We start from the raw sequence: 144,179 nt of genomic DNA on the forward strand, positions 1-144,179 counted from the left end.
TTGGTTAGTCTCTAAGGTGCCACAAGTACTCCTTTAGTTTGAAGACTTTTCCTGAAATTCATAAAATGCATCATTTGGCAGATTTTCTGGACATCCTGCAAAATTTTACATAAAGTCTTATTATTAATGATTTATGAACAGGGAAAACAGAATGGATGTTCTTTTTTTCATAGTAAATATGGGATATGTGCAACTGTTGTGACTAATAACTTTTAATGGTCCTGTATACAGTGGCGAAACAAACTAATAGTTAGATCATCCAGGAACCATACATTACTATGTGACTAGGATGACCAGTCACACACATCAAATATGAAATTCCAAGTATCAGAGAGGCAAGTGGAATGACTGAGGTAATTTAACAGTAGGTTGGTTAGCCTGATATCTTTTTTGAGATGCGTTGACCACATCTGCATGCAGTATTCAAAATGTGGGTGTACTACGGACTTATATAGAGGCAATATGATATTTTCTGTCCCTTCCTTAATGATTCCCAATATTCTGTTCGCTTTTTTGACTGCCACTTGAAGGGTTAATGTCTAGCTATTCCACCTGGAAGCAGGCGGGGCACACCCTGACTGCTTCCTAGAAGCAATGCATACATTGCTCTATCCAAGGACAAGGGCTAGATATGAACCCTGAGAACTTGATTGCTTGGACAGCAACTGTGGGAGGTTTCTTTAGCCTGGGCTCAAGGCCTGAGAACCAGGATTGTAGTAGATAGAGGATGGTAACTAAGCATATGAATCAACGTCATACATTCCTTTGTGTAGCAGTGTGTAATGCTTAGGGGGAGAAATATAATAAAAGGAGAAGGTGGAAGGCAGGGGGGGCAGAACAGCCCATCTCCGCTGACCAGCCTGTTTGCTTGCATAAAGCTGTGTTCTGTCTCATCACTGAACCGCAACAACTGGCGCCCAAACGTGGGGCCCTCAGCACTCACCTCGCCCGGCAAGGGTTTCAGACGCGTCACTCATCCACTTCGTGGATCCCGGTGAGTATTTTTCATTGTGGTAAGTATGGGAAGCTCCCTCTCTGCTTTGCAAGTGCAACACCGCAATGAGCTGCAGTATTTGCTGCGTAAGGCTCAGCATGACTGCCCGGCTCGAGAACTCACTCTCCTGCTACAGGAGGTGCGTGCCAAGTGCCCGTGGTATCCTGAAGCTGGAAGCCTTAAGCTAGCGGACTGGGAGCGATTGGGCCAGACATTGCACAAAGAGCCTCGGGCACCCGTGCAGGCTTTACATGCCTGGCACCTCTGCCGCGACGTGGTACAGCGTGTCGCCTCGGACAGACCCTCCCTCGCGAGGCTGGTGCTCTCGCCGCCCCCGTCCGCCCCTGCAGCCATCCCCCCTCCTGGCGATGCGACACAGCGTGTTGCCTCGGAAAGGCCCTCTTCAGCACCAACAGAGGAGCTGCCGATCCTACCACCCCCGTCCGCTCCTGCAGCCATCCCTCCCCCTGCTTCGCCCCCAGTGCCTCTATTACCACCGCCTCCCTGGCCTTCCCCACCGGAGCCGGTGTGTGATCACCCTCCCCCCATGGGGCCCCCCGGAGAGTCATCTGCATCTACTCAGAAGCTTTCGCTGGTGCAACAAATGGTTCACGCAGCGAAAGCTCGATCAGATCTTACAGCAGAGGAGCTGGCTGATCTGGTCTCCGTTTGCCCAGTGACCTGGCAGAATGATGACCAGGGCAACCCCGTGGGCACCTGGACCACTCTGCCATACTCGGTGGTTAGAGAGGTAAAGAAAGCAATTCGTGAATTTGGCCTGACTAGCACCTTTGTTCGTGGTCTCATTGAAGGGATGGGTGCTGGGTACTCCCTAATCCCTGAGGATTGGAAAACGCTGCTGCGCATGATGTTGTCACCCAGTCAGTATGTTATTTGGCTTAGTGAGTATCGGCAGATGGCAGAACGCCAAGCCCAGGTATATAGAGAGCAAGGTATCATTTATGAGCATTTGGCAGGGGAGGGCCAGTTTGCTACTATTGAGATGCAGTCTCAACTCCCTCAGGCCGTCTTCCCCATTATTTCCACCTGTGCCCAGCATGCTTTCAAGAAGGTCCCGGATTCAGGCAAGCCTACCAAAAGCTTTGTCAGTATCCGTCAGGGTGCCTTAGAGTCCTTTTTGGATTTTACCAACAGATTGCAGGAGGCTATCCTCCGACAGGTGGATAACACTGAGGCAGCTCACGAGCTCCTGTTAAAATTGGCAGTTGAAAATGCAAATGAGGATTGCCGCCGTGCTCTCCAGGCAGCACAAGTCTCTGGTATTTTAGAGCTCTCAGACATGCTGCGGGCGTGCCAGAACATTGGCACACAAGCCCACAAGGCTGGAGTTCTGGCTGCCGCCCTCAGAAAAACTGGGAAGGAGGGGAAGCGCTGTTACCGCTGTGGAAAGGAGGGTCATTTTCAGTGGGAGTGCCGCTCATCTAAGGCACCAGCCCGACCCTCAAAGAAGTGCCCCAAGTGTGGGAAAGGTTATCACTGGGCTAATCAGTGTCGTGGTGGGTCGGGAAACCGCGCGACGGGTCCCCCCCGAACCCAGGGCCAAACGGGGGTGTTTCCTACTCAGGCATTCGCTCCTCTGCCTTGGAATCCGTAGACTCTATGAGGGCAGCGACTGCTGGAAGTGCAGGGCTTGATTTGATCATGCAGGAGGACACTGACTTTCGGCTGCCAGGGGAGGTCTGTGCCATACCTACACAGGTGACGGGACCTCTCCCTGCCGGCTTTGTAGGTCTTGTTCTCCCTCGCTCACATGCTGGGAAACAGGGCTTTTTTGTCATTCCAGGGGTCATTGATGCTGATTACACTGGCATTATTAAGGTTCAGGTGTGGACTCATCTTCCACAATTGCTCCCGCGTGGACGGTCAATTGCACAATTGATTTTAGTCCCCTATCAGGTGCCAGCTGCCGAGGATCGAACTCGGGGTGGAGGAGGCTTTGGATCGACGTTGTCTCACTCGCCGTCTCACAGCGCGTCTTCTCCACTTGTTGCTCTGACAATGTCAGTCCGCCCCTCGAAACCTCAGTTAACACTTCTTTTAAATGATGTTCCTTTTACAGGGCTGGTGGACACTGGAGCTGACGTTACAGTGATTCGTGATCTGGAGTGGCCGGTTAGTTGGCCAGCGGTTCCTTCTAAAGAGTTGTGGGGGATTGGGGGTAGCAAACCCGGGCGCCAAAGTTTGTCTTGGGTCATGGTCTCTAAACCAGGAGGCCGTGCCCTTGCTACAATCCGCCCTTTTGTGCTCCCTGTCCACCTCAATATTTGGGGCCGTGATTTACTTACAAAGTTAGATACCACCCTCGATATTAACATCTGATGGCTCTCCCCACCGAGGTGTAGTCACTTATCAGTTGGGTGACCCCCCTCGTTGGCATTCTCGTTTTACACTGCCTCAGAGTTCGGCACAGCGTTCAGAATTAGCTGCTGTTATTTTGGCCTTTCAACTTTTTGCTGATTGTCCCTTTAATTTAATTGTGGATACCCATTATGTTTATCAGGTAATTGATCATTTACCCCTTGCCCTCATTACCCCTCAGGTTGATGCAGACCTCCTTCACCTGTTTTTGTCTTTACAGCATTTTCTTGCCACTCGTCATTTCCCTTACTTTGTTGCTCATATTCGCAGTTATACCCCTCTGCCTGGGCCACTCACTGAGGGCAGTGCATGCGCCGATCGCGCGTTGCGTGGTCAGGTAAATTCCCTTTTTTCTGACCCCATTGAAAGCCATGCCTTTTTTCATCAGTCTGCCTCTGTTTTGGCCCGGCAGTTTCACATTCCTGCTGATCATGCACGTTCCATTGTTCGTTCCTGCCCCCACTGTGCTGCTGCTGCTCCTACTTTTTCTTATGCCGTTAACCCCCGAGGTACCGCAGCAAATCAGCTGTGGCAAATGGATGTTACTCATGTGCCACAATTCCGCCCCTATTCATTTTTACATGTTTCCGTTGATACTTATTCAGGCTTCCTTTGGGCAACCCCACAACGTGGGGAAGCCACTAACAAAGTTATTCACCATTTGCTGGCCTGCTTTTCTGTTATGGGTCGCCCTTGCCAAATTAAAACAGATAATGCCCCAGCCTACTGCTCTGCAGCCCTCTCCACCTTTTGTGCCCGCTGGGACGTCCGTCTTAAACACGGAATCCCTTATAATTCCACGGGCCAAGCCATTGTTGAACGTGCCAATCGCACACTCAAAACCTTGCTAGATAAACAATTAAAACAAGGGGAGCTGCATCTCCGAACCTTAGGAGACATTCAACAACAAATGTATATCCTCTTGTTTACTTTAAATAATTTAACACTGAATGCAGATCAGCAGACCCCTGCGGATCGGCATTTTCACAAATCTGAGGTACTGGAAAGACCGCGTGTCTTTTACCGTCAGCTGCCCGATCCACAGTGGCTGGGCCCAGCACCTCTAATCACTTGGGGTTGGGGATATGCTGCTGTGTCTCTCCCTGCAGGACCGTTGTGGGTTCCAGCCCGGTGCGTGCGACCAGCACTTAAACAACATGGCATGGCACCAGGGGCTGTCGAATCCCATACCAGAGTTTCAGCTGACCTTGGAGGAGACCGCGTTGCCCCCCGAGTCGACAACGGCGGGACGGAAACGGAGGAGGCGTAGCGTCCCAAGCCAGCCCGTGACATGGGGAGCAGTAAAAGCGTTGGTCGCCACGGCTCAACGAAAACTGGCAGCAGATCAGCAGCCAGAAACTCCTAAGACTTTGTGGCGATTCTCGCCCAAATCACTGCTAATTCTGTGATGATTGTGTGCCTTTTGTGCCTGCTATTTCCTGTAGGGGTTGGCTCGGAAGTGCCTCCCCCGTTACAAGTCCGAAGGAGAATAAGATACTGCTCTTTGCTTATGCTAATCTTTTCTCCCAGTACTCTAGCATGGCTAATTGGGGCCCGGCCAACTATATTCTGCCTCGCACGGCTATATCCCTTCACACACCGTACCCGGCCGGGGCTCACAATGTCACCTGTGTGCGTGTAGTTAACTGCACTAGTACAAAGGTGCCATTGGGCTGTCAAAAAATTTCTCAATCCCTTTTAAATTGTTCCCATGCTGTTAATGTTTCATATAATTATGGCCATATCATCCTACCATCAGGATGGGTTTTTACTTGTGGTTCATGCACCTTTAATTATATTCCTGCAAATTTAAGCGATGGCACCCTTTGCTGTCTTAGTAGAATGATACTTATATTGCCTTTTGCTGGTTACAATTGTAGTAAAAGAAGTGTACCCCTTTTAGATGATTATATTGCAGATGTTAAGCTTTTGGTTATTTTGTGTTTGTAATCATTGGGCTTATTTTTTGTTGTTGCTGTGTACAATGTATTCCTTCCTTGTTAAGACTTTGTGAAATTTTGCCCTGGAAAGCTCCCCAGGTTATGTCCTTGTCTGTCTGGGAGTTAAATAGCATGACAAAACAAATTGGCGGCTACCATGAGATGGCCAACTTCAATAAACAAAAAAGGGGAGATGAAGGGTTAATGTCTAGCTATTCCACCTGGAAGCAGGCGGGGCACACCCTGACTGTTTCCTAGGAGCAATGCACACATTGCTCTATCCAAGGACAAGGGCTAGATATGAACCCTGAGAACTTGATTGTTTGGACAGCAACTGTGGGAGGTTTCTTTAGCCTGGGCTCAAGGCCTGAGAACCAGGATTGTAGTAGATAGAGGATGGTAACTAAGCATATGAATCAACGTCATACATTCCTTTGTGTAGCAGTGTGTAATGCTTAGGGGGAGAAATATAATAAAAGGAGAAGGTGGAAGGCAGGGGGGGCAGAACAGCCCATCTCCGCTGACCAGCCTGTTTGCTTGCATAAAGCTGTGTTCTGTCTCATCACTGAACCGCAACAGCCACTGCACATTGAGTGGATGTTTTCAGAGAACTATCTAAGATCTCTTTCTTGAGTGGTAACAGCTAATTTAGACCCCACCATTTTATATGTATAGTTGGGATTATGTTTTCCAATGTGCATTACTTTGCATTTATCAACATTTCATCTGCCATTTTGTTGCCCAGTCACCCAGTTTTGTGAGAACCTTTTGTAGCTCTTCGCAGTCTGCTTGGGACTTAACTATCTTGAGTAGTTTTGTATCATCTGCAAATTTTGCCACCTCACTGTTTACCCCTTTTTCCAGATCATTTATGAATATGTTGAATAGGACTGGTCCCAGTATAGACCCCTGGGGGACACACTATTTACCTCTCTCCATTCTGAAAACTGACCATTTATTCTTACCCTTTGTTTCCTATCTTTTAACCAGTCACCAGTCCATGAGAGGACCTTCTCTCTTATCCCTGGACTGCTTATTTTGCTTAAGAGCCTTTGATGAGGGACCTTGTCAAAGGCTTTCTGAAAATCGATCCCCTTGTCCACATGCTTTTTCACACCACCAAAGAATTTTAGTAGATTAGTGAGGCGTGATTTCCCTTTACAAAAATCATGTTGACTTTTCCCCAACAAATTATGGTCATCTATGTGGCTGACAATTTTATTCTTTACTATAGTTTCAACCAGTTTGCCCGATACTGATGTCAGTCTTATTGGCCTGTAATTGCTGTGATCACCTCTGGAGCCTTTTTTTAAAAATTGGCTTCACATTGACTATTCTCCAGTCATTTGGTACAGAAGCTGATTTAACTGATAGATTACAAACTACAGTTAGTAGTTCTGCAATTTCACATTTGAGTTCCTTCAGAACTCTTGGGTGAATACCATCTGGTCCTGGTGACTTATTACTGTTTACAGAGTAGCAGCCGTGTTAGTCTGTATCCGCAAAAAGAAAAGGAGTACTTGTGGCACCTTAGAGACTAACACATTTATTTGAGCATAAGCTTTCGTGAGATACAGCATAAAGCTTATGCTCAAATAAATTTGTTAGTCTCTAAGGTGCCACAAGTACTCCTTTTCTTATTACAGTTTAGTTTATCAATTTATTCCAAAACCTCCTCTAATGACACCTTAATCTGGGACAGTTCCTCAGATTTTTCACCTAAAAAGAATGGCTCAGGTTTGGGAATCTCCCTCACATCTTCAGCCATGAAGACGATGCAAAGAATTCATTTAGTTTCTCTGCAATGGCCTTATCATCCTTGAGTGCTCCTTTAGTGGTCCCACTGGTTGTTTAGCAGGTTTCCTGCTTCTGATATACTGAAAAATGTTTTTGCTATTACTTTTTGAGTCTTTGGCTAGCTGTTCTTCACATTCTTTTTTGGCCTTCTGAAAAGGCAACAGAAAAGGGCAACAAAAATGATTAGGGGTAGTTGATGTACCATTCTAGGGGTAGAATGGCTGCCATATGAGGAGAGATTAATAGGACTGAGACTTTACAGCTTGGAAAAGAGACAACTAAAGGGGGATATGATAGAGCATGACTTGTGTGGAGAAAGTAAATAAGGAAGTGTTATTTACTCCTTCTCATAACACAAGAACTAGGGGTTACCAAATGAAATTAGTAGGCAGCAGATTTAAAACAAACAAAAGGAAGTATTTTTTCACAAAACACACAGTCAAGCTGTGGAACTCTTTGCCAGAGGATGTTGTGAAGGCCAAGACTATAACAGGGTTCAAAAAAGAACTAGATAAGTTCATGAAGGATAGGTCCATCAATGGCTATTAGCCAGTATGGGCAGGGATGGTGTCCCTGGCCTCAGTTTGCCATACGCTGGGAATGGGGGACAGGGGATGGACCACTTGATGATTACTTGTTCTGTTCATTCCCTCTGGGGCACCTGGCATTGGCCACTGTCATAAGACAGGATACTGAGCTAGATGGACCTTTGGTCTGACTCAGTATAGCTGTTCTTATGTTCTTATGATATCAATCCCAGGCAAAATAATGTAAAAGCTGATACAGGGTTTAATTAATAAAAAAGTATAGAATTATAATGAATGCCAATTGCCATAATTTTATGGAAAATGGTCAAATAAATCTTTGATGAGATAACAGTTTTGGTTGATAAGGTAACTGCACAGATGTAATACATGCAGACTTGTGTAAGGTGTTTGACTTCGTACTGCATGATCTTGCTGTGAATAATAAAACCTTAAGCCCATATTTTTTCAAGCACTATTAATCAAATAATTAGGAATAAACAAAGGCCTATCAATCGTGATTGGTGTGAGGATAACACTCGAGAAAGAAGTTGTTTGCAATGAAGAATTCAACCAAGTCTAGTGATACAGTTTTCTTGGACAGTATAGACAGGATCTTCAGTATGGAACTTCTAAAATGATATCATGATAGATCTGCCTGGCCACTCTGCAATGTCCTTCCACCAATTCCTACCTCTTCCATTTCTCCTAGTCTGTTTCACCTTCCTTCATTACTTTGTTCCTTCACTCTCCCTTTTTATGATAATGAATATGAAGGAAATAGAATTTATAGTACAAGGGAATCCTTGCTGAAACATGTCACATAAAACATATAAGATATCCCTTACCCTAATGTGCCATGCAAAATACCTTTATTCTATCTTGATGTGATCATTCTTCCAAAATAGCTATCATGATGTTAGCTTAGAAACGGGAAAAGTTTTTTCCATGTGGATTTTCCAAATTGTGCACATCTATACAAATGTGAAGGAAAGGAGGAGGGTGAGAATTGTATCTCATTCAATTCAACCTAGGTGGCAAGAGATCTGTTATGTATTTCATGCTCAATAATAAAAAAAAGGAAACCTCACAAAATTTCTATGTATTGCAAGAGGACTGCCATCTGTGCTCTATTTAATTAGGGCAGCCCTAGTTATACAGTGCAGTATTAAACATGATCTGGCTCAAGTTAAGAAAATTCTCCTTATTTACATAGAGTGCAACAATGTTAACCAGTGAAATGTTAACAACGTAGAGAATCTGGGAGGGTCTGAAACAAAGACAACATAAATAATTGAAACCACATAGGCACTTGCTTCTAGGGATGGGAGAAATGGTTTGGGTAAAATAAGAACTCCTTCCCAACCTAAGGCTTTGCCCAACATTTGAAATAAATCGTCTTGTGTTTTTTGTTTTGTTTTTTGTTTTTTTGGTGGTTCAGCTAGGGTAATTTAACTTCTTCTCCACATGCTTCTGCACTTCTGCATTCTAGCCCAGGCTTGAGACAGGAATACTGTTATACTTCAAGAAAGGCTATTTTTGTGATGTAAGTTATGTAATTGTTATGCAAAGTTTCATGCAGAGACCACAGTGCATCAATGCTCCTCAGTAGCTTCTGGGTGAAGTTTAGGTTCTGATTTAGATCTATTAAGCTAATTTAGGTCCTGGTTATGTTAGAAACTCCCTCTTTCTCCCAGTGATACTGTAGCAATCATAGTCTCTGATCTCCATATATTCTTAAAATGTGTTGGGGACAACTTCTTATTTTAGAAAGTGGAGAAAGGTAACTGGGTAGTGCGAGGAGATGCTATTTTAGACTTGATTCTAATTGGTGGTGAATCTGAAGATGGAAGGTAACATGGGTGAAAGTGATCATGAAATGATATATTTCATTAGTCTAAGGAACAGGAGTGAGAACAGCAGAATAAGGAATAATAGACTTCACCAAAGCAGACTTTAACAAATTCAGAGAACTAGTAGGTAAGGTAAAGTCCTGTGAAAAAGAAAGGTAAGAGAAAAAGGAGCTTAGGAATGCTGGCAGTTTCTCAAAAGCCCAACTGCAAACTATCTTAATGTGAAGGAAAGATAGGAAGAATGGTAAGAGACCAATATGGCTGCATCAGGAGCTCTTTAATGACCTGAAAATCAAAAAGGAATCCTATAATAAAAAGTGGGAACATGGACAACTAACTAAAGATGAGAACAAAGGAGTAGTGCAAGCATAGAAGGAAAAATTCAGAAAGGCTAAGGGACAAAATGAGTTACACCTAGCAAAGGACATAAAAGGTAATAATAAGACGTTCTACAAATACACGAGGAGCAAAAGAAAGACAAAAGAAAGTGTAGGTCCAGTACTTAGCTGGGCAGGAGAGCTAAGGAGGATACCAAGAAGGTTGAGTGTTTAATGTCTATTTTGTGTCAGTCATCACTAAAAAGGTTAATAGTGACAAGATGTTCAACACAATTAATATAAACAACAAGGGTGAAGGAACACAAGCAAAAATAGGGAAACAACTGGCTAAAGAATATTTAGATAAGTTAGATGTGTTAAAGTCAATAGTGCCTGATGGAAATCATCCTAGGGTACTTGAGGAACCATTTGAAGCAATCTTGCAACTGTTAGTGATTAACTTCAAGAATCCATGGAGATGGGTGAGGTCCCAGAGGACAGGAGAAGGGCAACATTGTCCTTATCATTAAAAAGGGAAACAAAGAGGACCTGGGGAATTATAGAACATTAAGTCTAACTTTGATACCTGGATAGATACTGGAACAAATCATTAAACTATCAATTTGTAAGCACCTAAAGGATAATAGGATAATAAGGAATAGTCAACATGGATTTGTCAAGAACAATTCATGTCAAACTAACCTTATTTCTTTCTCTGGCAGAGTTACTGTCCTACTGGATAGGGGGAAGCATAGACAGGATATATCTTCACTTTAGTTAGGCTTTTGGCATAGTCTGACACCACATTCTCATAAGTAAACTAGGGAAATATGGTCTAGATCTTTGGTTTTCAACCTGTGGTCCATGGACCCATGGGTGTCTGCAGACTATGTCTAAAATTTCCAAAGGGGTCTAAACCTCCCTTTGAAATTTTTAGGGGTCCACAAATGAAAAAAGGTTGAAAACCACTGGTCAGGATTAAATTACTATAAGGTAGGTGTGCAACTAGTTGAAAAAACTGTACTCAAAGAGCAGCAATCAGTGGTTTGCTGTCAAATTTGGAGCCTGTATCTAGTGGGGTTTTACTGAGGTCTGTCCTGGATCTGATACTATTCAGTATTTTCCTTAATGACTTGGATAATGGAGTGGAGAGTATGCTTATAGAAGTTGCAGATGACACCAAAGTAGGAGGGGTTGCAAGCACTTTGGAAGATAGGATTATAATGTAAAATGACCTTGATAAATTGGAGAATTTGTCTGAAATCAACAAGATGAAATTCAATAAAGTGCAAAGAATTACACATAGGGAGGAAAAATCAAATGCACATGTACAAAATTGGGAATAATTGGCTAGGCAATAGTACTCCTGAAAACTATCTGGGGGTTATAGTGGATCAATAGTATGATGCAGCTGCAAAAAAGACAAATATCATTTTGTGTTTTATTAATAGGTTGTCCTGTGTAAGACACAAAAGCGTTAAATAGAAGACATTGTCTCGCTCTGGTAAGTCCATGATGGGAGTACTGTATCCCATTCTGGGCACCACACATTAGGAAAAATGTGGAGAAATGGGAAAGAATCCAGAGGAGAGCAACAGAAATGATAAAAAGTTTAGAAAACCCAGTCTGTGAGGAAAGATTTAAAAAACTGGGTATGTTTAGTCCTGAGGAAAAAACCCAAGGGTGGACCTGATAACAGGCTTCAAATATGTTAACGGCTGTTATAAACAGGATCGAGATCAATTGTTCTTCATGTACACTGAAGTAATGGGCTTAATCTGCAGCAAGGAATATTTAGGTTAAATATTAGGGACAACTTTTTATCTGTAAGGTTAGTTAAGTACTGGAATTGGTTACCAAGAGAGGTTGTGGAATCCCTGTCAAAAGAGGTTTTTAAGAACAGGTTAAACAAATACTTGTCAGGCATGGTCTAAGTATACTTGGTTCTGCCTCAGTGTGAGGGCCTGGACTAGATGACCACTTAAAGTCCATTCTAGCCCTACCTTTCTATGAGTCCATGGTCAACAGCATCTTCTTGTTTAAAAGGGAGAGAACTGGTGGTAGTGCATTTTCCAGGAAAGGTCCTTGACTCTGGAACTCACTTTCTCCCCCTCTATTTTGGTCTGAGAGAGCATAGATTTATTGTTCATTGGCATATTGCAAGGTTCATCTTATGCTTTTCTGGGAGGAAGGGGTAGCTTGAGGATTTGGTCTGACCAATTACTGGGTACTGTGATGAGTTTGTTCTTTATTGTTAAGTGGCATATTCATTATATTGATTATTTATGTTATGCTTTGTTATATTTTTAAACATTTGTACAGACACCTAGGATTTGCATAATAATGTTTTAATAAATCAGAATAAATGCATAAATCTTTTGACTATTCAAAAATCAGCTGAGTTCACTTTGGAAGAAAATATTAAAATCATGGTAAACATATTTCAGAAACACTACAACAGTTTTCAGAGTAGCAGCCATGTTAGTCTGTATTTGCAAAAAGAAAAGAAGTACTTGTGGCACCTCAGAGACTAACAGATTTATTTGAGCATAAGCTTTCGTGAGCTACAGCTCACTTCATCAGATGCAATTGTGAAGTATTGCTGAAATCCCTTAGGCTTCTAGAGGTAGTCTTTAGGGAGTCTGGACTGAATAATATTTCAGCAGTATTACCAATGCTATGTTATCTGTGGTGATACATAAGTTTGGTGTTATTTCCTAACAAGCTATGGAATGGTCATTTTTGGATTGAACTAAATGATGTTTCTTGGAGAATGATAGGTTCCAAGTGATTAAGGAGTCATCAGAAATTAAAAGATTTCAGTTCTTCCTCTCGATGATAAAGGGTCTCGGTTAATATATATTCGCTGCTTTAAGAATACTTGCCTGTGTCATGTCTGGACATGACTATCTTCTATGATTTAAATCCTCCCATAAAACTTTCCTCTGCTATGATGCCACAGATCACCAGTGTCTGATACTGATTGGGCAAGCAGAGACATTTACTTTTATGCTAAACTCTGTTCATTTCATTTATAACCTTATCCCTCAGTCCTCATTCTGTTGTCTGTCTTGTCCACCTGTTGCATCCTGTTTGACATATATATTGTAATCTCACTGAGGCAAGGACTTGTCTTACTTGTTACTGGTCTGTATGGTGCCTAGCACAATGGAGCCCTTATCCTTGGTAGTACCATTATCTGAGACTAAGCACTATTTTCTGCTACTACAACTACTAACTAATAGAAGATCAGGGTAAAAGGAAATGTAATGTGTCTTAAGTACTTTAAGGCACAAGTAGTTGTAATATAGATTTATAAGAACTGTTAACCTTAGAGTTGGCAATATCTTTCATGCAAGATAATGCTAGCTTTTCCTATCTAAGTCATATAAAAAGAAACAGCAGGATGTGACAGTTATGCTTCCATGCTGTGATAAAACCCTGGACATAACGTAACAAGTTGGATAGGAAACTTCAAGTAGGAGTTGTGTGTGTGAATTTATATATATATATATATATATGTAAAATGTTAAAGCTGACTTCATTTAAGAAAGTGGATTGTTAAAATATACAAAGTTACATGTGTAGCCAATGTACCAATGCATTGTATGGATAGACAATAATTAATCAGCAGAATAAAATGTGGTATCCATGGGGTCCTGCTATTGTGTCTCCATTTAAACTCTCCCGAACCCTTGGCTTGTTGAGAATCTCCGCAGTCATTGAATGGGCATAAAAATAAACTGCCCTTTCTCCTCTGTTAGTGGGTCTTTCAGGTCAGGGTCGATACATGTTGGCAGTGTGGCATAGGGGAAACTTGTGTTGTCTCTGTTTTATGGATCAATAGAAGACTTTACTATCCAAGGTCACTTTATCACCCGTATCAAGCATTACACTCGCTTTTAAAATGAACAAAACAAAATAAGACATGAGCAGAAGAGCTTATTAAGCTGCCATCAGATCAAAGACTAGCTTTAATTGGAGTAAACTGATTTACTGGATAATACATAATGTTGTTAGTAATAGTAGTTGAAATGAATAAAGATTCTTGGACCGTATCCATTAGTCATCAGACACTAGGGGATAACACATTTTTGAGGGGGAGTAGGTTACTTGTGAAGTTTATTTGTTGTGACATTATCTATTTGAGGTCTCCTGAAGAAGATAACAACTATCCATGGAAATTATCTGTTGTTTTTCGTGCAAGCTACTAAATGTCAGAAGGAGGTGGATATTGACCTTTCCATGTCATAACTGACTGGGTCATTCTTGTTTCCTGCAATCAGTGTGCAACAGCAGCTTGAATCAGACACAGATTTCATCTCTCTTATGTAGTTCAGTGAAGTTTCCCAGAAGGAAATGCATTGTGCTGAAAAATCTGCACTTAGGCAGTGTCTTCTGTTTTAAGCTGCTTCAACTTCTTTTGGGTACTGAATTTTTAACCACTTACGTTTCATTTCTGTCCTGCACGAATTTGTATACCTAATTCTTGGGGACTGGAGGGCTTAGGGGATTTGTAATAGGATATGCTGTGCTGCCTATATAGGTTCCTGGTTTGAATTTGACCCCAGTTGGTACTGATTAAAACTTATTACTACAACTGACTGTCTAGTATTCTATATAGAATAAGTTGGTGGTCTCAATCTAGTTCCCAGTGGACAGGTATCCAAATCACCACCATCAGCCTTGGCTGGTGGTCTCAACAGATGCCCAAGACTAAATGGGACTGGAAACTGAACTAGCCTCTCATGCCTAATGTTTGTACCTCTAGGTCAGCTGAGGTACATGAGCAAGGAAGAGTAGAAAAAAGCTGCTACCTGCAATTTACATGGTTCTGTGGCTAATGAGTAGATTTCAGTTTCCAGGATTGTCATTCCATGTTCATGTTTCAAGAATTAATTTAATGATTTACAAAAATGGACCTGATTCTTTGAAGTTCAACTTGGTGAATTAATATACACATTTTCTTTCAAAAAGAATGTTATTGTTTGCAAAAAGATGTATAACATGTTGGATTAGTGTGTCATATCCCACTGTAGAGTCTGGTGCAAAGAAGAAAAAGAGGATATTAGTCTGAGCTAATACATTTACTCCTTTAGCTCAAATGAGAGGTCTACGCTTTTGATACTGATGGACCAAATAGATGGACCCAGGTTCTATTTCCCGGAGTTGGACAGCTCATAGAGAACAAATATCACTTTTATTGAACTTTGCTTGACATTTTGTTTTTGTTTATTAAAGGGGCATACATGTTGTATAATATGTTTTTGTAGCCATGTTGGTCTCGGGCTAAAGGAGGACAAGGTGGGTGTGGTAATAACAATCTTGAAAGCTTTTCTCTTTCACCTACAGAATATAGTCCAATAAAATTGTTGTGTATGGCATATAGGGCCAGTAGATATGCCCTGTGGTTGTCAGTCCATGGGTAATATTGCTTTTCCTTTCTTAAGGGAAACATATATATTGTCCCTTCAGTTCTCTAGAAGACTGCTCTTTAAAAAAGTGAGATGCTATGCCAGAAACAAATGTTTTTATATTTGTGGCAACTAGTGAGAGCCAAAGCTGGAATTTTCATGAAAGCCTATGAGAGTTAGGGGCTCAGCTACCAAAGAAACTCCCCAAGTCTCTTTGAAAATTCCAGCCTGAGATAGGAAAGAAGAGCAGGCTGCCCAATACTGAACTGATTGTGGGAGCTAATGAGGAAGTATTTAAAAGCAGGAAGACAGAATGTAATGAAAGAAACAGACAAAGTGGTTAACAAGGCAATGATCATGGAAGTACTTGAAGAATTCCATGCAGACTGTGCAATTGTTATGGCTATAAGAGGGTGCTAAGTTGTCAAACAAAGTGAACTCAAGATGGAGGAAGATGAATGGGCCTCAAGAGCACGAAAAATGTCAGGACAGCAGGGAAAGCAGGAGAGATTTATCTTAGATAGCAGAAATGCTGAGAACTGGAATGGTTCAGAATCAATGGATGACTCTGAGCAGCAGATGTCTGCGAGTCAGGTTTTGAAGAAAACTGGCAAATATGAGTCACACTGCATAGCCATGGAAAAAATTTGTTTCAGTGGCAACAAAAAAGAGCACAAATCCTTTCATGGCCCACCTTCCATAGCATGAGATTTTTCAGAGACATATGGTATCAGGCTTTGTAGCATCCAATCTCATTGCATGCTATTTTTACATGTGAAATTTAGTCCCCATTACTAAAAGTGGGACCTGGAGTTAGTAATCTAAACGTATATTCCATTTCAAATGTAATAATAAAGGACTGTGCTAGATAATGCTGTTTGAGCTTCCACACAAGAAATTCAGGGAAAAATATAGCAAGAGTGATAGAAAGAAACACACAGACAAGTGTCAATAATTACTTTCAAAGGCCAATTGCTGTTTGTTTCCAACTGTGAATAAAGAGTTTACTTCATTCCCCTTCACACTCTGAACCCTATCTCTCATGCAATAAATCATAAATAGTAATAATTATACGTTGTACTTTACACTTCACCTTTCATCTGAGAATGTCAAAGCATTTCATGAACAATTAGTTAACTCGATGAATTCATTAAGTTTCACACATTCTTGCCAGATGGAGGATATTGTACCCAGGGTAAAAGGAGGCGTCTCTCTATCTCTTCGCATCTACACCTGGATTCTTTTATGAAGGCTCAGTCCATACTTACTGAACACACTATTCAGTACATTTTAATAAGCTACATCAACTGATCCTGAGGGAAGGCTGCCACCTCTGTGGCTGTGATGGCGGGTTTCTCTAATGTCACTAAAACATTCGCTAGCAAAAGAAAATTTCCTTAGAACAGCATAATGCCAGTACTGGCTACCAGTTGAGAAAAGCAGTCAGGATCTTGCACAACAGTAATAACCTCATGTCCTTCCGTCCATCTGCCTTACATGAACCACTAAAAGGAGAAGCTGAGGTGTAACATGGGTGTCTGATACTAAATAACCCCTAGCAAATCTTGTGGTTGTAACAACAGCATAATTGTCATTACACGCCAAATTTAGGCTTTGATCCTGCAAACACTTCTGCACATATTTAACTTTAAGCATGTGAGTAGTCCCATTGAAACCCATGGGTTCTAAAGACATTGGTTCATATAAACCATGTTTTGCTTGTCAGTAACATCCGATATGGAACTATAATGCTGATATTTGTATGCTGATGGCACCACGCTGACACTTGATGCAGCCATCAGCCGAACAAAAAGCACAAGCTAGGAGAGGCATGTCGTAAATAAATTCAGAGTTGTCATTAATCTCAGTACACCCTTTTATTTCCTCATTCTGGTCTAAATTGTTCCATCATGAAAATTAACACGTGATTCCCTCAAATATTAGCAAACCTCTTGACTACAGCAAGACTACAGAGTTGATTCCAAATCCTCTTCTGCCTGGCAGGTAGGAGAGACCATTATGCATCTAACTGTGGGTGGGCTTTGTTCAGGTCTGCATTGTCTCAGTACAAGTTAAGGTAGCAGTATTCAACCAGTAACTAGTGTCATACAATAATAGTAATACATAGTACTTTTCAAGTATAGAAATCACAGTACTACTAAAGTTAGGTAAGCATAGACTCATAGGACTGGAAGGTATCTCAAGAGGACTTCTAGTTCAGTCCCCTGCACTCAGGCAGGACTAAATATTGTCTACACCATCGCTGACAGGTGTTTGTCTAACCTGCTATTAAAAATCTCCAATGATGTAGATTCCACACCTCCCTAGGCAATTTATTCCAGTGCTTAACCACCCTGACAGTTAGGAAGTTTTTCCTAAGGACCAGCCTAAACCACCCTTGCTGCAATTTAAGCCCATTGCTTCTTGGCCTATCCTCAAAGGTTAAAGAGAACAATTTTTCTCCCTCGTCCTTGTAACAACCTTTTAAATACTTGAAAACTGTTATCATGTCCTCTCTCACTATTCTCTTCTCCAGACTAAACAAACCCAGTTTTTTCAATTTTCCCTCATAGGTCATGTTTTCTAGACCTTTGCTCACTGTTGTTGCTCTTCTCTGGACTTTCTCAAATTTGCCCACATCTTTCCTGAAATGTGTCACCCAGAACTAGAAACAATATTGCAGTGAAGGCCTAACTGGAAGAATTACTTCTTGTGTCTTGCTTACAAAACTCCTGCTAATTCATTCCAGAATGATGTTTGCTTTTTTTGCAACAGTGTTACATTATTGACTCATATTTAGTTTGTGATCCACTATGACCCCCCAGATACCTTTCCACAATGGAGTACTTTGTATTTGTCCGTATTGAATTTCATCCTATTTACTTCAGACAATTTCTCCAGTTTGTCCAAATCATTTTGAGTTTTAATCCTATCCTCCAAAGCACTTGTAACCCCTTCTAACTTGGTATCATCCACAAACTTCATAAGTGTACTCCCTATGACATTATCTAAATCATTGATCAAGATATTGAACAGAACTGGACCCAAAACTGATCCCTGCAAGACCCCTCTTAATATGACTGTGAACCACTGATTACCAACCAGTTATGCACCCACCTTATAATAGCTCTGTCTCGGTTGGATTTCGCTAGTTTGTTTATGAGAAGGTCATGTGAGACAATATTAAAAGCCTTACTAAAGTCAAGGTATACCACATCTACCACTTCCCCCCATCCACAAGGCTTGATACCCTGTCAAAGAAAGCTATCAGGTTGGTTTGACATGATTTGTTTTTGACTAATCCATGCTACCTATTACTTATCACTTTATTATCTTCTAGGAGTCTGCAAATTGATTGTTATCTTTCTGGGTACTGAAGTTAAGCTGACTGGTCTGTAATTCCCCAGGTTGTCCTTATTTCCCTTTTTATAGATGGGCACTATATTTCCACTTTTCCAGACCTCTGGAATCTCATCTGTCTGCCATGACTTTTCAAAGATAATTGCTAGTGGCTCAGATATCTCCTCAGTTAGCTCCTTGAGAATTCTAAGATATATTTCATCTGGCCCTTGTGACTTAGGAACACTATCCCCGATAATGTCACGGCTAACCTGGTGGCTGAACTTTGTGACTTTGTCCTTACCCATAACTATTTCACATTTGAGGACAATGTATACCTTCAGATCAGCGGCACTGCTATGGGTACCCGCATGGCCCCACAGTATGCCAACATTTTTATGGCTGATTTAGAGCAACACTTCCTCAGCTCTCGTCCCCTAAAGCCCCTACTCTACTTGCGCTATATTGATGACATCTTCATCATCTGGACCCATGGAAAAGAAGCCCTTGAGGAATTCCACCATGATTTCAACAATTTCCATCCCACCACCAACCTCAGCCTGGTCCAGTCCACACAAGAGATCCACTTCCTGGACACTACAGTGCTAATAAACAATGGTCACATAAACACCACCCTATACCGGAAACCTACTGACCGCTATTCCTACCTGCATGCCTCCAGCTTTCACCCTGACCACACCACACGATCCATCGTCTACAGCCAAGCTCTGCGATACAACCGCATTTGCTCCAACCCCTCAGACAGAGACAAACACCTACAAGATCTCTGTCAAGCTTTCTTACAACTACAATACCCACCTGCAGAAGTAAAGAAACAGATTGATAGAGCCAGAAGAGTTCCCAGAAGTTACCTACTACAGGACAGGCCTAACAAAGAAAATAACAGAACGCCACTAGCCGTCACCTTCAGCCCCCAACTAAAACCCCTCCAACGCATTATTAAGGATCTACAACCTATCCTAAAGGATGACCCAACACTCTCACAAATCTTGGGAGACAGGCCAGTCCTTGCCTACAGACAGCCCCGCAATCTGAAGCAAATACTCACCAACAACCACATACCACACAACAGAACCACTAACCCAGGAACTTATCCTTGCAACAAAGCCCGTTGCCAATTGTGCCCACATATCTATTCAGGGGACACCATCACAGGGCCTAATAACATCAGCCACACTATCAGAGGCTCGTTCACCTGCACATCCACCAATGGGATGTATGCCATCATGTGCCAGCAATGCCCCTCTGCCATGTACATTGGTCAAACTGGACAGTCTCTACGTAAAAGAATAAATGGACACAAATCAGATGTCAAGAATTATAACATTCATAAACCAGTCGGAGAACACTTCAATCTCTCTGGTCACGCAATCACAGACATGAAGGTCGCTATCTTAAAACAAAAAAACTTCAAATCCAGACTCCATCGAGAAACTGCTGAATTGGAATTCATTTGCAAATTGGATACTATTAATTTAGGCTTAAATAGAGACTGGGAGTGGCTAAGTCATTATGCAAGGTAGCCTATTTCCTCTTGTTTTTTCCTACCCCCCCCCAGATGTTCTGGTTTAACTTGGATTTAAACTTGGAGAGTGGTCAGTTTGGATGAGCTATTACCAGCAGGAGAGTGAGTTTGTGTGTGTATGGGGGTGGGGGGGGATGTGAGAAATCCTGGATTTGTGCCGGAAATGGCCCAACTTGATTATCATGCACATTGTGTAAAGAGTTGTCACTTTGGATGGGCTATCACCAGCAGGAGAGTGAATTTGTGTGGGGGGGTGGAGGGTGAGAAAACCTGGATTTGTGCTGGAAATGGCCCACCTGATGATCACTTTAGATAAGCTATTACCAGCAGGACAGTGGGGTGGGAGGAGGTATTTTTTCATATTCTCTGTGTATATATAAAGTCTGCTGCAGTTTCCACGGTATGCATCCGATGAAGTGAGCTGTAGCTCACGAAAGCTCATGCTCAAATAAATTGGTTAGTCTCTAAGGTGCCACAAGTACTCCTTTTCTTTTTGCGAATACAGACTAACACGGCTGTTACTCTGAAACCTAACTTGTCTAGATAATTTTTAACTTATTCTTTCCCTATTTTTGCCTCTGATCCTACCTTATTTTCACTGACATTCAGTATGTTAGATGTCCAAGTGCTACTAAACTTTTTATGACAACTGAAACAAAAAAGTCATTTAGCAATTCTGCCATTTCCACATTTTCTGTTATTGTTTTTCCCCCTCATTGATAAACGGGCCTACCCTGTCCTTGGTCTTCCTTTTGCTTGTAATGTACTGGTACAATGTTTTCTTGTTACCCTTTATGTCTCTAGCTAGTTTAATCTGGTTTTGTGCCTTGACCTTTCAAATTTTGTCCCTACATATTTGTGTTATTTGTTTATATTCATCCTTTGTAATTTGACCTAGTTTGTAGGACTCTTTTTTGAATTTCATATAATTGAAGATCTCCTGGTTAAACCAGGTTGGGCAACACTACCTCTGTTTTACAAATAGGAGAAACTGAAGCTCCAGGATGTTAAGATCCAAATTTTCAAAACTGGCCACTAATTTTGGTTACCTCTGTCTCTCATATATCTTGACTTTAGTAAGGCTTATTGAAGTCAATAAGAGGGTTTCCATTGACTTCAGTGAGCATTGCAGGAGGCCTATGGATGATTGATGTTCAGACATGCTGGAATCGATGGAGCTGTGGGTGATCAGTAACTTTAAAAATCAGGCCACAGTTGTCTATATTTGAACACCAAAAATACAGGGGCTAAATTTTCAAAAGTAGCCTAAGTGATGCCCAAGGTCACATGACCTGTGCCATTGGCAGAGCTGAGAAAAGTATACAGGACTCTCAACTCTCATTCTGGTGCCTTGTCCACTGGATCAATCTGCCTTTTCGGGCTGCGGTTATTACATGTTGTGTATATACATGTACAAAAGAAAAAAAAATAAAAATACCAGGCAACCAACACAAAATAAATATATGAATATAAAGATTAGTGTAAAGGTCAATTGAAAACTACATTTTCAAAGTAATGCTGAAAAATAATGCAGTTGGTAGAATGGTCAAAAAATTAGAAAATTTTTTCACATTTTTTCCCTCACAATGTTCATGAACAGTGCTACTGAAATTTCCACACTGGCTGCTCTAAAAACCACACAGAAAAACTTGTCAATTTTCCCAGGGTTTTTAAATCAAAATTTGAAATTTTGACAACTTTTTATAGCAACGTTGAATTTCCAAACACTTTCAACAAGGCATAATGGCTAGATTTATGTGTGTGCTCTTGTTTCAAGATTCCACTGGTCTTACTCCATCCTTTCCTCTAACTGAGCATATGCAGACTAGTATTCTCAAGAGGCTAATAATATTTATACCAAATTTATGTGTGTGCTGGCAGACCAAGGTCACGGCATTTAATTTGATTATCTGGAATGTATTATTCCAGTTGCAATTTGAAAAAAAAAGTCAAATTTTATGCAAAGGTCAACAATTATGTAACTTCTTTCGGAGCTCTGTCAAAGCTTATTTAAGAAATAAGGTTTTAAAAAAAGCTGCAAGATTGCAGCAGTTTGTAGCATACATGTCAGCAAAGTGGAAAGAATATGACACACCAAATATATGTTTGTAATAGATCAGTGTGCAAATTAGCTGGATACTGTTAAGGTAGTGGCTAGATGGATCGAAGAGAACATGTTTTGGGATTTGTCATATTTCTTTCCACTCACTGACATACATGCCACAATACTGTAGAATTCAGATCCAAATCTGGATCTGAATTTTGCTTTTGCTCCAAATTTGGGGATGTTCAGTGCTGGGGTTTTGATTTGTCCTATTATAAAGAAAAGTGTCAGCTGTAAAATTCATATCAAGTTCTAATTCCCCCCTTCCTCCCACTCCCTAAAAGTTCAAAGAGTTTTGGGTCTGGGATTTTGTTCAGGCCCATATCTAGTCACAGAGTTAGTCACATCAGCAGTAAGTGGGTGCAGGTCTAGTCCATAATTTAGGGTTGATGCTTTTTAATGTGGTCTAGTAGTTCACAGAGCAGGTGTGAATATTTCAGTGATTTTTTATAGGTCTTTTCATCTTTGTTTTTAAGTGCCTTCATGCTGAGAGGTGAGTTGTAGAACACATCTTAGGTCTCATGTGAGCAACTCGTATTACTTTTCCTTCTCGTTTAGTATGTGATGTAAAGGTGCAGGAATGCTCCTTCTGCAAACTATTATATACTCTCACATTTTGTTACGTGTTTCTTAAGTATATTGAGCTTAGCTTGCGTACTTTGTTTTATTTGCTCAGTAATCTGCTTTGTTCTGTCTGTTATCTCTTATATTCACTTAAAATTCACCTTTTGTAGTTAATAAACTTATTTCTTGTTTATAATATAACCCAGTTTATGCAATTCCTAATGGGGTGGGGTGGGCAAGAAGAGTGCACATCTCTCTTAACATTGAGGAAGAGGGTGGATTTTTATGAGCTTGTGCTGTGCAGATTTTTCTATACAGTACAAGACAGTATTATTTTGGGTTTATCTCCCCAAAAGCGGTGTGCACGTGAGGGCTGGGAGAGGCCTTTCACAGAGAGCTGACTTCAGTCTGTGGTTGCAGTGGGGTGTGGCCCTACCTATGTGTGTGTGTGCTGCAAGAGGCCGGAGAGCCTAATTCAGGAAAGCAGGAAGAGGAAACCCAGGCTGATTGAGCAGGGGAGGCTCAGTGAAATCCCAAGACATCAGGTGGCATTCCAGAAGTGGGTTCAACCCATCACAGCATGATCATTTAACTGCACAATATCTCAACATCGCTGGAAGCTGTTGAAGTCCAGTTAATCCACCTGAAGGTCTTCTCACATTGCTTTTCACCATTATGAGACAGTAGAATCTGTGTTAGTAGTGTGGTGAGATAAAAATATATCTTTTTGGCCAAACCATACCCCCATTTGAAGATAGGTCAAAGCTAGTGTAGGCACGTTGTGCAGGCTGGGGAAATCCCTATTTGTGGTATGGAAATATCTTGAAAATCTGCATTTCTGCAGTTGAGATAAATTGTCTTATCAGCAGTTTATCTTACGTCCACCTCATGGATCTCATTGATGAATATATAGTCCGTTCAGAGTTTATTTCTCTTCCTCCTTTCATGTAATACTAGTTATGGTGAATGCTGATAACACAGTTGTTCATTTGGCCTTACTTCAGACCATCTTTGGGAGGGGCGAAAAATGAATCTAAGGACTAAACATTCAACCCCCATGTTTGAGGATCATGGTTAGTAACCTGGTAATCCTTGAGCACTTTTGTGATACTTGTCAATACTCTCCAGCCACTAGCTGTGTGTTTAGCTTTGGCTTCTCCTAAACTTAAAAGTTTAAAATATTTGATGAAGAATATCTATACTGGCAATAAATTGAGTCTGGGTGGAAATTGACAGACTGATTGCTCAACTTGCACTGGAAATGTTCCTCTTCCCTGAAAAATTCATTTTGTATAAAAGTTTAATAGTTTTTAAAAGGTTTCTCTTCCATACAAATGAATAGCATGTTGGATCTACTTCATGTAATGTGTAATGCTGGCATTAATTTTGTCTTCAGAGAAAGACCCTCTGTCAGATTGCCAACAGGCAAAAGGACTACTGAAGTGATGGCTAAATGATTTAGAAATTAGTAAAATGGTGAATTAGCCATTTAAAATTTATCTAAGATAATGAAAACCAAGTAGAATGATTCAGACCATAAAATAGTATGTCTGCAGCTGAGGTCACGGGCGATGCTGTGCAAATTCCTATGTTCAGTTCACAACGGTAATGAAGAACATAGAATGTTTTGATTCTTCATGTACTAGCTTATCCCAAGAGAATACTAGATTCTAAGATCTAATATGAACATAAGCTCTTCTGTTTCCTTGCAACATGTTGTCTATGGTAATACATGCCATGTACCCTATACATTTAGGTACTTGATGTATTCGCCTTCAGGTAATGGGATATTGATATCCTAGTAGTTTCCACACTGAACCAAATGGCCAAACCTGTGCATTTTTATTCTACTAGCGTATCAGTTTATTCATCACATGCAATATATTTATGTGAAAGCAATGTACAATTTCCATAAAAATACCGATAAGGAACTTCTGCAGTCCATTTCCTTTTTATTAATTATAGTAGCCTGTAGAAGCCCCAAACAGGATCCGGGCACCAATATACTCAGTGCTGTACTAACAAGTAGCAAATCACAGTCCGTGAGCCCCAAAAGACAGTTCCAAAGAGCTTCCATAAAATTAAATACTAGGATCAAACATCTCTTGAGTGGATATATGCAAATATAAAACCATAATTTCCTGGAGTAAAAAAACAATGCATTTTTCATGTTGAACCTTTTGGCCATAACGTGATATGAAACAGGTAGTTTCTTGTATATATTTAATGTTGTCATTGTCAATTGCTTTGAAACTGTTTCCATGAAGCAGTCTCCTTGACCACATTACAGAGTGTTCATACTCAACATAATTCCAGCAGAAAAATGTTTGGGCGTATGTGTGTGTGTGCTCTGTGTTGCTCTTTTCCTTCTAAAATTTAATAAGAAATTAGCAGTGGGGGAATAATCCCAGACAGTTAATTTAAGAAAGCTAAATAATGACACCTGGTACTTTAAGATATGGGGTACCCTCACCTCTGATTGACTTCAGAAACAGGCCCTAAATTTGCTGAGATTCATGTAATATAAACCTTTGCCGACATAACTGACATGAAGTTGCAGTCTACTTCCATGTACAAATGTTTTTGCACTACTGCATCTTACTAACCTTACTTGAGCTTTAAAAGCTTCAGAGTCTTGGACAAACACTTTAAATGTTAGAGAAAAATACTCTACATTTTGCTTATAAATGTGAGTTCATGCTCTTCCTCCTAAAGCCCTTCATTCTTTCATCAAATAGGCTTCTTTTAAATTCATTGCTTTTTTCCACTGTATAAACTAGATGGACCTAGATACTTACAGGAAGAATCTAAAGTGTTCAGTTGTTATTAGAGTGACGATAGCTGACTCACACATGCAAAACATTAAAGAAACCTTACAAATGTTCAAGTGATTTTTGTTTTGTTTTAGGGCTATGGAGCACCAAACCACATCCTGTAATATACATGAATCTCCCCCCTGCCCCCGCTTTTTTTTTTATTATGCAGTATCATTTAAGGCTAATAAAACAATCAAGGACAACATTTTTATTCTCTATTCCCAGCATTTTATTATTTTTATTTAAATATAACATACTGTACATTGTTGATCAGCCTTTAAAAAAACAAAAACAAAAACCCCCACCCTCTTTAACTTGATCAGGAGTCCCCTCTTATGGTAAAAGGAACTATAATACTCTGGGAAGACTGTCTGCAGCACAATTCTACCACAGTAAATACCAGAGCATGCCTATAGTGCAGGCCATCATTTTCCTTCAAGAATTTTTTATTTTTGTTAACCATCAGGAACCAACCATTCGTTCCACAGAATAGCTCCTGTCCCCATCTCTATTCACTTTAGAAAAGTGATATTTTCTATTCTTGGCCTCTGTGAGCAGCGATATGTTTTGCTAGAAGCTGTTTTAGTGTTTTGAAATCCTGTAATTATGAATGTTTACATATAAACTCCCCTAAGTCATCTAAATGGTTCTGTGAAATGAGAACCTAGTTTGTACCATAGATGTTGTTAAAGTGGTTATCCAATACTATATTTGCTCAACCAAACATTTAATTTTTGTTGTGGGTGGTCCATTATACATTGTCATATGCAATTATTACTTTAAAAATTTAAACAAGAAAGCCTCCCTCTCCATATGATAAGTTTTGCTATTCAGTCTCAATTACAAATTTAATTTTAACCTCTGAAATTCTACTGTCGGTCGATTTTTTAAAAAAATCTCATTCATCAACAAATAGGTTGGAAACCAAATACCATGAAATGCACTGGTAGCTGCAAGCCAAAATGCTGTGCCTCAAATACACTTTTTTGTTATAAAACAGACAACTTTGTTTTGAGGAACAGGAAATACAATCTGACCGTTCTTTATGTTTTACATGTTATGGGAAAGCTGCTGCTGCTGTTTTTTTTTTTAATACACAACTAATACTTAAATAACAATTAACATTGGAAGTGCTGGCTAAGGATTGACTCAAATAAGTTATAGAAGATCACAATAACACCAGCCTTTCTTCAGGTAAAACTTTAGTTAAAAAAAAATACACAATTTAGCAAAACTCTCCTTTTGTATCAAAATACAGGTTCCAAACAATAAAAATAAAACCAACTTTCCCCCAACAATACTGAAGATAGAACTGCACGTCAATATAATCTCATAGTTATCACTTAAAAGTATTTAGAAAAATTATTATACTACTTTTTTTTTCTCACTACGGACACCGCAGAGAAGTTTATGCATTTATTTAGTGGAATACAATGTGAAGACAGTGGTACATGTTGGCTGATGTACTGTTTTCTATTAAAAAGAAAAGGAGGACTTGTGGCACCTTAGAGATGAACCAATTTATCTGAGCTCACGAAAGCTTATGCTCAGATAAATTGGTTCGTCTCTAAGGTGCTACTAGTCCTCCTTTTCTTTTTGCAGATACAGACTAACACGGCTGCTACTCTGAAACCTGTTTTCTATTAATCTGCTCTAACAAAATGAATCTCAAGACGGCTATATTGATGAGTTTTCCAGAGCTCTCTAAATTTACAGAAATAAGTGAAGCAAAAAACAAACCTTATATTCCGTTAGGTTGACCAGACTTCATAATAGGCTTTAACTCATTTGCTTAAATTAAGCTGTGGGAATAGTAACATTTCATAAAAAGTGCCTGATATTGTGTTTTTTGAGCATTCATTTATTGTGATGGATATGAAAGACATTCTAACTTGGGACACGGTTGCTGTTTTTTTAGCTGGCTCTCATAATGTTATATGCATATGAAAGTAGTCTCTGTTAATTGCATGATCATGAATATTCTATGGTCTTTTTTCAGGAAATGGTCCCAATATATGTCTGTGGCTCTTCAAGCTGTTAATGAGGACAATTTAGTTGAACATGAAGGTTACTGAATAAGGACTGCAGGAGTGTGCTCTTTTTGGACTCACTTTTCGGGAGCCAAATTCTGCTCTCAGGTGCTTCCAACTGCACAGGATAATTCTGCTTGCATTTAAATGCATGCAATATTGCAATCTCATTAAAATCAATGGGCATGAGCCACATTTAGAGATTGTTCCAAAGGCCACTACAGGCAGTGAAAAGATTCCCATTAACTGCAATGAATTTTGGATCAGACCCCGAAGAAAGACTATACATTAGTCTCAAATACAAATCAATGGTATCTGAATTACATACACATCCCAAACACGAACGCACCTGAGTACAGATTTGGCCTCTCCATCCACTTCATACAAGCAACAAGACCCTCCTGACAATGTATTTCTTGAAGTTTGTTCTTGAGTGATGGCAGGTAGGATTCACAAACATAAACACATCCAATGTGTGTGATAAATCTGAGCACTGCTTCAGGTTCTTTTGATTAAGTGCAAAACAGTTTAGAAGAAAACAGATTGGACATATTCACTGCAATGCTGACTTTACCTTAAAGACTTGTCAGTTTCCTATTCTCAGGCAGTCAGTGAGGTTTTGAAAGTTTACTCTATCAACCCCCGTGAGAAAAGCTGAAAAAAGGGGAAGAAATAAGGAAGCAACTGAGGAAATCATTTAAAACAAAAAAAAAAAAGATATTTAACATCCTATTAAATAAATAACTTAGAGAGAAATAAAAAGGAATGAAGTTAGAATACACAGGCATACCATATTATTCATTTTGTTAGAACAGTTTAATTCTAATATGCTTATATTTCCTAATCCTATCCATTCTTCCATGAGGCTACTCCAGAAACTTCTTTATTTGTGCATATGACCCAAGTGCTTCCAGTAAATGCTTGCATGTTTAACTGTTCATTGGATCATTAGGTTTGAATGAGCAATGAAGGTCTTTGATACGAGTTAGTATTCCATAAATAACTTTCCCCGAAGATCATTCAACAGATTGTCTCACGTCCTGCAAGTTCTATCGCAGAGATAAAAAAACATTATTCACACTGGGAATAGTTCCCATCCCATTTGATCCAGCTTGTATCTTGATTATAAGATATGACACAGAACTAATTAAAAGTCCTTCATGTGCCAGCAATGAGCACAAAACCTTCAAAGGCTTCCCCCCTTTTTCAAACAAGCAGACGTCTGCATTATTTCTTTGCTTTTACTCTTCAAGAGGATTACCAAGTATACTTGACAAAAGAGCCTTTGGTTCAACTGCATCAATAAAACAGTTCCTTCATCTATGACATTACTACCATTGGAAGAAAGTGAGCTGAGGTGTTTTTCCTCCTTGTTTTCTGTCCTCTCTTTGTAGCTCCTCTTCCATTCAAGGCCACAAACATTTGTCTTCCATTGTGCTTCCAATTTAAGGATGCGTATGTGTTGTATCCATTTTCTTCTATTCTTTCCTTCAATTTACAATCGCTGTTAAACTCTTTCTGTAAGAAGAGAAAAATGAACAGGCCAGTTCAGAATGTAAAGACTTTTTAACCATATTGAGGATAAAATAATATCTTATACAATAATAACCTGAAGGATTCCAAAGTGCTTTACAACTTTTCCACATAATCTAGATGATTATTATAAAATTATACGGTTTGCTTATTGAAATATTTAATTGCATGCACATTATAACACATCGGTTATGCTACAAAATAAAAATGTAACCGATTGGGCACTAAATAATTACATATAGTAATAAAATTATATAATTCACCCACTAGTGTAATGAAGCCACCTCTGGGATGGAACATGGCAGCAATGAAACATCAGTTTCTTAGTTATAAGGTTTCTCTACATCACAGTCATGGACTCATTCACTATGTTGCACTTCTAAACAAATGCAATCTTTGACGTGTCTTGATCCAGGTTATTGGTAGCACATGTTAAATGAATCTATAAACTATAAATTTTAAACTGTAAAGACTCATTTAAACTAAAGTCCATTCATACCACTGTGGCATTGCAAAGGAGACTTTAAGCGGGTGCAAATCACTCTGACAGTGTAAATGGACCTTAAAGTGGGTGTGATGCCCCTTTAACATGCCAAAATGGTATAAAGGGCCTTACCAGAAATAAGGATCAGGACCTGAAAGATTTCAGTGCCTGGCCCAATATCCATATTGTAAGAATGTTCACAGTGAACCTAACAAAATTCTGCATGCACACTTCCAAGGATGAATGGTTTCCATTTTTCAAGAAAATTGGTATCAGTTTGCTAGGAGAGGATGTAAAACATAAAAGGCAAGTATGTTGTCATGAGAGGCTAATTGTTTCTGTAATATTTACCATACACAGATCTGCTTTTCAGGAGTGATGACAAGAATGTCTTTAATAAACAAATAGCTTCCATATTGAAAAAAGGAAGCCATTTCAATAAAGCCACTTAAATACAAATTGGAACTCTTTTGCAAATAGGTCATTTGAAACCCTGCACATTGAAATGTGCAGTAAGACACAAAGCAGTATATATTTCTGTAATTCCTACATTTCAGAAAGCAAGTTCTTATTTACAGGGAAGCCCAAAAGAACCCTACAATGGAACATGTAAACACTGACCTGACCTGCCTACCTACCTACATATGGTAATTCTAAGGCATCTATTCAAATGCCAAGACAAAAATTAACAAGAAAGAATATGCTGAAGTAATAAATTGTTATTTATGGTACAAATAAGATTATTTTGAGGTGCTTTAAACATTTTATTTTTGATGAATGTTGTTAGATACTTTGAGCATTTAAAATATAAAAACCATCCACAGATATATAGTAGGAACATTTATATAGCAGATAGTTTAAGTGAGTCTTTAAAATAATTACGTGGTTTCACAGACATTTGAAGATACATAGAGGCAATATACGACAACTACTTTACATACAATTCATATAAATCTTCACTACTTATTCCTGTAGATTTCCATTTTAAAAAGTGATCAAGAGTTCATTATACTTAGATACAACTAAGAACTTTCAAACCCTTGCTTAATCTTTCACCTATCCTCAGGGCTTTTCTACCCTTGAAGGGCTACAGCTGCATTGCTGCAGTACTTTAATGTACACACTACCTACATCAACAGGAAGGGTTCTTCCATCAATGTAGGTCATCCATCTTTCTGAGAGGTGGTACCTAGGTTGATGGAAGAATTCTTCTGTAGACCTAGCATTGTCTACACCAGGGGTTAGGTAGGCTTTACTATACTGCTCAAGGATATAGATTCTTCACAGCCATGAGTGATGTAGCTGGGTCAACCTAACTTTTTAGTGCAGACCAGGCCTCAGTTATAAACTACAGAAAGCATACTTTTGTTTTCTTCACACAGTTGACTGACTCAGTCACACTCAATTTGACTTTCAGAATGCTCTGAGTCACAGTATTAGTCCATTAGCAGAGTTATGTAAGCTTGGAAAAACATCTCCAGGGGATATGCTCTCCCTTTCCCAAACAGCTCTTTATATTCATCACTTTAGAAACCTAAAGACTGCTTGGACTTGCTTTAATATTCCATCATTTGCTTTAATGGAGAAAAAAAGGCAAGTGGCCATTAAATTAAGCAACAACTCTAAGCCACATTAATTCTCCTTCTGTCTGGTCAGTCCTGAATCTGATAAATAAATCAAATTAATGAGCTCCTGCCCCTTTACCTGCTCATACTAGCTGTAAAATACCAGTCAAAAAGGCTGGCAAATATTTTTGCTAAAAATAAAAATAACTCATTTGACTCCTTTTTCCTAGATGCAGAATTCTGATCCAAACTTTCAGCCTAGTTCATAGATGACATAAAGAGATTAGATGATGGAATCAGGTGGTAAAAAAGTTTTACTGACATAAATTTGGGCATCAAACCCATTAGTGAATTATGCAGGATATTCTAAACAAATGCCAGTGTCATGCTCTACCTGCAAGTTTATATATGGTCACCAGCCAATCAGGGTCAAGATCATGTGGCCACTCAGGGAGCTGGCTGAGGAATCCTAGAAGCTAGAATCATAGAATCATAGAATATCAGGGTTGGAAGGGACCCCAGAAGGTCATCTAGTCCAACCCCCTGCTCGAAGCAGGACCAATTCCCAGTTAAATCATCCCAGCCAGGGCTTTGTCAAGCCTGACCTTAAAAACCTCTAAGGAAGGAGATTCTACCACCTCCCTAGGTAACGCATTCCAGTGTTTCACCACCCTCTTAGTGAAAAAGTTTTTCCTAATATCCAATCTAAACCTCCCCCACTGCAACTTGAGACCATTACTCCTCGTTCTGTCATCTGCTACCATTGAGAACAGTCTAGAGCCATCCTCTTTGGAACCCCCTTTCAGGTAGTTGAAAGCAGCTATCAAATCCCCCCTCATTCTTCTCTTCTGCAGGCTAAACAATCCCAGCTCCCTCAGCCTCTCCTCATAAGTCATGTGTTCTAGACCCCTAATCATTTTTGTTGCCCTTCGCTGGACTCTCTCCAATTTATCCACATCCTTCTTGAAGTGTGGGGCCCAAAACTGGACACAGTACTCCAGATGAGGCCTCACCAATGTCGAATAGAGGGGAATGATCACGTCCCTCGATCTGCTCGCTATGCCCCTACTTATACATCCCAAAATGCCATTGGCCTTCTTGGCAACAAGGGCACACTGCTGACTCATATCCAGCTTCTCGTCCACTGTCACCCCTAGGTCCTTTTCCGCAGAACTGCTGCCTAGCTATTCGGTCCCTAGTCTGTAGCGGTGCATTGGTAGCTAGCCTACCCACGTCTGAATTCTAAAGTAAGTCAAAGAGTTGGTGCAGTGGGATGGCCAGTGCTGCTTCCTGAGGACCCACTGGGCCTGGGTTCAAGACTGGAATTTGAGACCAGGGTCCTGACATATACACTATAGATATATGTAGTATGTGTGTAAACCAGAGTTTAGTTCACCCATTCATGGGGTTATATTATGTGCATCTGTGAAAATGATTGGTGATAATTCATATCTTACACAAACACATATTCTATCTTTTATAGGTAAGTACAGGTTTACCAAACTCTGATTAACCAAAGTTTGATTATGTTCCTGAGGATGTGATTATCCCCCTCTCTACAGTATTCTCATGCAATAATCAGCTTTGCCCCTTTAAAGCTGGTGAATCTGTAAAGCTGACCAGTATGCTGTCCAGTGCACTCTAGGGTTGGGAACCTGGTGTACAGCCTTTAAATGTCTTCCAAGCTGTTGCTCCATTATCTGAAACCCCTGTTTATGAGGTTTCAGATGCCCCCCCACCAAATTATTGACAAACAGGATTGTACTGTAGACATGAAAGAATAAAATACTTTTAACATTTTAATTTCTTTTTAGATTCTTCCCAAATTGTCTACAGTTTTCATGCTGTGTTGGCTGCTACTTAGTGGGAGACCTGACCGGACCAGACACCAGAACAGGCCATTTCCATGACGAATACCAGCAGCCACTGCCAAACTTTAGCCTAATGAACTAACCACGATGAGCTGGTTTATGAGAGCCTGAAATTTTGATGAACAACTCCTTGCAGCTCTAATTACTAGAAAATTACAGATAACTGAGCAAGTCTATGGTTATGACTCCTGCAGGGGGGGAAACTATGGTTATGACTCCTGCAGTCCATTTTGAAAACAAAAGCAACATACTTACAGAGCCATAGACTTTTCCTTTCTTGTTCATGGCTAAGTAATAGTTGCTGTTAATCGATTTAACAGCCACAACTCCAATTTCCACTGATGTTATCTCCAATATGCCTAAAATACAAAAATGAAATAAAATAAATCAATAAATGAGAGGCTCAGCTCAAAGACTTTTAATCATTTCATTGAAGAAAGAGATCTGCCCGTTATAGAAAAAAAGAGATCAAATTTAAAATGAATCCCTTCAAATCATGCTAAAATCCAGTTAATATTCAGAACCAACCAACAAGCTTTAGTAACATTCCTCTTCAAATCACTACAAGAGAATACACAAACATTGTTTCAATTATCATGTTTCCTTTGCTAACCCTGCATTTAAAACCCCCATAAAATACGTAAACAGCTCCACCCTTAGCATAGATTTCACTAAAAGTTACCAAAAGAGACATCTGAACTACAGCATTAAATTAAATCTACAGCATATGTCAATAGAATGTCAGATTTGCCCCAATCTTCAAAAACAGTGGTAAACTATTTATTCCTCGTAGGACATTTAGATAAACTAAATCTCTCGGCTGCATTGAGCTGATAAATTCATTTTTGGCAAGTGTGTTGACATTCTGGGATATAGTAAGACTAACCTTGATGTTCACATTATCTTGGGATGGCAGAGAAACACTCTGCTCTGTTTGTAATAAATGTGATTAGCATTTTTTTGTTAAAGAAGAAAGCTTTCTGGGATACTGAACGGCTCAAAGGACCAGTAATGGGATACAGAGTCTTTTATCTTTAAGTTATTTTAATCCATATTGGATTGTGAGTGTGACAAGTCACTGCCCCATGTGTGATGTTAGTGGTTCCTGTTAATATTAGACAAGTCTTAATATCAACAAAACCACCACAAAAATGTCATCCCACAGTGTCAGTAGCAGGCCAGTGGGTATGAAGATGGAGCTCAAACTGAACATGTCCACACTGGGATTCATATCTTGTTTAGGAGCCATATTTAAATTCAGGTTAAATATAGCTCATGTTAAACTGGTTTCTAACATGGCTTATGCAGCCAGTGTAGGTGAGTACAAACCTTTCTCCCTGATATATAAACAGATCTATACGACATGCTAAAATAGTGGCCTGCCTATACTAGTGCTCATCAAGTTGATACAACCAGAAAAACTGCGTGAGTGATCGCAATGGTGGGAAATTTTAGGAATAACAAATCCTAGGCCTTCCATACTGGCCAAGCAACCTTAGGAACAAATTTACTTGGAACCAGGTTTCAGCAAGTTTTCTACAGTGATGAGCTGCCAACACTTGAAGCAATGGCAACCCACAACAATTTCCCTCCAAGCTTGTGATAAACCTTGTGTCCAAGGGGTGCAAGTGCTCTCAGAATTAAGGGGTGGGGTGCTGGGGAATCCATTTGTTTTCCCAGTCACCTAAAAATTCCCTATTATAATCACAACTAGGGAAGAAAACAACATAACTAGGCATTCAGTGCATTAGCTGGCAATGTTTATTTTTTGTCCTTAAAAACCATATTGAGTACATTCAAACTACAGAACCTAATTTACTCAGTTTGAAGTGGGGCTTGGGGTGAAGACCTTATGTGAGGTCTTCCTTTCCTGGGCCTTTCTTTCATAATTGTGCTACATACAGGGAAAAGCCCATTGTGAGTGGGGAACATTGGTGGGGTGATGCTAAGAAGCTTGCAATAATGCTGTCTGGTCTGTAGTAAAGGAATTCTGCCTCTAGCATGGAGGGCTTGTAAGAGGAAATCTGTTGTTTGGGCCATGCACATTAAAAGCATTGTGAATCTATGTATGAGAGAACTAGCAGGTAATTTTTAATGGTGAACAAGCTGGTGTGGTAGTTAACATTTACCAAAAATAAAGAAAAACATCAAATGGACCCAGTCAATATTATGGATTGTTTTTTCTCACTGAAGGATATGTGGCTTCACTGGTGCATCCCGCAGCCACAGAAGTGAGAGAAGGCTTTCCACTGACCTGTTACGAGTTGGGTTTTGTACTAACAGCCTGCCACAACTAGCCGGATCTAAGCTATTATCAAGCCAGGCTAATGAGAGGTGTTAACCCAAGGTCTGTTCTATACTTAAAACTTAGATTGACATGGCTGTAGCACTCACGGGTGTGAAAAATCCACACCCCTAAGTGCTGTAGCTATGCAAACCTTACCTCACATATATATGCAGCTAAATCAATGGAAGAATGCTTCCATCAACCTAGCTACTATCGCTTGGGGAGGTGGAGTTCCTACAGTAATGGAAGAAACCCCTTCCATTGCTCTATTCTGTGTCTTAACTACAGGACTGCCCTATGCCACTCTAGTGCCCATAGTGTAAACATGGCTTAACTCTTTAGTGAAGATGTACCCTTTGGCAGCATAGCCAAAGGGAAATAAGGCCGGGACAGGAGTGAGGAGCTCCCAAGTTCTAATTCTGCTTCTATTACAGTGGAGGCTACATTGCGTCATTTCACCCTTCCATACCCTGGATTCCCCTGTAAAATGGGGCAATAATACTTCTTTACTAACAACAGAGGAGAGTTTGAGAATTAATTAATTAGGGCCAGATCTCAGATGACCTAAACCAGTGTAGCTCCATTGACTTAAGTGGAGTTAAGGCAATTTACACCAGCTGAGGATATGGTCTTTAATGTTTACACAGCTCTTTTGAAATTTATTGCCACGTTCACCTGTCACACCCATATAGCTTCAGCCCATATTGGCTTTCCTACAAGAGCATTCTATGATGAACAGCAGCTCTCTAGTTTCACCCAGCTGTTGGCCATCCATCTCCCTCAAAGTACTCCAGCTCAGAAACAAGCATCGCTAAATGGAGTGTATAGGACAAGCCTTTGGTGGGGTGAATATGTGGTGCAAGCACTCCCTCCTCTGCCAGCTGCTCCCTTTTCCTGTGTGATTGATATATTTTTGCTCTTTCCATGCCAGACAGTGATGGGGAGAACACAGACCATTATTTATAAGGAAATTTTAAATGGCTGTAATTCCTAGTGTGGTTCAAATAAAACCAGGTTGGATCCATTTCTAACAATAAAAAATCTACATTAGCATTTCAAGGGACTTTATTAATAAAGATATGTCAATTTTGATTAAACTGAATTATATTTTGTCATATTATACTTGTAAGAATTGCAACATGTTAAAATAGAATGTCATTCTATTGACCAATATAGTATCACTTTTCAATAGAATATATTTGTGAAATTTTCAAGTGCAGTTTGAAACTGGATAGTATATTACTCAAGTACAAAATTGGAATTGAATTAGCCAGTCCTGTTTTGTACTTGAATGATGCACAAATATGTTGTACGTTGATACAGTACTTTAATGCCTACAGTGCAATGAACCTTACTCAGTAGAAGATCAAATACAATAGATTTTTCTGGTAAATTGTGGTCAATCTCACACTCCATGTTATCCTCACTGATAGAGTGGAAACTAACTCACCAGGATGAATGTTATTGCACTGGAATTAGTTTGACTGCACCGAGTAATGCTCGCCTAAAATGTGGCTAGGTTCTTCTGAACTATTATCAGTTTACCATCACCATTGGTACAGGATTTATTCTCACTGAGTAAGTATGTTTTAAAAACTTGGAAGCGTGGATAAAAACCATGATTTATGTCCCAAATTATAACTTCATAAATTCTCACCTCCAGAGTCTTTCTGGAGATTTCAGTGGAGGTTCAAGTTTGAAATTAATCCTATGTTCTTAATTTACTCTCAGGTGGGTAACATCAACCAAATTCTGTGCTTACTTCCGCCCCCCTTCCCCATTGCCAATGCAACCCTGGAAACTTCAATAGAGCTGCACACTAGGTCTGTACAGAATTTGGCTCTACTAGATCACAGTGCTTCTCTCCCTATGCAATTTGGCCTAACGTATAGTCTCTTCTTTAGAGAAGTTATGTTTCAGGGCCCCAATTGAAAGTCCATTTAAGGCAATGGAATCTTCCTGTTTATTCTGTGATACAGCCATATGCATAATAAAATTTAGATGAGACCACCAGTTAATTTGACATAGGTCACAAAAGAGCCACATATTGACTTTCAGAGCTGGAATGGATTCAAACCAATGGCCTCTGATAAAAAAGATGAAAATACCTGCATACAAGTACTAGTCACTTAAGTCATTGTGTTATAAGCTGGCCCGGGTAAGAAAGAAACAGATTCTTACAGTAGAACATCCCCAAATTGTAATTAAAGTTCTTTTCACCATCTAATGATTAAGGGAAATATTTGTGGCAAAATACATTATAGGTCAACTTCAGTCAACCATTATTCCATGCATTTATACAACGTCCAGCACAATAAATTCCTGGTTTATGACTGGGGCTTGTAGGCACTGCTGCGATACAAATATTAAATAATGATACTACATCCAGGGCTTGCAGGATTAGGCCCTATATGGTGCAGAAGTTTCATATTCCACAAATACAATAAGCTTCAGCATGACAAATAAACAGAGTCTGGCATTTTCATGACTTAGTCTTTTAATTTCTATAAAATATGTAAAGTGGAAATTATTTTGTGTATAATTTGCCTTCACAATAACCACTATGAAAAACTAATGAAGCAATTTTGGGGAATCTCAGTAGTAGTTGCTCAATTCAGTTTCATGTCTTGTAGGAATTTGGAAAGAAAAAGAAAAATCTTTGTGGCCTCCATTATGGTTTTAAAACAGATATCACACTATTATTTTACAGTCGTAACTCTATAAACTGCAACAATTACAGCTAATCCCATTTTACCACATCCGCTGTAACAGCATGGTTTTCAATACCCAAATCATTTCCAACTCATTGTAATTAGAAACATTCCCAATATCAACTTGAGATGTGCCCTGTAGCCATGCATGTGTTCCCAAAGGCTAGAAACATATTCACCATAGGAACCAAATATTATATATTTACCTTATTTTACCTTAAATAAACTGTATTTTTATAGTTTATATAAGTGGTCATTATACAAATGACAAGGCTAGAGAAGAATGGCTGGCCATCTCACACTACACAGAGGAATTGTAAAAAAATAGCACTTATAGTTTTGTATTGCTATTTGCAAACTTCTTGTGTTCTTATAAAAGTGCTGGGCATCTGAACTGAAAATATTTACTGTGGAATTTAATCACATGGTTCCTTAGGAAATAGTTCAGTATTTTTTGTGATTAATAAAGTATCTGATACTTTATCAAGACACTACTGCACTAATAATTGAATGCAGCTATGAGAGTTCTGTATGTATCAGTCAAAAAGGATTATAAGGCTCCAGGACCTCTTTCTTTGTGGTGTAGGATGGCCAATCATTCCTCTGTTACCTTGTCATTTGTATAATAAGCACCTATAAAATCTCTAAAACTGCAGTTTGTGGGTCTGTAAACCTAGACTGGCAGAATAATTCCACCTTCCATTGCCTGCCCCCCAATTCTGAGCCCTCCGCCTACCCTTTTGATGGTGATCTCTTATGCTTTCTACCTGTTCTCTCCCCACAGGTATTGCCTCCCTGTTCCTGTAATGATCTTGGGGTTCATTACACAACAGACCAGTGAATGAGAAAGGAATAAACCTTTTATTCCCCCACTTCCAGGATACGTCTCAAAATTCCTGTATTTATAATACTTACCGTTATGAGGGAGCCTCTATAAATTACAGTCTTGCACAAACATATATTTACATTTTCCATCCTAAAAAGCCAACTAACTCACTATAAACAACTATCTAATAACACATACATTCAATTCTCAACCTGACTAGTACATTTCCGTAAACTACAATTCATATACCTAATGTATCAACTGTCTAGAGAGGAGAGGTTTACCAGCACATCTCTATACCCCATTTTCCAGGCAGGTTAGAAAGTCTCTCAGTTTTTCAGGACACTTGATCTCCCCCTCTGATCTTCTCAGTATCAGCCTTTCATTAAAGTCTGAGTTGTTGTCTTATTCCTTGACAGTTTCTCCTTTGTCCATTGATAAACGATCAGTTGGTTGGTAAATGACAGAGTCCACTGTCTACTGTCAATGTATTAGAACTTTCTGGGATTACGCTTGGATTCCTTCAATTAAAGCAAAATGTATCCCCTTGGTCCACCTGAACTCCGTAAGACCTTGGATTCAGCTGTTCTTTAATGGTACCCCTTTGGCCCAAAGTTTTAGAGGCATGATTCCTCAGGGACACTATCACCTGGGTTAAGAGATGGGAGATCACAGGTCCTTTTGTCAAAATAATATTTCTGCGTCCATTTCTGATTTTCTTTCATCTTCCATATGGTTTTGTTGTCATTAGATTTCAGTAAATTATAGGGATTGATAAATTAGATCTGATCCTTCTTTCCATGTACAGCTGACCTGGAGAAGAACCAATGTAGCTTTATAGAAATCACCTTCGCTGTCGAATGTCTTTTTCATAAGGTCCTTCTCCACCAGTAAACTCCTTTCCATAAATCCATTTGATTGGGGGTAATTTGGATTTGATGTTTTGTGATGAAAATAACCAACCAATGGCAAAGTGCCTACAACCTGTGCTGGAAAATTGTGGCCCATTATTGTTAAAGTTTGCATCTGGAATTCCATGTCTGAAAAATATTCCCTTCATGCCAGCTATTGGTTAGTCTCTAAGGTGCCACAAGTACTCCTTGACTTAGTACTAGTACTGTGCAGTGAACAAATTGCTGGATACAGAGACTAATCATCTGGGACTATTAAATAATCCTTTGATTTCCAGATAAATAAATCGGTGCCTACCTTCTCATAGGCTTTTGTGGAACTGGGTGAGGTCTCAGAGGCTCTGCCTGTTTACATGGCTTGTATTTCAAGCATGAAAAGCAGTTTCCTATCACATTAGCAATGTCATGATTGATCCGCAGTCAATATATCACTTCTCATGCCCATTGTTTGCATTTCTCAATTCCTAAATGACACTTGTGGATCTTCCATAGCATTTCTTTCCAGAGGCTTATTTGTACTACAACCTTGCTGAACCTGAAAATCATCCCATCTATCATAGTAAGTTCATGTCTGCAGTTTCAATAGTCTCTTATTCTTGGAAAACAATTGTTAATTTCTTCAGGTCACCCTTGAATTATCTCTTCTTTAAGGATCCCCAGTGATTCATGTTTCTCTGGTTCCCCTCTTATTTGTTGCAGTTTTTCATTAGCTACAGGACTTAACTTACAATCAGATCTATGTAGACTTGCATCTCTATCTCTACAGTCTTCTCTAGTTTTGTAGTGGAGTCATTGCTCTGGAAAGTGCATCTGCAGGAAACATGAATTTACCAGGTGTGTAGGTTATAACCAAATCATACTTTTGCAGTTTTATCATCATTCTTTGAATCCTTAAGTTACAATCATTCAGCAGTTTGCCAAATAATTCTAACAGGGGCTTGTGGTCCTTTTCAACATCTACAGCCCAGCCATAAATACATTGATTGAATCTCTCACAGGCAAACAATATTCCTAAAAGCTCCTTCTCAATGTGTATATCAGGTTTCCTCATCAGTCAGTGATTTTGATGCATACTCCACTGGTTGCCAACAATCATTGTGTTTCTGTAAAATCACTGCACCTAACCCAGATTGTGAAGCATCTGCTAAAATTCCAATAGGCCTGCTTGGTGTGTAGAAGTTCAATATGGGCTCTTGTATCAGTTGTTGTCTCAAAACTTCCCATGATTCCTCCTGTTCTGAATCCTAGTACTATTCATTTTTACTTTCTAGGAGTTTCCTCAAAGCTGCTGCTTTTGTAGATAGATTAGGTATGAATTTTCCAAGTAATTAACCATTCTCAGGAACTGCTGGATATCTTTGACTGTGGACATGGCTGAAACTGCTTATCAGGTTTTACACCTTCGCTGGAAATAGTATCTCCAATAAAAGTCAGTTCTGTAATCCCTAAAACAAAATGTCTCCCTATTTAGTTTCAAGTTTGCAGCTCTATTGGAAGCCAACGCTTTCCAAAGGCTACAGTCATGTTCCTCTGTAGTTGAGCCCCAGATGATGCTGTCATCCTTGAGGTGTCGACACCATTAATATATATGTAGTTCTTATGTATGGTTTTGTGGTACACTTCTGTTGCTGATGTTATCCCAAAGGGTAGGCATAAGAATCTGTATCTTCCAATGGGGGTATTAAAGGTGCATTGTTTTGAGCTTTCTTCAGTTAATTTTAGCTGCAAAACCCCCGAGGAGGCATCCAATTTACTGAAAGATTATGCATTCACAAAATGAGCCATAATCTCTTCTCTGTTGGCAGTTGGAAGTGTTCTCTTTTTATAGCCTTGTCGCAGTCTCTAGGATGTAAGCATATGTGTAGCCAGCTTTTATTTTCCTACACAAGGACTAGGGAGCTCACCCCTTCCATTGACTCTTCAATATTTTTGTGTTACTTGCATTGTTTCCATCCTTGAGAGCTTAGCCTTGAATTTATCATGGAGTACAAATGGCATCTTTCTCCATGGATGGCTAAGTGAAGGGACCCTGCAAGCAACCCAGCCCTTAAAACAGATCATGATGTTCTTGAATAGGTGCCTCATAGCCAGGTTTGGTATGATCTTGTAGTGAGAGCACCCATTTTACCAGATTTCAGAGTAACAGCCATGTTAGTCTGTATTCGCAAAAAGAAAAGGAGTACTTGTGGCACCTTAGAGACTAACCAATTTATTTGAGCATGAGCTTTCGTGAGCTACAGCTCACTTCATCGGATGCATACTGTGGAAACTGGAGAAGACATTATATATACACAGAGACCATGAAACAATACCTCCTCCCACCCCACTCTCCTGCTGGTAATAGCTTATCTAAAGTGATCATCAAGTTGGGCCATTTCCAGTACAAATCCAGGTTTTCTCACCCTCCGCCCCCCCCCCCCCCCCAAACTCACTCTCCTGCTGGTAATAGCCCATCCAAAGTGACCACTCTCTTTAAAATGTGTATGATGATCAAGTTGGGCCATTTCCAGCACAAATCCAGGTTTTCTCACTCCCCCCCCCCCCAAACTCACTCTCCTGCTGGCAATAGCTCATCCAAACTGACCACTCTCCTTACAATGTGCATGATAATCAAGGTGGGCCATTTCCGCATAAATGAGCCATTACCAGCAGGAGAGTGAGTTTGTGTGTGTGGTTTTTGGAGGGGGGTGGGGGGGTGAGAAAACCTGAATTTGTGCTGGAAATGGCCCACCTTGATTATCATACACATTTTAAAGAGAGTGGTTACTTTGGATGGGCTATTACCAGCAGGAGAGTGAGTTTGGGGGGGGGGGGGCGGAGGGTGAGAAAACCTGGATTTGTGCTGGAAATGGCCCAACTTGATGATCACTTTAGATAAGCTATTACCAGCAGGAGAGTGGGGTGGGAGGAAGTATTGTTTCACGGTCTCTGTGTATATATAATGTCTTCTGCAGTTTCCACAGTATGCATCCGATGAAGTGAGCTGTAGCTCACGAAAGCTCATGCTCAAATAAATTGGTTAGTCTCCAAGGTGCCACAAGTACTCCTTTTCATTTTACCAGACTGAGCTTTTCACAGAGTGAGACTGACACCAGGCCTAAAATTGGTGTCACCTCTTTTGGTACTACAATAAATGAAAGCCCATATGTGATGGTTTTATATTTGATGCTAGCACTGTACCTCCCCTTCACTGGTATATTTTTTCCAGAATAACTAGTTACTTTTGTTGGTCACTGTTTTGGTCTTATTTTCAGTCTCTCATAATCTTGTTTAGACAGAATATTAACTTGAGCTCCATGTCCAGTTTAAGTGGAATAATTGTTTCATTCACTTTCATTGGCCGTATCTAGTCCATCATGAGTTGTACTTCATCCCAGGGCTGGTCTTCACTACAGAGCTAAATCAGCACTGCTGCAATTGATGCAGCGGCATCAATTTAGCGGTCTAGTGAAGTCACACTCAATCGATGGGAGAACGCTCTCCCATTGATTTCTGTACTCCATCTCAATGAGAGGCAGAAACAATGTCGGTGAGAGAGCATCTCCTGTCGACACACCATAGTGTCGACCCTGTGGTAAGTAGATCTAAGCTATATCGATTTGAGTTACCCTATTAATGTAACTCAAATTGCGTAACTTAAATCGACCAGCCACTGCAGTGTTGACAAGCCCCCAGCATGTCTATGTAAAACTCCTCAACCAGGTAGTCTTCAACTGCATCCATTTGACTTTTCTGCATTTGGGATCTGCATCATTTTGCAAAATGATTTCCCCCCCACACACACTTGTGACAGAGTTTTCAAAGGCAAAACACTATTTTGGGCTGTGCTGTGATCCACACCTTCCACATGACTGTCTGTACCCCGTCTCTTCATTAACAGTAGTTTTCACAGAGGGTGGTTCCACTTTTTGAGTTGACCTCTAGTGGTTATATGCTTTTGTACTTGTATGAGGATAACCCCTTCTGGTGAATTCAGCTCTTTGGCTTGTGCTTACACAGTTTCTGCTGCTCTGCACATCTGGAATGCCTTTCCTAAAGTTAAATCTCCTTCACAGAGCAGTCTCTCTCTCTCTTAACTGTTGTCTTTACTGCCACAACTGATTCTATCTCTGACCAGAGGCTCTGTCAGCTCAAAAGTCATGGGTTTTACTGAGTCTCCTTAATTCTGGGGCATATTGCACTAACACAGTGTTTCTCAACCTTTTTGATACCAGGGAGCAGCTTGCCGCCTTCCTAAACTGTGTCAGGGAAATCTCAGGAACCAGTGTCAGCCCACAGACTGGTCACTGAGAATTTTTTTGCAAATATGTAAAAAATTGTCTCTTTCAAAGGCTTCATTCCTTTTTGGCATGCAACATTGCTCAAATTTAATTAGTATTTTACTTAACATCATGCTTTCATCTTCTTCAACTTAAAGTTGTTAAAACATCCAATGCTTCCTCCCCAACAACGTGAAAAAAAAAAGACTAATGATTTTACTTCATAATTTTTATCCTCTGCCAACATTGCTGCTAAATACAATTCAAATCTCTGTCAGAATTTTTTCCCAGTTCTCTGCAACATTGCCTGGCAGTTGCAGACTGGATGGAGGTTTCAGCACATCCATTTTTGGCTTTCTTCCCTTCTGAAGGTAGCCAAGCTACAATTGTGCTCATAAAATACATACATAAGCCTTTGTACTTCTCTGCTACTCCACATGCTCCCCTTTCCTCTGCTTTCAGTTTCAAACACAGGAGTTTACCTCAGAATGAATGAAGTCTCTTTTTCATTCAGCATTTCTGACACCATCTAAATATCTTGGGGTTCGCTAAACAGTAAACCAGTGAATGAGAAAGGAATAAAACTTTTATTCCAAAAAGCCATAGAGTGCATGTGTGGTAAACTTCTGTACACAGCTACACTGAATTCTCAACACCCACTGCTTCCACAGCACATCTCAAAATTCCTGTATTCATAATACTGCCCTTTAGGAGGGAGTCTCTCTAAACTATAATCTTGCACAAACATATCTCTACAGTTCTCTCTTCTCTCCTGCAGAAGAATGAGCCCAACTGGAGGGAATGTGATGATGTCAGATGGATGTTGAAACAGGCAGTTTTCCAGGTGGTCAGCTGCCTGATGACAACAGCTTTGATGGTGGCGGCAGCTGCTGCTGCTGTTGGCTGGATGATGGGGGCCTTTCAGGAGGATTCTACCAGACTACGTTGTTGGAACTTTTGCTCCATGTTTATTATTGGCTGCTGGTGTCTGTTGCCCTGAAGGGTTCCCCCTGTAGGCCCAGGTTGCCTGGGTCTGGACCTATAGGGGTGGTGTTGGGGAGCAGATTAAGCAATGACATGAGGCATTTGTCAGTTCAAGAGCGGGACCAATTCATGTTTGAGGGATGGAGGTGTTGTTATTGATGGTCCCTCAGGGATGGTTTCAAGAGAGGTGGGGCAATTGGTTATAAGTGTTTTGTTGGTGGATAGTTAATTATCCACGTGCCCTGTTTGGTAGAGGAAGCCTGGATTGATGGAAAGAAAAGGGGGAGGGAGAGAGGAAGATGAGGACACTGAGCCTGCTTCTCTACTTCCTTACAACTTGTTGCAATTGTTCACACCTGTGCAAAGTGAGTATAAAATGACACCATATCAAAATGTGTGTAATTTACACTCACTTTTGCATAAGTACAGATGAATGCACAAGGTGTACAGTGATGGAGAAGCAGGTGCAATAAGTGTAGGAAACAGAGTGAGTTGAGGAAGACATGCCTTTCAGAAGTGTTTTCATTAAAACTAACCTGTTTCACTGACTGCAAACATAATGATTTCAATGTAGTTGTCAGATGGCAAATTATGATACAAGGATCATAGCAAAATTATTTCCCTACAAATCCAGCAGAGAGCACCATTTATAATTAGGGGTAAAAATCTCATCCTGAACCATATCCCAAATCTTGACCCAAGAGCGAACCTTTGAGGTTGGAAAAAATTCAGAAGCTTTTAAAATTATTTTTAATATTCTCATAGAACTTCCCCACTTCCTGCTTTAAATCACGATGGAAATACTGAAATACCACAAAGAAAGCTATTGATGTGTCATGCCTAGCCCAACTCAAGCCAGAAATTGCTGGAAATCTTGTCAGAATCCTGATCATGTGAGATTTCCAATCCAATTCCCAGTTGAATGCATTTGGATAACTTTAGACTAGCATCCAAACTTTTGGAAGGTTATGGGAACGGAACCTCTGAACCTTTTACGTTAGTACAATGTCAACATAAAGTTCAACAGAGTAAGAGCATAGAAAACTCATGAAGGGCTAGATTATCACAGCCCTTACTTGGACATGCAGAGGGATAAGGAGAAGAAAGTCCCTTCTCCCTCCTTTAATTCTCAAGAAGTGGTTTGGAAAGTGGGAGTGAGAGGAGCTTTGGCTCTGCCCCCCTATTTACCAACTAGAGTAGTTGGCCAGAGTCCAGACACAGGGGAAAGTAAGCTCACCCACAAAAGGATAGTGGTAATGGAGGAACCAGGGGAGGAATGGTGACTGTCAGTCACAATTTATCCTCAGTCCTGCTCCTGGGATGGCGAAGCTACACACCACCCCTTACTCAGGGCAGTTTGTAGCTAGCCCAAACATAACAGCAATGCAAGTGAGCATGCTACTGAAAGAAACAATGGTACTGAAACACAAAAACAGTAGTTAAAATTAGTCACAGACAAGCAAATTTCAATTTATCTAGATGCTACAGCCCACATAGCCCTCTGCCTGAAAGCCCTACTGCAATGATTTGGGTTAGAATTCAGGTACATTCAATTCAGATACATTAGTTAGAAAATATTCAGTATTTAAACATTTAGCCAAAATAGGACACACATGAGAGTGGATGAACACCACACGCAACAATACTTACAAGGATTTTTTAAAAGTTGCTGTATCCAATTTAGGGCCAGATTCTATCCCCCCCCCCAACTCATGTTGAGTACTAGTAGTTTTCTCCATGAGTGGCCCCATTTTCTTATATAAATCATTGAAGACAATGGGACAACTCGCAGAGTATTGAGTAATGGTGATAGAATCTGACTCAGAGAACAAGGTGCTGGTTCTACACGGTCCCTAAAAAGATGATGTAATATGCTGTGTGCTTGTTTCTGCACATTTTTAAATGTTACTACATGTTTTCTTAGGCCCAGATGTGCGTTACTTTAAACTGCAGCATTACAATCTAGCTGTAGCCTGTAGGGCACATTCATATTTCAATTTAAAATGTTTTCAAGGTTAAAAAAAACAAACTTTTAAACCTTTTCAATGAAAATTCACATAGGGGCTGATCCAAAGTCCAAATGACTTCAAAGGGATTTGGTTAAGGCCGATAGATTTCACTGATCTGGTGATAATTTTATAAGTTTCCCATCACTTTGCAGTTTTTTGATTTGTGAACCAAATCCTGATTTTGAATGTACGTGCACAAATCCCATTCCAGGCAATAGGAGTCAGAAATATGCACCAAAGGGAATAACACAACTATTTGCAAACTAGCTAAGAGAAAGAAACGTTGTCAGTCTTCTGGCGTTACACAAGTCATAATCATAAGGATTCTTATTCTTGGACTTTCGGTAGTGAACTAAAGTATATATGGGCAAATGGCAGTGGAAAAAAATCACCAGGAACATCAACCACAGGCAAAGACTAACTAGGGATTTTGTGCACTTGCATCCCAAAGGATCATGATAGAGACACCTTCTTAGGATACCACCTCAACAAAATTACATAGGAACTAAAAAGGAGGGACTTTTCTACTGTATATGACCATATGTAATATCTCCAAATCCACAGAGCTGCTAGTTTAGATTCAACTGACTGTTTTGGAAACTCTTTACAAATTAACATTAAAAATGTTTGCACCAATATGTGCTAGCAAATCAAAATTCTAAAAGAATGGTCTAAAATTAAGTCAAATAAAACATCAGAAGACAATTTGGTCACAAAGTAAAAATCTCGCTGGTGAACCACACTTCATCAGCTTGTGACTGAGTGCTGAGAGCCAGTAGCTGACCCAGCACTCTGATCACTGAAGCATTAATTCACGATCCTCCCCACTCTCCAAAAAGGCCTGATGGAGGAGTGGAGTACCCAATTACTTAATCAGACTGGGTGGGGGAGTGATATGCTAAGAGCTAATTAGCTTTGAGAGGCAGTAAGAGCTCAGGGTGGTGAGATCTCTTTCTCTTCCTGGAAGAAGGGCTGAGGACTAGAGAAAACTGCAGCAACAGTTGCTGCATGGAAATGTGATGGTGGTTTGGTGGCGGGAATACAACTAAAACTCATAAAGATGCTAGCAAACAGAAAGTGTCAAGGCTGTTTGGGTGGGATCTCAAGACAGGAGGGGAGCCTGTCCTCTTATACACTCCAAATTGAAGTGAACCCCCAAAATCCATTCAGCATGAATTTCACCTTTCTGCTGATGTGCAAGGTAAGTATCTAAAAAAATCTTCCTTCACTTTATAATTTATACAGCCCCCTTGATGTATCTGTGCTATATTGGGAACTCGAACAAGCTGAAGTTTGGAGGTTAAAGGAGGTTATTATTACGTGCATACATTTCTCGACTAAAGACATAATAGTGGAAGAAGAAAAGATTATTTAGTTTGAGACAAGACTGCTTCTACTGGATACAAAACAGGGCCCAATCCAACTCCCACGGAAATTGGTGAGAGTCATTTAATTGACTTCAGTGGGAGTTGGATCAGGCCCCAGATTAATAACTTTTTCTAGAGTTGTGATGAAGACCTTCTGAAGTTATTGGGAATCTCATAACATTTGGCTTAGAGTCTCTGTTTTTCAAAGATTTCAAGGCCAGAAGGGAACTTTGAGAGTATCTAGGCTTACTTTCTGAATACTACAGCCCATTGAATTTCACCTAGTAATACCTAATTGAACAGTAGATTATACTCAAAAATATGTTGCTTGAGTTTTGTAGGACTAATAAAACTTGGCATGCACTGCAAATGGTTTCCTTTGTGTGGCTCTTTACATCAGCTTTAAACATCCTTTACCGAGTTGGGCCTGCAATCTTCTCCTGGCTTCTATGACAGCACCTGATGCTGATACTTGCCTGGGCCTGCTCTGCCCCACATTAAAATGAGAGAACATTTTTGTTTCGTTTTGGGCCAAGACTTTCAAAAATATGCACCTAAGGATGTAGAAATTAATTTGAAGCAATTTTTTTTTAAATTGGAAAATAGGGTCACTTACATTTGCAGCTCTCAAATACATACAAAGACTCAGATAAATACAAATGTTATGTACTGAAATTAAACAAAGAAAAAACAATTAAAATTAGATGTGAAAAGTAGAGAGTTCTGAAATGATGGCTGATTAATTTTTTATGTTGTCTCTCTACTGGGCAGTATGGGGAGCAGAGCTTCATTGCAAAAATTTCAAAGATAACTTGATTCTCCTGCATTTCAAAATTGACCAATTTTTCATATTTTGAAGCTTTCAGCATCATATTTTATCTTTTTATCCATTTGTCAAACTGGAACTTCTGAAAATGTTCATAAAATTTCATATTAGAAAAACTAATGACAATTGGCATAAGAAAACCTTCTGAAAACTCAAAACCAGAAACTGAAAAGGCAACTGAAAGCCAAGAAATAAAAACTGAAAATGAGAAACAAAAAGCAGAAAAGTTTTCATAGAAAAACTGTTTGCAAATTTTTCCAAGTTTGAAAAATTGCCAGATTTCAGAGAGAAAAACAATTAAAATGTAGACCGGCTCTAATAGTTGTCTCCCTCAGGATCACAACTTATCAATTTACTGAAGTCAAATGGTGTCCAAGAAAAAGGCAGCATGTGTTCTCTCTGAAAATAAGGCAGTCACTGGCAGGCTTTCACCAATGAGCACATTAAGAAGTTGATATTATTATTAGCCAGAGAGTTCCTTCATGTTACCTCCCTCTTCTAGCTGCGTGTCTGGTGCTACTAGTCAGCTACTCTTATGTGGGTGCCTATTCACGTTAATGAGGGCCAATCTCTCCATATTATCTGCAGACAGGCACGTGGGTTATTTAGTGAATAGAGCACCTGTCATACTAAACAGCCACTCAGTAAAGACTAGAGGGGGTACAGCTTACATATTGTGCAGCTACATGAAACAGGCCCAGCTACCGATACCTCTTGAGCTACAAATAAAGTCTGTACTGGTAGTCACAACAGTGCTATCTCACCAGACAGCCATCAGTCATATAGGTGGCCTTAGCTTCCACTTAGTGGTTCAGCAGCTCAGGGCAGCACAGACAATTCCAATGCACTACAGGCTATCCCCAAAGGATCGTGGCCACTGAACTCCCACTGTTGCCTTGCTACTGCTGTGCTTCTCTCCAAGAGGTGTGACACTGCTTAGCATGTGGATCTGGGCCCAGCCAAATGCACTAACCCACTACATTAATTAGTTGTTGCTTCCACTAGTCTGTCTATCACCGCCTCACAATGGAAGAAGGAACCCATTGGATTTTAAAATCTGGGGGGCCACATGTTCACAACACTTTCTACCACTGCACAACCACAATAATTATTCTTGTTCATGTAATTATCTCAGGTGGCAGTTCCCAACAGCACACTCAGAATTTTTTTCTGATAATGCTACACCTTCTTCAGCATTTTCCTGGTACTGCCTGATCACTTAAGGGCTATATGTTCCAGTAATGGAAACTTCATAATGGATACAAGGGGCAGAATTAATTTTGCAACCCAGAGCCAGATGTAGTGTAGCGCTGCAGTAAGACAATCAATGGAATGTTCTGTTTGGTCAAGAGGTACTACAAGGAAAATGACAAAAATGGCTGTTTAAATATACCCTAAAATTCCCTCTTCCTGCTTATCTCCTGGCTGCTCCCTTTCCTTAAAATGCTCCCTTTCTCAACCCATCCAGTCTCTGACAGATTCAAAGCCACATGTTTTTATTGAGACACTCCTGTTTATGAAGGCTGGGTTATCCAACAAGGGAACAACAACAAAAAACAACATGGGGACTAAGACTCAGTAGACTAATCATGCAGTGAGAACAGCTAATACTCATAGTGAGCACTTCTCAAACAATCTATGGGATAAATCTGTTCACGCAAGTTGTCCAGCAATAATGCATAGCAAATGAATATTGTGACTTGTTATTAGATAAACTGAAAGCAGAGAATGAGGAAAAATTAGCTAAATACACTGTTTAATTGCAAATTGTTCAACCAGCTCTTTATGTTGTCTGGCTGGGATATCTCCAGTTATCAATTCAAATCTGCCTCTCTCCATTCCTACCTCTCTCTCATACAAATTATTATTGTGATGGGTTGGACCCCTTGGGAAGCTACGTGATGTGCTGAGATACCACTGAGTCTACCTGTTCTGCCAGCATGGGCCTCCTTTAACCTGTCTTGCTGAGCCAGGCTCTTAAAACCTCCTCTAACACATGCACAGGCAGGGCCACACCCAGCTGCCGATCAGCTCTGGGAAGACTCAGCTTAAAGGACTTGCTCCAGCACTCAGATGTCCACGTTCCTTGAAGCGAAGACCCAAAGATATATTATGAAATTTGCCACCTCCCTCAATGTGGAGAGAGGTGTGCACACTCCTTGCCCTCCCCGCTCCCACAGTTAGAAATTACAGAAAATGGGTTTAATAATTAAAAAAAAATTTATTAACTATAAAAGGCAGATTTTAAGTGGTAAAAGGGGTAACAAACAGAACAAAGCAGATTACTAAGCAAACACGCAAACTAAGCTAGTTTCACTAAAGAAATTGGTTACAAATGGTATTTCTCACCCTAGATATTGTTGCAGGCAGTTTGCAAAGTTTCTGTGGTTCAGAGTTCCAATTATATGCCTTTTCAGACTGGACCCCATCGCAGTCTGGACTCCATCTTCTTGGGCAGACAGGCCATGGAAAGGAGGAGTCCTTTTTGCCTTCCTCCCCACCCTTAAATAGGACTTACATAAGGCAGGAATCCTTTGTTTCCCAAACTTGACCTCCCTTCCCTTACAGTGGAAAGTTACAAGAGATCCCAGGTAATGTTTTAGTATCAGGTGACAAGACCACCTGACTCTGTAATATCACAGCATCCATGTTAGTTGCATCCGCAGGAATGCCAAATTAGGAGCATCCGCAGGAATGCCAAGTCTTTTCACAGTCCATTGTCCTTGCTGATGGGCCATGAGCCCTGTCTGGCTTTTCCATTGTTTTATCTGAAGTGTTAGCAGTGGGCGTCACCCAAAGTAGAATAGTTGAAATACAGATACATAGTTAATATTGCTAACTTCAGATACAGAAATGATACAGGCATACAAATTGGATAATCACATTCAGTAAACCATAACCTTTCCAATGATATCTCACATGAGCCATCTTGCATAAAGTATATCTCAGTTATGTCATTCATATCATAAGCATATTTTCATAAAGAATATGGAATGACACATCACACTTAATTCAGCCTAAACTACAACTAATAAAAACATGGCATTCTAGAATTGTATGGAATGCTTTAATTATATAGCTATTTATTAGAAAATCAAAAAAATGACAGAGATTTGTATCTTACTTCACATGTTCAATATGCTCTCTTCATCATCAAAGGTATGCAGCAATGTTAAAGCAAATAACAAGGTCTGCACACTTGCACACAGATGTAAACAATTGCCTGGTATAATACAAGCACCTGACATACGTCTTTCACAGCGTTTTCATCTTTAATACTTGACTGCCTCCTAACCTGGCTGAATCTGGTATCTTCAGTCCCCTAGTACAAACACATTTTTTTAAACTCTGATGAACAGTGATAAATGCTGTCTTCTTAAACATTCATTCAACACCTCATCAAAAAATGGGATGACAAAATCGTCAATCTTGCACTGAAACTTAAAAGGCTGATCTGAAGAGCACGATCACTTCACACCCTTCTGTTCTCATTATCTTCTAGTCTACTTTTTTATTGTTTCCCCATCTTGCCTGCTGACATCCTCAGCAGCCTGGTATTCTGTTCTGTGCACTGGACTGCATGATCTAATTGCACAAGCTTGTGCCTCCTGTCTTCTCCGTTTGAACAAATTCTGTTTCCATAGCTAAGCTGCTGAAGACACTTTTCTTGGCTTCGAATATCTGCCCTCCTACACACACATTCACAGACCTGTGCCTGCAACCCAGTTAAATGACAGCACTTGAACTGTCGTTTTATAAATTCTTTCCATCTCTTTCATTTAACCTACCAAAAATGTTGGCAGCCATATTCAGTGTGAGGCCTCTGCTCATTGAAATCTGATAGCAAAAAAGGCAACAAAGTAACAGTTACAGTGGGCTAAATTCATGCAGTGATGTTGGGGCTGAGGAGGACCCTCCAGCACAGAATCACTGCATGGGAATGGGCAGATGTACAGTGGCCATAAAGACGGACCCAACACCTCTCTCTGTACATTAAAGCCAGGCTCAGTGATTTCTACATGCTGGCAACCATGGTGGAGACTAGCTGAGGTTAAGGCAGAGGCATGCCCACTGGGTCTGCAGTCATGTGACTTCAGAGGCCACAAACCCTGCATGGTGTGCCCAGAGATGGTATATAGGGTAGCTCCACAGGCTACTTTTAGCCTCTAGGTTGTGAATTTAATTCTATTGTCCCCACAACCACTGTGAAGTTCCCGCCCAAGAACTCTTTTACTTGGGCTAGGAGTCTATGCTCATAAATTGCACCTTATGTGATTAATCACATTAGGGCTCAGGCTGGTTTTATATATTTGAAATGGCTGATGTTTAACTCCTCCCCCCCCAACTAAGCAATACTCTACAGGGCCTGCTTTTCAGCTGGACAGAGACCTTGTAATTCCTACTGGAGTTATGGGGTATCCAGTTCCTCTGAAAATCATGCTCTTGGGTGTCACAAGATGAACTTCAATAAAGGAAGGCATCCAAAATCAGTCGCCATTTTTGAAAATATGAGCCACAATGCCCACATTTCCCCACAATCCCCATTTTTGTGATTCGTTATGTTCTTGCCACCTAGTCATCTAAATGGCTGACAAGTCACTCCCTCTTTCCCTCAAACCAACAATGCAGTCTCCTTTCTTCTTGTAGTAACCACTAACAAAATAGCTGGGACAGAAAAAGAGTAAGTTAAAACATGTGACTAAAATTACAGTGGTTGCCTGTAAGCAGTAAAAGACTACTTATTTATTTTGAGGTTTTAAGACATACATGTGCCTGTACTGGGAGTTCCTTCCAATGTTTAAAACAACACAATAATGAACAATTACAACGCATTGTGAAAATCCACTGACATGCATATGTACAATTGCACTTCACTTTTACTCCATTATACTGCAATTAACAAACTCCTTCACCACTCTGCCCCACACTCAGCTGGTTTCCTTGTCAAGTGACCATGAAAGAATGAGAGCATTACATTGTGTGCAAACAGGTAACAAGGACTAGACCAGGAAGGAGGGAAGACAAGGGACGCTTGTGAAGAGTACACTACTGGCAGCTCTCTCTGTATAATACAGGCCATAGAACTTCTCCTCAATAACCATTAGCAAATTCCTTTGTGTAGCCCTCTTCAAGGCCTCTTACATACACTGAACAAGACACCTTGCAAAATCCATCCTAAGATTGCCGTAGAGGTAGACAAACATTCATCCCAAATCACCCTCTGGGTTCCTCAGTATAAAAAGGAGAGAAGACACTTCCAAGTAGTTCCATCCACTCCTTCCAGGGACCTCAGACATATCGACAACGCCTTTGAGGGAACTGTACAAAAGTCAGCTGACAGATCCAACAAACTCAGCATGGCCATGTTGACCTCAACAAGAGTTAGAAGAGCACTAATTAATATCCTTAGTGCAATTTCAGTCCCAAACCTAGATTTAAAATTAAACTGATCAGAATCAAGAAAATCTGAAGACTTTAGATATTGATATCACTGTTTGGCTACTGCCCTATTCATGTATTCCACAAAATGGGAGATGTGATACTTGTCTCTAATTGACAAGATCATCATCATCTTTGGTGGAGGCCCTCACCAATACCTCCTTGAAAACACCTGCCATACTTACCTCTGAAAGAGAAGAGGTTACTACTTCCATCAGCTATAGATTCTAACTCATTAAAACTCAATTCTCCTCACCAGTTACTGAGTGGTAATTTGCAAAGCTGGTAGTCCTGTAGGTTCCAAAGTCTATTACAGTTATAAGCTGTTTTACGTGATTATTGCTATGCTATAGCACCTAACCTTATTAACTGAATGGCAAAGGTCACTACTGCACATGGTTCACAGCATCTGAAACAGAGAGTAAAATCTCTATCCACAAAGCATCTCCACAGGGATATGATGGTTAGGGTAAGTCATAGCATCAGCTTGTAATGTCATTCTAAATCACTCAAACCTGGTCAATTAACACCTCAAAAGGTTGTTCTAAGACTATTAAAAGAAAAAAATAACTGAGTATAGTGCATATAACAACACTCCTGCTCATTTCATTCTGGGAAGTGTTGTTCTCAGAGCCTTTGTGACCAAAATTGCCTACCTGTAAATCACAATGCTTTAGGAACTGAAAATTCTACAGTGGCTTACTACTGCTATCTAGCTCGTACATAGTGCTTTTTGTCAGTAGATCTCAAAATACTTTACAAATGAAGTCAGTATTATTTTCCCCATTTTACAGGTGGGGGAAATGGAGGCACAGAGCGGTGAAGAGACATTCCTAAGGTCACCCAGTAGGATAGTGGCAAAGCTGGAAAGACAAGCCAAAAGTCTAACCACTAGATTACACTGCTCTCTACTAATGGTCTTTACTCATTTATACTTTAAACCAGCTAAGATTAATCTTTGATTTCCTGCTTAACAATTCCAGTGTTGCTGGGGTTTTATTAAAACTCATACTTCCAGATCTTGATTCTTTCCAGTATTCATTTGTCTTTCATTAAGCTGCTCCTGCAAGGTGCCAAGTGACTTCTGTGAGTGTTGAGGGTAATGAAAGTTAAGGATGCTCAATACCTTCCAAATATTGGGTCAATCATGTTCTAAATTAAGCTCAGGGGAATTTTGCAATTGACATCAGTGGAAGTAGGAACAGGCCCTGAATCTGTAAATGCATTAGAAGCATTTAACTCTTATAAGATCACTGACTTTTGACAAGAAGGTAGTTAACAGGGCACCATAAACTATGTGTAAGAGACAGTGGCAGCTGATTCTGATTTCTCCTCCAGCATATGGAATATGTTACATCTACACAAGCTCTAAGCTTTCATCTCGGGCAGCTGTGAAGGTGAAGGCTTGTGGAGGTCTGACTGGTTAATTAAGTCTGACTTAAAATTCACCTAAGTTAGACTAACATGGATAGGAAGTCAGGTTCTGTTAGCTGTTCCACCTTTCACCTTGCCACACATCTGGGAAATATTCAGTTCAAGATCATAACCTTGCATTTTGGCATTAACTACCTAAAAGAAAAGAAAATTAAGATATCACCAACAATTTGCCTTTGACTGGGAAAATTAGAAGCATATTTGAGATGTAAAAACTGGTGTGCTACTAATAATGCTGGTAATGATTAAAGGCTGCTACTTTTATTATAATGGAATAAAGCAAAGTTGACAGTCTTAGTCCATGCACATTTTTAGCAAAAACAAGAAAAGAAAATTCCAGTATATCAAATTCTAAAGGGAGAGAGAGAGAGAAAGGTGGGAGTACTTAGAGAAGAGTATTTTCAATGAGATCTATAAATTGAAAGCAGTATGTGTAAAGCACTGTAACAAATTTGTGGTTACTCTGCAAAAATGGGGATAGATCCTAGATCCTCCTGTTCCACCAGCATAGCCCCCTATTATTCAAACTCAAGGAGAATCTTCTTCAGGTGTAAACAGGTTCGAGACTATATGTACACTGGAGTCAGCCCAATAGAGGGTAGTAGTACACGTACATATTAGCCAATTCATGAGATCATCAGCACCATCATTATTGTTTCACTTCACGGAAAATACTGTAGGTCGGTTAGTGATGTGCGTCCCATTTATAATCATATTTCTAGACAAAGGTACAGATGAGTGTCCTACCACCATGAATAGGAGACCCCAAATCTCCCTCATCCCTCCTCTGGCATTTAGAAGACACATCTTAGGACACTAGAAAGAATTTGCTGTTATAGCTATCCTAGCAAAACCTCCTCATGTAGATGCAGCTTATATCAGCAAAAGCACTTTTTTGCCAGTATAACTGTATCTCCAATAGAGCTTTTGCCAGTATAAAAATGTTGAAAAAATAATAATGCTCCTAACCAACATTACTATCCTGACAAAAGTTTCTAATGTAGACTGGGCCTTAGAAACCTCCTAGTGTTTTCTCTGACCCACCAATGATAGAGAGCTATCCGGGCCTGGTTTGTAGAAAAATTTCAAAATGAAGTTTTTACTGTTTGAACTGTCTGTCTGAAAAAGTCTGGCAATAATTGTGTACAATGAGAAAACTGGATTTTTTTTAGACTCATGTAATTCCAGAGCAGGTAAGCTGTCTTCCCTCTCTCTCACACACATACACCACTTCAGCCGACATCAAGCACAGAACATTTCTGCAGAAAAGGAACATTTCTGGTAAAGCTGTGAGTGAATGAGTTCAAGGGTTATGACTGAAATTGTCTTATAACCATAGCTATAGTGTATTGAATTTATTGAATGCTATAATTCAACTAAGACATAGCTGCAAGTTAAACTATATAAAGCTGCTAAGTGAGGTTTTGTGGCTGAATCCCTTTACATATTCAGAAAGGATGCATGGCCTTTCTGATGTAGGATTCATTCCCTCCTTTGCGGAGTAACCTGTGTGGTCAGGAAAGGTTTCTCTGCCGTGAAAGAGATCAGGTGTTTCACCCTCCTCACCCCTGTGGCTTCTGGACACAGCACCTTCTGCATGAACTATATTGCCAGGGGCTTCCTCAATGGCTGATTGCTATCAAAAACACTTGGGAAGGTTTTCCACACCATAAAAGGGAAAGTAGTAACATGCAAGACTTTGCCCTGTGAGAGTGTGGTGGAATCTAAAGGAAACCTACTGACCCACCCCTTGCCAACCTTCAAAATCTAAGCCACTTGTTAGGTCAAGAGGAAAAGAGGTGCATGGCAGAGAGGTACCACTCTCCCTTTCTGCAGCCCCTGTAGAAGGATCTACAAACACAGGCTACCTTCTGCTAAAGTTGCTAGCTTTACCTATTACATTACCTAGTCACATTTAATGTCACTACACCTGGAAAGTCATTAACTTTAACCTTAGCAACTGTACTCTGGACTGAACAATGGGTTGCCTGAGTGGGGAAGCCAGTTTGACCAAGGTTCTCTATGGAGGGCTGATGAAGTGGAGAGGGAAATTTCTTGAACAGGACACAGGAACAGAGGTGACAATGCAGGGGTTTAAAAAGGACTCCCAGGAGGAACAAGAGAGAAGGCTTTTGGAGAAACAGCAAACTAAGGGCATGTGGGATTCCGCTTTTGGATCACCTCAGAGCAGTCTGGTGACTGTTGACTCAATGTGTGACAGTGTCATACATCCATATGCATGGCTTTATGTGTGTTGCTACCAAGTCACAGGTAGTATATCATTGGCTGTCAATGTCAGCTTCTTGGGAAGATCATTTATTGGAAAATGTTCATGTATCCCAGTTAGGAAACTTTGCATTGTACAACCAATTGATGACAATCGAACAGGTTCAATAAAAGGGAGAAAGATTAGTTCTGCACACATGGCAAGCTCTGCACATTTCTTCATCTTCTTCAGCAGTGACTTACTGTGTGATGACAAGAAAATTGGAAATAAGAATATTAGGGGAAGCACCATATTCTGCAGATGCAGCCACAGCTCTCTAGAAATAGTTTTCATCAGAGGATCTCAAACCATTATACAAAAGAGGGTAAGAGCTTGGAAAAGAGGCAACTAAGGGGGATGTGATTGAGGTCTATAAAATCATGACTGGTGTGGAGAAAGTAAATAAGGAAGTGCTATTTACTCCTCATAACACAAGAACTAGGGGTCACCACATGAAATTAATGGGCAGAAGGTTTAAAACAAACAAAAGGAAGTATTTCTTCACACAAAGCACAGTCAACCTGTGGAACTCTTTGCCAGAGGATGTTGTGAAGGTCAAGACTATAACAGGGTTCAAAAAAGAACTAGATAAATTCATGGAGGATAGGTCCAGCAATGGCTATTAGCCAGGATGAGCAGGGTTGGTGTCCCTAGACTCTGTCTGCCAGATGTTGGGAGTGGGCAGCAGTGGATGGATCACTTGGTGATTGCCTGTTCTCTTCAGTCCCTCTGGGGCACCTGGCATTGGCCACTGTCGGAAGACAGGATACTGGGCTATCTGGACCTTTGGTCTGATCCAGTATGGCTGTTCTTATGCAAGTATCCTCATCACCATATGACAGATAGGAAAACAGAAACGGCAAGTGACTCACTCAAGGTCACACAGTGAGTTTGTGACAGAGTCATGGAGCCCTGCTGACTGTCTACTCAGTTCTGTGCCTTTACTGCAAGATTATTCTCCCTCTCTAATTAACCCACATTCTTTCAGGTACCAGGTCGGACATATTAGTCAATTGGGATTTCTGACTACATGATGGGAGAGGAGTTCCACAAGAAAACCTAATAGAAACAGGCAGGATATATGATATTGCTAGTCTGCTTCAAATAGGAATTGTACTTTGGAAAGAAAAGATGAGACATCCTTTTAGCTGTGAAAACGATGAAAGAGACACCTAAAAGTGAGGGAGCAAGACGGGAATTTACTGCCAGAAATGGTAAGAATCAATCACTATCTAGTTGGGATATGTATCTGCGTGAATTTTTCTTTCAGACAAGATGACTATAGAGATTCTGTGAAATTTATTTATCTTTTAAAATCTTTTATTGATCAAAGGTGGAAGCACTTGGAAACAAAAGAATTTCATAAGAATCTAGGGAAACTTGATAGAGTTCCCCACAATACATAAACTTTTAGAAAGGACAGTGCAAGAAGTATTGTTAAAGATTGGGAAACCAGATACAGTTCAGGTTGACGAAAGCATCCATCCTGCATGTTTAGTTTCTTAAGCCTTTCATGTGTTCAAAATATCACCAGGGTCCTTTCCTCATTTTCCCCCACCACGGTGTGAGTTCAAAGAAGCATATATTATGAAAAGGCTAAATTGTAATAAAAGCTTCCCAGCAGCTTTGAACTGCAACATATAGCTTCACTACAACTTTATTTATCAAAAATGCCCAAACATCTGAGTCAAAGTAAAGTACCCTATTAATTTGTTAGTGGTTAGTGATTAGTGTATTCTATTTCATCTATCAGAGACAAAAGAAATGAGGATTTATTTATTTATTTATTTTAAAGAGGGTGGAAACTATAACCTGGAAGTTTGATGTGCACAAGGGAGGTATCTATACTGGGACTACCTACTCAGCTGCTTAAAAATAAATAAATAAAGTACTGTGGAAAATTCTTTGTAAATGAAGTGAAACTAGCCAATTTAGCTGTGGGGGGGAAGAGAAAAATCATCAAAATCCCCCCTTTTGTTGATGCAGTTTCAAGAATTTTTGTCATAAGAGAAAAACGATTCTGCCTACTTAGGTCAAGATTCTGATAGTCATTCTAGAGTAGTCACATTGACTCCAACTCAAGAATGAAGGTACTACTCAATGTGAATAAGGTCATCAGATCAATCTCTTGGAGAGGAGAAAGACTAAAATAGAGAGACACTTGCAAAATATCTGAGAAATATAACCAAAGAGATGGTCATATATGCAACATGACTTGCAAAATTCAAGAAACTAGGACATTTTCACAGAGTCCCTCAACAACTTTTTTTGACTACTTTATGGAAGGCTTGTATGGCTAATTTGCCGAATTTAACATCATCTGTGCTCAGTCAAAACACCGCACTGAATTCAACTGGGAAGTATGGCCTGAGACTATAGAGTGAAATGGCACTATACATTCAACTGGCAAAATAATTGGACTACAATTAGTGCTGGGTGAATAATGCCAAAAAGCAATCATGAATATTCACCTCAGATAATTCACTTTTGCATGTCATGCCACTTTAGTGTTGATTTTCTACAAACATACAAGAGATCATGTTTTACTGGCACAAATAAGGAAGTGTTTTTCAAAACTGCACATGTTTGTGATGTTTGGAAACACAATCAAAATTTGCACATGCATGTCTTAGTGCTAGAAGTGCTTACAAACTCGTCCAACAAAAGGAGCAAAAACACCAACTTGTAAATTAAGAACAACCCCATTGAAGCCAGTGACATTCATCAGTGTACATTTGAAGAGAAACTTTTCTTACATGACTTATCTGACCAATTGCAACTAAAGCAACACAGCTCAGATTTTGAACATTCATGATCAATGCACATGGAGTGAAAAACCTGAAAAGCTACCTCTTAACTATATTAGAATAGCAAATACCTTTGAGGAAATCACAATCTGTTTGTGGACAACTTATAAGCAGAAAAGGAGGCTCAATTCACTGAGTAAATCATCAGCTGTGAATTTATTCACTCAGTTTTAGCTGCTACTATGAAAATCAGATCAAAATACCTTCAGAAACTCATCCCTCACAGTCTCTTCCTCTCACCCTCAGCCACCCTCAGTTCATGCCTTTCCCCTCCCTTCCTTTCTTCCCTCCCTCCTGCCCTGCCCCACCCTCCTCTCTTCAATGTCTCCTCTTCCTTTCTTGGAGCAGGTCTACACTAGAAAATTAGGTCAACCCATCTTCATCACTCAAGGGTGTGAAAAATCCACACCTCCAAGCAACATAGTTAAGTCGACCTAAGTCCCTGTGTAGACAGTGGTAGGCTGTCTTCTGACCTAGCTACCACCTCTCGGGGAGGTGGATTATCTATGCTGACAGAAAAACCCCTCCTGGCATGCTACCGCGGCTCAGCTGCAGCACCGTGAGTGTAGTAAGTGTAGACAGTGGTCTTTTCATTTACCCAATCCCCTCTTAATTAAAACCCCGTTCCAAAAAAGGAAAAATTGAGGAACTAACGTGACATTTGCTGCCCATTCTGCTTGTATGTTCCATCCCACTACTCTTAGGCTGTCTTGCCTATTTAGATTGTAAATAGAATGTAAATTTAAATTGTAAATACAATCATGCTACATAGGCAGAATAAGGGCAGGCTCTTTCAAATACTTCACGTGCTTCAGGGAGGTAGGGTGAATATGCTTTGCCTAAAATTGCATGTAATTCAGCACAGACACAGAGCACTACTCATCTTCCCCTCTCCTATTTCTGCCCAGAAGACAGCTGTCAGTGTTGTCTAATAGACAGATCTGGCCTAAGCTTTTTTCAAACTAGAGGCAGGAGCAGGCCAGGAGAAGCAAATAAACGCTGTCAGTAGAGGTAAGTGACTAGTGAGAAAAAGTATGCATATGTTTTCACTAATCATGAATGCCTTTTCTATTCAGCCATGTTCACACCCCTTTTTCTCCACTTTTAAGCAAACATCCATGCAGGCAGGTTTTGTTTGCAAGAATGTTGGCTAATGGCTGCTTTATGTGCATACACATACTCACCTGTTGATAAGTGTATCCACATATTAATACAGGTGTTCAGTCCACTACTGATGCCAGAAGACTTTGCAACAACACCCCCGTTTATAAATTTTCAATCATCCATTCAGTGAGCAGAAACACTACCATGTGATTTAGATAGTCAATGAATAATAACAACAACAAAAAAAGACTAGTTGACTATAGTTGAAGCAAGCAAATTGCAAATAACCTTTGGGCTGAAATATGTTCATAGAGTGACTGCAGATACATCATAGATACATTATCAAAAAGCAGTCTGCTCATGGATACTTCACAAACAGGAAAGAGGGCTAAATTTGTCAGATAATTTGTTCACTATATATAGTTTGGCCAACTCTACTCGAATGTAGTTCTGAAATTAAGTGCCTGAAAAGTGACTCTGTGAAGATGAAATAAAGGGCTTTCATAGCTATATTCTCTCAGAGCCAAATTCAGTGCTGGCCAAAGTAGGGATGACTTAATTGACTTCCATGGAAATGTGCCAGCTGGTGCTCAGCCTCAGTTTGGCCCCCTACTAGACCTCCACATCATATGGATTCAGTTTACAAGTTGATTTTTTTTTCTTAATTGATGGCACTGCAAACAACTTATGATCTGAAAGACAAGCTCAGTTCTCTTTAACCATCCTCAGTACTAAAGATCAGAGCTCAGCGGATGTTGATGGTATACAATTCCAGCACACTCTTCCATAATAGTATTGGTTTTGTAGTATGAACTGTAGTAATATCTTTCTTGTCAGCAAAGCATGCAAAAACCACATACATTTTCAAAAGCAATCAGTAATGGCCTAACTCTGAACAGCTTTACCATTCACTTCACTGGAGAAAAGTTAAAGCAACGCTGAGTTCTTTTAAAAATCCCACTCATGGATTACACCAATTTACACACAGGGTTTACATCAGTGATGCCAGTTTACACCCACTGAGGATTTGGCCCTGGCAGAGTGGTTGGATACATGAAGAAATCTCCCACTGACTTCAGTGGAGAGTGTATACAAATACCAAAGGCCATATTGGCTTTTGAACCATGTAAGCTGTGTAAATGAAAGTAAAATAATTCTGTGGCTACCATAGATAAATAAAAATAAGATAAATCAGCAGATGATGCTATGGCTCACTTTATTCTAGGCAGGGCTGGTAGCACTGTATATTAGGTTGCCCAACACAGCCCATTACCATGACCCTATTTTCAGTTGCTTATAACTTTGCCAATTTGGGCTGAAATTTTCCATGCAAAGTGTCTGCCTCAGGTTGGATTTCTGGGGAATTCTCAGCCAACATGGTTTAACCATTTCTGAGAACAAAGCTAATGAAAAATATATTGTTTTGCCCGTGTTAAAAAATTCCTGTGACCTTTTATTTGAGAAGCTCGAGCACCCCTATACTTTGAAGCAAGGCTTTTACCTTTGGCCAAGGGTGGTGGTGGTGGCAGCCTTTGTGGCAGAAAGTGCCTTTTGCCATCCCCATGAAAATCCACGCAAATTTGGCCAAGTTATAAGCCTTTAAAAAAAATCACAGTTCAAAGGTAGGCGGTAGAGATTTGCTCGAGCTTTGGCGCTAATTTCCCAAAGAGTCTGTCCATACTGAGCATGCTTCTGCCTGGGGTTGAGCAAGACTTTCCTTGCCATTGCAGCTCTGGGCTGGCATGGGTGATGCCGGGACTGGGCATCAGGACTGATGTCAGGGAAGCTCTCTTTCCTGTACTGTCAGTGGCCTCATTGCTGGTCCATTCAAATGCAGAGGGGACAAATGTCAGACCAGGCAGAGTAGACTGGGACAAGAAGCCTGAAGGGGGAACACAAGACTGCTACTGGAGGCTGCCAGGTGGTAGGGAGAAGAAAATTGGGACTGGGAGGTGGGTGGGGGGGATACTGGGACTGGGGGAATACTGGGATTGGGAGCAGAGGGGGGCAAAGGATTAATAAATGTATAGATTTGTAAGGCCAGACAGGACCATTAGAACATCTAGTCTGACCTCAGAGGAGATTGGGACTTGGAGCTTGTAAGGGAAATAGGAGGGAAAGTGGTGGTGGGGGGGAGGAAGAAATGGGAGGGGGAACAGAAACTGGCTGGACAAAGAGACTGGGACAAAACCAGGGAGACAGGAGACTGGAGGAGGATCTCGGGGAGGGAGACTGCCACTAGAAGTCAGTGGTAATGGTGAAGGTAGGTGGGAAGAGGGGGAAGAGAGACAGATCGGAAGAGGAGCTGGGATGGAGGAAAATTGACTGACTAGGCAAGGAGACTGGGGCTGGGAACGGAGAGTTGGGAGAGAGAGCGAGTGGCAGGGACAGGTAGGAACGGACAGGGCAGAAGGGATCAAGCTTGAGGGGAATGGGCAGAAGAGTCTGTGCCTTGTACAGCACATTCCTGTCCAGAGCCAGGAATGGAACACACTATTCCTGAGTCTCACCATTCCTGCGCTGTCAGCAAATAATGTGAAACACATTGGCAAAGTGTTCCATCCCAATCTAATGCTGATCCTTTCTGAGGATGACAACCCATTTCTGCTATCAGTTACTCTGTTAGTTCAAGTTTCAGAGTAACAGCCGTGTTAGTCTGTATTCGCAAAAAGAAAAGGAGTACTTGTGGCACCTTAGAGACTAACCAATTTATTTGAGCATGAGTTTTCGTGAGCTACAGCTCAGTTCAAGTGGCAGAGTTCTGTGCTGTGGATCCAAAGGTGCTAACTCTGATGATGACCTACTGTGGCTATCACTAATGAAGCCAAATGATGGCATTTCTATTTTTCCAGTTTGATTTTTAAAAACACCACTGCCCCTCTACATTTTATAGATGAGAGAAATGGGCCGCAAAGGATTTAGCCAATGCCACATCATGAATCAGTGGCACAGAGAGATGTTCCTGTCTCACCAATCCTTTGGGATCCATTGAGACATACACACACGAGCTGGGGGAATATACAAGGATCATGGGCACAAGAGCTAAGTAAAATCACAGTCCTTATTTTCTTCAAGAATTACTAGACATCCCAAAGTGCTGCAGGAATGGATAAATAGGACACTAATGCATCTATGGAAAAACACTACAAAATACTTTATTCTAAGCTGGGAAGTAGGCTTAAAATATAGCTTAATTTTGCTTTAGCTGATGCATAGGTCTAATGAGGAGTGAATTTCACATGGTGGAAGTAGGGTGACCAGACAGCAAATGCGAAAAATCGGAACAGGGGGTGGGGAGGTAATAGGAGCCCATATACGAAAAAGACCTAAAAATCGGGACTGTCCCTATAAAATTGGGACATCTGGTCACCCTAGGTGGAAGGAGCAATCTGAAGTACTGTTGAAAGGTACTGATAGGGGATAGTGGAGAGCAAATTAGACATTAGTTTGGAAATAATTTTTACGTAACTGCAAAATGGGCTGCATACTCTTGTATGCTTGCCAACAAGCTCTATAAATGTGCACACGTTTTCATATATTTGCATAAATTGTGGCATGTTCTTTTCTGTTTTACAGTTATGGTCTACTACACCCCAGTGCGGAGAGCTAATTGCGTGCATGTTAGGGAGCTGAAAGCACCACGAAGTTTTTAAAAATAAAAAATATAAATTAAAACCAAAGCCATTGAAAACATTTCTTTTAAAAATAGATTTATTATGATTATTAATAATATTTTTGTATTGTGGTAGCCTCTAATCTCACTCAGAGAGTATGGTCCCATTACGTTAGGTTCTTTACACACACCTTCCTTCCAAGGGTTTACAATCAAAGTGTATGATGAGATGCAGCAGGTGGAAACAAGAAATAGACAGGGTGAGCAAGCACAAGGTAAACAGTGTGGCTATTACAATTAGCGTGATTAGTGGCGATCACAGACAGCAGTGTTTTGTAGGCACCATGACAGGTGAGTTTTAAGTAGTGATTTGAAAGAGGACAACATGGTGGCTTTGCAGATTTTTGACACAGAACTCCTTCCATGTATAAGAGGCAGAATAAGAGAAGATGCAAGGGCATTTGCAAGAAAATTGGACTCATGGGCAATAAAGATTGATGTTGCTGGCAGAGCACAGGCAGGACGCTATGGACCTAGAGCTTGCAGAATTCAGGTTTTTGGACTTGTGTTATATAAGCAATAGCATTGTGCTAAGAAGCACTGTGTTCAGGCACCACCTAGTGTTTCTCTGAGTAGACAACAAATGTTACCTATGGATGAATTCTGGCCATAATTTATTAGTGTCTGTGTGCGAGATGAGTAGGAAGTTGTTTGGTGAGTGGGGATTGTTGTGAGATGAAGGGAAAAGAGGCATCATGATGAAATCATCTCCAAATGTCAGTGAGATCTGAATCTTAAATGCCATCCATGTTGCCAATAGGGGCTTTTGGGATAGAATTGTGTTCAGCGCAGTGTTGTCAAGGACAAGTTCAAAGTCATGGTGAAATCACATGCAGGATTATTTTTCAGGAGGGTAATTGCAAAGTTAAGATGGGAATCCCCTAGTATGCTTTGGGAAACAGAAATGTAACCTTTTATTATCCAGCCTGCTTTATCTAAGCTAAAACAAATTTTTTTTAAACAATAGTTCACACTTTTAACAAACAGTCCTAAACGGTCTGAACTACTATGTTAGAAACTGATTTAGCTGGTAATGTGTTTAAATATCGCTCACAAACACCACTGAAAGGCAAGCGAGATAGAAGTTCTGGCTACGAGATGCTTTCTTTAAATACCTATTTCAACTGTGTCTTTGAAGGCCTTTCTTGTACTACAGTCTATAGCCAGGCCCAGAGAAGGCCCAGTCCTCCCCATGTTCAGTTCAAGAGGAGTTGGCCATTGACTTGAATAGGAGCAGTGTCAGATGCCCTGTCTCAGCACGCTAACACACTGACTAATGCACTCCACTGTTATTTACCTTTCCCGGATCCAATTAATGTAGCAGGGCTTTGTACTGTGGAAAAAGGAGAAATGGCCCCAGGACTGAAACCATCAAGGTTTACTTCAAACCATACTTTATCACAAGTCTTTGGGGGGGGGGGGTGCCAGTGAATTAACCCATTGTGCCATTTAGTTCTCAGGTGATTTTTAAAAAAAATATAAATGTGTAAATTTCCTTGGCAGGAGCTCTACCACTTCACAGTCACCGAGGTGGTAGAGATGGTCATTAGTATCTGTAAAACATTTAGCAGTAGAGTTATGTTTCACTATAACAATCTTTTGGATTAACAATATACTAATAATGAAAATCATATCACTGTTTTAAATGCTACATTATTATAATTTAGGGCCCAATTTATCCCCTATAAAGGAATAACCTGTATATGGAAATTGAAACTCTTGAGCTGAAATTCATTGGAGTTACCCTACAGCCATAATTCAAAGGTGCAGGTTACTCTCCATCGGTAAATTCAAGAGAGTAGGGGGCCTTATTCACCATTCCTTTGGAGCCTGATTCAAAGCTCAGTGAAGTCAATGCAAACACTAATATTAAATTATATGAACTTTCGACTAGCCCTTTAATTGTATTTATTCCAGTAAACTCAATTTCATCATTGCAAAACCCCAACTCTGGCCCAGAATAAATAATAATGTTTCATCATACTCTCAAATTATACGCACAAAACCTTCTGGGAAGTAAAACACACCAAAATTATACATTAGTGACTCTTACTGATCAGCAACCTATATGTTTTACCATGAATTGACAATTTTATACACTTTTCCTATTAATATACAATAGAGAACATTATTCTCTAAAAGTAATTAAAAGTACTTTACCAAAAGAATCTCAATTGATAAATATATTTAGATGATATTTCTCAATGGGCAGTTACCCTTAAAAGGAAATATTTAGACACCACAACTGAGCCAAGAAAAACACATAAAACAAAAAACAGACAAGCAAAAGCCAGGTGTCAGAGTTAAGTGTGTTTTGATGAATTATGCATTTCTTTGCACTTGATAAGAATACTGGTCCAGATCCTCAGCTGCATACATCAGAGTAGCTCTTCTGCAATCAATAGGACCCAGCCCAACATATTTATGTTTATTATTTGGACAGGGTACAATTTTTTCATTCCTTTCCTTGTTATTAACTGTGTGGGTTTTGTAACTGATATGATAGGTAAGTTCACTGTTGTCATTTGGCAACCCTACCTGGTGTTTGAAATGAAGTTTGTTTGTTTCAGAAATTCTATTAGTTCTGTGGTTATCAAACTGGGATCCACAGATCATTGGTGGCTGGTAGTCTGCAGAGAACTGGCCAGTCATATGCTGCTGGCTTCTTCTCCTTATTTCCAGCTGTGAAACTGCATTAAAAGGCTATTAAAATACATAAAGGCTAGATCCACTGGAGCTATTCAAATTTATACCAGCTGAGGTCTGGCCTCAATACTTTCTACTGGTATGTCTACACTTGGAGCTGTGGGTGTGATTTCCAGCTTGAGGAGACATACTCGCATTAACTCTCATCTGCTAAAAATAGAATGTAAAGCAGTGGGATGGGCCAGCCGCCCAAGTACATGCAGAGACTTGGGGCAACTAGCCAATCCCCTTGCTTACGCTGCTGCAGCTACAGTCTATTTTTGGTGCTCTAGATGGATGAAAGCTAGCACAAGAATGTCTCCTTGAGTTGGGAACCATACCCACCGTTCCAAATGTAGACATACCCTTAGTAATACTTTCCCATGCAGCTACTGTGGTTGCCGCAGCCTCCGTAAGAGTTGAAGGTTTGCATGGTTGTGAATGTGAGGCGAGATGGTCCATGGGGCACTCGTTCTATTAACATGTGGTCCACACTATGAAGATCTTTGAGAATCCCAGTATAAATGAACTCTAGTAAAGCGCTTTTTTTTTAAAGAGAAACAATTTGAATGAAATCTGTGTGTTATTTATATCTCTTAAGGATTGTGAAAACACTTCAGTGGCTTCTTTAGAAATGCCCTTTATTTTAGGAAGCAGAGGGTTATATTCCAGTGAAATACAACCCATATTCCTGGCCCTACTCCCAGTGAAGTCAATGGCAAAACTACCACTGACTTCAAGGACAACATCAGGTCTTATAATTCCAGCTCCTATTTTCTTACTATGGTGTAACACGCTAAACAGATGCACAAAATCCCTTGAGGACATGATGCTGATTTTATCTCAGGAAGATTAGCTTTAGCTGCTACCCAGTTGCTGGAAAGAAAATGAAAAGTAACATTTTGTTAGCATACACCTGTCACTGATAAGTGATTGTGACAAGATGCCATGTGCTTGATGAAGGTCAGGCAGTTACTGTTGACTTACTGCATTAAGAGCCCATTTACCTTGGTTTTAGGCAAGGGTAGTTTACTGCTTTCCAATGAAAAAGGAAACATTAGAAGAATGTAGGCTGCCTAAAGTAAAGTCAAGGAAGCCTTTTCTTCTTTAAGGTTAACTTTTCTAACGTCTCTCTAATTACTAAAGTACAGATCTCATAATTTTCCTCTTAAAGGGTTAGGTAAATAGATGTACAGATTTTACCTTTTAAAATAGGGAGAAGCACTTGTTTTATCGCCTAAATGACCTTATTTTTAGCAGACACTATCATTAAGCTATACTTGTAACTGGAAGGGCAGATGAATAGTTCTTTCTAGAGCCAACATAAATGCAGCTCGGTGTGGTCTAATTCCGTGAGTTTAGACTAAGGTGATCTGCATCCTCCTACTCAGCAAATACACTCAGGATGAAATTCACTTCACAGTGCGTATATACTACTTCATCCCCATTCAAACTAAGGGCATATGTGGTGCACAGAACTTTTTGTAGGCCCTTTGTCGCAGAGTGATTTTCACCCTTTGTGATTTTAGGGTGTGTGTACTATTCACATTGAGTTCTGCAAATCCAAATCTTATTGTTAGTTGCCTCCACCCTTCTCTTTCCTCCCATTGCTTGTTACAGTCTTTCTTGTTTTGTCTCTAAATTAGAACATGAACTCTTTGGAGCTGGGACAGTGCCTTCCAATGTGTTTGCACAGCACCTAGCATAATGGCCTTTTGGGCATTACCGTAATGCAAATCATCAGTACAGAGAAAATGTAAATAAACAGTAAATATTAACCCCATCAGCTGTTTTTATGAGGGTGACCACCTCAGGTTAACTGTAAAAGAGGACATACCTGGGGAGCCCTTAACTTACTAAAACAAAAGAAAATGTACGGAGACAAATCTGCCCTACAATTTCACCAGTGCTACCTCAAGTGACTTTAATGGAAGCTTTCCTAGTGGAGGGAAAATTTCACTAAGGATGGGCTTGTCTACATACAAACTTGCATCAAAATAGCTAAATTTTGTCTTAATTCACACCTTTTGTTATTCCACTGCAATTCTTTGTGTGGCAGTCTTATAGACTTGCACTGAAATAACAGGAAGTGTGAATTTAGTTATTTTGCTGCTCCTTTGTGACTGGCCCTATTTTTAGCTTTTTTTTTTGTCCAGTGGTGCTGCTATTAGAGAGAGATGAATAACTCAGTGCAGTGTGGCATCTTTCTACAGTACAATTTGGATTCACGTAATATTTCCTCCTGTTGGTTTTCACTACAGTGACACATGGCAAAAGCACTGGTACTACTCGACTTGCGTCATAGTACATGGTTGTACCTCCCCAGAGTTAGGTCCTCCTAAAGGGGATGCCCATATCTGAAGCAATGTTTTTAAATATTGAGAAGAAAAAGCCATTTAAGAGCATTTATAAAATGTATCAGGCTGAGCCAGAACATATGGACAGACTGCAGTGCTATTCTGAGGCTGTTGAATAGACATATACACATCTGTTTTTTAAGTTGAGGGTGTAATTAACACACAGCCTGTGCTAGCAGCTGCAATGACACCAGGCATGTCTGAGCACTGGGAGGGATTGTGTCTCAGAAGACACAACCCTCATCAAGGTCTTTGGATTGGAAGGGGAGCATGCACATAGCACCATCTTTTTGGATGGTGCAGCTGGCTCCCCCCACTGTCCTTGTTCCTCCTTGCTCCCGTCCCACCCCATGCATCCCACCCATGCAATTTTCTGTTGCATGCACCAAAGGGGAAACATTGCTCCCAGTCATGGGAATTGCAATTGTCCGCTGTCCCTTCATGGAAGGGGATGTAGTTTCTTACACACCTCACTCTGAGCTCCATGCTGGGATAGGGTATAATCCAGCCCTTAGTGTTTTCCAAACATGTCAAATACCCCTTAGAAACCCTTTTTAATCTACATTTATCAGCACCATTATGACTCAGCTGCTGTCACTCTTTTGGGCCATGAATTTGTCAGGAGAGCAGAGACGGATTTAGCAAATGAAGTTGGCAAATGTTTACTGGTATGCACCACTGCAACATTCTGAACTACAAAGTCATCCAAGCAATCCTGCTTTTGCTGGCTCTTCCCCTCCTCCCACTAGACCAAGGTTTGCAAACCTCAGAGATGCACTCAATTTGCCTCAAGCTTGGGGTTTGTAATTTAAGTTTCATTCAATCGACTCTGGCTCTAGTCAGGATGATAAAACTGACAGAACAATTAGTAACAGACGGCTCCTGATGAGCTATGAGGTTCAGTCTAGGTAATTTTTGTTCAAAAAGTTAATATTGGCCTGTACATTTCAGGCCTAATTTTAGTAGTGATTAAAAATGAAAATGTTGCAGAGTGAAAAAGAAATAAATCAGCACTGATGAAAACTGCTGTCGTGGTTATGGGCTAAAAGGATGGTTACCCTCTAAGCATTATCACCCACTCAGTTATATGGGGATTCCATGGGTATGTGACTGCTAATCTGATCAACATTAACTCATGCACTGTTGCCCATGATGCAGTGAACACCCCTTCCCCTCAAAAGGGGTGGAGCAAAAGGACACTGACAGTCACAAAAGTGGCTCCCCCAAGACTGGGTGTACTCAGGAGTTGGAGTGGGTAGAAGTTGGTTTGGAAAGCAGCATGGAAGCATGCTGTTAAATACTGGTTTTGCTTATATGTGTGAGTGAATGATGTGCATTCTACTGTCTGACCCACAGAGAGGTCATGGGACCTACTACTAGCAGAAGCTACAGGAACTCTCTTTCAGCTTGCAGCAGGCCTGTGTTCTTGAGCACAACCCTCAGGGTGCTGGGCCTAGCTGTGTGTGTAGGTGAGTGATTTATATAGGAATGGTTGTCTTCAGACATAGTTTTGTGACAGCAGGTTTTGTGCAGAACACCTTGGTCTCTGAGACATCTCAGGCATCCCAGAATGTAGGGGACTGAACCCTCTGCCAGTTTGAGAGACCAGGGCTTTCCTCCAGAATTCTGTGGAGACTCCGTGAGTCCAAAGTACACATATCACATTACAGCATACAGGCTAAATTCAGCTCTGACATTTGCAGACACAGATGTCATAGCGTTCAGTGCTGGCATTAAGGCCAGACCCTAGCCTGTCAGAGTGGCAGAAAGGGGCAAGAAAGGCTGGCTTAAAAAGACAAGGGCTCACCTTTCATAAGGAATGCCTGGCTAGCATAGCTGGCTCTACACCACCCACGCTTGGCCAACAGTGGCAGGGTCTATGGTACAGGGTGGGGGTGGGAGCTAACCTTGTAGAATGGCATAGCCCAATTCTGAGTGATGTGTTTCCTTTGCTTTAATTAGAGAGTCTAGAAGTCTGTGACCACATTCACTGAGAGTACATGCTATAGTTTCACAGGAATTTTTCCTTAAACTGATTATGAATGCATTAAGGGCACATTCTCCTTCCAATTATCAGGTGTAATCCCAAGGACTTCCATGGAGTAAATGAAATAATTTTACCCTAAGCAATCCTGGTGAGAGAACAAAATATGAACTAAGAATAGTGCAAACTATAATAACCCTATTTAGGTTAATTTTCTTCTGTGCTTTCAAGGCAGTCAAGTAATGGCAGAAACTTGAGTCAAGGAATTTTCCATAGGAAAAGTGACCAATTCACTTCATATACCATTAGTGCAACTAATCTTCGAGCTTATTTTTCACCCATACATATAAACTGATTAAACTTATATTGCTCAACAACATGCTAAGCCCTACTAAAATTTTATTGCTTTTGTGCTTCTGGAACATTATTTAGTTTGTTTCTGCAATTTTTGAAAATATAAAGTGCAAGTGCTAAATATTATTCTGTTCAACAGGCTATCTTAGTATGACATGTAGTCTTACAGATGGGTGCTTAGAATAAGGATATATTTGAAAGGAGGAGAGAACAGTCCAGGGTGAAGACTACTTTTTCTCCAGGCAAATGTACTTGCTCCTGACAGTATGCAGGCCTGCCGATCGGGGCGGGGAGGGGGAATTACCCAGAGGCCCAGGCAATTTAAAAGGGCCCGGGGGCCCCTGGCTGTCGCCAGCAGCGCAGCGGGGCTAAGGCAGGCTTCCTGCCCACCCTCACTCTGCACCGCTTTCGGAAGCAACTGGCATGTCCCTGTGGTCCCTGGGGAGGGGGTCTCCATGCGCTGCCCCTGCCCCAAGCATCGACTCTGCAGCTCCCATTGGCTGGGAGCTGTGGCCAATGGGAGCTGCAGGGGCAGTGCCTGCGAGCAGCGGCACGTGGAGACCTCCTGGGCCCCCCACCTAGGAGCCATTGCCAGAGGGCTGTGCTGGTCGCTTTTGTGAGACTCCCGAGGTAAGTGCTGATCCCCTGACCCTCTCCTGCACCCCAACCCCCTGCCCCAGCCTAGAGCCAACACCCTGAACCCCCTCTCGCACCCAAACTCCCTCCCAGAGCCTGCACCCTGCACCTCCTCCTGCACTCCAATCCCCTACCCCAACCTGGTGAAAGTGAGTGAGTGTGGGGGAGACCGAGCGATGGAGGGAGGGGGGATTGAGTGAGCAGCGGTGGGGCTTGGAGAAGGGGCGGGACAGAGCTCTGGTCTCAGGGAAGGGGCAGGGCCAGGGTCTCCGGGTTTGCACACTTAGACGGTTGGCAACCCTATCGGGCGGGCATGTGGAAGCCTTGGCCGTGACGGAAGAGCGTGCCCAGCAGTACAGCCGGCAGCTCACCAGGCACCAGCCAGCACGGGGCAGCACTGCCCAAATGTCAGGCAGACAGCGTCCTCGTGGGCCCATTGACTGTTCTGCTCTGGGGTCCGGAATTGCTGTCAGCCGGCCTGAGCATCGACTGACAGTTTTATTCAGGGCCAAAAGAAGGCAATGCAGCAACATCACTTCAACAAAATATCCCTCCTGGGTACGTAGGACCAAGGCCATCAAAAACAGATGATGAACTTGAATTCCCCACAGTGTAAAATGTACACAGTGCAAATATTTTATTAGCAGGAAAACTGTGTTCAGCTGCCTCATTTAAACTCTCCATCCTCCTCTGCGGGAAGCCAAATGGTTCTAGGCACTTACATAAATTTGGTGACATCTGAAAGAAGTGTTGTGCTTTGTGCCACAGACAGGTTTTGCATGGGACTATGTTGTATTACAAAAGTTATAAAGCAGCTGGAGATTTAATACAGAATCTGTGATGGATAAAATCCAGGGCTACTGGCTCTGCTACTGCCTGCCCTTGGTCACACCAATCTCCTCTCAACCGACACATGTAACATATTAACAGTCCAATAATTAGTACACATTCCTGTCTGCTACTTAAAACTTCACTCCCAGATGCAGCTTTGGTCTAATCTCAATGTTATTACCTTTGATGATTCACTGCACTTTGGAATACAGTCTCCATTGCTATTCATTAGACCCAACAGTGGTTAGGCAGACACTAGCTGAAGTCAGGTTTCTAACAGGAATGCCCTTGCTCTTATTTCATGTGGCCAAGTTCTATAAATTAGTATGAGTCTTTGTTCCAAAACCACAGCAGCACGTGTGGGTGTACATAAGCAAAATAACCGTTAATACTGGAGCAAACCATGCAGCTAGATAACACAAGTCAAATGGATGGTAGGCTAAGTAAAAGAAGATATTCAGCAGCAATGTCTATCAGTTTACATATTATTTTTCTAATGAGTACACCCACTGATCTCCCAACACCATAGCTGGCACCTTATCTGTGCCATTCTCTGTGTATCTAACAGTAACAACCTCCCACAACTAGTCTGCCAGGCTTCTACTCTCTCCTAACTCAAATTCTGCTTCTATAGAGGTGCTCATGAGCACCGAGTCAACCATGACATTTAATTTCATTTAGTGTTATTAGACAATAACTAGTTTCATTGGTTTGTGCACATGCCTTATTTTACTGCTATAGTCCTGGTCCTTCCTATCACATCTGCTCCCTACTATTTTGTTGTGTCTGAAATTAGATTATGGGTTCTTCAGTTCAGGGATCATGGTTTGTTTGTTTGTTTTTTTAATGTGGAGATGCCTACCCGAGTTTGAACACTGTAAAAATAATATGGGACATTGAAAAGGTTGGTCTTCTCCATGAAGGATTTTAAAAGTCCTTTCTATTAAAAATAATAGAAATAAGATTTCATACAAGTACTATAGTAAGGATCTGGTCTGAACTGATCAAAGCCAGGGAATGTATTTAAGGCTGGGATGCTGTTCTTCACCTGCCTTCTTGTCTGTGGATTCAGCAGAATGCTTACAACAGTAAATAACAGAAAAAGAAATTAATACACTGTTTGGAGTTAGAGCTGTTGGAAATATTAAGAGTAAAACAAGAAACTGTATGAAATTTGCCTGACTTTGGGTTTTGTCACAAACTCAAACCTCAGACCAAGTTTGTCAAAAGTTCACAAAACCTTCAGGTGAACCCAGGCTGATATTTTTGTTTTAGATGGAAATCATGCCAAATTATTGGTTTTGGTACAAAATCTTGATTGAGTTTGGCTTTGAGGGGTTGGATACAATCAAAACCCAAGATAAACCCCACAATTTGGAGGAAGGAGAGGCATACATCCTGACAGAGCGATAGCACAGAAAATGCTCACATGAACCACTGATGACTACAACTGGCAAATTTTACAGAGCTCTATTTGAAAAATAGCATCTCTTTCCTTGACTTTTGGGAGTTCAGATCATATCTTTAAGACATTGACCTAGTTTTTTCCTAGACATCATTCTGACCTGCAAAGTATGGTTTCATGTCCAAAGTTCAGAGAGATTCCCATCTGTGATAATGAAATAAACAAATAAATATAACAAGCCACTCAATTTCCTGAGTTCAAACAATGAGTGATTGAGTGCTAGCATCCCAACAAGGTGTCATATCAATGAGAGAAGGAATGGAGTTTGTTTGCCACACTCTTAATCAAAAAGTACTTATGAAACACTTGCCTGGCCATCTTGATAATGGGAAAATCGACAACACACGTATCATGAAAGTTGGGCTGTCCAGACTGTTCAACTGAGGGGTCACTTCACAGCTTGCAAAGAGCCCAGATCTGATCCTGCAAACTCTTATGCAAGTTCTGTGTAGTCTGTACTCACAAGGACTATCCCATTGACTGCAATGGCATTATTATTAGTGGAAGTAGGGATTACTTACTTAAATTAGGGTTTGCAGAACAGGGCCCCAGGTATGCACAAAATGGAACAGATAGCAACCACTCTCAGGGCCAAAGCCATGGTTGATGTGAATCACTCCACTGACTTCAACAGAGCTATGCCAACATATGTCACTGAACATCTGGCCTTCAAACTTAAATATGTAGTGTGGTCTATAAGTCCCTGATCTCAGTGTGTACCATCTGGATTTGAGCTGCCTTTGTATGCTGGGACCAGTATTTGCCAGAGTCCTCCTCACTATACTAAAATGAGGGTGATCAAGAGTAATATTTCAGGCAGCTGCACTTTTGGACACCTATGTTATAAAGCAAATGTTTTGCAAGTTGTCTTCTTAGCAAATTCAGCAATTAAAAAGAAGCACTACTAATTGTTAATCCTGGGCATTATAATATCACCAATGTTTGGAGTCTGTTTCAATTAATATGAAATAGGACGTTTTCCATGAGAGCAGTACTAAACTCAATTTAACACCATGTGCCAAGTCATTAAGATTAATAATTTCATTAGCTGCACTACCTTTATTACACAACATATTAGATGTTGTAAACATCATTTTTTGGCATTCATGGTTTTTAATTCAGGAACCAAAGTTGGACAGCACAGTACAACATTTGGCTAATGACTATCTTATCTTGGTTTTTGTAGTAATAATGTATAAACAGAAGTAGACATTTACTGGCAGCGGTGCACAGCAGAACTTGTGCCTTTTCCTTTTCATAATTCACAGTATCACGCTGGCATTTGTTATACATTTCTAAGCACATTTTGACAGCTAAAAATGTCCCACATCATAGCTCAGCATAATGAGCATTTTACATTATATTGTTATTTCTAATTCATTTTTTAACTCAATGGATCCATTATTTTTAGTGTAAAGGAATTCTGTGGAAACTCTATTAGTCAGTTATCCAAAAGCTGGAGAATTGTTGAGTGTTCTGTGATTCTTTTCACTGTGCTCTTATGCAGGCTAATTCAAGGTGGCTTCCATGCAAACAATGTCCAAGTTGGTTCAAGCATATGAGCCAAATCAAACAGATTTAAAAGATTATTGTGCTGCTGCTCTGAAGGAGCAGGAATGAGGTGAGACAGAAGTGAATTGCCACACTTTAAACTCCCTGGCTGACCTTCCAAGTCCTTCCCCAACTTGTTCTTCTGCTCTCAAAAGTGTAAAACTCCCCCCACTCCATTAAAAAAAAAGAAAACTGTGTTAGTTTGCAAGAAAATGAGTGATAAAAGAGATGGGGTAATGTCTGTGAAAGGGGGATAAATACACATTTCTTTCTGTGTTAAACAGAGATAATAATGGATTTCAATGCTGTTTGGAACTCAAATTAAATAGCCTTAAAGGGACACCATCATTTTAAAAACTGCTCTTCTGTCTGAAAATGTTGTAGCTTCTGTTGTTACAACTAATTTCTAGCATAATTATAACTGAAAGATTAGTGAAAACATTTTGTGATTTATTAATTTGTTTACTGTTCACACTAACAACACTTTTTGTGTAGTCACTTGGACTGTTTCCACCGATATAGTCAGTTTCCCTGTTTGTGTGGATCTTTCACACAGCAGCAAAGGAGAGAAAATATGTTTTGTAAAATAGAAAAATGTGATTATTTAACCTAAAAAATTATCAAGAGGACTCTAGTGCAGGTAGTACACAAAATTACTTTGAACTATTTTTAAAAAAAATTGACTAGATTACAAATTGGCAATGTCCCTTTAATTCAAATAGGGGGCTGATAGAGTGGAACTTTAAAGATATTAAATGTTTTGATGGATGTTTGAGATTCTTATTACATGTGCATACTAAAGAGATGCTGTTACAATGCCACAGAGAGTACATAGCTGACTGAAATACTTGTTTGAATACACACTAATGCATCTGTAGTAGGGGGCCATGTGAGAAAGAAGCTTCAAAAACCAAAGAGATAGTACAGGGTACAGACAACTGGCTGCTTTCCTACTTTGCTAATGATAGCTTCCCCCAGATTGTTTATGTAGTATACTAGGAGTGTCAACTGATGTGGACAGTATTGGAAACTTTCAGGCATAATTAACCTCTGTAGCCTCTTAGTGCAGTTTCACCTATAATCCACAGTCCCATACTGTGGAAGAGTGTAACAGCTCTCTCAAACAACAATTGCAACATTTCATGAAGAAGTTAATGATTAAAGCCAGACATATCGACAGTAGAAACCCTCCCCCTGAAAACATATGTTGTCCATTATCTCCACACATCAGTTGTAATGGTCCTCACTCTACCCATGACATCTTTAAAAGTCAGCCAGCACTGAGAATATCTCCTGTTGATATATCTATCTCAAAAAGTCATGAACAAATCAAATTGTGCCTTCTGGCCTCAGGAGATTCTATATGGAAAAGATCTGTCACAACAGGAAAAAAAGCATTTGTTAACCAGGTGTTGTCTTCCTCTCTCTCCTCCCACCCCCCAAGAGAAATTATATGTACTTTTATAATAATTATATAGAATAATTATTTATATTATGTCTACCTATGTAGATCATATCCAATGCAAATAGGTGCAACATGCAGACCACATTTGTGCAAAGCTTAATTAACATTGTTGTTCTTGGTAAAAAATGTGTTATGTTTTTTATTCTCCATGAAAAACATGCAGTTTTATAAAATTAAAGGCTAAGTCATCAGTTTGCAATCTGCCCAAAGTAAGGGGCAGTGTGTTGTTATGCTGTCTCTGAAGCAACCCTGGAGTTGCTCTGCTCCTTTTGGGAGGGAATAAACTGTAACAAGTCTATACCTGGTTGGTAGATACGCTTCTCAGTGCACCAGTGTAACTGCACCATTGGGTATGTTGAGGGTATGGAGCAAGCCACTCCCCTTCCACCCACACATGTGAGATGGGGATGTAGCAGCTCTGTGGAGCTTGTTTGCCCAATGCATTGTAAGTAGAGGAATGGGCAGTTGCCTTATGCCCCTTTACTCCCTTGTGTTGCACACAGGGCAGGCCACAACCTGACCTTAAACTGGTTAGAAAGAAATTAGTTACTTTGCAAAAGGTAGGCATTTTATGGTAAGAATTCTCCCTTTTAAATTATTTTATAAATGAAGGAAAGAAAACATATCAATCATATACAAAATAGATATAAAGGCCCACATTTTAATAAGCATGGTTACTTTTGCATATGCCTGAGTTGTAGGTGCAAAGAAGCCAAATGTACAAACCCAAGCCAAGGATTTAAGTTTCTGCAGATATTGTTGCATGGACACACCTTAACATTTTTGAGCCTAAACATGCAACCAAATCCATAGCACAAATGGAATATGAGTGCTTGTGAAACATGATGATTGGACAGTACTAGAAACTGAAGTCTTGAGACCACAGGCTATATACAGTCTGAGAAGGGGTAATACAAGCTTCCCCACAATGCCCTTCCAACGTGCCTCATCCCAGCTCTTGAGGAGTGAGTGTACTTCAATCACCGTGCCAATGCATTCCTTGAATTCTTCAATAAGGCTGCCAACAAGGGCACCAAGCTGCCAGTTAGTGCCAATTCTGGTGTTCACTTCTGCATTGGGTACAGTAATCCATGCGGAGCCTGATTATGCTTGGGACAAATACCATATACTACTGATCAGAGTTGCATCTGCTAACTCTCCAATTTCCTTCATACTCTGAATTTAAATAAAGCTGGCTAGAAATTTTCCAACAAAATGTTTTTTCATTGGAAAATGCTGTTTCATTGAAAACAAAACTGTTTGGGGGAAACGATCCATTTCAACCAATTTTTTTTACTCCAGAAATTTTTGGAAAACACTTTTAAGATAGTCAAATGTTTTGTTTCAACATTTTCTAAACAAAAAAATTATGCCTTTCTGGTTCAAAACACCTTTCCATTCAAAATTTAAACTTATAGTAAAAAAATGTTTCAAAATTACTAAAAATAAAACGTTTCAACCAACCCAAAACAATATTTTTCTCCAAATTTGGGGTTTACAATTTTTTTTGAGATTTTGGCTTTTTATCCCCATTTGGGATGGGAAAAATGTCAATATCTCAAATTTCTGTGGGATAGGGAAATCATTTTCCACCCAACTCTAGCCATAAAATCAAAAACAAAACAAACCAAACAAACAAAAACCTTCCACTGCTGTGATTTCAAGATTAGGGGACAGCATGTACAAAAATATTCTATATGCCACATTTCTGATGTGGATGATATGCATGTGATACATTGCAGAGCCATGATAAATTAGTTTTTCACACACCTTTGACTGACTCACCTGCCCCCTAATCATCTCTGCCTGGACTACATCTACCATTGCAACACCCTCAGCAATTAATCTCTCCCCATCAACCATTGCAACACCCTCAGCAATTAATTTAGTATTGTACATGAGCCGCTGGAAAAATGTTTCTTTCAAAATGCCATATATTGCATCTTCTACCTCAATATTACATTAATCTGAGTTGGGTAATACTCAGTTCTTGACCAGTGTTATGGTTAAGGTCTGATTTTTTTGATGAACCATGAGGACTAGTAATGAATGACAGCAGTATATCTTCAGATAGGGTCTATTCACAACTTCCCAAAAGACTACATAGCGCTTGCTTCAATCTGTAGATAGTCCCAAGCTTTTTGAACTTCATAATCATATCATTTTTTTATCTGCAAAAATAATTCCATGTAATTTTAAGAGATTTTTAAAATTCATTAGTTATAATTTTCCTCTTCCTCCCAGAGTCGTGTACAGTTGCACAGTGAGCCAGCTTGGCTTTATTAAAAAAGGGAATTGCAAAATAGCTCCAATACAAATTTGTAAAGACTCTATCACACTTTATAAATAGCCTTTGTGTAAAGTATGTGGCATATGTAGAATACATGATGGTATTCTGTGGAGTAAACTTATTATCAGAGGTGTGTGGGAAATGGTTTTCTCATCCTGGGAAATTTTTTGAGATTTTGAAAAATTTTCCCATCCCTAATCAGGATGAAAAGTTGAACTCTTAAAAAAAATTCACAAATTGACAATCTGGAAGGGCTGGGGGGAAGACAGACATAGTTTGGGTCAACTGAAACATTTTGTTTCAATAATTTTAAGAAGTTTCACTTCCATTTCAACATTTTAATTTTTTTTACTAGAATTAGATTAAAATTTGAACTTTAAAAAAACTCACTATTTTTCATTTAGAAAACATCCCATTTAATCAATTTTGAAACTTTTTAAAGTTTTTTTTTTGCAATGAGACATTTGTTGAAATCGACACAGTTTCAGTTTCAATGAATCACCATCTTTTGACAAATAAATGTTTTGCTGAAAAGTTCTTGACCAGCTCTATGTCTTGGCACTCATTTAGAATGGTAACTCTCCGGTGGCTTCAACAACGGGGGCATTCAATGAAATCGAAAGGTGACACATTCAAAACTGATAACAAGAAACAGTGTTTCACACAATGCACAATTAGCCTGTGGAACTCATTTCCACGTGTTATCATTGAGCCTAAGAGCTTAGCAAGATTCAAAAAAGGATTGGACATTTATATGGAAACCTAGAATACCCAGAGTTAGGATAGCAACTTACAAATAAAAATAATAATCAAACCAAACCCAACAGTTTTGGAAAGGATATAAACCCTCAAACTTAGGGGTATAAACCAACCTTTAACTGTTGGAAGTTAGTAGGAAACTTTTTAGCTGCACTAGCTCAATTAAAGTTAGCACGGCTATGCCTTCGATTGCAGTGTAGACATACCCATAGCTGTAAGGTGAGAAGAGACCTTTCTGATCATCTAAGTCTGACCTCCTTCACTACACAGGCCACAGAACAGTTAATTAATTTAGATGGAATACATAGACAAAAGATGTTAACATACCCCAGCCACTGTCCAGGATAAAACAGTATTAAACAAGGTCCGGGGGTTGGTATACAGAGACCTCAGCCTGCTTAGCACCATGGCAAACACACCATTAAAAATCTTTTAAACCTTTTCTTAAAGATACAGAAAAGATGGAAAAAGAGCTAAAGCATTTGAAATGTAAAGTATTTAGTAAGGCTTTTATTTTAACAACATTTCTTGTTTCCTTTCCCTTTAGCTGGAGAGAGGCTGAAGAAAATTTTAGAAGGAAAAAAACCTCTTGTTTCACAGTCTCTTAGATGGTATCAAAGATGGCATTAGCTGCTCTTTTAGGTATAAAAAGAAGAAATTAGTTGAGATGAACTGTTACTGCTGTTGTTAATGTCTCAACCCATTTCATCCCAGGTGGTGTTTGGGATTCAGCTGGAGCCAGTAGAGGTAGTAATATTATCTGAATCTCTCTGTCTGGCCTGTCTCATCAGGACATGTTTTAGGATTAGGATGACTAAGGCCCGGGGTCTCAGGAGATAGGAGGAGAGGCAGTAATGATGATGAAGCTTGCTTCAGTAGCCTCCATCCGTTCTTATTTTCCCACCAAAGAATCTTTCTTGAAGGACCCAAAACAGGAGTTATGGGTGGAATCGCCCATTCCCTCATTATTTTGTCCACCAATTAGGCCTGCTATTTGACACAACAATTTTGGTTGATTAATTTCCAATTCCACATCTTCTGTTTTTACCAAGCACAAATTTAACATCATCCTTGAGTTATTTTAGTAGGCCTTTTTGTTTAGATTCATTCAGTCTGTCTCCCTTTTGTACCTTTTCCCATCAACATTTGTTGTTATAGGTTATTGTGACATCTTGGGAACTTATGCACACTTCTTACCATTGAGCTCAAAACAGGGGTAAATTTGTAGGCCCAATTATCAAAACAGAACCTCACTCAATAAGTGTCTGTGATAATCCCATAATAGTCACAATGCATCCAATTGTTGAAGGTTTGAAAGGATATAACAACTATAAAAAATAAAAATAAATAAAAAAATTGGAAAAATTACTAAAATTAGATTTCCATGCATCATAATGCTGTAACAGTAAGGTCTGATGGGATGGGATCTTCCCGGGCTAGCAGCAAGTGGTATGTACCCAAAGCATAAATTATCAAATTCGCATTCCTATTTCCAGTGCTCTGAAGCTCTTGTTTCTATCTCAGAAGGGTAATAAGGCAGTAAACCTTAAACCTGCCACTGGTCCAGATTTCAGCACTGCCTATTCAGATTCATGGGTCATTGTATGGAAATTCTGTATTAATGGGAAAGGAAAATGTTTCCCTAGCAAGTTTTTACTTTTCTTTTCTAAATTCTGCAAAGTTGGAACTGTTAGATGTGGTCCTGGGGGAGATGGATTAGTGGACAGAGTGCAGGTGAGGCAGTAAAAAAGGTGTATGGAATGCAATTTCCCAAATGATTCTGAAATTTATCATATGGCTATCACCTCCACATATATGGGGGACATTTTGTGCTTCCTGAGAGCTAGCGGTGGAGAAGGGACAAGGACCCTGGCAGCTATGCAGAACCTGGGAAACTGCCAGGTTTGGGAGCTAGCCCTACAACCTTTTCTGTGTGGGGCCAAACCCCACACCACAATGGGATGATTGCCTCCCCGAAAGCCCCTTCACATGGATTTAAACATGGCAGGAGATGATCTGATCCAGTGTTCATTTTTAAATAATGGTGAGTCATTAAATAGAGGTTCTAAGCAGCAGAAATCAGTGTCCATGGTAATGCTTTGTGGGCCTCCCAGGCTCCAAAGCAGCAATGGTTGCTCATTGTTTCTGAAATGGCAGCATAGGCTACCTGGCCTCTTCAAACCTGGTTTGCCAAGTGTATAAAAAAGGAAGCTTGAGAAGGAACAGCTGGAGTTTTGGTCCATAGCATTTAGCCGCCTTCATAGGTTTATAGAAAATGCCTCTTTTAATGATCGCATAATACGAGGCCTTGAGGACTGCTGTATCCTAAAACAAGAGTCAGAAACCATTCCCTGCCTGATTGCAACTTATGGAAATCCTGTCGAGTGTGAGTATGAGTGTGTATAGGAGAGATAGAACGCGAGACGGGGATGGGTGGGTGTGAAAGGTTCAGCGAGCCCCCATCTTAGTGATCAGAAGTCACTCTGGAGGCAGGTACTGCAGAGATGCTTTCACAACAACATAGTGATCATTTATTTTGACAGCCCCCTCATCCCTGAGGGTATGGAATAGGGATAATTCCAACATTAGGGCTTTAGGAATTCTTGTGGGCTGTATTATTCCAATATTAAGGCTCGTGCAAAGAAGGAGGAGATGGCGATGGTGCTAAGTTAGCTAGCTGGACAGAGCACAGGAGATGGGGAACTCATTTACATGAGTTCCTAAAGTGCTTCCCCTGCCACCAAGCTGCTCTGCAGCTCCCAGCACAAAGTTTTTATTTATTTATTTGATTTAGTTTTTTATGTCCTTTTTCTCTCCATCCCAAGATGATCTTTGCCCCTGGCCACTTCAGCCTGCTGCAAAGCTGGCATCTTTTCAGGGTTTGCACAGCCCACAAATCAATGAGTATTTTCTCCCTGGTTTGGCCCAAAGAGTATTTTTATAAGGTAGTGAAAAGATATATCTGGCAGAAACTGAAATCACAGCATCAGCAATTTGGCTACTTTGGTTTCCCAAATTCAAGAAAAAAGAAATACAAGGGATAAAGAACTGAGATTATGGGATGTAATATTTATAGAGAGAGCCACTGCCTCTCTATTAAAAGTCTCAGTAAATCTATGATTTTCAACCTGCTCGTGTCCCTTTTAATACAGTTCTTATTTTCCCCTCACAAGGAAGCAGTCTTGGTCCCTGTTCTGAGCCATGGTTAGGAAACATAAAAATTGTCATACCAAATTAAACCAGTCATCTGTATAGCCTGGCATCCTGCCTCGGACAGTGGTCAATACCAGCTGTTTTAGAGGAAAGTGCAAGAAGCAGACAGTTATAGAATTATAAAATCATAGAAATGTAGGGTCGTAAGGGATCTCAAGAAGCCATCAAGTCTAGCCCCCGGTGCTGAGGACAGACAAAATAAATCTAGACCATCCCTGACAGGTGTTTGTCTAACCTATTCTTAAAAACCTTGAATGATGGGGATTCCACAACCTCACTTGGAAGCTTATTTCAGAGCTTACTCATCGTTACAGTTATAAAGTTTTCCTAGTATGTAACCTACATCGTCCTTGCTGCAGATTAAGCCTATTACTTCTTGTCCTACCTTCACTAGACATGGAGAACAATTGATCACAATTCTCTTTATAACAGATCTTAATTTATTTGAGAACTGTTATCAGGTTTCATAGATTCATAGATATTAAGGTCAGAAGGGACCATTATGATCATCTAGTCCAACCTCCTGCACAACGCAGGCCACAGAATCTCACCCACCCACTCCTGCAGTAAACCTCTCACCTATGTCTGAGCTATTGAAGTCCTGAGATTGTGGTTTAAAGACGTCAAGGTGCAGAGAATCCTTCAGCAAGTGACCTGTGCCCCATGCTACAGAGGAAGGTGAAAAACTCCCAGGGCCTCTTCCAATCTGCCCTGGAGCAAAATTCCTTCCTGACCCCAAATATGGCAATCAGCTGAACCCTGAGCATGTGGGCAAGATTCACCAGCCAGACACCCAGGAAAGAATTCTGTGTAGTAACTCAGATCCCTCCCCACCCAACACCTGAGGTTCTCCCCTCAGTCTTCTTTTCTCAAGACTAAGCATGCACATTTTTTTTAACCTTTTTTCATAGGTCAGGTTTTGTAAACCCTTTATAATTTTTATTTCCCTCCTCTCGACGCTCTTCAATTTGTCCACATCTTTGCTAAATTGTGGTGCCCAGAAATGAAAACAGTACTCCAGCTGAGGACTCACCAGTGGTGAGTACATGGAACAACTACTTCCTGTGTCTTACATATGACATCCTTGTTAACAACCCCCCAGAATAATATTAGCCTTTTTCACAACTGTATCACATTGTTGACTAATATTCAACTTGTGATCCACTGTAACCCCCAGATCCTTTTCCGCAGTACTACAGCCTCACCTATTATTCCCCATTTTGTAGTTGTGCATTTGATTTTTCCTTCCTTGTGTAGTACTTTGCAGTTGTCTTTACTGAATTTCATCCTGTTCATTTCAGACAAATTCTCCAATTTGTCGAGGTTGCTTTGAATTCTAATCCTGTTCTCCAAAGTATTTGCAACCTCTCCCAGCTTGGTGTCAGTCACAAATTTTATAAGCATATGCTCCACTCCATTATCCAAGTCATTAATAAAAATATTGAACAGTCCTGGAACCAGGACTGACCCTTGCAGGACCTCACTAGATATGTCCTTCCAGTTTGACAGAGAACCATTGATAACTGCTCTTTGAGTACAGTCTTTCAACAAGTTTTGCACCCATCATACAGTAATGTCATCTAAACACATTTATGCAGTTTGTTTATAAGAGGGTCATGTGGGACTGTGTCAAAACCCTTACGAAAATCAGGATATATCATGTCTACTGCTTCCCCTATCCACTAGGCCAATAACCCTGTGAAAGAAGGAAATTAGGTTAGTTTGGCTTGATTAGATCTTGACGAATCCATGCTGGCTAGTCCATATAACCCTATTATTCTCTAGGTGATTACATATTGATTGCTTTGTAATTCCATTTGTTCCAATAGCTTTCCAGGTATCAAAATTAGGCTGATTTTTCTATAATTCTCCAGTCCTCTTTGCTCCCCCTTTTAAAGACAGGTACTAGGTTTTCCCTTCTCCAGTTCTTGAAGATAACTGTTAGCAGTTCTGAGATTGCTTCAGCTTGTTCATTAAGCACCCTAGGATGAATTTGATCAGGTTCTCCCAACTTGAATACATCTAATTTAATTACATATTCTTTAACTTATTCTTTTCCTATTTTGCATTGTGTTCCTTCTCCCTTATTGTTAATATTAATTGTGGTGAGTAGCTGGTCACCATTACCCTTTCTATTGAAGACTGAAGCAAAACAGACATTAAACACCTCAGCCTTCTTAGATGTCATCAGTTATTAGCTCTCCTTCCCTGCTAAGTAGAGGACCTACACTTCCATTTGTCTTTCTCTTACTCCTAATACATTTAAAGAACACCTCCTTACTACCTTTTATATCCCTTTTTAGGTGTGGTTCAGCAGTTTTCAACCTGTAGTCTGCGGACCCTCACAGGTCCGCAGATTATGTCTAAAGGGTCTGCCAAAGGTGACGTTTCAGATCCCAGAAAAGGCCTTCCATTTTTCTGATCAATCAAAGTACCCCCACCTACAGGTCAAAACCCAGAAGTGCTGTCATTACCTTAGAAGCCCACAGTTCAGTGCCCTTTCTCAGGCTGCATCAAATGTGATCTCCCTACTCTATACCCTTCATTATTTTGTGTACTTTCATCATGAACCCTCTGATTCATCTCCTCTCTATTCTAAACAACCCCAATCTTTCTTTCATTAACACACACACACAAATCTTCCCATCACCATTCCACTTCAAAAGAAAAACTCATCTCAACCTTTTTAGCCATAAGTTTTACAAATGTAAAGTTTGAATTCACCCACTCTCCATCCATTCTGAGCCAGGACTAATTCATATGGTATGTTTACAATGTAAATATTTTTCTTCCTTGGCCCTTCTATGCCAGCTCAAGATTTTTCTCCCTGGTCCTCATTTTGAATCACGATTAACACATGTTTAAAATAAAAACCTGTTGTCTCTAACATCTCAGCAGCAGATTCTCACCCATTGTTCTCTTTTCCAGCCCTGGGTCACAGAAACATTTCACAGACAAAGCCAACTCCTTCCACTATTCTAAGCAATATCAGACCAGAGCACTATAAGGGATTATGGGCAAACACTTTCTAGCAAGGGAATGCTTATGTTAGCAATGTTACAGTTGTCCTAGCTGAAGCTGTCAGAAGAAAGTCACCTTCAAGGCACTATACAAATGCTTTCCAATCTAAATCTTGGATAACATCATCTATGAGGTTTCTCTCTAGCCCTTTACTCTCCTGGCCTCAATACCCTCTTTATTTCGTTCATTTTCAAACCTTCTTTCATGCTGCCTCTCTCAATGCAGACAACAACCTTTTTACCCCAGTGTGACCTCACCTTCTCCCTTGTTTAAATCCCTCCTAAGAACTCACTCTTCTTGCAAAGAATTCAACTTACAACTGCAACGAGGGATAAAAATAATGTAGTTAAGGTAACTGCTTCTTCTGGATTTCCCATTTCATCTTGTAGTCTATGCCTGTCTTCTGGAGCGTGCGTTAGCCGGGCCACAGGCTGTCTTGAAATCTCTCTACTGACCAGTGCTAAGCACATTGTCAGCACTTAAAAATAATAAATTGGGGTATATTTTATCTTATTCTGTGCTTTCATGCTAAAACAAACTCAGATCTACCATGGACTTCCCCAGTCTGATGGACTGATATTTGCTCCTCTCCTTCCTTCTCCCCCTAGCTAGCACTGGTCTGCTCTTACTAGAAGTTTTCATACAGCCTTGCCACCATTAGTTCAAGACCCTCTCTTCAGCTCCTTCTATCTGGAACATCTTTCCACTACTGCTCTCTCTTATTGACTCTTCATCTGTTTTCAAAATCTTCTGGACACATTTTCGTCTCTCCTCATTTCTCTTTCCCTCTATTTACATGTTTCTATATTTCAACTTTGTACATGTAGTATTTAACTCTGTAAGGTGTTATAGGACAATGTCAATATGGAAGACAAACCAAATGTACTACATGAAGTATTGGGAAGTTATAATCGAGTAACCAGTCATCAATGTTCATTTTGTTAATGGAAAAAGGGAAAGGAGGAGCACATTTTATCTAGAGACTTCCAAGACCTAATCACTGGGAGTTCTTGTGAAATAAGATATTACATCGTAGGAAAGTGGATGGCAGGCTTTACCCCTTTAAACACTCTGCCTCAGTTTCCCTCTCTGTAAAATAAGAGAAATAATACAGGGCTGTTGCGAGGATTAAATACTTATTGTTTCCAGAGCACTTTGAAAGTGAAGGAATAATAACATTTTCCAATCTGGGTGCCTAAATCCATAGTTTGTCATCTATTTATTTACTGCAGGCACCCAGATTGGAATTTGAGGATTTGAACATTTTGATCTGTGTTAATTTTTTTTTTTACTGTTGCTTGAGATCCTGCTGCCCCCTCCATCTTATTAAAACTAACCATGGAGCATTCTAACATAATTGCTCAAAGTACAGCAGTATCACTATTACAAAACGTAGAATTTTGGACCGTTCGTATAGGCTACTGTAATACTTCCTTTTTTTATGAAGGACTCTAATCCAGTTGAAAAGTTTATTTTACCATCAGTTATTTTTGTTTAGAGCTATTTTAACTTCTTTTTCTCCTAATGGAAGCCAATTAGAATAACGAGGGCAAAAGGTTAGACATACATCTGGCCTCTCCATTTAACATCCAGGTTTATCTTTTACACCATGCTGACAATAATTTAGGGTGGGAAAAACCTCCCAAAACATTTGTATATTTTTCCATTACAAAAACTGCAGCCTCCATTTTTCACATATGTGACATCTGAAATAGCTCAAACAAAGAAAAAAACCATGCTTCTTAGCTTAATGTTTAATTGTTGGAGCCAAAAAAGGTGAAGAAATAAGGCAGGTCTTGTATAGCTGACACTGTTTAGAAAGTAGGGTAGACCAGGCATGGCTCTCATTATATTTAAGTGAATTAGTCTGTTTCCTTTAAAAAGGAGAGATTAACAAGCCACCAAGGGCCTGCTATGGAGTTCTGACACTTTTAGTGGCTTGTGACATATGACTTGTGAATATCAGCTCTCCTTCAAAACCAGAAAACAAATCTATCCTTCGTATAAGGAATGCCAAAAAACTGATACCAGGTTATGTTAGCTAGAATTCATTACTGGGACGCAAAAAGGAGGAAAATCCTTTATCTGACTAAATGCTGGGAATATTATTAGACATCCTGTAATCATTGAAACATTTGTCAGCCTTTATCTGACAGCAAACAGCTCCATCTGAAAGCAGAAGTACCCTATGGCAAGAGAATATGTACAATAAATCGTCCTTTAAAGGAATTCAGTCATGGGCTCAAATAATGGAATGATAACATATAGCACTTTTTATTCTGAGATTTACAGACTGAGCCTGATTCTGCAAGGCCTTGAAGTCGATCCTATAATAGGAGTGCAAGGACCATTTATGAAATACGCAAGAACATATTTAAATAGCTATGCCCTTAAGGATTCCTTTGGAAAAACTCATCCCTGAATGCCTTCTATTAGCCATGTGTTATCACTGCATATTTGCCAGTATGTGATAGGAGTTCCATGTACAGAAGACTTGCAGGATCAATCTTGGAATTTATACAATGCCACTGAGATTTAGTCACCTTTGGGTGGAGAGTTGCAGCCAACCAGTGAGAGGAAGAGAAGGATATAATTTTGGCCAAGGACACTGGGGCAAATACCAATACTTTAATGAAAAGTGTCATGGGATCTTGAAAATTCATATACAAGTGACTGAAGCTTGTTCTTCTCTAAAATCTGCAAGGAACTCAATGTATCTACATATGAAGATGAAGAATTATTTTTAAAGAGATATGCTCTAGTTCAAATGGGAATTAATTCAGGGAAGTCCTATGGCCTGTGTTACACAGGAGGTCAGGCTTGATGATCACAGTGGTCCCTTTTGACCTTATAATCTATGCACGTGTGAAGGGTTGAATTAACCTTCACAGGATACAAAACTTACAGTTCCAGGGAATTCTAGAAATGTAAAAGCTAGTGCTTAGACCATCTCTCTGGCTTTTGCTGGTTGCATATAAGTAGGGCAGATATACTGAACCATCAAAAAAAGTAAGGTGAAAATTAGCTTCCTGTGAAAACTATTCTACTTTATAGCAGTGCTAGAAAACCTTATTTAATAAATAACCTATAATTTAAAAAAATGAAACCAATATATTTTACTTCATAGGGTAGACAAATTAATTTATATGTTTGTAATACTTAATAGGTAGATAATTCTTCTTTACTACAATATTATTATATTTCAAATGTTTTTTATGAGAAGTATGTTTCAGAAGAAAAACTAAGTTCACTCAGACCATGACTTTCCATTCAAGGGAGTCCAATTCCCTTACAAATAATATTGAGTATACAGTATAACCCCTATTTTATGAACTAATTGGGGATTGAATACTTCATAAAATCAAAAAGTTCATAAAATTGAACATCTCAGAATTACAATAGATACAGTGTATAAGTTAATCATTCCAGGATAATGTCTGTAACGAATGGTAGCAAATATAACCCCAGCTCTTCTGTCCTGCCAAATCTCTCTTTTCAAACCTGTTCAGCTGCATGAACATTGGTTGAAGGACTGAAGTCATGACAGAAAGAAGACATCGGCAGCAGGAAACTGGTTCATATAACCGGTTGTGGATCAGATCGATGTTAATAAAATTGGGGCTTTACTGTATGATCAAGTTGCACTAGAAAGCTAGAAATATAATTTTAAAGTTTGTCCGTTTTCATGCCTCAGGGCATAAAAATTGTTGGTAGTTGGGGTCATTGTCCCTGGTGTTATAGCTTTGCACAGTTTGATCCATTATTCATTCTACACTTACGTGGCATTGGTCACTATCAGTGACACTATGTCAGATTAGATGAATCATTGGTTTGTTCTATTCTGGTAATTCTGATGTTCTTACATCAAATTCAGTCAAAGGAAAAAAATGACTTTGGCAGTTAGCATGGCATTAAATGGGCTTTTACATGAAAATAAATTCTGTGGTGGAAAATTCCAGTCTCTTATGAGAATTTGATACCAGGAAAGAGCATAAAATGGCAGCAGGTAAAGGAACTAAGCCAAATACAGCCTGAGATGTAGCTCAGCAGGATATAACAAATTGTTATCTCAAACCGTATGTTGACATTTTGATTTTTTTAACCCCAGGCATATTGCTTTAGAACGATCAGTTCAACAAGCCTGCCACATTGCTAATATGCTGCAGATTGTGGTTAGTGTCAATTGTTGCATACTGCCAAGTTCAACTGAACACATTTTGATTAATGCTTGTTGCATGGCTGAGGCATCCTGATTACAGGGAAAGCACTCTGATGACCAAATGTTGCCTTTCTTAGTCAAATAAAACCTCCTCTGAGATCAGTGGTCATTTTGTGTGTGTAAGGCAAGCAGGGTTAGGCCCATAAAGTGTAAAATACCAGGCTGAAGTACAGTAGCTTGTGTTATCTGTTGTTAAGTGTTGGTTAACAGTATAGACTATAACTTGAACAGAAATCATCCCTATTCACGTACACATGTGACTACAGCTGGTAGGAAGATTTTGCAAAAAATGAAATTTCAATGAAAAAGCAGATACGGAATGGCATATACGTTTCTAATTTTTTTTTGTAAACAAGTCCACAAATGACATATTAGAATACAGTATGGATAGGAGCTGATAATGCCTTTTGCTTATGCTGTAGTTGTGTTGTGAGGCTTTATCCTAATTTCATTAGAAAAGCAATTTCCATCAGTTAGCAGAGGTAACATGGTACTTAGTATATTGACTGTGGCTGACTGTTTACTATGGAAAGGCAGAAAACATGTGGATCAAAGTCCTGTTGGTGCTGTAATGTATTGTAACAAGTGATAGAGCTGTTTCTAAGGGTGTTTCCATCTCTTAAAAAAAAAACATTAAAAGAACATTTAGATTGCAGAGTCAAGCACTCTGAAGTTAGGAAATACCAGACTTAAGGTTCTTTGTACCTCAGTTCAGGCCCCTTGTGCATCTATTGGGAAACATTGGGCCACCTTAACCATAGGTGTCACTTACTACATTGCCTATAATGTAATAGCAAATTACAGGATGTTCCTGTGCACTGATCTTCTTGCTTGTCAATATCATTCAAGACTTTCCTTGTGTGTGTATGGACCTCACACCGGCAGCTTCTCCTCAAGAAAGCCTACAGATAACATAAACTGGCAATACGGATGGGATTCCGGGATAAGCGATCGCTGTTGACACTTCCTTAGTCAGTGAAGCAGCAATTTTGTAATATTTTATTTCAAGCAGCACTAAAGATCCTTCTGAGCCTATGCAGGTTGGATCGCTATGATGAATTATATGTTGAAAGACTAGAGCAAGTTTTATTATGCTAATAGCATAGCAGATACAAAAGCTAACATCCCTGTTTACCTGTATGATCTATTATTTTATACACTCACAAAACCAATGAAGTCAAAAGAGAAGAGTTTCACAGAGATTATTAAAGACCTTTGTAAAATACCTATGTCTCCAAATCCTCTTATCATAGCAAACCATTTCCTGTTGCATAAGCAGAAAGAGCAACATGCTGAGTCCACAAGTGCCTGTCTGGTAGAACTATAGAAATTAAGCAAGCATGGTATATTTTGAGCAAATCTGGATGGATTGTTTGGTGTGTGGTCTGAGGCATGAAGACATAGAGAAATGGAAGTTGATCTTCCATGTTGTCCAGCTACAGATGTCTATTTTAATGAAGACTGCAGTAAGAGAACTAGAAGAAATGACCAAGAGTGATGTACACCAGATTAACGTCATATTAGCCAAGTGTCAGACTGAATAACCTTATTGTAAGTGTTTTCACTGCAGTTGAATAGATTATAAACTAGAGGACTGTCATTTCAAAGAGGAGTTATACCGTAAGTGCCACAAGAGAAGGCAAATAGAGGGTGTGTGTGTAAAAGTAAATTCAATTGTGACAAATTCAGGCAAAAGAATAAAGCCCTAGGATGCCAAAGGCATGATGACAATCATGAAAAAAAGGGATACCCCAACTCTAAGATATATTTAGTACTTCAAGGAGGTGTAGAGTGCTTTGGAATAGCCTAACATTGCCAAAAATTGATGCCATGATCAAATTCCTGTGACTAAAACATATAGGAGTATAGGGAAAGGGAACAGAAAGAAGCTGGACTCATGGCATATTTTCTAAAGCGTCTATAATGAATGTTTTTATAGAAATGTTTTAGAATAATTACAGAGAGGCCCAACCCACAGAATTAAGATCTATTATTGTATACACTCACAAGATCTAGACTTGAAACATCCCAAGTTTAGGTCTTTAAGATACAATCATTTCTGATGCTTAGCACACCTTGTCTGTCATGAATGTAACACTGTTGTTCTGTGTAAACAGATTTGGGTCTGTTTGTTATAAAGATAGGACCCATTTGCATCTCTAGCTGTGCTGTTTGATCACTGGCTATTATATTTTTAATGTTTGTATTTGTGTCCAGCTACTACAAGAAGCTGATCCTATAAATCAATAAATCAATGTATTGCACTAATTTTGACTAAAGGGAGTGCATGCATTGTTAGTTTGTGCTATGCAATGTAACTGAATGATCTGCACAGTGCATTGAATGAATGAGTGAATCTGTGAAACTTTGTAGGGTTGTGCGTTTGTGCTGTTTTAAATGAAAAGCATTTAAGAGTGTTGGAAATTATTATTGAGCAGTTCAGTATTTTCTAGGAAGAATTGCTCGCAATCCTCCCGGGTTTGAGACTAGAAGCAGAAGCAGTTAGAGAGGTTACCAAGTTTTATTTGATACTTTAGGGCAATTTCCCTCACTTTCAAAGATCTTTGTTTCCCTTTCCCCAACATCATTTTATTATACCCAAAATACTTGTATGAAAACATAAATCATACCATGAAAAAAACCCCCAAACCGTATGGTTATATACAAAAAGAAAATCTTGGCTCATGATTGCCTAAAAATGGTCATTTGATGAGGCAGTAAATCCCTTGTTGTTTACTTCCTCAGAAGTCAATGATATTGAAGTCTGGAGTTAAATGAAATTGCATTGAAAGCTATTATTCACCTCCTGTGACCTCTAACTTCATCTCATCTTTAGAATGATCTGAAAAGAAATAAACCTCCTGGCAGTTTGTGTACTTAGATGGGAATCTTGATTAACTGTTCGAAGGACTGAAATAATAAATGCACATTATGTAATAAAACAGTATATTGAAGTCTTCCCCTCGGTCTCTCTCTAAACTACATACACAAAAACTATGTTAAAAGAACACCATTAAGGTTGCAAAGTCAAGCACTCAAAAGTTAGGAAATGCCCAAATTAAGATTGCCTAAGCAACCTTAATTCTACCCCCTTGTACATTGTGCGTTATGACACAGTCTCTAATTATATCATCATATATGTTTTTTTCCCCCACAGGATCATGCCTCAATCAGTGTAGAGGATGGATCCGCTCTGGGGATGAAGCTTGGTTATATAGTGAAGGAGACTGGTATTTGTAAGCCCACTGCTTCATTTGTTGCAGATCCTGGAAGGTTGTAGTGAATGAGGCAAGGGATTGCAGGAAGAGAAGGGATGGTCTCCCAGCCAACTAGTTCCCAGTCCCAATTTCCTTGCCCAGCTTCTCATCCAATCTGTTTCTCCCATGCTCACTCAGTCTCAGTCCCTCCCAGTCTCTTTGCTCAGCCTGTCCAAGTCTCCCCCACCTGCTCCCAGACCCAGTCTCCTTGCTCTATCAGTCCTAGTCTCCTCTGTCTCCTAGTTCCCAGTTTCAATCTCTCCTTCACTGGCCTTCAGTCAGCCTCTCCCACCCCCAAGCTCCTTGTCCAAATCTATGCTGGCCCTCCTCCCCAGGTCTGGCTCTTCTGCTCCCTGCATTTGAATCAGACAGCTACCTGCACCATGCTGCTTGGACCCAGCGGGGGAAAGGGGGTGTCACTGAAAGCATAGGAAAGGAAAAGCTCCTTGCACTCAGTGCTGGAATCCATTCCTGGCACTTCCAGCAGCCCAGAATTGCAGGTAAAGTCTCCCCTCCACAGGGCCTTAAACTTCCATTTCCTATTAAACTGATCCATTTTCCATACATTAGAAGACTAACATACTACTTCAATACTCACTACAAATATATATCATAGTTGATACACATGTAGTTAAAATAGCTGAATATACAAACTAGTAAGGCTTACAGAATAAAGATATTTCATAACACTACACAGATCATTTATAAAAAAAAGATTCTTCTACTCCATCATCATATTAACCTGTCAGAAACTTTGCAGAACTCTGACATAACACATAAGTGTACTGAAGGACTGCGCTTCTTTTGAAAACTTTACTACACTTTAATAAACAATACATAATCACAACAGCATACAGAATATTTCCATTACAAACAAAAACAATGGGACAGTGTTAAAGTTGTGTGTATGGGTTGATCGTGAGTGATACGGGTTCTGTGGCAGTGGGGAACAGGCTTTACTCTTCATTTTCACACAGTATTTCCAAGTTTGTTCATTTTTCTAAAAATGAGTAGATTGTTGTAAAGAAAGTTTAATATCTTTGGAGTGCTGGCTACATTGCACTGAAAAAAATTCAACCCCTTAACTCTTCTAGCAAAGATTTTTTATTGTGAATGCTCTACGTAGCTGATAAACTTCTAGGGCAGTGTGTTTAAACCAAGGTGTTCTCTTTCAGTGTATTTCATCTCACCAGGACTCAGAATACTGAAGTTGTGACATCAGCTACAGATAGGAGGATATGGCAATAGTGCCTATTGTCACAGATTCTGGGGGAGGGGAACAATCTAATTCCCCATTGTGTGTGGAAGGACCAGAGACTACATAAATACTGGTTACCACTGGGTGGCATGTACAAAAGCTGCAGTGAAACAATTTCAGCCACATTACTCTAAGAAATTGTACGCGTCTTTTGTGGGTTTGTGACTTCACACATTCAGGGTGAGGGTTGTGTCTAATTAGCACAGTAGCTCGCATACTTTTAATTTATAAAGACAATTATGTTAGAAGAATCTGAGTGACTGTGCTAATGTAATCCACACCTGCTTGGTGTGCCACTCTGTCCCCCTCTAGTGGCACCTAAACCAGCTAGAGATGGATGAGTCTGCTACAGCCTGGGCTAAGCAACAGTAATCTTCTAGCTCATGCAGTAGAGGCTCATGCATTAAGTTCCAGAGGTCCCAAGTTTGATCCCAGCCAACGCTGACTGGGGTCTGTCGGTGTTCCACTAACTCCTGCGTTGAGCCTCAGATAATTTTGAGTGTATATCAAAATGTTTCCAGACTCCTTCTCAAAACCTTAGTCTTGTCTACACCCAAAAATTGCACCAGTTTAACTAAAATCATTTTTACATCAATGTAATTAAACCTGTCCAAACCCCAATGTGGACACACTTACATTGGTTTACACCTGATTTATAATGATTTAGCTCAATTCAGTTAGTATGAAACTGACTATACCAATACCTGTGTTAATTCTTTGAGGATGTCCACTATGCACTAGATGTTTCCAGAAGCCTTAGGAGACTCAGACTGAGCTGAGTATTTGTGCAGTTAAAAAAGTGACATGCCTTATCTGCAACAAACCTGCCTCGTGAATGCACATTCCATGCCCTGCGCTGGCTATACGTCCGTCACCCTCCACACATACAGAGTTTGCAGCTGCAAAGTTTGTGTTTGTGTGTGAGGGGAGGGCGTGGGGGGGCTACAAAAATATTACCTTTCCCCAGGTTCTACACTGTCTTCTTGAGACTGTTTGATCATTCCATGGCAATATCCCTCTGAGCCCTCAGTGTGATGATGAGTAGGGAACAATACGTTTCAACAGCGGTGCTGGAACAGTTTGTATAATGGGGGTGCGGAGAGCCATTGAACCAAACTGTATATAATGGAAACCACTTCAAGCCATGGAATGTGGTAGCACACTCAGCACCTATGCACTTAAACTAAGAACATCTCCAGTCCCTTCAGTAGGATTTTACCCAATAGTACATTTTCAACATTGCTAAATGAAGGCAAAAGAGAAAAATCACTCATTAAGGTAGATACTCGTAAGTAGCAACATATCTGTGCTCTTTTCCTATATTGCTCTGAAGAGGCTGTTGCTGTTATGGGGAGTGTCGTCTGACCAAAGGCAGTCTGCTTTTTTTGATACGTAAAACAGCTACAGTACATGCTAACAATCTATAATGGCAACAATGTGATTATGTTTATTATTATTGCTGCAGTATTACATTAATATATGTACTGTCCTTTTTACACATATTCTGCATTTGTAGCCTACTACCATATTGAATCAAGAAGTTAATGGAATTAAAAATAAAACTTGATACTTTTATAAGTTATGTTTTAAGGTCAAACATCAACCACGACAACACACACAACCTCTTGCTCTTACTTGTAAACATTTTTTGTACTCGCACTTAACTGTAATACTTTGTATGCACTATAAGTCACCCTGGATGAGGGTGTCTGCTACGCAAATAAGTAGTAATACTGTAATAACCTAAATGAAAGTACTATTCCACATCAAAAAGTGTATTCTATTGATACAGGGAGTATCAAATTGTAAATTAAGAATGGATAAACTCACTCATTTCTGGGGACAGAACTCAGTTAATTTGCTCAGCTTCTTCTCAGTCACATTTTTGTTTTGAAGATGGGATTCAGTGTCCCAAAGAGACCTGTAGACCCTGTCACCAAATCCTTCTAGCTGTGAAAAGTTCCTAAGTGTGTTCAAAGCCTCCAACAGCTTGGAATTTGATTCTGATGAAGGTCCACCTCTGACAATCTCACTCTCTTGATTATCTCTTAGTTTACTAAATGTTTCCTCAACACAAGCTTATTTCTCTGGCCTTGCAGCAGCGCTCAGTAATTCTTCATTGATTAGCTCTCCAAACATGAGCAAATCCTCATCTAGTCCTCTTTCTCCATGTTGACCCGGAAGTGGAACATTGTTCAGGGCAGGGCCGGCTCTAGATTTCTGGCCGCCCCAAGCTCCGAGTGCGCAACTGCCCAAGCAAAAAAGGATGGCCAGAATGCCTCCCCTGGAACTGTGCTGCCCCGAGCATGTGCTTGCTTTGCTCTTGCCTAGAGCCGGTCCTGGTTCAGGGGGTCGTCAAACTCTTCAATATCCTCGTCTAGCACACCTTCCGCTAGCACAACATATTTACCTTTCCTGAAACAGTCGGAAATTGTTGTCAGCTTTACATCTTGCCATGCCTCAGCAACAAGATGAATGGACTCTAGCAAATTTACAATTTTCAAGATTGTCTGAACATCTATGTTAGGGTCCACATCAAGAGCAACAATAATCCGGTTTGCGTTAGTCTCTAAGGTTTCACTAGTACTCCTTTTCTTTTTGATCAGTCCCTTCATGTTCTTAATCACATCTTGATCCAGAGGTTGCATCAAAGATGTAATGTTAGGGGGGTAAGATTTCAAGCTGAATGTTTGTGAGAACCACTCCTTGGGGTGTGCAAAGCAGTTATCCAGGAAGAGGCATCTCTTAGGGTTCTGAGAGCGAAGCTGACGATCCCACTTTTTTAGCCAGCTGATGAAAATTTCACCTGTATCCCAACCAGTCGCTAAACTGACATAACTGAGGGGAAGTTTCCTGAAATCCTTTGGAAAGCATCTAGGTAATTTTACCTTCCCAATCATGAACAGCGGGCGTTTGTCATTCCCATCCAGTTACCCTGTCCTTTGAAGCTTTCCCTCCTTCTTGCTTTTTATTTTTTTTCTACATGTCCTCTGTCATAGAGCCTTTCAGATAAAGTCCTGTTTCATCAGCACTGTAGATGTCAGCGGGGAAAACTTTTCAGGAATGTGAGGAAGTTTTTCTTACTGTCACTGCTAAGCCGCTGGTTTATCCACCCACTGTTTTTTGCCGTGCTCTTCTTTGAAAGTGATATTGAAGCGTTTCTTCCATCTGGCAAACCAACCGTCACTTGCCTTAAAATTTTTTAATCCAAGTGAAGCAGCAAGCTGAAGGGCTTTTTCCTTGATTGTGGGTCCAGTAAGCAGTGCTCCCTGTGCCCTCTTCTCCTTGAACCATATAAAGAGAACCTGGTTGACATTAGGAGCTTTTCCTTCATGCCCACTCTTATGGCAGCTATTCGACTGTCCGTCTTCATATTTAGCCAAAAGTTATCCTTCTGCTTCAATATTCTGCATGCAACCAACCTGTGCAATTCCCACTTGATTGCAACTTGTTTTTGAGTAGCCCCTGGAGTGAACAGTCTTGGATAATCTGTACTTTTTCTTTCAGTGAGAGACTTCTTGGCATTTTGTCCGTTTTTGCCACACAAAAAAAGATACAATCTCACAAATGTTGCTCTTGTGCGGTGGCTATGTTACTGAGTGGACACTTCACGTTAGGGAAAATGTTCCCAGAGGAAATGTTGCTGGTAAGCAGCAGTTGTTCTTCCAAATTGTTGCTGCAAACAAGCATCTACTGTACAAGCATCAAGAGAAACACCATGTGGAAAGCGAGGAAGAAATTATACAGCTTTTTGTTTCAGCATGTTTTAATTTTTGAAGCTTGTCCCGTGTGTGAAAATTCCTCTTTAATCACAGAAGATATACAATATTGACAGATTATTTAGAGCTAAACATGGAAGGAGATAGGCTAAAGAATTATTAGCCTAACTATAAAATAAGGTAATGCTTTACTACTTACACTATGAATCTATCAAGCAATAATTGGATGCACGTGTTAGTAGCAGTAAAAAGGCATTGTCCAGTTCTCCACCTTACATGGGAATATACTTTAAGTGTTTTCTTTGATTTATGGTTCCAATTAGAACAGAATGTTCAAAGAAAGAACAAAAGTGACCTGATTTAAAAGCAAAAAGAGTGCCTTTAAAGCTATTGTTTTGCATGTGACCTGGCTCACATTTAAATTAATGGAAACTCACATTTGTGTAAAACTGTACCCCCTCAAAGAATTAATTCAGTTTTAATAATCCATTCAATGATGAAAGTGTACACACTTTTTTCCTTTAAGATTTTGGTGTTTATAGACAGAGATGGCTTTCCAGGAAACAGGTTGATTTCTTCTTAAAGCTTTGGATGGCATGTTTTCTGTCTGATTTCTTCTTTATTCTATATTGTAAAGCATCTTTGCTCATTACAGTAAGTTGGCACTAGCAACAAAGGCAACTAGTACTGTGAGAAAATCATTTTCCCAGTCCACAGAACCAAGTAATAAATACCATTTATTCAAGCATCTGAATAATAAGGAGCCTTAGACATTAAAATATTGGAGAGCCTTTTGCACTAAATATATCTTTGGGGTAAGAGAAGGATAATCTCTTTGTTAGCCATGCATAGTCTGACTAGTAATAATAGTGCATTTGCCAACATAGAAATTAAAGTATATTGGTACAGAGTCCATTTGTAAATCCTCCGTCCATTACACATCAAAGAAATTGTTTTTCATATCCTGGGGTGAGTGATGCCAATTTTTTATTTAATTCCAACAAGATAATATCTGCTATTAATATTGACAAATTTTGGAATTGTATAACTATAAGGAACACTTGTACTATTTTAAAGGCAAACAAGGTCATAAAAGTCTTTAGAAATAAGATTTAAAAAAATACCCTGGAACAATACACTTTAACCCTCCACTTCTTGCTGCAACTGCACAGAATATTGATGACATTAGATTTGTGTGTAAACTGTAATTTTAATTCAGTACATTTTTTTGAGTAATTAAAGACTCTGAGTCTAGCTTCGGAAAAAAATGGATAGACTCTAGAACTACTCCCATAGTGGCTGCTTAATCTCTATACTGACTTTGTTGGCACCGTTTCCACCTCCTCAGCTGGAAAACTTTTGAGGAAAAACACAATATTGTGGTTCAGAAAGGATTTTTTTTCCCATTAGCACTCACGTGAAGGAGGTTTTATCCTGTTTGTGTTTAACATTCACGAATCTTCAATGTGATAAAAATAATTGGAAACAACCAATAGCTTATTTTGAGGAGACACAAAGGGTAGAAAGACATTGTTAGCAAATATAAGCTCTCTTTCAAAATGTAAGGCTCTGTAGATGAGTGAAAACTTTATTCCTACAGGACCTGATCCAACTCCCAGTGAAATCACTGGCAAAACTCCCACTGACTTTATTGGGAGCTGGATTGGCACACAAAATTGGAGACTCAAAAAGGGCATCTGAAAACATTTAAAATGCCTTCTTTCAAGATAGAGATTCTTACACTATAGTGGAACATGCTTGAGAAGTTTCATACTGCCTTGAGCCACATTCTACGGTCCTTACCAACTCAAGACTACAGAATCATCTTGTTGAAATAGCAGTGTGGGATATGTAAGCTTACTTGTCCTTGGTCTCATATTCTTCGTAGGTTCTCAGGGTGACCCAACTAATGCTGTCTTAGTCTTCTTTTGCAAGTGGCTATAAATCAGATTTATTAAGACAAAAAGAAAAAAAAGACTTTTTATAACTATAAATTTTAAGAAATTTATGATGACGCTACACTATCAGTGTGGAGGGTCCACATGGTGGGAATGCAGTCAAGGTAACAGGAGAGTGTCATGTAGACATTAAATAATACAATTCCTTCCATATACATAAATCCCAAGTGTCTGTGCTTGTATGCTGATGGTTATAAATTATATAACTGAACTCCAGGAACAACCTAGACTTAAATGAGTTACCAGTTAAGTAATAAAAATGTATAGATTTCCTTCCCGGGAAACAAAAATATTTATTAGGAGGCAGTATATGATTTCCTGAGGTCAATATTTTTTAAAAAATTTTGAACTGTCAACAACATGTAGTAACTCTTTGTAAAAAGTGACACAAGGGAAATACATGAGCCTGGAAAGCAGTCTTTCATTTAAAAAAAATATTGTTTAATATACTTAACCAACTCTGAAAGAATTAAAGTGATCTCATACAGTCTGTTTTAATAATATCAAGTATCAAGACAGCACTGTTTGCTCAATGTTCTAGTCTTCTATTTAAAGTTGCAGCTATCTCACTGTTATTTACAATCAAATTAAATGGTTTTATTACACCTGGGAACAGTTAAACATTGGCTGTCAGCTGTAAACAATTACAAGAGACAATGAAATTAGTAGATTTTTCTTAAATAGTCATGTATCCTTAATCTAATGTGCCACTGTTAACATAGGTGACATTGATGTAGATTTTCTTTGTGCATTATATATCTGATCCAAAGTTCACTGAAGTCAGTGCAAAGACTACAAGGGCCCACTGAAGTCAATAAGTAGGTATACTAGAAGATAAAATCTCATCTGCTGTAAATCAGTGTGATTCCATTGATTTAAATATAGCTGCATCAGTTTACGCTAGCTCAGAATCTACCGCTATGGCGTCAGCCTAATTTGAGTGTAAGCTCTCTGTGGTAATGGCTGTACCACCTCCGACAGTATGTTTTGTACAGCACTGTGCACATAGAGCCTTACTGCAAGTGAAAGCCCATGGGAGTGAATGGGAAACCTTCCATTGATTTCAGTGAGCTTTGGATCATAGATTTCATTCAGTAAATAAATACATACATAAATAAATAATCGGTCCAATTCTGCAATCCCTATTCTGGCTGCAGAACTTAATAACTACACAGTTCATATTTTACCCTCTGCCCTTGTTACTGCTATCCCAGTTAACATTCATATCTTCAAGGCCTTCAGGCAGTTCCCTCTGTCGTCAATTTTTTATTGTTTTTGACAGTGTAATACTAAAAAAATTTAATGTATATTTACCTTAGCCAACTCATCATAAATTATATGGGCCAAAATTCACTCTCCATTACACCTGCGCAATCCCACTAATTCCAGTAAGGTGCAACTGGGCCACATGTCTACACACAGGAATGCCTCTATCTTTACATATGCTAAAAGCTCAAAACTCTTCTTAGCCATCTCAGATGTCAAGTTATAGGCAATACTTTTGTAATTACTCAAGGCTTTTGTTTCACACATGCTCACAGTCACTGGAGAGCACTACAGCTGTTTTATTCACTTCTAGAAATGGACTTATCAGGAGCTGTAGCAAGAGGACCTTGCAGCTGCAACACTGAGGTAAGAACTAGTGCTGAGTGGTAGAGTTTCAAGGGCAAAGCTCTAGATGTAAAGAATAATAAAACAAAACCTAAACTCTCCTATTTATATCTAGTGACGGATATACTCCAGCTATGATAAATTATGAAAGCTCCCCCAGACTTCTTACAGAATAGTCATAATTCACCCGTTCCCGTTATCCTGGAGGTATGTAAAGGCTGAGGTAACAGTTCTGGTGTAATCAAGTTGGAAAACATCTGCCAAAGTAAACCTTTATTTAGTGCATACTATATAATATTTATAGAGCAAAGCTATGAATGCTTCTTGAGCCATTTTAGGAACTGGAAACTGAATTGTACTTTCTGAAGGTTTATCTTGACTTTCTCCGACTGCTTCTTTTACTTTATAGCATTTCACTGGCAAGCTGCCATTAAAACTGTTGTCTAATTACACAGCATATCAGAAGCTTGCAGCCCCATAGATAGCATTTTGTGTAGTATAACTGGATTTTAAACATTATCATCTGAGTGAAAGAAATTACTCCCCAGATTAACATATTTAAAAAATAAAGCCCTGTGTGTCAATAGCAATCATTATTTGTTTAGGGAAATGTGATTTTGGATGAGGAACTTATTTCAGAGGTTAAACACCCTAATATTTAACAGGCTACAATTTGATGGGCTCGTTAGATGACTTACCCCTTAGGTATGGCAGGAGTTTATTCACATGTAATTACACATTTAGACAATATCTTAATGATGATATGAAATACTTCCACTGACTCAGTCCATCTGGAGATTATGGTGGTGTTCTGATTACATAGCCACATGTTAAATTATGATTCACAGAACCTATGCTTTTCACTTACAACATTTTGATATGGATGTTCTTGAAATACAAGGCAACATAGGTGGGGATCATTTAACACAGTTGTGTGCTTTCATGAAGACATGTTAATTTGCATTGATATGTAGTTAAAGAATAGTGTAGATGTTTGACTCTTTTTGATCTGATAGCAAAAAATTAAATACTTACTAAAATATTATATATCCAGATGGGTTTGCTTTTTAAAGGTATTCCAATACTCTGCTTTAAATAACTGACTTCATTTAAGCACTCTCAATTTTTCATTTTGAAGAAACTGTGCCCTTCATTTACTTTATGTAAACTTTGCTGACAACAAGCTAGAATTATTTTGTAGTTCAGAATTAATGCTTGACTTACATCACCTGATGATTACCTGTTTTTTTCATTCCCTCTAAAGCACCTGGCATTGGCCACTGTAGGAAGACAGGATAGTGAGCTACATGGACCATTGCTCTGACCCAGTATGGCCGTTCTGAAGTTCTTATGTGCATGGGGGGGAAAACAGGTAAACAAATCCATGTTTTATTTAATTTTTGGCACTGCGGACAAACATTCTGCAAATCTGAAAATATCTATGAAATGTCAGCAAGAATATTAACTGCTTTCTAATTTTATTATGTGTTGGGTGAAAAACAAAAAGACCTAAGCATAATGCCAGATGGATTAAGGGGAGTTGCTCCTACCTAAGGACTGTAGGATTGGAGCTCTGATCATGTGTATGTTTGTGTTTCCCTTTATTCTCTTTCCTCAGATAGGGACCCATCCTGTAGGCACTTACACATGTAGGTAACTTTATCCAAATGAATAGTTGTACTGCTTAAAATAGGACTACTCACCAGAGTAAAGTTACTTGCCTGCATAAATGTCTACAGAATCAGGCCCTTAGTACTTCCCATTCCCTTCCTGAAGCAATATGCTCACACAAAATCTATTTACTTTACAAGTAGAGGAATACACATTTAGAAATACATTTATGAGAAGCACAGTACTCTGCTCTATTAAGAAACATGGTACAATAAAGGTAACAGCTAAGTACAGGCTAACCCATTGAAATGAAGTCTTCAGCATATGATTGTATCTCATAAAACTATTTTCTATGAAAATTAAAAGACTACATGGTAAAGCCAATCTGCTTTGACACCTAAAGCATTACAAACATAGGCTTAACACTGCAGAATTAACACCTGTGATAATATAAAATATGAAAATAAGTTGCTAGTTGTAGCAAGTGGAAGCAATGACACAAGAACTCAAATGAAAAAAAAAAAGCTTATTATGGAGGTGTAAAGAAAGAATGCAAGTACCGGAGAATTAATTGTAATCTTTTTTAAATATATAACATGGCATCCTGCCAAACCACACTCTGTACTTTACTTACTGTTTCAAGCAGCTCTCATTTATTTTTTAGTTTAGCAGGGCATATATCCCTAGGTATATCTGGATTTACACCTAAGACCAACCAGCTGCTCTTCACCCATAAGATCAGATAAAGTAGCTGTCTCAAACATTGGTATAGCAGGGGCTACCTTATCAACACAGGGATGTCTGCATTTAAAAGTACACTACAATGTATTGTGATTTCCTACAGTTCCCCACACACACTTGAGACTATTCATTTTCTTGCCTGCACAAAAATTACATTTCTCAAGACTGACTCCCAAAAATATATGACCAGAGACACCATATTACTAGAAGCCTCATTAGTATGGAGAGAAACGTTCACTCTGCGGGGTAACCTACAGCCATTGGAACAGCCTGGTGACTTTTACTTTGAAAATATTTCTTCTTTAAAACGCGATGACAATGAAATGTGTGTGAGGTCCGCATGAGTACAGCCCCAGATGTTTACGATGCAGTGGAAGTACAGCAGTGCTGCAATCTGAGAGCTTTCCGAAGAAAAGAGGACAACAGGACACCGCAAAGCAGCACATATGCTATTGACCACGCAGACAGGAGCATCATGTTACCAGAGAGAAGGCAGGGCAAAGACAAATAGCAGCGCTGGTGCCTTAAAAGTTAACTTCATGGGCTGCAATCACCCAAAACGCAGCAACATGCAGGGACAGAAATCAAAACCAGAAAAACACTTTTCACGGGATGGGGAGTGGAAGGATTGGGGGCGGGGGCGGAGGGCGAGAGAGAAGTAGATAAATCTTGTGGGGCTTAACGGGAGGTGGGGAATCAATGTATTGTTTTAAACCAGAGTTCACATCAAACCATTCTAATGACAGGGGATAATTGTTTTCAGACTCAGTAGAAAATACCCTCTCTCCACCCCCACCCCCCTTTACAAATCTTTCTAATTTGCTTTTCTGCCAGCCCAGGAAACCAATTGTGTTCACTCAAACCATTTGCAAAACAAATTTCTGGAGAGAGATGAGATGTGCAGATAGGAGAAGGATGCAGCGAGCAGAGTCCAAAGAGACACCCCCCTACCTCTCTCTCTCTCTCTCTGTCACCTTCCCAAGCAAGTGCTCTTGAGAACTAAAAGTTTGGATGGCGGGGGGGGGGGGGGGAAGGGGGGCATGTGAGCAAACGATTCACCGGTAGTGGGGTGACTGTCCTGGTTGTGTAGGGCTTTTCAGGGGGGCGAGGGGTGTGACATGGATTGGGCTCCCTCTGGGCGCTCAGGTTTTAGGGGGTGCGGGGAGGCAGTACTTACTGTACGGGCAGTTCTCCTTCTTGGTCCCGCTGACCTTGCCGTTCTTCTCAATCTTGAGAAAGTACTTGTTGTAAGAGTAGAGCTTCCTCCAGCGCACATCTCCCTGGAGGTGATTGTAGCTCCGCACGTGCCTCCCCGCACTGGCAGGCGAGGAGAAGGATGAAGAGGAGGAGGAGGAGGAGGATGAAGAAGACGCGTTGGTGGCCTCTGGGGACCGCATGTCCTGGCAGATGACAGACCCAGAAGACACCAAGAAGAGCAGCAGGAAGAGGCAGCCGCCGCTGCAGCAAGGCAGGTGGGAAAAGGCGGAGGCACCATTTGTCAGTATCCATTTGCACATTGTACTGAAACGCTGGGCGCTGGAAAATGTCTCATCAGAAGAAACATACTGGAAGGGTAAAAGCTGGTAAAAGGCAAGTGGAGAGCTGGTGGCTGCTGCTTCTGGTTAGAGCCCCCTGAGCTGTGATCTGGCCTGAAGTGAGTGCACCAACATCCATAACTCGGGACAAATCGCCTCAGAAGTTGCTGCCTTTTTAATCCTCCGAGTCCTCCCTCACGGAAGAAAGTTGGTGGGGTGTGTGTGTGGTGGTGGTGGTGGTGATGGTGGTTAATCCTCTCTCCTTTTACTCTCACCCCCCCTCCCCAACCTGGTCTGAGGCTTCCCCGTGGTTATTTCGTTCTCTTCCTCCCTCCTTTCTTTACCATCTTAGATGCAGAAAGGTCTGAAAAATAGATGACAGCAGAGTGAACAACGATAGCAACAATAAATAACGACTCGAACCCAAGGGGGGTACTGCAGGGGGTTTCTTGCCCCAAGCCCACACACCCTCCCCTCCTCCCCCCCCCCCCACTTGATGGCTTTTGCACCTTCTTCTGATTTCCCCACCCCCTTTCCTTGGCAAAGCGCAAGCCAGTTGTACAACTCGTCCCCTCTCACTGACAGCCCAGAGGAGGCAGTTTCTTTGTTTTGCTTTGAATCCTCCAGAAAGTACCAAAAAAAAAAAAAAAAAAAAAATTCCAGAGAGAGAGAGAGAGAGAGAAATCCCAACTTCTCTCCCCCGTCTGGTTGTAAACAGGTTGGAAGCTGTAGCCTCAGTGTATGTCAGTGATTACAAGCAAGAGGTGGGATGTGCCTCTGGTGGTCAACCCTTATTTGCAGGGGGTCGGGCAGCGGTGGGACATCTGAAACCCTTTTGCAGCTGGAGTGAGCAAATGCCTGCTGTGGAGGGAGCCTCCGGACGGAACTTCCTCCCAGTCTGCGGCAGAAGCAGCGGCAAGCAGCCTCCCGCTCGTTGCTAATTGCTCCTAAAGCGTTCTTCTCCTCCGAGTGCTGGCCACCAGCATGGCTTGGAGACTCATGCTTTACTAATTCCCCTGTCTTCCAGGCTGAACCAATCCCCTCTAGGGAACCCCCCTTCTTTCCTTCCTTCTGCTTCTTTTTTTTTTTTAAATGCTTGTTTTCTAGCGCAGGATTTGATTTGATTTTTTTGGCAGTGAAGTGCTTGAGAGAACCACCTGGAGCTTGTTGCTGTGCTGACTTCCCCCACCCCCCTTCCTGGGCTAGAGAAGGGATCGGGGGCGAGACTGGTTAGAAGAATATAGTGAAGACAAGCCCTGAAAAGTAAGATTATATGTTGGTCAAGGAGAGTAAAAGGGAAGACACATAATTAGCTCCCTTTCCTTCCCCTCTGCCAGCTTCCATGGAGGTCTCGCCCCCCCTTTAATGTATCATTGATTTCTCGCTTCCGTCGCTGAAATAAAAAGTTCACACTTTAGCCTGCTCTTTCTTTTAAGCCTCTCAAGATTTATCTCCCCTCACCCTCCTGGTCTCAAATGAAATCGGGGATCTAAATGACCTATGATTTCTAATTATTAACATGAGTCATTGACTGAATCACGCATCGGACTTCAAAGCAAAAAGGGGCTTTTATGGGGATTGCAAAATTTTCCTCATAAAATCTGTCTGAATGGGTTTCTGTGGGCTTTTTTTAAGCCAACAATTAACAGTACATCACACAGGGTTGCCTAAGTTGTTATACCTTAATAAGGGGCCAGGGAGTGCCCCTGCTCGTGCTTAAGGACAGTCGGTGCACAAGACATTAAACTGTACATCAGCATTCACCAATGCAGCATAATCCGTATAAAATGCAAGATAACGAAACATTATTAAGTAAGAGACTCCATTACAGAGGGAAACTGACATGTGGAAACAAAATGGGTTATCCTGTGCATAAGCATGGAACTTGTCTGAAACAGGCATAGTCAAAGGGAAATAATGCGGATCAATAGAATGCAATGGGAAAAACAGCCTCTGCCATTATATTGTTCATTTGGAATCAATCTTACGTTGAACAGCAGAAAATACATAAAAGACAAATAGTTATAAAATTAGATTGATTCATTAGGCTGGGCTCTTTAGTATATTGTTAACTTCACAGTAGAAAATTAGAAATGATTTTCTCCAATTTTGGTGTTTACTCAGTTGCAAAAGAGTCAGCTCTTAAATTTATGTGCTTAGATTCTGCGGGTGACATTTAAACAACCTTAAAAATGGAACCATTTAATGCTGGAATCAATATGTTTTATGATGTTGTTTATGTTACTTCAGAATATTTATTCTTCATATTTTCACTGTGGTAAAGGCTTCAGAAAATTCTCAGGCTTAATTTGATTTAAGATTTATTTTTGCAGTTACTAATCTTAAAGAGAAAAGAAAAAGAAAAAGTCTATTCTATAATGAATGGCTGACAACTTTAATGTGGCCACAATGTTAATTTCAATTTTCTAGCTCATAGTTTTATACCTGGGTTACCCACAATGTCTGAAAGATACGGTATAGGGTTTCTGAGGGATTTGTGTTTCAGCCAAAAGTTCAGCTGATTCAAAAAATTTAAAATGCCAAGTAATTAAAAATACATGTCTTTTAAATTGTACGTGTGATGAAACTATCTGATTATAGCACTTTGTGCTAACAAATGTTACAAAATGCAACAATTTTTTTTAGAGTTTCTCTGCACTGGGAAGAGAAAATATCACAGGAAGCTAAAAAGGCTTTACTTAAAATATTATTTAAAGCCTCACATCTGAATTTTCTGCTCACGTGAGAAATTCTACTTAGACTTATTTATAACTTCTGCTTGGTTGCATGAATGAAAAATAAAAATTGCAACTTTAGAAGTTTCATATTAAATCTGGTTCTGGCAGGTGCAATACTTAGTGCAGTACTTAAAACCACTACAACAGATAGAGTCCTTTTCTATACTGTGTGATGACAGGGAGGGCATTTACAAAACAGAGCCCAAATGAAAAGCTGACATAGCTTTTTAGATTATATCTCATTCCTTTTTCTACTTTCTGTATAGCCTTTCTTTTATAGCACAGTTGAATCCCTAAATACCCCACTACTTTGTATTGTTAGGTCACCTCTTAGGTTAGCCTGAGAAAGCCTGAGAAAAGTTCCACAGGAAAGATGCACTATTTAACGGAATTCAATCTGTCCCAATAGATTTGAATCACTAACATAAATGTATGAATGTAGATTATATCTCTGTAATGAGGCCTGAATCATTCTCAGTTACTTCAAAGGACTGAAATTCAACCTTCCTTTTTAGCAGCAACAATCAGACCTTAATGGGTTCCTTTATTAATTGTTCCACTGCTAAGTTTGAAAAGGAACTAACTTCAGTACAGGTCCTACACTAGAAGTGGTACCTACTACCTCTAAAACTGTTTCTTTCTTGCCTCCAAGCTCTTTACGATTTTCACATAGCTTACTTAGCGGCATTCTCAAACATTCAGTAACATTGACTCATCCACATTGAAACAAAGCAACCCCCCTTCTCAAAAACTTATGCAACGAGTAAAAAACATTTTTCAGGGTGCTGTTTCGGCAGATCAACTTTCCTAAGAATGTTAGGGGAAATGAAGTACATACAGGAATTTTAATTGGAAATATTCATAACAATCTACTAGCTTCCTATGGTTGTATTGCATTTTTTTTCTTTTGATCAGTAGAGTTTTTTTTACAGAATGAATTGCAAGTGTTCCTGTAGTTAGATAAAATTTCATTTTTGAATTGCAGGAGTATCTCAAGGGTGGACATACTAGGCTCTACCTACTTTTGATTTCCCTCAAACTGTCATCTTTACTTGGTGTTGTAAGTAACTTCTATGTCTTTAAATTTGCAGCGTTGTCACCATCTTGGTCCCAGGATATGAGACAAGGTGGGTGAGGTAATATCTGTTATTGGATCAACTTCTGTTGGTGAAAGAGACAAACTGTCAAGCTCCACAGAGCTCTCTTCTTCAAGTAACCCTGAAAGGTTGGTTTAGGTAATAAACTTGTCTGAGGAAGAGCTCTGTGGAGCTTGAAAGCTTGTCTCTTTCGCCAACAGAAGTTGATCCAGTAACAGATATTACCTCACCCACCTTGCCTCTCTTATATGTTTAAGTGTTATTTTAGTCAGTTCACTCTGAAATACCACCAGCTTCCTGTGCAGACTTTGGACTGCTGGATAGTAATCATGACCATTTGCTGCTGACTGTGTAATTAGAGATGTGTATTCACCTTATTGGATCCAATCCTGCTCCCATTCTAGTCCATAGGAATTTTGCCAGCCACTGCAATAAGAGCAGATTTGGGCCAGTGATGTCATTGGTAAAGAGAGTGCTGCCAGAAATGATGTAAAGAATGCTACATGACAGCAATGATGCAAACAATGCAGTCTGTAGGCCAAATGCAGGCTGCAGAGTTCTACAACGTGGTATATGACCAATCCCACTTGTACAAAAGTGGCATGACAGGTAGAATCCACAAGTCCCAACATACAATACTCTGTCTCAATGTGAGGCAGGCCAGTCAGACAGAGCAATGCATGCTGAAACCTTTACACCATATGATGTACTCCCATAAACGAGGGCAGATGCAATCTGTGGCATTTTATGCAAATTAAGGTTTATGACAAGTCACCATTATGGTCTTCCTGTGAGCAATCTGCAATATAACAAAAATTATCTCTGTCCTTCTGTAGTGCTTTTCCACATATCTCAAAGTGCTTTACAAAGGCAAGCAAACATTATTATTCCCATTTTCCATAGAGTGTGAGGTATAGTAGAAGCTCAGAGTTACAAACACCTCGGGAATGGAGGTAGTTTGTAACTCAGAAATGTTCATAACTCTGAACAAAATGTTATGGTTGTTCTTTCAAAAGTTTATAACTGAACATTGACTTAATACAGCTTTGAAACTTTACTGTGCAGAAGAAAAATGCTGCTTTTAACCATCTTAATTTAAATGAAACAAACACAGAAACAGTTTCCTTACCTTGTCAAATCTTTGTTTTTAAACTTTCCCTTTATTTTTTAGTAGTTTACATTTAAAACACTACTGTACTGTATTTGCTTGTGTGTGTGTGTTTGTTACTGCCTGATTGCCTACTTCCAGTTCCAAATGAGGTGTGTGGTTGACTGGTCAGTCCGTAACGCTGGTGTTCATAACTCTGAGGTTCAACTGTTAATAAAGAAATTAAGTGACTTGCTCAAGTTCACAAAGAGTGAAACTCATTCCTATGCATAAGACCAGCACAATGCACCCTTTACGACCCACTTAATTGGGTTTTAAGTGATACACAGACCTTGGACACAGGCCCTCTGCACATGGGTGGATTTAATCCACAGTGAGTAAGTGGCAGAGATGGGAAAGAACCTACATATATTCATTTCTAGACCCATTCTCAATCCAGTAGACTGTAGTTGCTCATTGCTGTATACATTGCCTATTGCAATATAGATGACTGCCTGGGTAATATTACCTTTTGTAACACTTGAGCAACCCTTGAGTTGTTGCACACGCTTAAAATCTTCAGCTGAGTAACCAACACAATTCCATGTGTACGAGCAAGGGCTATATTAAGAGTTTTAACAGAGTTCAACTTGGGTTTGCATTTATCTTCCAAAAAAAGCTTGAATTTCTAATTCAGTCATAACCATGAAAACACATGCAAACAGCAAGTCTGAAATAAAATTGAGTTAATCAAGGCCTGACTCTGCCCTAGATCCATATTGCGGTATTGTAATGGAAACATAGAGCGTTAAAGAGAGACTGTCAGCTAAAAATCATATATATTGCGTAACTGTATTACTAGGAGCACCTTCGATGGATAAAATTGAAAGAATTTTAAAAATCCAAGATTCTGTTTGCAATTCGCTCAGCAAGGACAATGAAAACAGATGACTCACTTTTTCTATTCAGTCCTCTGGTCCAGTAATGATTCTATTGGAGTCAATAGTAAAACTCCCATTAGTTTCTGTGGGAGTAGGATTTGGCCAGTTGGCAATTTTGCTTTTCAGTTCTCATGCACTAGCACAGTGCTGCAATGTGGAAGTTGCAAACACTGAAAGGGGATGTTTAAATTCAAATAAAAACTGTTTTACTGAAATGAAAAATAGTTTCCTTAAAAACGTTCTAGGACATTTAGATTTTGTAAAAGCTCTCTCCACTCCTCCAGTTCACTTACATTTTCAGCTAAAGTCCCTGATAGTATTCTTAAGTATTTCAGGAACTGATAGCAATCTCTGACTTTACATCATCATTCACCAATATTGTACCATCTTCCAAAAAATGCAGGTTACCAGATCCAGAGGTCTTCTGAATTTGCAATGACAGATATCCAAAAGGGACATGATTTGGACAGAAGGCTTAACAGATTTCTTTGCTGCTGTCTGAGATTGAACCAATTTTAAATGATCTATTCTCTCGATATGCACACAAAACTGCCATTGATGGCAGCACATACTGAGAAGGTAATAGATCTCAAAAAGTGTGAACAAAAATTGATTTTTTGTTCTAGAGGGGAGCTGGGGAGGAGAGTGGAGAATAAGTCCTGGACCCTCCTATATCATAATTATCTGGCTCATGTTAGTGTTTTATATGTGTTTTTAAAGAGACAAATGTAAAATGCGCCACTTAAACTGGTGTGACTAGGGGATAGAGCAATGGACTGGGACTCATGATACCTGAGTTCTATTCCTGGCTGCTACTAGTGTGCTGGATGACCTTGGGCAAGTAACTTCACCTCTCTGTTCCTCAATTTTCCCATCTGTAAAATGGGGATAATGATACTGACCTTCTTTGAAAGTGATTTGAGATCGATTGATGAAAAGCTGAGAGCTAGGGATGATGATGATGATGATTGTTATTAAGGATATTGGGCAAAATGCCACTTCTCTTACTCTTGAAGCCAGTGGTATATATGCAGCTAAAGCCACCTGGATTTGGCACATCCTGTAGATTTATGAAATTTCCTTGTGAACTTCTGGTGCAAAAATCAATGAATGGATTGTTGTGATCCATAAAAATAGTTTTTCAAATGTGGCATACAAAGTAGCGTCAAACTCCATATGCTTTATTCCTTCCAGGCTCCAAGAGTTAGAGAATGCAATAGGATAGATGTGAGGATCCAAAGGGAGGAACCTGCATCTGCTGGTCCCTGAGTAACAGCCTCTGTGTTGCCAGCCACAGCAGACCAGCAATTGCCAGGCTGTGATCCTTGTGGTGCCAAATGCCACAGGATTTGTGACAGTCCATGGAGGGCCTGATTGGTAGTACTTCCAGGGTCTCTGATTGGTCAAGGTGCACTACTTAACTTCTTGGTGTCCCCTCCAGACTTATCTGTGCAATGAGGTGGATCCTCACATGGCTGCTATGACAGACTCTTATGCCTGCACCTTGGCTTTGGTTCCTGGCTTCCAATTCCCTCTCTGGCCCTACCCACTAGGCCTAACTGGTTCCACCCACTAGGCATGACTGCCACACCCTGTCTGTGACAATAGAATTGCTTAAGCAACATGTGAGAAGTGTGCACATGGCAGCATTTCACGGCATGTCTGCTAGTGAACATGATGCATGGGCTTTCACACCATTTTTTAGCCTCTTGCTTTACTCATGCTACAAGCTCCATTATGTAATAATATATAATAATTACTGGACCTCTGTATTGTGCCTGGTGTGTTTGTTTGTCACAAACGTATTCGCTAAGATGCTTGGACTCTGCACGTTAAGCAGATGATTTAAAAGATTGTTATTCTTCATAAGATGCTAATTATGGTTATTTTCCCAGTCTGTTTATGGTTATGTTATGTCTGGTACAGAAAGTATGGTAAACTTTGTAAAATAATATATGTATGCCACATAGAGACAATATCCATGTAATTTTTGTTTGATAAATAATGCTATTTTAAAAAAAGAAATTAGTAGGAAATTCATTCTAGTGGGGTCCAGTGGAACAGACTGCAGGACAGACCCCAAAACACTTAACTAGAGTCCCATAAATAGCCATGTACATGGGTTGAACTCTGACCAAGTTTGGTAATATTTTTCTGACTCTAGAAATGCATGCCGCAGCCAAATCTGTATACTCCAATCTGCAAAATCTACTTTAAAGGGCAGAATCTGCAGGGAGTTCTACCACCCTCAGAGAGTATATTTTCTTTTCTCTCTGCATACAAAACTCCCTCAAATATCGGCCGCTGAAGTCTTCCACTAAAATGAACAATTGGAAGCAAAATTGACAGACCCTGGACAGGATGGGCAGAAGAGGATAGTAGTGGCTCTGCAAGATGCTCCCTTCTGTCACCCAATCTCATATAAGCCCATCCACTCCAAGTCTGCAGCACTTGGGATCTGAGGGTCTGGGCGTACATGTTAGGGGTGGTTGATGGCTGCATCTTGTGGCATCACACACACACATACTTCCTAATGAGAGTTAAAGCTGATCGTCTCAGACACTGAGCCTTTTGTGTGAATTCCCACTCTCTCCATGGATATCTCAAGATCTATGGAATTTTCTCACAGATCTTGGGATACCCACCGGATTGGTGGGTCTTACTCCCAACCATTCCCAGAAGCCAGACCTATCATATGGAACGTTGTGATGGAAATTCGGTGTCATGAAAACCCTGGAGTGTCCTGTCCCTGTGCAAGTTTTTCCTTGCATAGGGATAATCTGGTCCTTCAGTATATCAGAACATATTAATTACTTTGAATCGAACATATAGTAAGCTGGGCTAACTCTCAGGATATAACTGAAGCAAGATTAAAAATAAAAGTAGATGGTTACATGAATAAGAAAAATACCTGTACTTTCACAAGCTTTTATACAAATAAAGTCCTGGTCTCTGAAGGGTGCTGACCATCTACAATTTCCTTTGAACCAAATCCAGATCCTCTTACACAGAGGGCACAGAGCTTGGCCAAAGATCAACATCTTGGCTAGGCTCCGTGCCTGCTGAGTGCTATCAGAATTCAGGGAAGGAGTTCCTTCTAGCCAGTGCTTGTGGAGCTGTCTGAAATGAAGTTGAGAGGTGGGAACAGCAGGCCAACACACTCCCCTCACCACAGACAACTGGAGTAGCAGACAGGCTCCCTCTTTGTTATTTCACAACTGTAGGGGCAGCTCACACATTGCCACAGAAAAGGCAATGAGTAGTAGTCAATGGGACTACTTCTGAGAATAAGCACTACTCAGCGTGAGTAAGGGTTGCAGAACCGAGTCCTGTGTTAATTGGGAAATGTGTAAAATAATAGGTAAGCAATGGACAGCCCCAAGTTTAATGTGTATCTATATTCTGACCAAACATCAGTGGGTGCAAGATCTGGCCCCTAAAGAGGTTCTATGCTCTTTAAAGGACATAGAACATAGTATGCTCTTGATACACTAGATTCTAATGGGGTGTGCATGTAAGTGCTGAGCTGAACCCCCACACCCCAAACTTCTGATCAATTCTTTTCACAGGTGTAGAATACATGTATATTCTCACCTACTATAATTTAAAGGATACTGGCATCCCTGCACAGCACCAAGTTTTAGTGGAGTCTACTCAGACATGTTTTCTGGTTTTGGGTAATCTGTATATCTGAAGACAACATCACACGCTTGAAGCTATTTAACTAAAAAAGTAATGACTAAGGCCCTACTTAATTTGTGATATTGCGGAAATTGTAAATCCCACAATATTAGGCTTCCATTGCAATTTTGTCAGCTGGCTGGCTGACAGCAGGAGTCCTGCCATATACCGTCAGCCTTGCGTGGCTGATGGGTGGGGTCCCACTATCAGCCCTGTGCATGACAGGGCTCCTGCTGTGAGCCCTGTGCATCAATAATTGTAATAAAATTGTAATATATTTTTAAAACCCTTGCAGGTTTGTTTTCGAGTTATTTGGAGTGTATATACAACCCAGGTGGCCCGTCCAACCATTTTACCATGTCCAGTGAGCAGTCATGAGTTGTTATAATCATTACGAGATTCCCAAGAAAAATAGGGAGGGTATATAGCTTAGATAAAAAATAGATTTGGAGAAAGAAAGTTTTACACATGAGGGACAGAACCGCATGGAATAGCAGTTCTACTGTTTTTCCAAATACTCTCAAAGATGTTGAGAATGTCTAGTGAGTATAATAAAGGCCTTCTACTAAAAAGTTTTGCAGTTCTTTTTTGCTGGTAGTCCGGCATACCAAGGGCTGATAGGACTTTCTCACTAATCTTTGGCCATTTCTCCCTAGCACCTATGGGAGAAACCATAATATTCTATTTCTTTGGCTCCAGTTAGTTTTGTTTTTTATCTGGCTTGTTAGATCTTCATAATGTCTCACCTTCTCTTCTACAGTGTCTTCAAAGACCTTCTCCTTGTATTCTAACCAGACTGTGATGTCCACCACCAGGGCTTTCTCTTCTTTAACGAAGATGAGGTCAGGCTTTCTTAGTTCCTCTTCGGCGGTATGCAGGTGTGATTCTTTGTAGATCACCCATTCCAATTTTCAGGCTTCCCGCTTCAACATACCGCATAGTTTGTTGTGTCTTCTTATGCAGGCTTCCTGAACTGCCGGACATTGCCCTAAAATGTGGGATAAAGATTCATAAGAAGCAGGACAATGTCTGCAATTCATGATCGTATTTGTCCGGCCACGTCCTAAATGCTCTCTGGTGGGGTATAGGTTTGGTCTAAGTTTAAGAGCCAAAAGAAATTGACGTTCTGAAAACCCACGATGGAAGTTCATCCAATCACTACTTATTGGATCGCTGTCAAAATGTTCCATTCCACTGCCTTGGCAAGGCAGATTTTTCTAATGGGCTAGTTCTGTTTCTCTCCAATTACATGGGATCGGATATATCTTCTTAGGAGCTGGTTTCTCCCATTCGCTGAGAAGTTCTGAGAAGATCTGCCGGGGTAGTCTATAATCAATAGACACTAGATCTGTTATTCTAGGAATTTCATCCTCCTTCCCACCAGCAGTCACCCATAGGTTTTGGAATTCTTCTTCAATGTTGTTTGCCAATGCAATATTCCTAATAGTTTCGTCTTCCGAGTTTGCAATTCTATGCAACCGCCATGCTTGAACTGAAGGGATGAGGCTAGCAAGTTTCGTCACTCCGAGCCCCCCATCCCTGGTTCTAGCATAAATTAAACTAGAATTACAGGTATCAGGTGGAAGATGAAGCCACTGTTTCACGGTGTTTCTGATGTTATCATCTAATGAAGATAACAAGGTCTTTCTGGTCTCTGTGTGATCAGCCAGGCAGATGATTCTAGGTGTTGTATATACATTTAACATCATTAGCTTCTGTGAAGGTTTTAGTGGAGCTTTTTTGAGTCTTTCAAGCCATGTGTCAAGTTTTTCAAAGAACAAATGTTTAGAGAACCCAATCCATGGGTCGACTTTGCGTCCCAGATATTTTTCAGATTTGCCAGGTACGATCATATTCAAATCATCTTTGTTTATCTTCCAGGCATCACAATTATTGATGGTATATGAATCGTGAGTAGGGCTGAGAAAGAATCCATAGCACTTTTTGGATTGTACTTTCAAGCCAGTTAGCCTCCAAAAGGTTTCCAATATTTCAATGTTTATATTCACGTCCTCCTAGCTATCACTGAGCATGACCAAATCATCTGCAAAGGCAAGTGATGTTATCTTATTTATCCCATAGGAGAATCCCGTACCAGCCTTCTCTAGTGTTGTAATTAGAGGATCAAGTGCCAAGTTAAATAGCAGTGGAGACATGGGATCTCCTTGTTTGACGCCAACTTTTATTTCAATGGGAGAAGTGAACTCCTTTCCAACTTGTATACGGGTGTGGACATTCTTGTAGGAGTCACTAATTATATCCACAATATGCTGATCCAAGCCCCTTTCCCTTAGTACCCACATAATGTGATCATGGGATACTGAATCGACTGCCTTGGCAATATCAATGAATATGACTCCTAACGACTTTTTGCTCTTTTTGGCTTGATTTAATATTATATGGAGAATTTTAAGGTTCTCTGAACAGCCAGATGTAGCAGTAAATCCTCTTTGATGAGCATTTATTGGGCATGCTTTAGTGAGTCGGTTCACTATTATTCTCGAAAAGAGCCGTAGCACAGTGGAACCGATGGTTAGAGGCCTCCAATTCCCTAGATCTTTCAGGGCCTCAGGGTCCGATATTTTGGGATTAAAAGGGAACGGCATTCTTTTATACCATTGGGAATTATGCCTGTGATCAGCCATGTCTTGAATAATTTCTCAAGAGCATTACCTTCCGGGTCAACTAGGAGTAGGTTCCTCAGACTGACCTTGTCAGGTCCTGGAGCCAAGTTCTTATTCATCTCCTTTATGTTTTTCATTATCTCTTTAGCCGAGAGTAAGCTTTCAAAGAGCTGCGTTATCGGCAGTCGCATGAGATTTAAATTGGCCCAATCCTTCGAAGGGAGTTTGGGTCTCCCATTTGTTCTTATATGTTTCAAGGATTTCTGCAAGAGGGACTTGGCACTGCAAACAATCGGTGCCATCGATGATAATGGAAACGAGCTTGCATCTGTCGATCTTAAATAGATGCTGGTATCTCTTATAGATACCTTTGTGAGCCACTCTTTTCTCCATCCACTTTTTTTTCTTTCCACTCTTTGAGCTTTTATTTATGGCCATTTTACTCAACCTCTTCTTCAGTTCAGGTGCTTTCATCGGGAAGGTGGAGAGGATATCAATAGAGGTGGACTCAACAAGACAGCTTATGTTACAATTTCCAGCCATCCATGTATTTATGACTTCCATGTCAAATTATATCTGACCCTGGTTGACTAGATTTTAATTTACTTTATGTAGGTATATGTCCTTCAGCCCAATAATGGTATCAGGACTATCAGTCTTTACTTCCAGGTGGCATGCCTTTGCTACAATTTCTGGGTCAGCCGTTATCAATTTGGCGTTCTTATTAAGACCTAGTAGTCACCGCTTATCTGTTTAGCAGTTTTTGTTTTGATTTGTTCTGCAATCAGAACATTTATGGTCCTTTTGCCCCCAAATGTACTATTAAAGTCAGTGAGGAGCTGTTCTTCTTCAATGGTCCAACAACTTTTATGTTTGCCCTGTTGCCATTTTGCTTTGGGCTGACTGGCTTTGATACGCTCTTGATTCCATACCGCTGGATGGGCTATTCTCTTATGTTGCGAGAGCCCACTTTTGGTTTTAAATTGCTTGTTACGTATTTCGCAAGCCCAGTCACCCACTGATTCCTCAGTTATTTTCCCTTTGCATTTAGGAATATGACAAAGAATACTATGTACTTTTGGGTCAGTTTTATTACATAGGGAACACTGGAACTCCACATCTCTTCCACTGTGATTTCACTTGAGGTGTACGCTCACAGCACTTGGCTTGCCGACGTGATCACCACAAAAGGGGCACGCTGGGTCATCATTAGGCAGCTGCATTAAAGTTTTTTCTTGTGCTCCATTTACAGTTGTTCCCACTGCCTCTTCAGTAGTGGGCTCTTCAACAATGGGAGTTATGTTGCCTTCGTTTGTCCCTGCCTTTGAACCTTCCACGTCCAATTCCTCTTCATCAAAGATATTTATGAGAAGGTCGGGATTTGGTAAACAAATGGATTTAACAGTCTCTTTATATACACTGTTTATGAATGCTAATGTAGGGATTGAACTAATGTTTGGTTATAAAAAAAAAAACAAAAAAAACCCAGCAGGCATAACATAATACTTCAGTGTTTATATTGTTCCAGCAAATTTTTCTTAAACAAATAGACATTCTCTGGCTTTTCCAAATTACCACAGTTAATAAAGGTCCATGATTACTTTTCGGCGATTTTCCATGTCTTGTCTGCAACTCAGCCACAATTATTTGACAATCACCCTGCGATTCAAGTAGGGCCGTACTCATGACTGAAATACAACCACTCAAATATATACAACCTTCTTATCATTATTCAATACTTATATTTTGATATTGTGCAGAGGCTCTGATCAGTCCCCTGTTGTGCGATGTGCTGTACGGACACAGAGCTACTCATGGTCCCTGCTTCAAAGAGAGCCGATAGTTTAACTATGACCTTTCCTTAAGACGTTTTTGTTCTTACAGAAGGTATGTTCCAGTTGCGAGTTAGTTATGTCTTGTTAAATGTAAGTTAAAATAAAATCTCAGAAATTCAATTTAGTCATGATTTATGTTTATTAGCAAATTGTTTAGGTTTCTATTAAGATCAAAATACATAAGCAAAGGATAATGAGATGGTATCCTCTTTCTAAGATTGTTTAAAATGTATACAACATGTTAAAGATTTAGGAAACTCTCTGAAGTGAAGTCATCCATCCTGCTAGCCTTAGAGACATAATTTTTCTTTATAGTATATAGCTAACAACTGGCCACACAGATCCACATTACTGAAGTTTTTATCCACATTGCAAGTCACTGATGGTAATTAGCTCAAAATGCAAAATTCCCTAAATTTGACATTTGATGTAGCCTTCATCCAATTGCCAAAGAAGGAATTTGCATACTAAAAATAACTTACGTTGCGTCTTGCATGTTAAAAATGGACACAAATGTCATCCCTGGGTATTCACTAAATATTAGAAAACCACTGGAGGCATTTTTCCAACCTCCAGTATGCAACTCAGGGATGCATAGCCTTTAAAGCCAGCAGAGTCTGCCAATACAAGAAGTATTTCTGACCATAACAAACACTTGAGACCTATGCATACAATGCAGGCTAATTCTGACCATTTTCCAGAAAACTGGAGAAGCAGATTGCACCCAAACAGGCAGGCCACAGGAAAAAAGAAAAAGAGAAATCTCAGTTTCCTTTTCTCTACCTGCTCTTGTGAGGCTGCCCAGCATGGTTACATTTTACCTCTATTATTTTCATGATAAAGAGTTAATCCTACCAACCCTAACTCTCCTGAGTTGTTCTACTCACACAACAACTCACCCTGATAAGGGTTTGTAAGACTGGGCCCTTTATGTTTTATCATCTGAATATTCAAAGATAATAGGACTGTGACAGGGTGTGTTCCCTGCATTGACTCTGAAAGGGTTAATGTGGGCCCCCGAGAGGCCAATTAGGCTACCTTGCTGCACCTGGAGTGACAAGCAGGCTTAACTGAGGATGAAGCTCAGCTGGGCAGGAGCTGGGTGGTTAGTTTAAAGAGAGGAAGCACAGCTTAGAAAGGGACTGTATGGTGAAACTCTTCAGTTGTTCTCTGCAATAAGAGACTAGAGAGAACAGAGTGGGAGGGTCAAGAAAGAAGGCCGGGGCAGAGTGTAAGTCCTGGGAGTCTCACCTAAGCAGAGGAAGCTGGCAGGAGTGGCATGGACCAGGTTCTGGTGACAAGCCCTGACAAAAGGGCAGAACCTGGACTTCCAAGGAGAGAGCCTTGAGAGGCATTTAACTGAGAGAGGTGTAAGGTTAAACCAAAGAAAGATGGAAGTGAGTTTTTGTTTATACTTTTTATGTTGGGGGTTTTGTTAGGGGATTCCAGGGGTGGGCTCTGAGAGTCCCGGCACTGTAAGAAGGCTTAATTTAGAGAGGTAATGGGAAAGAAGGCCTGAGAGAGGCTCAATAGGAAGATATTCAGGGAGGGAGCAGCAAATAGCTCTGTGGACCAGACCTTGGCTGCTGGTTATAGGGTCCCTTGGCTGAAAACTGGTGTAGTGAGAAGGTCCAGATTTTCCATACTAGCCACCAGAAAAGGTGGGGGAAGCCTCTGAGAAGGAGACCCTGAGAGATGAGTATAAGGACCACAGGGGCCCAGATTTGGGGCTGGAGATCTGATACAAAGTTTTGGACATTGGTTTGTTGGCTACCCTTGAAGGGGTGGATTTAAACTGTGGCCTGATTGGAGGGCTGAGGACCAGAGTGGCTGTTGGCAGGGGCTAATATATAGGAAGAGAGATGCTATGCCACATCCAGATATGAGGAGGTGCTTCAGTGATGAGTCCACTCCTTCACAAGGACTTTGAACTATGAATATCAAACAGCAGCCATTTCATTCACTCGTAGTACTCACAGCCCGTGCTATTTCTCCTCACTAATCTACTGTACAAATAGACCTGTACTCTGCATTCAATCCATTGATATCAATGAAAGTTATAAATACTGAGCTAACTGTTCCCATCTCCTTCCATGACCAGACAAAAGCCTGAACCCACACACCCTAACTGGGGAGGCATAGAAGGGAGAGCACTATCTTTGTGGCTCATCGCCCATGGAAGCTATGGGTTCTGGTACTGCAGGCTCTCAGGACATGGGATGAAAATGGGAGAGATGAGATGGTGAACTGGATGCTGTGGATTCTCTCCTGCAACTCAGTGCAAAACCTTGCAAGCCTGAAAGGCAGTAACATAAATGGCTTCATATTGTGGAACTGCTACTTAATAGATTCCAGAGGATCTGGCAACCAGGGAAACCAGTGACAGTATGTCTCCTGCGTGGCTTCCCAAGACAGAGCAGGAAGGTCAGCCACACAGTGGAAAAACCTCTGAGGGACTTTTGTGACTTCCGATGCAGGGAACTGAAATGTGCTCTCACCTTCCTTCTGCAGCTGAGCTAGTGTGGAGGTTGCCTAACCTGCTACTGGCAAATAGGCCAGTGGCAAATTTTTACTTCACTGTCTTGTCATCAGAACATTCAGAATAAAGCTAAGACAAACAAGAAAAGAGATGGTATTTGATGTAAAAACAATGCCTGATCCAGGAATTAGGAGGGATTTTAAAATCCAGCTCTGAGTTCAAGAGGGGGATCACACCTCTCCCCTGCAAAGCCCTGCACCCTGGCCAGGCCAGAAGCTGGAGCCGGGCTGTGGTAAGAGCCACTCAAGGTGCCTGGGCTGCTGTGGGGAGCCCCAGACTCTCCACGTGCCCTGGATGGTGCATCCCAGGGGGTGGGGACACAGAGTGGGGGCTCTTCTTGGGGCCCCTTGGCTCCCTGCTCAGGACAGGTGGAGGGTCTGGGGCTCCCCACAGCAGCCCAGGCTCCCTGGGTGGCTCTTCATAGAATCATAGAATATCAGGGTTGGAAGGGACCCCAGAAGGTCATCTAGTCCAACCCCCTGCTCGAAGCAGGACCAATTCCCAGTTAATTCTTATCACTGTCTGGTTCTGGCTTCCAGCCTGGCCACGAAGCAAGGCTACTTCTCCCCCACCACCAACTTCCATTAAGGTTCCGGTGCTCCTGTTACCATTGGCATAAACAGAGAGTGGGGAAGATCACTACTGGATACATGATATTTTATAAGTGCTCATGCAGGAAGAGGCAGGAAGGAAGCGCCAAAGGGGAGTGAGGGGACTAGGGCTGGGTGAGCCCAGTTATGCAGAAGCCTTAAGCCTCGGGTCCTGGGGAGAGGGCCAAAAAGTGTTGTTGGTGCTGTAAATAGACTGCTGCATGGGAATTGTTGTGGAAATGGTGGAGGGACCTTAAAATAAAAGGATACGGTAAAGGCACAACCACTTGAGTCTGTGCAGTTCCTGCAGGGAGAAGGCGGGAGAAGAGCCATGCTCCATGACAAGCTGTTAGAATATTTTGTTTCAGATGATAAGATCCCTCATGAGTTTGGTCTACCACCATCATCTTTCCATTCAAATTCAGTTATTGTCAACTCAGTGACTTCCTTTAGGCTGGCTAATTGAGACAGACTTTTGTATCTGGGTTGTTTCAATAACTAACTTTATAATAACTATAAACTTCATAATATAGTTTTGGGAAAAATAACTGCCCAGAGAATTGGAAGAAAGGTGTGATCTGTAAATTAGCAAAGAGGCAACCAGCTGGTGTGTGATAACTGGCAAGGAATAAAATTACTTTCAGTACCTGGAAAAGTGCCCTGCAGTAAACTGTTGAACAGAATCAAACTGGTCATAGATGGAAAAACTGTGTAATGAGCAAGCAGGCTCCAAACCAAAAGGATCATGTGTATGCCAAATCTTTTCATTCTGAGATGGATGATTGAGAAAGGGCTCACCTACCAGAAAGATTAGTCTTGAACTTCATAGGTTTCACCTACACATTCAACTGCATTAATAGTTTCTATGGAAGATCTTGCATCAATTTGGGCTTCCTAGAAAGATAGTGTCACTGGTGAAATTGCTGTCAGAAGGCTCAAAATGCTTTGTAAGGACAGAATGGAGAGACTGGTTTGATATCATCACTGGAGTGTGGCAGGGTTGTATCTTACCACTCTATCTTTTCCGCATTATGACAGATTTTATTATTCAAAGAGCAAAATCAAAGTAAAATTCAGGAGTTGTGCAATAAAGGAAAACTTAAAGATCTTGACTTTGCAGATGACATTGTTCTGTTGGACACAGATGACAGTGCCATTAAAAAGACCGGTTTCAAAGTAGCAGCCGTGTTAGTCTGTATCCGCAAAAAGAAAAGGAGGACTCGTGGCACCTTAGAGACTAACAAATTTATTTGAGCATAAGCTTTCGTGAGCTACAGCTCACTTCATCGGATGCATGCAGTGGAAAATACAGTGGGGAGATTTATATACACAGAGAACATGAAACAATGGGTGTTACCATACACACTGTAATGAGAGTGATCAGGTAAGGTGAGCTATTACCAGCAGGAGAGAGAGAGAGAAACCCTTTTGTAGTGATAATCAAGGTGGGCCATTTCCAGCAGTTGACAAGAAGGTGTGAGGAACAGTGGGGGGGAATAAACATGGGGAAATAGTTTTATTTTGTGTAATGACACACCCACTCCCAGTCTTTATTAAAGCCTAAATTAATGGTGCCCAGTTTGCAGATTAAATCCAGTTCTGCTGTTTCTCGTTGGAGTCTGTTTTTGAAGTATTTTTTTTGAAGAATTGCTACTTTTAGGTCTGTAATCGAATGACCAGAGAGATTGAGGTGTTCTCCAACTGGTTTTTGAATGTTATAATTCTTGACGTCTATTTTGTGTCCATTTATTCTTTTACGTAGGGACTGTCCGGTTTGGCCAATGTACATGACAGAGGGGCATTGCTGGCACATGATGGCATATATCACATTGGTAGATGTGCAGGTGAACGAGCCTCTGATAGTGTGGCTGATGTGATTAGGCCCTATGATGGTGTCCCCTGAATAAATATGTGGACACAGTTGGCAACGGGCTTTGTTGCAAGGATAGGTTCCTTGGTTAGTGTTTTTGTTGTGTGGTGTGTCGTTGCTGGTCAGTATTTGCTTCAGGTTGGGGGGCTGTCTGTAAGCAAGGACTGGCCTGACTCCCAAGATCTGTGAGAGTGATGGATTGTCCTTCAGGATAGATTGGAGAGGTTTTAGTTGGGGGCTGAAGGTGATGACAAGACCATTATCAATATCAATCATGAGACTGCTGAAATAGGATTAAGAATCAGCCAAAAGGAAGGCAATAAGGTTTAACTCAATTCAGTAAATTTAATTCAAGATATTGGAGAAAATTGTCTCTGTCACAGCTGGGTCCGTAGCTCTTTTCATCAGTAGATCATAATGTACTTCACAACAGAGATGTATCATCTTCCCGATTTTACAGAGCTGAAGTGACTTGTCCATGCTAACCCTGCCAGCCAGTGGCAGAGCTGGGAACATAAACTAAGTCTGAGTCCCAGTCCAGTGCTCTATTCACAAGACAAAACTGGTTCAACTCTCCATTTCTTGCTGATATTCATTTGTAGAATATTGCTGGCACCTCCCACGGTGATGTTCACGTACATCACACTATAAAACAATTTTTAAAATATTACCTGTTTTGCTATATTATGCGACTAAAGATCAAAAACAATTCCAAATTTTAATATATTTCTCAGTTATCTTGTGCTGAGAAGTACTTGTCTTTTGAAATGTCAGATGGCTAGTGTGAAGAAAGTGGGTGTGGTTTTCCTGTTCAATGCATATTCAAAGCTTCTTGAATGCAGAAGCAAAATTATATCAATTGTGCACGAAAATAGCTTGTTTCCTCTTAATCCTTTCATAGAATTTAACACCAGAGGAACCATTATGATGATCTAGGCAAGGGGTTCTCAAACTTCATTGCACTGCAACCCCCTTCTGACAACAAAAATTACTACACGACCCCAGGAGGGAGGACTGAAGCCTGAGCGTGGCTGAACCCTGGCGCCCCAGACAGGGGGCCAAAGCCCCATGGCTTCAGCCCTGGGTGGGGGGAAGGGAAGGGGAATTGAGCTTGGGCTTTGGCCCCAGGCCCCAGTAAGTCTAATGCCAGCCCTGGTGATCACATTAAAATGGGGTCACGACTCACTTTGAGGTCACAACCCACAGTTGAGAACTGCTGATCTAGGCTGAACTTCCTCAGTAACACAGGCCATAGAATTTCACTTAGTGATTGCTACATCTAGCCCAATAATTTGTGGTTGAAAAAGCTTTCAGAATTCCCCCAAAACAGACTTCAAGCAGAGATGCCAGGGATGCTAACAAGATCAGAGGAAGACATTCATTGATTTATGAACCTCAAAATGTCCCAAACCCATACAACATCCTTGCTGTAATAATTCAAAACTGAAATAATGTAAAGATGTTTCAGTTACAGTATGTTAAAAGTGAAGCTGTTGGATTACAGTTAATATACTTAGCTATTTTCATTTTTTATCCAAAAATATGTTTTATTTGCTAATCTCATTAGATTTTTTGGGGTGGAGGAGACTTAAAACTCTTCCAACTAAAGAAAAAAAACCTATACATTGTCTTAGTACTTGTTCTTAAAACAGATGAATTCAGAATGAAGAGTTATCTTTCCTTTCCTGTTCAATTTGTCTCACAGCAAATTAACTCTAAGCTATGAAGAAAAGGAAACGAGTTTCCATGTTTTCATGCTAAAAAGTATTTCTCCCTTTGGCTAAACTGGCAGAACTGATTAATATTTGAAAAAAACCCATAATTTATTAAACAAAGTTGTATAACCAAAGGCTGAAATTTCTAGAGGAGTCTGGATTAGTCAGCATATTCCTCTCTCCATTTGGAATGGAAGAAGGAAACTGTAAAGTAAATCTGGTGTTGTGGTGCCAAATTTATTCATCTGCTATTTCCTTTAGAAAAAAAAGTGAACTTCTAATGTTTGATTTTTTTTTTTTCATAGAGATGCCTAAAAAAACATGTAGGTTTCACCAAATTTTTAGAACCTTGTTCAAAAGTTTGAGGTGTTTGAACACTTTTGGAAAGCCCTATTTTTTTCTGCTTCAAAGAAAGATAAAAAAATGCCTATGCCACTCCAAAGGGCCAAGACAAAACCCAACATCCAGATTACCTTGGTTTGAATTTAATGGCATAAAATAAACAAAGACCAGGCTTAGAAACAGACAGCCTTGCTACATAAGAAAGTTAGTAGTTCAACATCCTTTTGGTATGTTGACTGTCTGATCCCAACATATCTTGAGTTGCTGCTGCCATCTTAGGTTCCAATCCTGCAACAACATGTACACAAGATTAGGTTTATAGCCTGCAAATAGTCCCACTGAAGTCAAGGGGGATACTCCCTGGGCTTGATCCAAAGCCCATTGAAGTCAAGGAAAAGACTCCCATTAACTCCGGTGGTCTTTGGATCAGGCTCACAGGATGTAAACTTAAGCACACACACAAGTCTTTGCAGGACTGGTGCCTTAGACTTCATTATCCCGGTATGTGGTATTCTTGGAATGATGTAATTCCATGAGCCAACCTAATTTACATCTTTCTGCACAGATCTCAAGATGTCCACAGAGGCCCATGCAACAGTAAAGCTGCCCCAGGACTACTGTTGGCTAGGGCTCCCCTCTACTGCTGTAGAACAGCATCCACAGAGAGGAGATTGCTGGGAAATGTGCAAGATTAGCATCCTCCTCTGTTTGCAGAAGTAGAGGAAAGAATCTAGTCCTAATTTTAAATTTTTATTTGTAAGAAAATAACTCATAGTTTTGTAAATAACTGACTGCATTTCAAAGTGCAATTACCATGAATACCTACAATTTAGACAATAGAGACAAACATTTTAGTGGGAATATTTATAAATATTTTATTACTCTACACTAATATTGGGGAAGTGCCTACATCCAGCTTTAAGCCCTGGTGTGCGAGACATCATACAAACATATTTAAATGTCAGTTTCTACCCTGAAAAGCATGACAATACAGGTGGGTGAGGCTAACACTATTCCTCCTCCAATCACCCCCATGGCTTTTGGAATGTATTTGAAACTAAAATGTTAAGGCCAGATTCATCCCTGCACCACCATCGGGGACAAATCTGCCTTAGTGTGTGTCCTGTTACAATGGCTCTTATGGGTCAATGCAGAGGTGCAAAATCACCAGTGTGTAAGGACACCCTAGCCATGGTATCTCGGCCAAAATTTCATCTCCTTTATGATGTTCTGTGTCCCCACTGGCTGCCATCCTCTGCCTCAGAGACAAACATCTTCCAGTGATACTAAAATACACCTGTGTACCTGAAATACCACCCCTCTGTCTGTGCCATACCCCCACAGTTGGGATCAGAAGAGATATGCAAGCCTGGTCTCACTATAAGAGAAGGAAGTGGCTAGCGTTCTCCATGAAAGCCCCTTGCCTGTGGAACTCATATTTCTTCTGGCCTGAAATAGCTTGAATTTGAAAGATAAAGTGGGTGAGGTAATATCTTTTACTGGATCAACTTCAAGCGCTAAGGCATGTCTCTCTCACCAAGAGAAGTTGGTTCTACTACTTCACTGCCCTTGTCTCTCTCATATCCTGGAACCAGCAGGGCTCCAACAACACTGAATGTGATAGGCCATCAGACCTGCCATGACAGCCATCTATTTGAGAGGGCTTCTGTGGAAGGGTATATCTGGCTGCTATACTTCCTAGTTTGTGTCTTAACTTTTCATGTTTCATTCTGCCCCAGGGATTGCAAATGTAATTACTGTCTGAGCACCTGGAGCTGAGGTATAGGTTTTTAAAAGTACTGTATTTTAAATCTAAATAAAAAGTAAGACACTTTAAGATGCAAGCCATCATTAGCAAGCTTCTGATTCTCATAGTCATGTGTAGTAGCACCTTACTTCATGAGTAATTAAAATTAAAAGGGCTATTCATAGAGTAGGGTGCTTTTCATGAATAAGGGTATCCAAATCTGACCATATTTAGGTATAAAGTATTATTATATCTTGTCACAACACCATCAGCTTTTTATTTTTTGTCTATAATATAAGATGCACTAGTTTAATTAAAACTGTTTTTTAAATTGGTTTAGTTAAATTAGTGCAAACCCCTTAAATCAATTTAAACATGGCTTATATCAATTTATCTTAAATCAGTAAGGAATTGACAAACTAATTAACCTAAAACAGGTTTAAATTGATTTTAAGAATCCACACAGCAGTTTGCACCAGTTTGAACTAAATCAGTTCTAGAAAGACCTCTCGAGTTGAATCAGTGCAACTTGTTATATGGACGAGGATTCATTTAAGTGCCTGTCCCTTGAGAATCTAACGCTATAGTGAAGAGGCAGCCAGACTTCTATATGGTAGCAGGCTATCCCAAGAAGTCTTGCTTTTTTTAAAGAGACAGTTTTTTCAAAGAATGAACAAATCCATAGTATCAACACACAAAACAGTTAAAAAACAGCATATGCATGAAATATACTAAAACTTTCTGAATGGCTGAAAGCCCTTGTTGATCTTTCAACAAGGACTTCTGAGCCCAGCAGAATAAACAACCCAGATTCTGTCCTAATTGCTCCTAGTCAGCAGAGCTGCCACACCTAGGTGTGTGGTTTCCCTTTATAAATTAAAAGGTCAGCCTGTCCCCTCCTCCCTTAAGGAAAACATCCTGTTCTTGTGCTTTCGCTGGCCTTAGGAAGCTAATCAGGTTCATGCCAGGGGGTTTGTTGTGCAAGGGAGTGCAGTTTGTATTTTTTATTTTTTACCCTTCCTTTTGGTAGGAAATTTTACCCTCCGCCTTCACTGTCTGTTGGAGCATCCCTGTTCTTTAAGCAAAAAAAGAGAAAACATATTCAACAAATGGGAGAACTCCCTAATCAGGCACAAGAACTACTGCAGGCAAGGCCTTAGCTGTATTATGAAACTCCTTAATTGGATTGATGGGACTCAGGTAAATGTAACAGCTGTGTTACTGCTGCAGAGGCACCCATGTTCATCTATAGGCTGGGTCTCTTTCACTGGGGATTGTCCTCCATCCCCACTGACTTGTCACAATCGAAGGAAAATGAAAGAGGAAAAAAGAAGAGCAACTGGAACAAAAAGAAAAGAAAAAAGTAAGCTACACATTTAACTTGGGATATAAGGTATACAAAACCTAAGCACCCTACAGTACTGGAAATGAAAAGACTCATGTCCACGCATCTCATTGGAGTGTCCCTTTCACGGACTGTGACATAAGCAATTATAAGAAAAAAGAAACTATCTAGAAAATACCCACTCCCACTATCTTCTTTAAGATTTTCCCGAAGAAGCATGTCAATAAGATCTCTTCATTTCTAGCACAAAAACAGGGACTCCATCACATTTAAAACGTGCAGAGAGCCACCAAAATTTTTCATTTGCGTGTATTAGGCCTTGTCTACACTAAAGGGAAAAGTCGATTTAAGATTCGCAATTTGAGTTACATAAATAGCGTAACTCAGATCAATGTAGCTTAGATCTACTTACCGCAGGGGCCACACTATGCGACATTGAAGGGAGATGCTCTCCCGTTGACTCCCCTTACTCTTCTTGATCAGGTGGACTACAAGAGTTGATGGGACAGTGATCAGTGGTCGATTTAGCGAGTCTTCACTAGACCCGCTAAATCAACTACCATGCATTGATCACCACAGCATCGATCCTCCGGTAAGTGTACACAAGCCCTAATTCTCTAAAGGTAGGAATAAATCCTCAGAATACAATACTATAAAAGTTCTCTTTTCAGCAGTGACTTTTTTGTATATTAGCACACAGCTCAAAATGAAAATACTGCGTACTTACAGTATTTTTGAAAAAAACTGGTACAGATACTAGGGGAGTAGCATTTTGCAGTGTGCGAAAGATGGTTTGAGAGAAACAGAAGAGCATTTGCCTGTTGCTATATCAACAAATGGCCCAAGCATTCACACTGGGCAATCAGAATTTTTAACAAAGTGCTCGTACGTTGTTAGCACAATGGGGTCCTGGTCCAGCGCTGGGACTCCTAGGCACTACCACAGTACAATCACAAAAAATAAAATAATAAAGTGAAGTTCATACTTGTCAAAGATTAACTTCTTTCCGGATAGTTTCCATATAATTGTTTGTTTCTCTCTCATGCTGCCAGCATGCTGACAATTTTGTCATGTCAACACCTGCTCACTGGGAATTAGGCCAATCCCAATAACTCATTTCATATTGGCCGCTACCCAGCTATCTGAAAACTTTAGGTAACTGACCTGGGCGAGATTCAAACCAGGATGAGCACTTTGCATTCTCCACAATCTGCAGTTGTTTACAGACTGTTTGCTGGGAGTATTTCATATTGGAACTAGGTCACTGCTCTCCCAAATTACCTGGGATTAATCTTATTCCTCGATTTTCTGACCTAAACATACACTATTTCTGCTTCTGCCCCAAGATAATAACTTTTATTGAGAAAATGAAAAATTCATTTGTTTATGCAAAATCTTTCACAGACAGTCATGTTAACAAATTTTGCTTCATGAGAGTGCATGCAAAAGTGAACGAAAAGTGGGGCAAACATTGTTGAAACAAAAATCTGTTTAGATGTCACCACGCTAATCAATACTTTTTTTTTTTTTTTTTTACTATTAGTCCATCTCCAGCAGTGACCTAGAAGTGAAAGATGCAGGATCTCATTACCACTTTCTTGAGCTTCCAACCCATCTCCACAACTCAAAACAGGTTTTGGCTGCATGACTATATAGTTATGTGCAAGAGACTCTCAAAGGGCTGTTTTTGGGAATTGCTATGTCATCTTCTCTCACTTCTATCTCTCTGCCTCTTTTCCATGTGACTCCTTATACTTGGAATACCTACCCCATCCTGGTTTGCCAAACTACCCTTTTCTGCATTCAGGTCTCCCCTAAGGACTCAGTTCTTCCATGACAGCAACAAGAACAGAGCCAACAATGATGATCATTAGTAAACATATCTCATGTGGCTTCCCAGTGCATCCTGCCTTTTCTGTGCCTGTCTTCTCAACTCTAAGATCTTCAAAGCAGGGACTGTCTTCATGTTCACGCTTTGTCTTATGTAACACAAAGCAATTTGCTGGTGCCTAACAAGCAATAATATTATGGGTGAAATTCTACTTGTTCATATATTCCTATAAATCTGGTGTCACTTTATGGTGCATATATGTATGCAAAGGATTTGGATCTTTGCCAAAATATGTGTAAAATGAACATAAACCCCTTACATTTCTGAATGGGGCAGTAAAGCATGGGAATTTCAGTCATCAAGCATATAAAGCAGACGTTTATCATTACTGTACATGCAAAACTTCTAATTTTTTCTGTTAGTCTGGTGCATTATATTTTTATTCATGTCCTTTATTGTCAAAGTAAAGAAATTCCTTAAGGAGATAAACTCTTGCTGTCCCTTCCTCCCCATTTTTAACACAGCTTCATTCTGTTACTAATCTATTATGACACAACATGAAACTACTAAATGCAACCCTTTTCTTAATCTCAGCTCTCTTAAAGGATACATCAAAGTCCTGCCTGTGACACTTTTATTGTCCAGATGGTTTGTGACGTATACAGATGGTATATTTGGTAATGCACTGATTATCAAAACATGTGCTATTATTCACTTGACTACAACTTGCTACATCGATTTGTTACATAGATTAATAGTTTTAATTAATACTAACCTACCAATTTTCTAGCTGCCTAGTGGTGGCGATAGGTTTTTTTTTGTTTGCTTGGGGTTTTTTTTGAGATGCTAGATGGCACTGCTAGTCAAGACTTTATTTTAAACAGCTGGATTTCATAAAGCTAATTCTACAAGTTACAAAAGGGCATGTAAGGTATTATTTAAACTTGACAGCTAATGCATTCTGAGAAAAATATATTCTGATGAGCTCATAATAATGTTTCCACTATAAGAGTTTCCACTACAAATTCAGGCCTATAAATGCTAGTGAACTGTGCTTCAGTTGTAAAACATTATTCCACATAAATTTCTTATGACAAGACCTATGATAGAGCATTTTGACCACGGTATTTTTAAATGCTGCATTTTTGTTTCAATTTAGGAAGCTGAGACAATGGTACAAAAATAGGACCAGTTTCTCATGGGAATCTTCAGTTTTGAAAACATGAACTATATTATTGAAGAACATAAATAAAGGAGTCCTGCAAAATATTTTCTTCTCCCTTATTAATCATAGGGACCTTTTATACAAAATTCATCTCCTCATCCTTTTTTATTTAATTTAATCCACTAAAAACATTTCTTCTATGTAATTTATGACATAATCCTATTCTTTATTATTAGGTGTGGAATTAGGGTTTAGAAAAATAAACCTTACACCCAAAAGATGGGAAGAAACACCAAACCAAACCAAATCAAACCAAAAAACAACAACAACAAAAACCTTGCAGTAAAGGACTCTAGGAGTATGCAAAGCCCCTCCTGCCACATGAAGATTTGCGACTTCAAAAACTTTATACAATGTTATTGACTGTTCATTCTTTGTTTAGTTAGTATCAGATTCCCTTCTTTTGTTTATTGTTCAGTAAGCTCACAAAGAAACTGCAAATTCTCAGCCTTTTGTGCAGACAGTTGGATACCATGTCTAGGCGTTTGGAGCAACCAAACGGAACCTGCATCATTCCGACCATTGGCTGGGTCACTGGTGGGGGCTTAAAGACTCACCTGAGTAACTCGAGAAATCCCTTCAATCTCCCCTTTTGATTTAGCTTTCACAGGCCAGTACTTTTTATTTCTTCTCATCTGTCTGCTATCATGTTAACAAGCAAAGGAGAATCTCAGCAGTTCATTGGCATCATAATAAAATGGGATTTGGGTTTCAGTGTCCAAAGAATGGCTTGCTTTTAGGGCTTTGAGTCTCGTACAGTGATCAAAAAACCAACAGCTGACCACAAGAACGTCTTACCTATGTCGTTTAACTATGAGTGATAGAATGCATAAGGTATAATGAACTCTACGCAAAACAAAACAAAAAAATCTGTCTTGTTAATGTTATAGCATTAACAATGGGCATTCTTTTGTGTGCATTTATGCAGGTAATTATTTCCATCTAAATTAAGTTTGGGGATACACCTAATTCCTTACAATTCAATGAAGAATGGGCCAAATTCATTCCAGATGTAACTCCATTAAATTGATGGGATGAATTTGGCCTGTTTGTCTGCATTGGAAAACTCCTGCTTTCTATCGGAAATCCAATGCAAATGTAACCAAATATTATCCATGCTAAGTGATTCTCTCAGGTGAATATTGAACTAAACATTTCATTACTACTGAGACACGTGTCCTTGACAATATCAATTCGTGCACTAAACTAAACACAGTTTTGTGCAAACAAAGGGAGAGTGTGTACATGGTAGCACAATATTGTTTATTGTGGACAGAACAATCAAGTACAATATAATGCAATATTGTGACACAGCTCTACAACTTAATATCTATTCTGAAATGCATGTAAAGTTTTCAACTTTCTAACAAGGCTGACTACAAACTAAATTAAATTGCATTTATGCTTTCAAACTACACTTTTCATATATATTTAAGTTAATTAAAATGTCCCTTTTGTCTAAGCAAAGGATTTGTTTTTAATACTAAGGCTTGTGTTTATTTTATTAAAGTTAGATTTCTGCCGAGACAGATGTTTATTCTTAATTTTTAATTAACAAAATTGCATTAGCTTTGCTTTGATAGCAGCATCTACCAATTTATGCTTTAATCTAAATTATGGGTCATCAAGTACCCTGACAATAAATGTAGTAATCTCCACTAGGATAAACATACGTCTGTGAATTAGTTTGTCAGCTGTTCCTTATTCTGCATAATGTAGATGCGGGGAACTAGAGAGGTGTGCATTATTTATAAATAATGAATGTGTGGATTAGTTTCATGTGAGAGAAAGCTGAGCACTCTACTGTGCTCTATTTATTTTTAATCAGTGCAACAGAATAACTCTTGAACTGCTCCACTGTATCATGGACACCAGTAACACAGAATGTTAAACTAAAGGCCTATGGCACCTGAAGCTTTTAAGGAGAGGTGCCCACTGAAATCAACAAGAACTTATGTCTAAAAATAATCAAGGTTCAGTGTGGCACTCTAATAAAAGCACACTGAGCTATACTCAGTCATTACTGTTTTCTAACTCGATGTCAGAGCTGGAGGGTTTCAAGTTAAGGCCACCATTCTTCACTGAGGATCACATGGGCAGCTCACTGCACCTGTGTATAGCTTCTCAGACTTCCATGGGGCTCCATGTGGGCATAGGTGTCTAGCCACATTGCTCTCAGTACAAGATTGAGGCCTAAATTAGGAACCAGTGAACGTACCGTAAACTGCTCTCCTTGGGTCAAATTATGTCACCCTCCTCCTTATTCAGGAAAAACTCACAGTGAAGCCTACCTACTGCAGCATTTGGCCCCTTTTCTCGAGGCTGACTGAAATTACAAAGGGCCAGGTTAAGACTGATTCTTACATGGGTGTACAGTGGAGATACAAGGCACAAGGAATGTTCCCCTCTCCTCTTGTCCAGATAACATAAAGGCCACACTGAGTTTAAATCTCTGCAATCAGGAGGGCAGAGGGACTGCTGCTTCTCCTGCAGATACAGGTTGCCCCAAAAGGGGTGGGGAGAGGCAGGGGCAAGGCGTCTCTGCACCTTTGTTATGGCCCATGGAGAGGGACTAGCATGCAAAAGGGAGTATGTTGCACCCCAGAAAAGGCGTGGTATTAGGTTATTCTCTCTGGGAGATTCTGGGGTGCAGCTTAGCAGCACTAGGGTGACGAGACATCCCAATATTATCAGGACCATCCCAATACTAGGGGTTTTGTCTTATCTATGCAACTATACCCTCCCCACTCTGGAAAAAAAAACCTGTCCCCATTTTTCACACTTGTTATCTGGTCACCCTAAGCAGCACCTACATACAATAAATCTCAACTGAGTCTGAAGTGAATACACTGTGCCCCTGTACTTCATTGGGGTTTTGCCTGCATAACTGAGGGCAGAGTTTGTATAAGATTTTTGAATTCACAATCAACATAAAAAGAAAAGGAGTACTTGTGGCACCTTAGTGACTAACAAATTTATTTGAGCATAAGCTTTCGTGAGCTACAGCTCACTTCATCGGGTGCAACTTATGCTCAAATAAATTTGTTAGTCTCTAAGGTGCCACAAGTCCTCCTTTTCTTTTTGCAAGTACAGACTAACACGGCTGCTACTCTGAAACAATCAACATACACTATCAACTTGTTTAATATAAAACACAACTGTATACAAGGTAATTCTGTTTCTCTTTATACTTAAAACAAAGGCTATGGGCCTGATCCTGACTCCGCTGAAGTCAACGGGAATCTTGCAATTACCTTTGATAGGAGGAGGGTTGGCTTTCATTTGTGCGTGTGCACACAGTAAATCCGAGGTAACACCCAGCCCTGCCTGACACATACAGTACTTTTTTTTTAACTGTTTCATTTTTAACCAGGTTAATTAGTGTCTGAGTGAGTAAGATGCTTTTATACCCTCTAAATACTCTCACTGCAGTGCGATCCTTGCCAGGGGTTGAAGTGTTTTTGATTAACTCTATGGGATAATGAAAACCATGCGAACAACTTTATGCAGGAGTTCCCTCTTTCTGATGTTACATATAAAATTGCGGAAGTCTTACAATATTTAACACACAACCTTTTTCTTCCCCCACTCCACCCCAAAGCCAGAGCTCAAACTAATTATGAAAGTGTGAGAAATGATTTTATCCCAAGAGTTAGCATTTTGTAAGAAGTGCCTCAGTGAAGAGTTCAACCATTTTTACTGGGGTGAAGGGACAGCTTGCACAGCAGTCTGATGAGGATATGAAATGAGTGCTTTGCTACCTGCCTGGGGTTACTGTGTTATTAATCGATGTTATCCAGAGTGACAGCTGAGTAAATGTGCATGTCAGGATGGCTAAAGGAACAAGCAAGAGACTCTGTTTCACTTACACACATTCTGTGAGCATTTTTAAACTAAACGTTGTGGATGTTGGACTTTCCATAAGCATAAGTAAGAAAACACAACTGGCCTGGTGGGACTGAACAAGACTGCCAAGTGCTAGGGGTTAAGAAAACAATATTAGCTGTCTACTCAGGATACTGTACAGTGTTATGAATACTCAGAGGCCTCCTTTTTCATGTAATTCCCATTACAAAAATGGTCTCTTTGGATGCTGGTGATTATGCTGCAAAAAGACACATCGCAGGCTCTAACCACTGTTAAAGGAACTGCTCCTGCTCCCAACAAGAGCTTTACAATGTTCTTCAGTAAGGGAAGGGCAGGGATCCCTGAGAGTTGCAGTCTTTGTAAAATACCCAGAAGGGACAAAATGTGTGGAACAAAATTTGCTGTGTCACACCAGTGTAAATCTGGACTACATCTATTCACCCCAGTGGAGTTCAAATTTACACCAGTGTAACAGAGCTGTAGGGATTCACAGCATTGAGGGATTGATGCATCTTTCTCTATCTTGCCAGTAGAGTTAGGAACTGTGGGTGCAATCCTGGCCCTATTAAAGTCAATGGCAAAACTCCCACTTCACCCTGTAATTTTCGTCCTACTGAGTAATTATAAAACCTTATCAATGATTAAAATAAATGAGCAATTTCTGATTAAACATCCATGGTGTAGACAACTGAGGTCTTTGTGCATCAGAGAAAAGGTATGTCAGGCAGGTTTGGGGCTAAGTGGAGACCAGAGAGCCCTCACGCTATTATAGATTAATAATATTTAGAGAATAAAGAGGTATGGAGGTCTCTAAACAATTGTGCCTCAGTTGCTGGAAATATTTACATTTGGGTATTCTCAGTGGATATCGTTATATGTGCAGTGACAAAAGGAGAACATCGCTGAAATAGGATTGGTCCCTGGGTACACAGATAAGAGTATTCCAGATATCAAATGAGAAGAGCTACACATATAATGTACAGTATTACTTCACAATTGGCTTCATTGGACGAAGGATTGGGTCCAATGTGGACAAAGCAGAGTCAAAGATATACATAATTGCCATTAGTGGTACGCAAAACAACAAGGACTAACACCTAACAAATAAAGCCAACTTTCAAATGAAACTAAATTCTGTTGTATGCATTAGATGCCAACATTACACTACAAAGGAAAGCTGAAAAATACCACTAAAGTAGTATATCTCAGCAGATGTTCTGATGCAGAGGTAATCTACAGTAATTGAAACTGGTGTGTTTAGTCTTGTTTTGGTCTCATTATTTGGACTCTCTAAAGCACCCATCTAGCATGGTAAATCGATAAGAACTTGACTCAGCTTGATGCAGAACGCACGGTCATTGGTACATATACATTAATTAATTAAATCAATTTCACATAGAATGAATCAAGCAGGGCCTAACACTGGCTGATGTACAAGCATTTCAATGTAGGCCTATCCTTCTTTGTAGCAAAATCAAGAGGGCATTAAATAAAGATGAAACAACCCCTTGTCAAAACCAACAAAATAAAAACAGTATGGCCTACAAAGCTGTTAAATTAGATAAAACTGGGGCCATCCTAAAGGAGCCCATCCTGTCTCATTATAGTCTCACATCTGAAAGCACCGAGTTATCTGTTCTTTCCAATGCTGTACTACAAAGGTGCTAAATTACAGGGATCAAATTAACGCTCTATACATTCAGAATAAGTTTTCTCTGAAGTAACCTGGCGTAAAGGGTTCAAAGTAAAAGTATTTGCTTTGAAAAGGTGTTTGGGGATAACTGTAGTATTATTTTTTTAAACACAGCAGTAACCTGATGGCAAACAGACACATTGCAACGTCACCTTTTGACAGATATATGTTGGGCCGTGTTATGCAGCCTCATTGACCATATTGGGGATTCCACAGTGTGTAAATCTGAGTAGAATTTATTCAGTTGTGTCCCAATTACATTGTGGGTGAAAATTAATGGGAAATACAGTGATACTATTCACCATTAGGATGAAAAATATAAAATCTTACCAATGATTAAACAGCCATGGGTGTAGACAACGGGGGATTGCATTAATACATCAAAGAAACAGTGAGTTTAGAATAGAACTTTGTTTATATCATTTTATTAAAATTGGACAAATTTAGTCATGGTACAAAACTAATCTTTAAAGCGATATTCAGCAGGTGTTGCCTTGTAATGCTAATAAAAAAAAAGTTGCCCCTGACATCAGTAGCATGATATGGCCCAACGTTATTTTGACGACACTTTTTAATGCTTTAAAAATCAAATTTGAGAAGGATGATTCAGCTTTCTGTTGACTAATTATAAGTTACAACAATCACAATTTTAGAAACATTTGCTCCTAATTTAATGGCAAGGTTTTTTTCCTTTCATTAAATGACCTTAAAATACCAAAACCAATTATTTTTGTAAATATTTAGCTTTCCAATAAAGCTATGTCCAAGTATCATCCATTTGATAAAAAACATCTGTAACTCTTTGAATTTCATGCCTACTGCACATTTCAAACCATTATAGCCTAATCTACTGTTTGTTTTGAAAGCATTAATTTTTACCAAAGTTAGGCTCAACAGAATAGCAACTATTAAAGGGCCCAATCCTGTAATTATGGTCTGTCCCAAAACATGGGTAACAACTTTGAATTATACAGCTGTTATTTCCATGTAGTTACTGTGAACTATAGAAAGGCAGACATCATGGAAAGGAAAAATAAATATTACATAAATGATATAGTAGTCTCTTTTGGTCCCCTTGAAGTCTATGTATCTATAAAGACTAACTGCTATTCATATGTAATCACAGAGGTTACTTTGAAACTAGGCAGTTAATGAGATTTGTAAGAAAATGAAAGAAATATAAATGCATGAATGAAAAATGCTGTGATTATAGTTTTGAGTTGAGTAATACATTGGAGAAGTGCATTGCTGAAAATGTTGATTTGAAAACAAGAAGGTAGGAGTAAGAGCTTATTGATTAAACCCTTTTACTTCTTTATTCACTTTAGCACCTGCTCCTATTACTGAGATTCAGGATTTAAAACAAAACAAAAAACGATAGCAATGGAACTTGAACATCAGTGATAGAAGTCACTATTTTTGGGGGGCTGCCATATTTTGAGGACACAACTTGAATTGAATTGTTTCACCCGTTTAACCAAACTTTAGAAAGCAAAAATATGAAGTTAAATGAGATGAAAGGCATACGTTTTCTGACAATAATAAATACAGTTCAAAAGGGCTCTCCCGACATGTCTGATGTGGTTAGCATGTCTAACTCTTAACATTTAGAATAAACATCTCTTGTCTGTATGAATTTTCCTTTAACGCATAATGTCAGGTGCATAGATTAGGGCCCAATCCTATACAACCACTCAGAGGAGTAGCCCTATTGAGACTACTCACCTGAGTAAGGCTTTGAAGGGTCAAGTCCTCACTGTTTCTTGAACGCTTAATTTGAATAGTTTAACTTGAATAGCGCAGTGGCATGTAATCCCTTCAGATACATGCACATATGTAAATGATACTTTACAATAAGCAAACCGTTTCATTTACGTTGAGACTGGGAGAAATTTTGAAAAGACTAAACTTTTAAAGAAAAAAATAACCAAGGAATACTACTTTTCTTTTCTAGACAACTTTATAATGTTATATGTAAAAACTAACAATTAAAAATCACAGCAATATGTCTCAGTTCATTGTCACTTTCTTACTGTAACATTAAAACTCATGTATAAGAAACACATTTCAACATATTATAATGCTTAAAGCTTAAAATAATTTTCATGAAATATGTCACAGAAATATGTCATGAAATATGTTTACGCAGCTCTAGCATTTGTTGCTATACTTTGTGCTTTCAGAATCCTTACTTTATCTAAGAAACCACTGTCAGATTCCTTACATATACATTTCTTTCCTATTTTTTTGTAAGAAGCTTTTGGTTCTACCCTTCCAATCAACATATCTGTTAAACAGTCAGTGAGTTGGTTATTTTGGTATCTTTGCAACAGTCCCACTTAGCTTTATCTTTCCAGTGGTGGTTTACAAATTCTTGCTAATGCAAAATTAGAACAGTAATTTCTGCCTGCTTCTTCTGTTCTTTTCCCCTTACCTTGGGTTCTGGACTGGGGAGGGGGAATACTATAAAAGGGATGAAAAGCTTTAACATACTCACGCTGCAAGGCAGAGGATAAGGGAGATCACAGCTGTCTAACTCTTGGATCTGGATCTTATTAATGTCATCGAGCGCTGAATCCTCTGTAGCTGTAGGCTGGACTCTTCCTGCTGTTAACAGGCCTCAGTCTGAACTGAAGTTCACCAAACTTTCTTCAGCTAAGTAAACTCAGTGTTACTCAGAAGTTTTCTCCAGAGTATAAGAGTACAACAAATGGCATAGTGTTAGTACAACAACCCCGTGGAACTGTTTGATGTCTGCAAATTGACTCAAGTGCTAAAATATATCATTTGGGGGCTGCCCCTCCTCCCAGCCATAACCTGCCCTCCTAAATGGAGCATAAAGTTGTGCAGGCTGCAGTGCGGTTGAGATGAGGCATGGCTGTGGTCTCTTATTGTCCTGTAATCCTTCCTGCTATCTGA

At 40.0% G+C, this 144,179-nt stretch overlaps 1 protein-coding gene across 1 annotated transcript; it reads right to left on the reverse strand.

The window, feature by feature from the left end:
• Window positions 1-25,805: 25,805 nt before the first annotated feature.
• On the reverse strand, window positions 25,806-108,890 carry FGF10 (fibroblast growth factor 10). The gene is made up of 3 exons (XM_073343901.2): window positions 108,136-108,890; window positions 33,326-33,429; window positions 25,806-29,135 (listed from the first exon to the last, which is right to left on the reverse strand). Exons 1-3 carry the CDS (start codon window positions 108,473-108,475, stop codon window positions 28,938-28,940), a joined length of 642 nt encoding a protein of 213 aa, XP_073200002.1. The 5' UTR covers window positions 108,476-108,890; the 3' UTR covers window positions 25,806-28,937.
• Between the last annotated feature and the right edge of the window lie 35,289 nt (window positions 108,891-144,179).

This window comes from Lepidochelys kempii, chromosome 5 (assembly GCF_965140285.1).
Source record: "Lepidochelys kempii isolate rLepKem1 chromosome 5, rLepKem1.hap1, whole genome shotgun sequence".
Lineage (NCBI taxonomy): Eukaryota > Metazoa > Chordata > Testudines > Cheloniidae > Lepidochelys > Lepidochelys kempii.

Bases quoted from the DNA above. Each gene is read 5' to 3' on its own strand.
- FGF10 (XM_073343901.2), bottom strand. From the start codon at position 108,475: ATGTGCAAATGGATACTGACAAATGGTGCCTCCGCCTTTTCCCACCTG. The intron at 33,430-108,135 runs GTAAGTACTGCC...TTTGTATTTTAG, and splicing joins GAAGGAGAACTGCCCGTACA to GCATATTGGAGATAACATCA. The intron at 29,136-33,325 runs GTAAGTATGTTG...CTCTTCTTACAG, and splicing joins AAGGAAAAGTCTATGGCTCT to AAAGAGTTTAACAGCGATTG.